Source organism: Sceloporus occidentalis, unplaced genomic scaffold (assembly GCF_023333645.1).
Source record: "Sceloporus occidentalis isolate IW3139 unplaced genomic scaffold, rSceOcc1.0.p SCAF_1, whole genome shotgun sequence".
In the NCBI taxonomy this organism is placed as follows: Eukaryota; Metazoa; Chordata; class Lepidosauria; order Squamata; family Phrynosomatidae; genus Sceloporus; species Sceloporus occidentalis.
This window is the reverse complement of record NW_028316981.1, coordinates 185786356-185925647: the sequence shown is the minus strand read 5'-3', so window position 1 is coordinate 185925647 and position 139292 is coordinate 185786356. Positions and strand designations below refer to the sequence as shown.

General features: G+C 44.9%; 3 protein-coding genes across 8 annotated transcripts; 1 reads left to right on the top strand and 2 right to left on the bottom strand.

The window, feature by feature from the left end:
* Positions 1 to 9687: 9687 nt before the first annotated feature.
* Positions 9688 to 19128, bottom strand: LOC149323047 (DDB1- and CUL4-associated factor 15-like). Of its 2 annotated transcripts, XM_089486536.1 has the most exons (5): positions 18570 to 19128; positions 17813 to 17983; positions 15557 to 16123; positions 13753 to 13878; positions 9688 to 13105 (listed from the first exon to the last, which is right to left on the bottom strand). In XM_089486536.1, exons 2-5 carry the CDS (start codon positions 17946 to 17948, stop codon positions 13026 to 13028), a joined length of 909 nt encoding a protein of 302 aa, XP_089342662.1. In that variant the 5' UTR covers positions 17949 to 17983; positions 18570 to 19128; the 3' UTR covers positions 9688 to 13025. The 2 variants fall into 2 exon arrangements, with proteins under 2 accessions (XP_089342662.1, XP_089342654.1); XM_089486528.1 differs by lacking the exon at positions 18570 to 19128 and having other exon boundaries at positions 17813 to 18325.
* A 23361-nt stretch (positions 19129 to 42489) lies between these two features.
* Positions 42490 to 74343, top strand: LOC149323046 (cyclin-Q-like). Of its 3 annotated transcripts, XM_089486556.1 has the most exons (7): positions 42769 to 45238; positions 45801 to 45914; positions 49571 to 49754; positions 51598 to 51730; positions 54655 to 54882; positions 57739 to 57875; positions 74212 to 74343. In XM_089486556.1, the coding sequence occupies exons 1-6, from the start codon at positions 45193 to 45195 to the stop codon at positions 57826 to 57828; spliced, it is 795 nt and encodes a 264-aa protein (XP_089342682.1). In that variant the 5' UTR covers positions 42769 to 45192; the 3' UTR covers positions 57829 to 57875; positions 74212 to 74343. The 3 variants fall into 3 exon arrangements, with proteins under 3 accessions (XP_089342690.1, XP_089342682.1, XP_089342674.1); XM_089486564.1 differs by lacking the exons at positions 42769 to 45238; positions 74212 to 74343 and adding an exon at positions 42490 to 42711 and having other exon boundaries at positions 57739 to 58494; XM_089486548.1 differs by lacking the exon at positions 74212 to 74343 and having other exon boundaries at positions 42770 to 45238; positions 57739 to 58494.
* Positions 49642 to 135171, bottom strand: SLC25A23 (solute carrier family 25 member 23). Of its 3 annotated transcripts, none has more exons than XR_016272369.1 (11): positions 134763 to 135171; positions 111018 to 111144; positions 94090 to 94177; positions 91995 to 92106; positions 77288 to 77446; positions 76081 to 76233; positions 73049 to 73156; positions 71504 to 71671; positions 71052 to 71202; positions 65799 to 68273; positions 49642 to 49719 (listed from the first exon to the last, which is right to left on the bottom strand). XR_016272369.1 is itself a non-coding variant. In XM_089486508.1 (10 exons), the coding sequence occupies exons 1-10, from the start codon at positions 135009 to 135011 to the stop codon at positions 68089 to 68091; spliced, it is 1500 nt and encodes a 499-aa protein (XP_089342634.1). In that variant the 5' UTR covers positions 135012 to 135171; the 3' UTR covers positions 63183 to 68088. The 3 variants fall into 3 exon arrangements, 1 of the variants encoding a protein (XP_089342634.1); XR_016272370.1 differs by lacking the exon at positions 49642 to 49719 and adding an exon at positions 63183 to 64090; XM_089486508.1 differs by lacking the exon at positions 49642 to 49719 and having other exon boundaries at positions 63183 to 68273.
* Positions 135172 to 139292: the final 4121 nt, after the last annotated feature.

The following is a 139292-nucleotide window of genomic DNA, read 5'->3' as shown; positions in this document are numbered from 1 at the left end:
ACTGACACTGTAACAATACTAAAACAAAGACAGTGGTTTCCTCAAAGAGAGGACTCTCTCCTCAGTGGTCAGTTAGCAATCACTGCATCGAACACCTTCCAGTCTATAAAGATTTAGGAATGAATAATTTTGCATGGAAAGGGTCTTGCTCACTTGCACCAAAAGTGTGATCATAAAAGTCCAAAGAGGGCACTCCATGACAAGGGAGGACGATCGCTACCGGCTGCATTGCAAGTCTTGCAAGGGGCTCCGCTATTCTATGGTTCAGTCATTTGTTCCTTTTGAGGTTGTCCAAACCAAGTTCCTAAGACCGATCCTGGGCATCCTGAAATGTGTACCAAATGCTATTATCCATCTTGAAACTGGAATGTTATCAATTGAGGCTCATATTTCGATACACACATTTAATGCATGGTTAAAAATTGCTTTTCAACCCTATTGGTTTGGCCCCGTTAATACTAACAGACCCATTTGGAAGAACTTGGATACATTCCTTAATTTTGGAACTTTCTTCTATTGCATTATCAAGAGATCATGTACTTACCTTGGTTATAGTAAAGCAAACACTGTTGTTATCACACAGAGAATTAAAGGTATTGACCTACAAACCCACAAAAGCAAAGCAATTCTCTATCCCAGACTTGGGGGAACTGAAAGAGTTTCCATACCTGCCAAATACAGTGGAACCTCGCCATACGTGGGGATCTGTTCCGGATCCCGCCACGTATGACGATTTCCGCCTATGCTCAAGCCCCATTGTAAAGAATGGGGCTGGTGCAGGGCGGCACGGAGGTGCCTGGGGACTGAATGGGACGCGCTGCCCCTTCTGCCCTGCGCACGCCCAGCGGCTTCAGCGCGTAAGCTCAAGTCCGCGAAAAAAGGCCCCACTGTACTTTGATAACTTGAACATCCCCAAATTTAGAAGAGCATTTATGCTGGCAAGATTTAATATCATTCCATCAGCCATAGTTGAAGACAAATGTAAAAAGATACCTTATCAGTGCAGATGATGCCCCTGTGGCTCTGAGGAGGTTGAGTCAATTAGACATGTTCTTTTTTATTGCCCCCTTTGTTTAGCATCTCATGCCATATATATATCCCCCCTTTTACAACACCTACCTGGCAGAAAAGAGCCATTTTATGTCTATTATCTTCTTTCAGACCGCAAGGAACTGGTAACTATAAAAGTTGCCAAATTCTTCACAGCTGCTATTATCTGCCATAAAAACTTTTTAATACAGATGAAGTAAGAAAGCTTTAGAGTTTGGCCATAATGAGCCATCATCTGATTGTTTTTACATATTTTATCTTTATACCGTTTTATATAAAATGTCAGAGATATGGCACTGAAAAAGTTTGTTGCTAACTGTATAACTATGCCAATGTTTTGTTTTATTTTTTCCTTTTCCTAAATCTTGAAAAGGTTTTGTGGAATGAGGATGTGGTATCCAACTGTTGACTGTGCCAGTGTTTTATAATACTTGACTATGCCAATCTCTCATAATAATGTGTGAATTTTGTGATGCTATGGGGGATGAGACTGTAGGCATTATCCCCTCCTACTTGGATATATAGACGATAGAGATCTTCGTTCCAAGTAGAATGTACATATATTTGTGTTATGGCAGTACATCTGATGTTACATGTTTTGTATGTTTGCCATATTTTGGTGCTGGCCATGTGCTGAAATAAATTCATTCATTCATTCATTCATTATTATTATTATTATTATTATTAGGAAGAACCTCCTGACAGTTAAGGGCTGTTTGACAGTGGAACACACTCTCTTGGAGTGTAGTGGAGTCTCCTTCCTTAGAGGTCTTTAAACAGAGGCTGGATGGCCATCTTTCAGGGATGCTTTGATTTACATTTCCTGCATGGCAGAATGGGGTTGGATGGATGGCTCTTACAACTCTATGGTTCTATGATTAAGATTTAATCTGGATAGAGGTAAACCGAATTAAAACACCTTGGGAATAAGCTCCTAAAAGCTGTTCAACAGTGGAATACATTGCTTTGGAGTGTGGTGGAGTCTTGTTCTAGGGATATTTTCAAACAGAGACTGTCTGTCTGTCTGTCCGTCTGTCTATCTATTTCATTTATATGCCGCCTTTCTCCCCAGAGGGACCCAAGGCGGCTCACAGACAAAACATTTAAAATCTCAATAAAATTCTAAACAATTAAAAGCATCTACACCCAAAATAAAATCACATAAAAATATACCAAAGTTAAAGACAAACTAAAAACCCACCTGCTCCATAAAAGCTACCCTGCATACATCATATGCCCAGTGCCTGGCTGCCTTGAGATCTGTCGTCTGAGGAACAGGTGCAGCTGGCACACAGGTTTAAGCTTTCTTTCTTTTATATTAGACTATGGATTGCTTTACTGGATAATGTTTCAGAATTTGACTATAAGATCTATGAGTGATGAAATTCTTGGGGGATGCTAACAAATCTGAATTGTTCTGGCCTATTTAACCTCCTTGGTCAAGCTGTCTGGCAATGCATTTGTTCTTGGCCTTGTTTTACTGATACATGCCATATGATTGTTTAAATTTGTACCATTGCCCCCTGGTTTATCTTGATGCTGTTAACAGACAGTATAAGTAAATGATTAAGAGAAGCTGAAAAGATGGAAACCTGTGTCTTGCCTTTGTTATTAGGTTCAGCTAAAGCAGGTGGCAAAATCTCAGTGCAGGGCAGTAATCATTAAGTTCATTTGCTCTGCTATACAAAAAGCGCAGATGTTAGATATACAGCAACATGCTCCTCTATATTTCAGTAGCCTGCTTTCAAGAGCCAATATTCTAACTAAACATGTTTTGCTCTGACATGTGCATCACATTTCTGACTTCGTGGTGTGGTACAGAACTGCATGACTGGTATTTTACCATGCTTTTAAAAATGCAAGTACATATTGAAGAGGTGTGAATGACACATTCTGTGCATTTGTCACCAAATGCTTCTAATCAGATTTCATTTTACTGTGTTTATGCTAAGAAACACTTGTCTTGATCTGTATGTATTACTGGGGTAACATGTTTGGCAAGGATGAAAGAGCTCGTGTTTACCAACACTGATTTTGTATTTTGAATGGGAGGGGTAATTGCCACTTATAGCGTCCTGTCTTCTGGGTATTAGCTATTCTTCCTAATTTGATGTCATCTGCAAATTTGATAACAATACCCCCAATACTATCATCCAAGCCATTAATAAAGACTATCATTCTATGATAGCCAGCTCCATGAAACCCGAAAAGAGAGACATACAAACTGGAAGCAAAATTCCATGTGAACATCAATTTCTAGATGCTTTATTTCTAGATGCTTTGCAGTTGTCCCTCTGAATTTGTGGTTTTGGATCTCACGGTTTTGATTATTCGCGAATATGCCAGCTCCCCTCCACTCACCCCTCCAGCTATTTTCCATCCCTCCTCCCCTTCCGCCTACCTCCTCCTTTTGCACACACGCACACACACAGACCGCCTAGCTTTGCCCTGGGAGTTAGCAGGGGGTCTTCCCTCAGCCCAGGAGCACTGAGCTAGGAGGCAGGGGCTGCCAGGGGCTGCCAGGGGCTGCCAGGGGCTGCCAGGGGCTGCCAGGGGCTGCCAGGGGCTGCCAGGGGCTGTAATGCTCTCCCTGCTGGCAAGCCGCCATAGCGATTTCCATTCCCACCAGGTGCATGCCCTGCACCCCTCCTCCATGGCCAATGGCTGCCTGCTCGCTACCCCTGTCTCCCCTTCACAATGGGGCGGATCAGCTGAGCCTCTTCCAAGGCAATGCCCCCCCTCCCCCCCGACTCTGCCTCTCAGCCCCATGGACATAGGACTGGCTCAGCTGAGACTCCCCAAAGGCAATGAGGCTGAAAGAGGGAGCAGGGGCCCCTTATTATTATTATTATTATTATTATTATTATTATTATTAACCTTTATTTATAAAGCGCTGTAAATTGACACAGCACTGTACATACAATCTTTTTAATTGGACGGTTCCCTGCCCTAAGGCTTACAATCTAAAAAGACACGACACAAAAGGAGAAAGGGGAAGGGGATGAGGGCCAACAGTTCTTCTCTACCTCCGAGGCCTGGATCAGGGGAGATGGACTGGAGGGAGGATATAGCAATACAGGCAATGATTCAATAAAACAGGCAACAAAGGAACATCAAATAGGAAGTGACAATTATGCAATGCCTGGGAAGGCTTCTCTGAACAGGATGGTCTTCAACTCCGTTTTGAAGCTGGTTAAAGAAGTGATGGTCCTTGCTCGTGGGGGAAGAAGGTTCCAGGAGTGAGGGGCAGTGAGTGAAAAGGGGCGAATTCGAGATGGGGCAGAGGAAGTCATGGGCTGGGACAGCAGACCTTGACTACCAGAACGGAGGGCCCTAGTGGGAAGGTGAGGAGAAAGAATTGACATACTCTCTGACCTTGGGTTCTCAGACTCTGTTCTCGACTGGTTTAGATCTTACTTGTCTGGCAGATCTTTTGCAGTAGTTGCAGGGGGTCAGACTTCTTCTCCTGTTCCCTTATCTGTTGGAGTTCCCCAGGGCTCTGTTCTGGGTCCCCTTCTGTTTTCTCTCTACACGCAAGTCTCATTGAATGGGACTTGAGCATACATGGATTTTGTTATCCACAGGGAATCTTGGAACCAAACCCCAGCGTAAAACAAGGGTCCACTGTACACATAAAAGAGGAATTCAATTCACTTCTAGAATGTAAGCTCTACTAGGGAAACAAAACAGTGTTACAAGGAAGAAGATATAGAAAGGATGAATATTGAGAAGTACAAGGATAGTGTTAAGGGAAGAATTGCCTGCACATCTTCCACACTGGATTGGCACTTGCTTTGAAATATGTGTGTGTGTGCATTACACCAAGGAACACCATTTGGCATTTTCAAGGAGGTAGCTTGTATGTTAGCCTTTTGCAGCAAAACAACAGGATCCGTTAGCTACCCTTGTCTACTGAAGATTATCTATCCTTAAAGACTGACATATTTTATTTGGCATGGGTTCGTTCAGACTGTAGCCGCCTTTAATAGATGTAAGGAGTATTGCCTCATTTGGTTGATATTTACACACATCAGTGGATGGGAGGATGTAACTAGTGTGGTAAGACGGAATGAAGATATTAAAACGTACAGACATTAATCATTACCTTAGCCAGCATTATCAAACAACAGCTGGGTGGCAGGCACAGATGAGCTCCTTAGCATGTGCATTTTGATGAAAAGTTGAATAAGTAAAACAAAGTTATGGTAGACTGTTTTCTAAAATATTTATTCAGTATCTCTGGTGGAAATTAGGCCATTTCCACCCCTTCAGTTATTGTCTTTTATTTTCCTCTGCATCTTGCTCTCTGAAACACTTTCTGGGACCTGTTGCCTTATTTTCATGGATCTGTAGCTTTACATCATCAGTGAAAAACTGATGGCAAAAATGTATTAATCTGATGAAAATACCATTGAAAGTGTTTGTGCATGACAATAGTTTACTGTCATTCTGGTCTGCCTTTCCTTTATAATTCCCTACAAATGTACATCCCCATTTCATGTTTTCTTCTACCTTTTAATGTCCAAACAAGGTAGAAACTGAAACTAGAGCTGAGGCAGATTATAAAGTTTTTCTTCATTAAGTGCTTCCAAACAAACCGGATTGGTTTGTTTGGAAGCACTTAGTCATACATCTCCGATCACATATAATGGAAAATTATGTTAAATAAACCTGCCAGGGAAATAGTACTTCGGCCCTCATAAACATCCAGAGAGGTTGAAATGGTCGCATTCACTGCTAATGGGAAAGCTGTTAAGGAAATGCAACATGGGATATACAGTGAAAGAAATAAAACATGTATGTGAGAGTCAGGATGACTCAGCAAAAGCAATTAGGAGCCACACAGGTGTAAAAGGTAATGGAATTAGCAAGTCCTAAATGCCAAGGACAGAAATGCAAAGTGAATAATTGAACACACCTGAGAATTGTTAAGTGGACAAGGTGAAATGATGAAATCATTAATTATGGGATGAACCAAGAGAACCAATGAAAATGGATGTACACGCCCACTGGGTGGATACTGACAAGAGTGGGTGGTGTTTTCCAATGACTATAATAATGGCTATGAATCCCAATGTATTGTGTGGGTAGTAGTAGTGGAGGAGTATAGTTGTATTGGAGTTGTGTTGGATAGTTTTGGAGCTGTATATAGTAGAATAAAGTAGATCTTTTATATAAGACTACTGAGTTGTCTGGTGTCTTGAGTGAAGATACAAGAGCCAGCTGGATCCTGAAGAAGTGTGAAGACTTCTGTGGAAGCAAGAGTGAGAAGGCTTGGAGAGTTTGTCAGGGTCTTCAGCCAATTTCTGTAACTCTGCTGCTTTAGAGCAAAGCTTTATCCACTGGCCAAAACTGGTCAGCGCCGGTGTGTAACAAGGTGGTGAGTTCGAGCCAGAGGTGAAGAGCAACAACTCCCATCATCCCTGACAAAAGCTACTGTTTCTCAGCACACCTTTATCCATTTATAAAATGGGAATATAAGTGGCAGTAATTAGAAGGATACTATGAGCATTAGTCAGATGAGGAAGCATTTTTATTTTAGCCCTGGTCATCTAGGTTCATTCTGTTTTTGCTGGGTTTCTGAATCCTACTCTCCAAATGCTTGTAAATTTGCTTCAACTGGAAGAAAGATAACAGTCCATACCAACTATGGGTCCATGTTTGAGCCCATATTTCTTCAGTTGGGCAAGGAGTTCATCGTCTGTCAGATGTACCTTGTATTTGTCCATGGTGCTGTCTACAACATGAAAAGGGAGAAAATGCTATAGCCAGTGACCTCCTGATGTAAATTAATCAACAGATAAACACACATACAAATATTAACACAAAATAAAAATAGAGGTCCACATCAGCAGCCACAACATATTATTTATTACAACATTAAGACAGGTGCTAAAAAACACATATAGGTTTAACAACTGATAAATTGTTAAAATATCATTAGACTACCTTTAGAATTAGAAAAATTAAAAACATATCCTTTAAAACACCAACTATTTCTTATTATATTTTCCTATTTTTATTATTTTAACAAATGACTTTGAAGCTAAACATAGGCTCGGGTCAAGCTGGACAGCTACAATTTCCCTCTCAATGACTCCAATAAGTGTTCACCTTACTACAGTGAAGTTTGCAAAACAAAACCAGGCTCCCACCAAATCCATTCTATAAGGAAGCAAAAACTCAGGTGGAACACCAAAAACTAAGTTTGATTTCAGTATCAAAGAAATGGGGTTATACAGAGAGCGAGAGACATCTGGAAGGATGCCGAAAGGATGGAGACAAAGAATAACTGCAGTAAAGATCCTTTTTATTTTCTGCTTTGTTATCTTGTGAAGGAAATAAGGCACTTTAGAAATAGGCAGCTGCTTTCATCTGCCTTCTCAATCACTAGCAATATGTGACCCTTGAAAAAGTGCATCCACAATACAGTGTGCCAACAAGATCCTGGCCAAAAATGTAGTTTAAACATTAAGAACTAAATTAAAAGCATAATAAAATTCATAATAAAATTCCCTCCCAAACTGTCATCTTTCGGCCTCTGAGGGAGAGAGAAGGCTGGCCCAGTACAATCACGGGCTAGCCTGAAGAAAGAGGCTCCTCCCTCCCTGTCATCTTTCGGCCTCTGGGGGAGAGAGAAGGCTGGCCCAGTTCCATCAGGGGCTAGCCTGAAGAAAGAGGCTCCTCCCTCCCCAACTGTCATCTTTTGGCCTCTGAGGGAGAGAGAAGGCTTGCCCAGTACCATCAGGGACTAGCCTGAAGAAAGAGGCTCCTCCCTCCCCAACTGTCATCTTTCGGCCTCTGAGGGAGAAAGTAGGCTGGCCCAGTTCCATCAGGGGCTAGCCTAAAGAAGAAGAGCCCTCCCTCCGGTCCATCTGCCTTGGTCCAGGCCTCAGAGGGAGAGAAGAATGCTGGACCTGATTCCCTCCCTCCCTCACCATTCCCTTCTCCTTTTGTGTCGTGTCTTTTAGATTGTAAGCCTGTGGGCAGGGAACTGTCTGTTATCCCCTCTATTGTAAACCGCTCGGATTCCCAGTGATTGGGCGGTATATAAATAAAACCTATTATTATTATTATTATTATTATTATTATTATCTCACTAATTTCCACTTTAAAGTGACAATTCACTAGTATCTCTGTTGTCAAGATCCACCAGTACCATCACCCCCTGCCACCCCCTAGCCCCTCTAGGCAATGATGTCACAAACTATGAGTGAAATCATACACAGTTGACCGGCAAGCATGCACCAGAGAGGCAAGAAACCATCTAGGTACAGCATGTCAGAAACTGAGGCCATTTCAGCATGGGGCTTTGTAATGCAGATTTGTAAGAAAATAGTGGACTTTTTCTGTTCAGCGCCCCCACCAGTGGTGACAAGAGAACCAAGTGTCATTGTTCAATCTCCAGATTATTCATGGACAGTGATACCATTTCTTTTTTCTGCACTCCTTATATATTTTGAACGAAACAGAGAGAGATGCCGTGCCAACACTCCACAACAATCCAGTTGTAGTTCAAGAAGGCAGGTCAGTGTGTTGTGTTACATTTCTTATTAGAATAACCTTGCTAATTTTTCACAATCTGAATCCAAACTGTTGGATTCAAGCCAAAGTTATACTTGCTGGAATTTTGTAAGTTCTTTTGCATTGGTTTTCCTTGTTCCATCCTTTAAAACCTTTGCTTTTGTCCCTAACTTTTATCCTTGACTTATCCAAGAGGGTCATTTCAGAATTTGTAATTTTGGCCCAAAAACCTGCCCTCAACCTACAAATGAGGCCCACTTGCAGTCATGTATTATATATAGACAGATTTAGCCTCGATAGAAAGACCAAAATATTTGTTCTCTCTCTTGAAATACAGAATGAAGCAGTGCAGACAGACCAGGAAGGCATTACCAGTGCCGAGACCATGATAACTGCGCAAGAATGCAGAAAAAAGAAAAGAAAAAGAAGACACAAATTCCCACAAAGAAGATTGATGATTTTGCCACAGCTGGAGATTGTGACCAGTTGGGGACTGAAACAAAATACTTAAGACGTAGCCTCCGGCTGCGGGAAAAAGAGAAGACAAACAATTAATTCACCCAAGGCTATTAAGACATGTCATCTCTGGGTGAAGCTTACAAATATCTCCGAGAAACATGAAAACAAAGAACCATCAAGAAATAAGGACCCATCGATACCCATGGAAAATGGTGGAAGTTCAAGAATAACCTTTTCCAAGAAAAATAAGGGAAGGAATACCTGTGTCATGAATAAGTTTCTTGAGAATCTCGGCTTGGATGTAGTCAGTTTTTTGTACAATAATGCCCAGAAATCCCCAATCTCAGGGCCTTTGGCTTGGGGATTATGGGGTGCTGAATTCCAAAAAGTAATGTACTCCAGATTTGCTCTACAGAGGTCACCAAGGAATGCAAATTGTTGGCCTGGTAGTGTCTCTGGACTGCAGAAATAATCCAGTCTGAGACCACTCCAACTGCCCTGGCTCAGTGCTAGGCTTGCCAGCAGGGAGAGCATTACAGCCCCTGGCAGCCCCTGGCAGCCCCTGCCTCCTAGCTCAGTGCTCCTGGGCTGAGGGAAGACCCCCTGCTAACTCCCAGGGCAAAGCTAGGCGGTCTGTGTGTGTGCGTGTGTGCAAAAGGAGGAGGTAGGCGGAGGGGGAGGAGGGATGGAAAATAGCTGGGGGGGGAGTGCTTCTGGAATTAACACAGGGCCCAAATGGAAGCAGTGAGCTACTTGGGTACACCACATCCCTTTTCTCCATTCTGTATACAGAAGCTGATTGGGCTGGACTCTTAATTCTGTTTTAGTAACAGCACATCATTTTCTCCACCACACCTGAGGGCAGCAAGACGGAGAGGGCAAGGGATGGCAGGCCAGACCATATAAACACACCTTCGACTTCCGAAACCTGGGTGCCACTCCACAACTGCTCTGCTTCTGCAACCTGAGACCAGACTTCCATTGACAGTTAGCACTGGCCTAACCCTTGTAATGCTAGCATAGGTCATGTTCAGAGCCTTGTGCAAGGAAGTACCCAGTATTTCACTGTACAATACTTTTGCAGTTCCAGAGACAGCTCCAACCCCCCAACCATAGACTGATCATGGGGCTGGGTACCACCTGGTTGCCATTGTACCGCCAGGAAAGAGGAAGCAGCCTTTACCCCATGGACCACCAGCATAAGTTGGGCTTTATGTTCTGCCAGTGGTCTAATAGGAACATGGCCAGAGGTAGCCACTTCCTTCTGTCTAATGCAGGGGTAGGCAACCTTTTTGAGTCGGGGGCCGGGTTGCTGTCCCTCAGACAACTGGGGGGCTGAAGCCGGAGGGTGGAGCTTCCACCCTCCGGGGGTGGAGCCTCCACCCTCCGGGGGCGGAGCCGCACATGGGGTGGAGCTTCCGCCCTCTGTGCGGAAACCAAGACTGCGGGCTTGCTGGACTGGTTGAATAGAAATGTTGTCCACAGAGACAGAAAAGGAGTGTTGAAGGGTGGGCTTAGGAGGAAACACAAGAAGCTCCGTCTTGGACATGTTGAGCTTCAAACGCCGATGGCGCATCCACTGCGAGACAGCTGTGAGACATGATGAAACTTGCTGTTCAAGCCTTGGAGAAAGGTCGGGGGTGGAAAGATACAACTGGGTGTCATCGGCATACAGATGGTAGGAAAAACCAAAAGAACTAATGAGTTTACCTAAGGACAGCGTGTAGAGAGAAAACAGAAGGGGACCCAGAACAGGGCCCTGAGGAACTCCAACAGATAAGGGAACAGAGGATGAAGTCTGACCACCTGCAACCACTGCAAAAGATCTGCCAGACAAATAAGATCTAAACCAGTCAAGAACAGAGTCTGAGAACCCAAGGTCAGAGAGTATGTCAATTAGGAGAAAGTGATCAACGGTGTCAAAGGCTGCAGACAAATCGAGAAGGATGAGAACAGAGTAAAAGGCCATTAGCCTTGGCCTGTAAAAGGTCATTCGAGATCTTGGTGAGAGCTGTCTCTGTAGAATGCCTTGGGCGGAAGCCAGACTGAAAGGGATTGAAAATGGAGTTGGCTTCAAGAAACTCAAGACAGCGAGAATAAACAAGCTGTTCCAAAACTTTAGAAAGAAGTTGGACGATAGCTAGACAAAGAGGAGGGGTCAAGAGAAGGTTTTTTCAGAATTGGGGAAATGAAAGCATGTTTGAAGTCTGACGGGAAGGCGCCTGTAGAGAGAGAGAGATTGAAGATATGGAGAAGTGAGGGCAGAAAAGAGGGAGCTGTGGAAATTAGAAGACGAGTAGGAATTGGATCAAGAGAACAGGTTGCAGGTTTGCAAGAGTTCAGAAGTGTAGAGAGTTCATCCAAAGAGGCAGGAGGAAACACAGAAAATTTGTTAGGCGAGGGCGTTAGAAGATTATGAGCAGAAGAAGAATCGGGAGGGACTATCTCAGACCGAATAGTGGTGATCTTAGAGATGAAATAATTAGCAAAGTCATTAAGAGAGAATGATGAAGAGACAGGAGGAGAGGGAGGTTTAAGCAAAGTGTTGAAGATGGAGAACAAACGCTGCAGGCGCCTCTCATTGGTGGAGATCAATGATTTGTAATAAGTTTGTTTAGCCATAGAGAGGCGCATGAGAAGGAAGAAAGAACAAATTTGAAGTGGATAAAGTCAGCCCACTCTTTGGACTTTCTCTAGAGCAGGACCAGAGAAACTTGATGATGGGGGTAAGCCAGGGCTGAGGCCTAGTCTTAGAGGAAGAAGTGCATACAGAGACAGGGGCAAAGCGGTCAAGAGTAGAAGAAAGAGTGGAGTTAAATAAAGCCATTGCTGAGTCAGCAGAATCCCCAAGATTTAGGGAAGAGAGAGATAAATCCAGGATCTGACCAAGGTGGTTAGATCCTTGCTCTCTCTCTCAGCCCCATTGCAATGGGGCTGGATCAGCTGAGCTTCCTCCTAGGCAGTGAGGCTGAGATGGGAAGCAAGTGGGGAAGCCATCATCACTCCACCCCCATCCTTCTAACCATGCAAAAGCAACACCCTCTGTCTCCTACTCACTTTGCCCAACTTTGCTTCCCTTTCCTTTCTAAAGTGCTTCTGGTTTTTCTCTCCTCCCTTCACCTCACCTTCCTTCCTGGCCTGCCAAAAGCAGAGCCTTGACATTCTACCTGAGCCGGATTGCCTTGGGAGAAGCTCAGCTGATCTGCCTCATTGCAAAGGGAAAAGAGGGAAAGCAAGCAGGCAGCCGTTGGCCATGGAGGACGGGTGCAGGGCATGCACCTGGTGGGAAAGGAGATTGCCATGGTGGCTTGCCAGCAGGGAAAGCATTACAGCCCCTGGCAGCCCCTGGCAGTCCTTGCCCCCTAGCCCAGTGCTCCTGGGCTGAGGGAAGGCCCCCTGCTAGTTCCCAAGGCAAACCTAGATGGGGTGTGTGTGTTCAAAAGAAAGAGGTAAGGAAGGGGGAACGAGGAATAGAAAGGAGTGGGGGCAATGGAGTGAGGAGGGTCTCCAGAATGGACCCCCCCACAATTCAGAGAGATGACTATATTTATACAGCATCATTCTTGGCCTGAAGTCTTGCACTTCTTCGTAGGGCCTGTGATGCCGTTGCCTCCTTATCAGCTGCTTTCTGGGCCTGAAGCCTTGCACTCCTTCGTAGCCCCTGGGATGCCGTTGCCTCCTGCTCAGCTGCTTTTTGGACCTGAAGCCTTGCACTTCTTCGTCGCCCCTGAGATGCTGTTGCCTCCTGCTCAGCCTCCTTCTGGGCCCGAAGTCTGGCGCTTCTCCGTAGCCCCTGGAAAACTTGCTCAGCTGCTCCCAAGACGGTGGAGTTTTGATTTTTCCTTCCACGGCTCTTGCTTCGTCGGCGTGGCTCTGTTCGGCCGATGTCCCTCTTGACACATCGCTGGAGCTGGACTCGGCCCATATGGCCCTCGAGCTCTTGCGCCACTCTCTGTGCCTGGGCCTGCCGGACTTCAATATCAAAGGGGCATTCATAGCCACCTTGGCCCGGAGTGCGAGGAGGTGCCTGGGAGGATGAGGCGGGTGTAGCTTCTCTGCGAAGCCCCTGGCCCTGTATCCCAAGAGGAAAAAGAATAAGAATAAGAAAATAAGACATCCGGCTAATGTCCTCCAAGGCCCGTTTGCTGGCCTCTGAGTGTCCCTTTGAGACACTCCCTTTGGGACACTCAGAAACAAACAAACTCTGGAGGGTGGCAGCCAGAGGCGTCCTCCGAACACCATTTCCACCCTATGAATGGGCACTCAGAGGGTGGCAAATGGGTCTTGGAGAATGGCAGCTGGAGACGGGGAGCCTCTGGCTGCTGCCTTCCAGAGTTCGTCGGCTTTTGAGTGTCCCAAAAGAATACTCAGAGGCCGGCAAACTGCCTTGGAGGCCGGCAGCCAGGAATGAACAACCAGGTATATCCTGGAGTAAGCCCCAATATTTCAGTATAGCTGTCTGCACGTATGAATATCTGGATATTCCTGGTTGTTCAGAGAAACATTTATTTGTATATAAGCAATCAAGGAATCTTAAAGAACTCTCAGTACATAGTAGATGTCCAGTGAAGAAAGCCCAGTTAATTGCTATGCAAAGAAAGACTAAAGATAAATTTCCATGCTATAATTGCAGTGTTTGTAAAAATTGTGTTAAAAGCACAGCATTTATAAATCCTGTTAACATCAGAATCTATTCTTTGAATGATATGTATACCGTACCTGTGACACAATGTTGGCCACCTGGACGTTGATGTTGAAGGGGCACTGATAGCCATGTTGGCCTGGAACGCAGGACGTTGCCTGGGAGTAGGAGAAGTGTGTAGCTACTCTGTGAGACCCCTGGTCCTGCATCCAAAGAGAAAAATGAAGAAGAAGGAAATGACAGTGTAAAATGTTCTAAATGCAGCATGCTACATGCTACATTTTAAACTAAAAATAAAGGAAATTGAAAAAAAGAAATAGGCTGGATTCTCTCATTGCAGTGAAGTAGACACAGACTTAGGCTGCATCCACACTGCATGAATAATCCAGTTCGACACCACTTTAACTGCCATGGCTCATGACTATAGTTTATTTTGTCACCAGTGCTCTCTAACCAAAAAGGTTGAATGTCTCACAAAACTGCAATTCCCAGAATGCCATAGCATTGAACTGTGGCAGTTAAAGTGGTGTCAAACTGCATTAATTCTGCAGTGGAGATGCAGACAGAGAAAGAATGAACAGCAAATAGGGTTCCCTACCTCCTCTGCTAGATAGCTAAGCATAAAAACCTTCTTACTTGCAAAACAGCCCCCTGACCCCCCTTCTCCGAGCCAAGGAAACGAAAGAGCCTCTTTTGGTCCTGAGATGAGAATGCCCCTCTTGGCTTCTTCCTTGCAAGTCTTTTGGGGGAAAAACCCTCACTAGTGACTTCCAAACTTCTTTGTCCCAACTTCTCTCATGCAGCTCCCTTCTTCCTTGGGCTGGCTTTGCCCCCCTTCTCCGCCTTACTTTCTCTCTCCACCTTCCTCTGAGTTTTGGCATGGTAATAGTCCTGAGTCTGCAACATGAGTAGGGCTATTGACTTGGGAGTCTCTCATTCATAGGATTTTGATAAGCTGAAGACAATTTTGCCATTAACAACATCGTAACTTGGTGTATTAGCTGTTACACTGGGAACAACTGGTACCACTTCATATATTCAAGCCTAAAGCAACCAGGATCCGTAGACAGGCCAAAATAAAGCTGCTTCGCATCACTTTGGAAGCATGCTGTTTAAATGATGCATGCATCCTAAGAGTCCGGAAGCCGTGCCAAAGCCACAATTCAGTCCTAAGGACTAGAGCGCATCATTTAAACAGCATACCTCCGAAGTGACCTGAAGCAGCTTTATTTTAGCCTGTCTGTATGGGGCCATACATAAGCAGAAGGTGGAGGGAAGTTTTTAAATCCTTATGTTATACACAATATTTCCAGATAAAAGGCTCCTCATACAGTAATATTAGTATCAAATCCATTCCCAGTCCTGACTCAAAAAGGGGGATCAGAAGTTAAGGGAAGGAGTGTATATAATTGAATTTATGACTCAGTTGGTGGAGAAACAGTAAATCAAACCTACTATATTACAGTGAAGTTATATGTAGCATGTGTGTAAAAATGAATGTATGAAGATTAATGTATAATGAATATTGTTTTATTTTATGTTGTATTAAAATTGCAATACAAATAAATTTTAAAAAAGGGGGAATCAGACATAAAACCCACTAAAGATATGAGATAATATAGGAAGGAACGAAACCGTTTGTTATAGCTGTAAAAACACAGTGACACAAAACATTCCCAAGCCTGAAGACAACAACCTATGCTGGAACAGAAAGTCAAAACACTGGTATTCCATTGGAAAGAGTGCTGCTCCATCAGAACAACTGCAGAAATGAAAATGTTCATTACTCAGATGATAAGTTCATGCCCCAGTCTTAGAACATCAAATCCCTGCCACTTGCATTCCTCACATATTCATCTTTAATTTTCAAGTCACACTCACCATCCTCTGCTTCAGACGAGTCACTGGGTTTCAGGACATAGCGCAATTTGGTATAGTTCACATAGCCTGGCTCAGCAGGCTGGCTTTCCAGTTCAGAGCTGGCACTGAAAGAGTCTTTGGGGGACCCACCCGAATCTGAAAAACTGTCTACCACAGAATGTGTGGAACTACGGGTGCCACTTCCATGCAAGCAAGTTCCTGGAGTCTTCCCTAGGCTCCAAGAAGTTAATGTGCTCTGACCAGAGTCAAGAAGGCACTCAATCCCACTTCCTGACTCCACTTCCATTGGGGCAGTGCCTTTGGCTTCCTTGGCCCTCCGGAAGATGTCTGCAACAAATTCCTTAGCCATAGCTACAGCAGGTGAGTCATGGTTTTCAATGTCCTGTAAAGGCACAGCAATACGCTGCTGCAAAGCAGCTCCACTCCGGCAAGGGCAGCTGTCTTTTTCCAGCACTTTCTCAGAGCCTACAGGGCACTGAGACACAAGAGTGGTGTGGCTGACATCCCCAGCAGGAGGCCAGGCCTGGCGACTTCGGTCATAAAGGATTTGGTAAAAGTTGTCCTCATCTGAAAAGAAACAAAAGAAGATCTGAAAGGCTGAATACAATTTAAATTTTGTAGTAAATCTGCTAATGTTTTCCAATCACTACTAAAAGTAGCTTCATTTGACTAAAAGTTACTTGGATAACATAAACTGCTCTCTCTTTCTAGGAAGGTGTAGTGTTAAGATGTAGGGAACTTATTATTTCTAGGACTCACTGCCTCTTCCTTGAGACAGAGCAGAAGAGGCTCAGCCCCTCCAGTCTTCAAGACTGCCTCTTGTTTATACATGTTTCACAGCTATGAGAAGGGGCATTTCAGCATCATGCATACAAACTGGCTTAGTTCGGAGCCAGAGCATACACACTGCTCCAACATCTATCTGTTTTAGTACTTAGCATTTCCATTTAAAGATCTGATACAAATGGTTATTAGGCAGGTGTAGGTGAACTGGTTTATATTATGTTTTACTTGACCAAAACCAACCAACCAATATAGACAAATCTTGATTTTTAATGCCTGAGGTCACTGGGGAGGTCTTCAGGGAACATGTTCAACATCAATACTAGGTTAACGACAACTTCCCATAGGGTATTTACAGCTGCGGTTCAAAAATTATGGAATAGCCAACTGGAAGAGATCCGTCTCATCAATACCTTAGAAGCCTTTAAGAAGCCACTCAAAACGGATCTCTTCCAGCGGGTTTATCCATTGGACTCCATATAAAAGCTTATGATGATGTTCCACTCTCGACTATGATTATTGGCTACTGATGAACTGATTTTTAGAGAACTAATAGGAATGTGGTAAATTCAGTATTAGTGTTTTTTCAATTGCATTTGTATTATTGTATTATCTTATTGATGTAATCCTGCCTCGATCCTTGGGAGAGGCAGGAAATATAAATAAACTTTATTATTATTATTTCCTCCAGTAAATTCTGAGTGCAATCCAATTACTTCTTCCCACTGAAGCAAATAGCTGTCATCCAGTCCGCTCATAGGGGAAAAAATTAAGTGCCTCACAGCATGGCAATGGAGTCAAAACTTTCATAGAATCATAGAGTTAGAAGAGACCACAAGGGCCATCCAATCCAACCTCCTGCCATGCAGTAAATCACAATCAAAGCATCCCTGACAGATGGCCATCCAGCCTCTGTAAACTACACAAAGATCTTATAAATGATTCATTCTTTCTCTCATCTCCATCACATCAGAGTTTTTCACAACAGATGCTTTTCAAGACCAATTAATTTTTTTATACATTGACTTGGAGCAAACGCATGCTACGATGTACAACAAGGTTTTTTCTGGGGGGCTTTTTTTGTCTGTTTGGGGATTTTTGCTTTTATCTAGAAATAGCTGTGTAGATTACATGTACAACAAACTTCAGTGAGAAAGATGAAAAACCTATATCCCCCACTCCCCAAAAGTAAATGTCTTTGTTAAGGTTCTAATAAATGTAGCTAACTGCCCATAAAAAGCACAAAAGCAGCTACATTACAATAGGCTACTGCTGTTTCTCTGAAACTTAAACCATTTCCTATGTATGAATTCTCTAGTTTCTTAGGACAACCAAGGCATGTGAAATTTGAAACAGTATCATTCAGTAGTAACTGGAAATCTCAAAACTAGCCTTCCATATAACTAAGCAGATTATCCAAAGAGAAAAGCATTCATGAAGTGCCATATCATACACAATTTCCCAATTTCTTACCTGACATATGCACAGAAACAGCACAAGCCACTAGAGAATAGCTGGTGTTAAGCAGCACCACTTGGTCCTTCTTAAGTTGGAATGCTGGCTGGAATGTGGGGAAAGGGTACACCACCTGGTATTTAGTGTGTAGCATGAATCCATGTTGCAAACACTTGGCATTTGGATCACCTGTGCAAAGTATACAAACAAGAATCAGAACCAAGAAAGACAAACTGAACACAGTGATTAGTTTGCCATGGGAAGCTATTCTTTATCAAACACTTAAAGTCATCGTCTTTGATTTCAAGTAGGTTTTTCTTAAATTAAAATTGAGACAGTGGAATGTGCTACTTCAGTGTCCCATGTTTCTCTGAGAGGCAGCAACTGGCTATATTTGCTTGAGGCATTCTGGGATATTTTCTCTTGTGTTTGCCATGCTAAAAACTGTAGATGTGTAAGTGCATCACACTCCTACACTTTAAACCAAATTTATGACTTTTACCAATATATATCAGCCTGGCAAGCTAAGGAAAATGTGGAACTTGGCTAATTCTGTGCTGCAATGAAGTAGGCTTCTGATAAAAGAGATAGATGCAAGTCAATTTAGGAGCTTTTACTTTTATCACCAACTAAGTGCAATTATTCAGGTAAGTGTAATGATTAGGGGAAGGGCTATAACTAAGAAATGGAGTATATATAGCTAAATGGAGCAGTAATTAGCAAGATGTATCACTGGGCTTAATAATAATAATAATAATAATGTTTATTTATATACCGCTTTTCCTAATTAGATCAAAGCGGTGTACAACAGCAAGTACAATACATAGTCAAAATAAAACATAACAGGCCTCTCTCCCCCTCAAGATGGTGGTCAGAAGGAGGGCTCTTAGTCTTTCAGGCCAGGCCTCTCTCCCCCTCAAGATGTTGGTCGGAAGGAGGGCTTTTTCTTCTTTCAGGCAGGCAGTTGGAGCTTGCCTGCCTCTCTCCCTCCAAGATGGTGGCTGAAGGGAGGGCTTTACCTCTTCAGGCAGGCAGTTGGAGCTAGCCTGCCTCTCTCCCCCCAAGATGGTGGCTGAAGGGAGGGCTTTTCTTCTTACAGGCAGGCAGTTGGAGCTAGCCTGCCTCTCTCCCACAAAGATGGTGGCTGAAGGGAGGGCTTTACTTCTTCAGGCAGGCAGTTGGAGCTAGCCTGCCTCTCTCCCCCCAAGATGGTGGCTGAAGGGAGGGCTTTATTTCTTCAGGCAGGCAGTTGGAGCTAGCCTGCCTCTCTCCCCCCAAGATGGTGGCTGAAGGGAGGGCTTTTCTTCTTACTGGCAGGCAGTTGGAGCTAGCCTGCCTTTCTCCCCCAAAGATGGTGGCTGAAGGGAGGGCTTCACTTCTTCAGGCAGGCAGTTGGAGCTAGCCTGCCTCTCTTCCCCCAAGATGGTGGCTGAAGGGAGGGCTTTATTTCTTCAGGCAGGCAGTTGGAGCTAGCCTGCCTCTCTCCCCCCAAGATGGTGGCTGAAGGGAGGGCTTCACTTCTTCAGGCAGGCAGTTGGAGCTAGCCTGCCTCTCCCCCCCCCCAAGATGGTGGCTGAAGGGAGGGCTTTACTTCTTCAGGCAGGCAGTTGGAGCTAGCCTGCCTCTCTCCCCCCAAGATGGTGGCTGAAGGGAGGGCTTTACTTCTTCAGGCAGGCAGTTGGAGCTTGCCTGCCTCTCTCCCCCCAAGATGGTGGCTGAAGGGAGGGCTTTACTTCTTCAGGCAGGCAGTTGGAGCTAGCCTGCCTCTCTCCCCTCAAGATGGTGGCTGAAGGGAGGGCTTTTCTTCTTCAGGCAGGCAGTTGGAGCTAGCCTGCCTCTCTCCCCCCAAGATGGTGGCTGAATGGAGGGCTTTACTTCTTCAGGCAGGCAGTTGGAGCTAGCCTGCCTCTCTCCCCTCAAGATGGTGGCTGAAGGGAGGGCTTTTCTTCTTCAGGCAGGCAGTTGGAGCTTGCCTGCCTCTCTCCCCCCAAGATGGTGGCTGAAGGGAGGGCTTTATTTCTTCAGGCAGGCAGTTGGAGCTAGCCTGCCTCTCTCCCCCCAAGATGGTGGCTGAAGGGAGGGCTTTTCTTCTTACTGGCAGGCAGTTGGAGCTAGCCTGCCTTTCTCCCCCAAAGATGGTGGCTGAAGGGAGGGCTTTTCTTCTTCAGGCAGGCAGTTGGAGCTAGCCTGCCTCTCTTCCCCCAAGATGGTGGCTGGAGGGAGGGCTTTATTTCTTCAGGCAGGCAGTTGGAGCTAGCCTGCCTCTCTCCCCCCAAGATGGTGGCTGAAGGGAGGGCTTTATTTCTTCAGGCAGGCAGTTGGAGCTAGCCTGCCTCTCTCCCCCCAAGATGGTGGCTGAAGGGAGGGCTTTTCTTCTTACAGGCAGGCAGTTGGAGCTAGCCTGCCTCTCTCCCCCCAAGATGGTGGCTGAAGGGAGGGCTTTACTTCTTCAGGCAGGCAGTTGGAGCTTGCCTGCCTCTCTCCCCCCAAGATGGTGGCTGAAGGGAGGGCTTTACTTCTTCAGGCAGGCAGTTGGAGCTAGCCTGCCTCTCTCCCCTCAAGATGGTGGCTGAAGGGAGGGCTTTTCTTCTTCAGGCAGGCAGTTGGAGCTAGCCTGCCTCTCTCCCCCCAAGATGGTGGCTGAATGGAGGGCTTTACTTCTTCAGGCAGGCAGTTGGAGCTAGCCTGCCTCTCTCCCCTCAAGATGGTGGCTGAAGGGAGGGCTTTTCTTCTTCAGGCAGGCAGTTGGAGCTTGCCTGCCTCTCTCCCCCCAAGATGGTGGCTGAAGGGAGGGCTTTATTTCTTCAGGCAGGCAGTTGGAGCTAGCCTGCCTCTCTCCCCCCAAGATGGTGGCTGAAGGGAGGGCTTTTCTTCTTACTGGCAGGCAGTTGGAGCTAGCCTGCCTTTCTCCCCCAAAGATGGTGGCTGAAGGGAGGGCTTTTCTTCTTCAGGCAGGCAGTTGGAGCTAGCCTGCCTCTCTTCCCCCAAGATGGTGGCTGGAGGGAGGGCTTTATTTCTTCAGGCAGGCAGTTGGAGCTAGCCTGCCTCTCTCCCCCCAAGATGGTGGCTGAAGGGAGGGCTTTATTTCTTCAGGCAGGCAGTTGGAGCTAGCCTGCCTCTCTCCCCCCAAGATGGTGGCTGAAGGGAGGGCTTTTCTTCTTACAGGCAGGCAGTTGGAGCTAGCCTGCCTCTCTCCCCCCAAGATGGTGGCTGAAGGGAGGGCTTTATTTCTTCAGGCAGGCAGTTGGAGCTAGCCTGCCTCTCTCCCCCCAAGATGGTGGCTGAAGGGAGGGCTTTTCTTCTTACAGGCAGGCAGTTGGAGCTAGCCTGCCTCTCTCCCCCCAAGATGGTGGCTGAAGGGAGGGCTTTATTTCTTCAGGCAGGCAGTTGGAGCTAGCCTGCCTCTCTCCCCCAAAGATGGTGGCTGAAGGGAGGGCTTTTCTTCTTACAGGCAGGCAGTTGGAGCTAGCCTGCCTCTCTCCCCCCAAGATGGTGGCTGAAGGGAGGGCTTTTCTTCTTACAGGCAGGCAGTTGGAGCTAGCCTGCCTCTCTCCCCCCAAGATGGTGGCTGAAGGGAGGGCTTTTCTTCTTACTGGCAGGCAGTTGGAGCTAGCCGGCCTCTCTCCCCCCAAGATGGTGGCTGAAGGGAGGGCTTTTCTTCTTACTGGCAGGCAGTTGGAGCTTGCCTGCCTCTCTCCCCCCAAGATGGTGGCTGAAGGGAGGGCTTTTCTTCTTACTGGCAGGCAGTTGGAGCTAGCCGGCCTCTCTCCCCCCAAGATGGTGGCTGAAGGGAGGGCTTTTCTTCTTACTGGCAGGCAGTTGGAGCTTGCCTGCCTCTCTCCCCCCAAGATGGTGGCTGAAGGGAGGGCTTTTCTTCTTACAGGCAGGCAGTTGGAGCTAGCCTGCCTCTCTCCCCCCAAGATGGTGGCTGAAGGGAGGGCTTTTGTTCTTACTGGCAGGCAGTTGGAGCTTGCCTGCCTCTCTCCCCCCAAGATGGTGGCTGAAGGGAGGGCTTTCTTCTTCAGGCAGGCAGTTGGCGCTAGCCTGCCTCTCTCCCCCCAAGATGGTGGCTGAAGGGAGGGCTTTACTTCTTCAGGCAGGCAGTTGGAGCTTGCCTGCCTCTCTCCCCCCAAGATGGTGGCTGAAGGGAGGGCTTTCTTCTTCAGGCAGGCAGTTGGCGCTAGCCTGCCTCTCTCCCCCCAAGATGGTGGCTGAAGGGAGGGCTTTACTTCTTCAGGCAGGCAGTTGGAGCTAGCCTGCCTCTCTCCCCCCAAGATGGTGGCTGAAGGGAGGGCTTTTCTTCTTACAGGCAGGCAGTTGGAGCTAGCCTGCCTCTCTCCCCCCAAGATGGTGGCTGAAGGGAGGGCTTTTCTTCTTACAGGCAGGCAGTTGGAGCTAGCCTGCCTCTCTCCCCCAAAGATGGTGGCTGAAGGGAGGGCTTTACTTCTTCAGGCAGGCAGTTGGAGCTAGCCTGCCTCTCTCCCCCAAAGATGGTGGCTGAAGGGAGGGCTTTACTTCTTCAGGCAGGCAGTTGGAGCTAGCCTGCCTCTCTCCCCCCAAGATGGTGGCTGAAGGGAGGGCTTCACTTCTTCAGGCAGGCAGTTGGAGCTAGCCTGCCTCTCTTCCCCCAAGATGGTGGCTGAAGGGAGGGCTTTATTTCTTCAGGCAGGCAGTTGGAGCTAGCCTGCCTCTCTCCCCCCAAGATGGTGGCTGAAGGGAGGGCTTTTCTTCTTCAGGCAGGCAGTTGGAGCTGGCCTGCCTCTCTCCCCCCAAGATGGTGGCTGAAGGGAGGGCTTTATTTCTTCAGGCAGGCAGTTGGAGCTAGCCTGCCTCTCTCCCCCCAAGATGGTGGCTGAAGGGAGGGCTTTTCTTCTTCCAGGCAGGCAGTTGGAGCTAGCCTGCCTCTCTCCCCCCAAGATGGTGGCTGAAGGGAGGGCTTTATTTCTTCAGGCAGGCAGTTGGAGCTAGCCTGTCTCTCTCCCCCCAAGATGGTGGCTGAAGGGAGGGCTTTATTTCTTCAGGCAGGCAGTTGGAGCTAGCCTGCCTCTCTCCTCCCAAGATGGTGGCTGAAGGGAGGGCTTTATTTCTTCAGGCAGGCAGTTGGAGCTAGCCTGCCTCTCTCCCCCCCAAGATGGTGGCTGAAGGGAGGGCTTTACTTCTTCCAGGCAGGCAGTTGGAGCTAGCCTGCCTCTCTCCCCCCAAGATGGTGGCTGAAGGGAGGGCTTTACTTCTTACAGGCAGGCAGTTGGAGCTAGCCTGCCTCTCTCCCCCCAAGATGGTGGCTGAAGGGAGGGCTTTATTTCTTCAGGCAGGCAGTTGGAGCTAGCCTGCCTCTCTCCCCTCAAGATGGTGGCTGAAGGGAGGGCTTTTCTTCTTCAGGCAGGCAGTTGGAGCTTGCCTGCCTCTCTCCCCCCAAGATGGTGGCTGAAGGGAGGGCTTTATTTCTTCAGGCAGGCAGTTGGAGCTAGCCTGCCTCTCTCCCCCCAAGATGGTGGCTGAATGGAGGGCTTCACTTCTTCAGGCAGGCAGTTGGAGCTAGCCTGCCTCTCTCCCCCCAAGATGGTGGCTGAAGGGAGGGCTTTACTTCATCAGGCAGGCAGTTGGAGCTAGCCTGCCTCTCTCCCCCCAAGATGGTGGCTGAAGGGAGGGCTTTATTTCTTCAGGCAGGCAGTTGGAGCTAGCCTGCCTCTCTCCCCCCAAGATGGTGGCTGAAGGGAGGGCTTTATTTCTTCAGGCAGGCAGTTGGAGCTAGCCTGCCTCTCTCCCCCCAAGATGGTGGCTGAAGGGAGGGCTTTTCTTCTTCAGGCAGGCAGTTGGAGCTAGCTAATAAATGGCCACTTCATCAGTCTATGCCAGTGGTTCTCAACCTTCCTAATGCTGCGGCCCTTTAATATAGTTCCTCATGTTGTGGTGGCCCCCAGCCATAAAATATGTGTTTTCCGATGTTCTTAGGCAACCCCTGTGAAACGGTCATTTGTGGATTTGATTATTCACAGACTTTATTAATATGTTCTCTCTAGGAATATCTAGGTCCACCAGCACAACTCTGTGGTCAACTTTTACCACAAGTCACACTGAAGGACCTAGAGATTCCTAGAGAGAACACTTCACTAGACATTTGCAGCTCTTCCAGCGCAGTTCTGTGGTCAATGTCTGCCAGATGTTGACCACAGAGTTGCAACTGGAGGACCTAGAGATTCCTAGAAAGGTGTTCTCTCTGGTAAAAACATCGTATTTTTGTTATTTGTGGTTTTTCCACATTCACGGGGGTCCTGTGCCCCTAACCCCAGCAAATGTGGAGGGACAAGTGTACTGTTACTCAGTGGGCTATTGATTTTGGCATGATATAGGTCCAAAACACAGTGCAGAAATAATCTGCTTTGACACCTCTTTAACTGCCCTGGCTCAATGCTAGGGAATTCTGGGAACTGTAGTTTTGCGAGACATTTAGTCTTCCGCCAGAGAGCTGTGGTGCCACAATAAACTACACTCCCCGGGATTCCTTAGCACTGAGCAAGTGCAGTTAAAGCGGTTTCAGACTGGATGATTTGTACAGTGTGTTTTGGAACTTAGGTGGGTTACAGACCGCCCGTTTGGGGCGGACTGCACCCGCCCCTTTCCCCGCTGTATCGGGGCCTCAGCTGCCAGACCGGCAGCCTCCGAGGCCCCGATCCGCCGCTTTCTAGGCCGTGGGGAAGCGGCAAAAGGCCGCTTCCCCGCGGCCTGGAAAGGGGTGTCCTTGGGGCTTCAAGCCCCAAGGACACCCGGTGACTGCGGGGAGGAGGAGAAAGGGGCTCCTCTACGTCGCTGGGTGCAGCCATGTAAAGGCTACCCCCAGCGACGCAAACCCCAGAAGGAGCTCTGTTTCGGAGCTCCTCCTTATGCCATGAAAAGGGTGCTCTAGGCGCCCTCGTGTCTGCACCGCCTCGTTTGGATGCGGCACGGTCGTGACGTCGTAATGGCAGCGGCCGTGTGGAACGGCCGCCGCCATTTTGTGCACGCTCCGCGCATGCTAGGGTTGGGAGCGTCCGGAAAGGACGCTCCTTTCTAACTCTAGTATGCGCAGAGCACGTACTTTTAGGCCCATCTGTAACGAGCCATAGTTTTTCAGTTCATGTGGGTTTAGGATCATACAGCAGTTGACTAGATTGCTAATTTAGCAGTGTTCTTCATTTGGAGGCTAGAGCTAAAAAGTGCACATTTTGTAAACTGTTCTGAACACACACAGGGAAAGTAGAAATTATTTCTACTGTTTCTTTCCTGGTATAGTACTCGTTCAGCCAATGGGCTGCTCATGAACATGATGATGAGTGATGAAAACCATCGGGATATCTACATTAGCATGGTTGCCATGCCTCCTCTTGTGCACTGTTCAAGCTGCAGGGATATGGCCATTGCACATCCAGGTGAGTGAGCAATGACATTGAGGGAAATATTTTGGCAGGGTGCTCTGAATAACGGAAGCACCCAAAACATAACTAATGCATCACCAAGATATTCCTGTACATCATTTTTCAAAAATATTTAATACTAGCTGTTCCCGGCCACGCGTTGCTGTGGCTCAGTCTGGTGAAATGGAAAAGGGAAAAGGTGAAAGTGCACCTTTCTGAAATGTTGAATTTCACAATGCTTATGGGTATACAATATTTTTTGTTGTTCCATTGTCCCTGTAGATTTAGAGATTGTCTGTCTGGTTTGCCAACTCTAGAACACGCAACATATAATTGTCCATGTGAGAAGCAATCCGTGTCTAGATCTAAACCACACAGGTCTAAAGATTGGCCCTGAGCTTTATTGATGGTGATTGCAAACGCCAATTGAATATTTAGTATAGCATGTGTTGCTGTTATATCCAACAGATGGTGCTGTTTTTTTAAAACAGGTGTGACATCTATATAATAGGTATGTGTATATAAAAACATGCGTGTATTCGAATGGGACGTTTTATCAAAATTTCAAAGCAGTTGGTGAAGAACTTTCAGGGATTTAAGATTTTGAACACATGAACATTTACATTTTTATTTATATAGAAAGAAGAAGATTGGTTTTAGTTACAGTTATTTATATGGCGCACTACATGTTCCAATTAATGCAGCCACTGGTCAACATAGGATGTTGAAGATGTGTAATAATTTTATCAAAAGCCAGAAGATTCTTGTTTTAACTTCAGAGCTGGGTCTGTTCCAAGATTCAAAACACTTAATTTCCTGGGTCATTCTGCAGAGATGCCTGTTATTTTAAATCTAGAAATGAAGTCCCACTGGCTCTTTTAGGAGAAAGCTGAATGTCCTAGGACAGGGGTAGGCAACCTTTTTGAGCCGGGGGCCGGGTTGCTGTCCCTCAGACAACTGGGGGGCCGAAGCCAAAAAATAAATAATTAAATATTTTTTTTAAAAAAATTAAATATATAAATAAACCAGGACAAAGGTAGGACAACATTTTCAAATGGAGGACACTTTTTTTGAAAAATGGAGGACACGCAAAAAAATTTGCTGATTTTTAAAAAAATGTTAATATAAATGCATGTTTCTGAGGCTTCTATAGACAATTGGCCCCCAAAGGCCCCGGCGGCAATCGGCAGCAGGACCAGACTGGGGCCGGTCCCAAGGCCTCGCCAGGCCGCATCCAGCCCGCGGGCCGCAGGTTGCCTACCGCTGATCTATAGCCACACTTATCAACAAGTGTATTGCACTGAATTTAATGGATGTGTAACTCTTGAAAATAAACCTCAATAGACCAGAGTGTTTTGAGTTTTGGAGACTAGGGTTCAATTCGTTGCTTAGCCATGGAAACCTACTGAGTGATCTTGGGTGAGTCACATACTCTCAGCCCCATAAGGTCACCATAAATGGGAAATGACCTGAAAGCACATAACAAATGTACATACTGTACAACCAAGCTAATGCCCTGTGCTCCTGTACCATATTTTTTTCCAATCTCACCATCTCTGTAAGGTCACCAGCAGACTAATCCTAGCCAGTCACAGCTCATCCCCCTCTGTCCTCCACAAACCTGACACACTACTCCCATTGTTGAGCTTTAAAAAAGAACACATACACACACATACACTCATCCCTCCACATTTGCAGCTTTGACTTTTGTGGATTTGATTATTCATGGTTTTTATTAATACGTTCTCTCTAGAGGTCCTTTGGCATAACTCTATGGTCAACTTAACCAAAAGTCACACTGAAGGACCTAGAGATTCCTAGAGAGAACATTCCACGAGGCCTTTGTAGCTCCTCCAGGGCAGTTCTATAGCCAAAGTCTGGCAGACGTTGACCACAGAGTTGCCCTGGAGGACCTAGAGATGTCTTCTCTCAGGTAAAAACATTGTGTTTTTGTTATTTGTGTGTTTCTACATTCACGGGGGCCCTGTGCCTCTACCCCTAGCAAATTGAAGAGATGAGTGTATATATAATCTACACTGCAATTTTGAGCCATTAAAGCACTGGACCACAACTCTGGGGACTACGGTTCGATTCCCAGCTCAGCCATAAAACCCACTGGGTGACCTTGGGCAAGTCACACTGTCTCAACCCCCTGGGAAGGGCAGGTTAAACCTCTTCTGAACAAATCTTGCCAAGAAAACCCCATGACAGGTTTGCCTTAGAGTCACCATAAATCTGGAACAACTTGAAGTCACACACATCACCAACAACCACCACCACTCATTAACCTTTTTATTGTTACAGCAGGTCTATAGACCTAAGCCAGCATTGTTCTTCCCATATTACAGAAGGAAAACATTACATTACATGAGTAGCAGCAGAGGCAAAATGTCAATTGGTTGCATGGGGAAGGGGTCATTCTCAGGTAAATCTACTTAGGACTGCACACTTAAGCATCATATTAAGACACCTCTGCTCCGAAACAATCTTGTGCCACCCTCACCACCACAAATCTGGATTCCATAGATAGGTCCACGACACACTGTAGAAGTAATCTAGTTTGAGACCACTTAAACTGCCCTGCCTCAGTGCTAAGGAATCCTGGAGATTATAGTTTACTGTAGCACTAGAGCTCTCTGACAGAGAAGGCTACATGCCTGACAAAACTACAGTTCCCAGCATTCCTTAGCATTGAGCCAGGACAGTTAAAGGAGTCTCAAACTGGATTATTTCTGCAGTGTGTTTTGGACCATAGATAATCAGGCCGGTCTCCCTTCCAGGGCTGTTGTCAACATAACAAGCCAGACTCTGTGAAACATCTTTTAAAGAAAGAGCCAGTGTGGCATAGGGGTTTGGCCCTCTGCAGAAATAATCCAGTTTGAGATTGCTTTAACTGCCCTGGCACAGTGCTAGGGAAACCTGGGAATTGTAGTTTTGTGAAAAATTGAGCCTTGGGTCTGTGATCTCTGGTGCCACAACATAACATAATTCCCACAACAAACTATAGTTCATAGGATTCCTTAGCACTGAGCCTGGGCAGTGAAAGCGCTCTCAAACTGGATTTCTTCTGCAGCGTGTTTTGGACCTCTGAGACCAGGGTTCGAATCCCAGCTCGGCCACAGAAACCCACTGGGTGATCTTGGGCGCAAGTCACACTCTCTCAGCCTCAGAGGATGACAAAGACAAACCTCCTCTGAACAAACCTTGCCAAGGAAACCCCATGATACATCACCATAAGTCTGAAATGACTTGAAGGCACCCAACACACCCCTCTGTGAGCCAGGACAGTAATTTGAGCATTGGGCTACTATGACTCTAGAGAGCAGGGTTCGAATCCTTGCTTGGCCATGTGAACCCACTGAGTGACCTTAGGTGAGTCACACTCTCTCAGCCTCAAAGGGTGGGAAAGGCAAACCTCCTCTGAACAAACCTTGCCAAGAAAACCCCAAGATACATCACCATAAACCTGAAGGCACCCAACACAGACAGACGCGCACACCTCTGTGAGCCAGGGCAGTAGTTTGAGCACTGGGCTGTGACTCTGGAGACCAGGGTTCGAAGCCTTGCTTGGCCATGTGAACCCACTGAATGACCTTAGGTGAGTCACACTCTCTCAGCCTCAAAGGGTGGGAAAGGCAAACCTCCTCTGAACAAACCTTGCCAAGAAAACCCCAAGATACATCACCATAAACCTGAAGGCACCCAACACAGACAGACGCACACCTCTGTGAGCCAGGGCAGTAGTTTGAGCACTGGGCTGTGACTCTGGAGACCAGGGTTCGAACCCTTGCTTGGCCATGTGAACCCACAGGGTGAGCTTAGCCTCATAGGGGCAAAGGCAAACCTCCTCTGAACAAACCTTGCCAAGAAAACCCCAAGATACATCACCATAAACCTGAAGGCACCCAACACAGACAGACGCGCACACCTCTGTGAGCCAGGGCAGTAGTTTGAGCACTGGGCTGTGACTCTGGAGACCAGGGTTCGAAGCCTTGCTTGGCCATGTGAACCCACAGGGTGAGCTTAGCCTCATAAGGGCAAAGGCAAACCTCCTCTGAACAAACCTTGCCAAGAGAACCCCCTTGATAGGTTTGCCATAAATCTGAAAGGACTTGGGAGGCACAGAACAACAAAATGGAGTGCCATGGCCACCACAAAGCTCCTCCTCCTCCTCCTCCCAGTCCTTGGCCCTTCCCTCCTTTAAACCCTTGCTCAGCCCCCCTTCATCCCCAACAAGGGCCCCCTTTGGCTCCCATCACAAATCACAAACACTCACTTCCTGCTTTCCCTTTGGCAGCAGCAGCAGCAGCAGCAGCAGCAATAATCAACAACACAGGCACCTCACTTTACGGCTCCCTTGCCAGAGAGAGAGAGAGAGAGAGAGAGAGAGAGAAACAAGGTTCGCGACAACAGCCGCCTTGCTTTACGGCAGCCTCTTCCCTTGCCTGAATGTCTGGCAGTCAGACACACAGAAGCCTTCCATTCATTGAGCCCTCCATCACCACTGTTGAGCCATTTACTGCACTTGGCCATTCAGGGGGCATCTGTGCTAGGCTTCCTTTCCTAGCATTAGTGTCTTTTGCAATGACTTCTGCCTTCTCATGATGTGGCAGCAGCCCAGGTGTTGTTGTTAACTGCCCTCAAGTCAATCCCAACTCATGGCAACCTGGCACCACTCTAGAAGAGACAATAATGCTGAGTAGTAAGGCAGAAGGTAGTAGAAAGAGAGGAAGACCGCATGCCAGATTGCTGGACTCGGTCAGGGAGGTCACAGGTATGGATCTGTAGGACCTAAGCAGAACAGTGGAGGACAGGGGGGGGGTCTTGGAGATGTCTCAGGGTCCCCATGAGTCGGGTTCGACTTGAGGGCAGTTAACAACAACAACAACAAAACCGCATTATTTCTACAGTGTAAACGCACCTTTGGTCTCTCTATGGTAAAAATGGCAACTACCTATAAGAGACCATATAGAAAAATTAAGGACCCTGTCTTTGCAATAATTAAGGGGTCACATATAACCCCAAACCTAAACAACTGGAAACAAAGGCAAACATTTATTTGTCTTTTAGTCTATATAGTGGTGGCTTACTTAGTAATATTTTCATTTTAAAAGCAATTAATGATTGTCATTTAAATGTTTCCTTCCCTAGTAGGGGTGAAACAAATTGTCCAATGTTTTTAGCTCTATATTTGAAATGAAATTATTATTATTATTATTATTATTATTATTATTATTTATATCTCAAGGCATATTACTTGTACACAAGCTAGAACTGAAATGTAGTATTGCTTGTTTCAGTTGCAGGCACAGGGCAAGAGGTGCCAAGAGGAAGTGATTTCCAGTGCCGTTAGGATTCCTGTATTGCAGACTGGGTGGTGAAGCTGAGAAGGGGAGTACATTGCAACAACAGAGAAATATAATCCAATATACTTTTGCCGCTTATAGTGTGGGTGTGGGCGCCTCTGTAGAAGAGTTTATGATGTATGTATGCAGGTGCATTGTGCTCTCTTGACAAGAGACCCAAAGTAGTTTTGGAAAATAAGAGATTTCTGCCACTGTGCCCTTTTTCTCTTTTCTTTTTAAACTTCTTTCTAGTTTCTGGCAATCTAGGTAGAAAAAGAAAAATTAATTTGGCAACAGCAAACTTGCTGGGATATGCTGGGATATTGGGGCCAAAGTAGATGTCTCTAAAAGGTAATATATTACTGTCATCTACTGTCGACAGTGTTTATTCCCCCCCCCCCCCAATGCTTTCAGCCATCATGTCTGTGGTAGAAAGTAAATTAAGGCTCTAGTGACCCTCCTGGGATAGAAACCAATCCCTTCTTCCTGCATCTGCAAAATTACACCACTATCCTTCGGTCTTTCCTCTTCTCACAATGAGGGCCATTTTGCCCATGTTATATCATTTTTGTTGTTGCTGGGATCTTGACCCACCATGGCGACCCTATGGATGAGACATCTCCAAGACCCCCCGTCCTCCACTGTTCTGCTTAGTTCCTGTAAACTCATACCCGTGACCTCCTTAATAAAATCCATCCATCTATCATACGGCCCTCCTCTCTTTCTACCTCCCTCCACCTTTCCTAGCATTATTGTTTTTTCCCCATGAGTCCTCCCTTCTCATGATGTGTCCAAAGTACGACAACCTGTTTTGACATCTTAGGTCCAGGGCTTGATTTACTCTAGGACCCGTTTGTTCTTTTGGCTGTCAACGGGATCCTCAGCACTCTTCTCCAGCAGTACATCTCAAATGAATGGATTTTCTTTTTATCTGCTTTCATCACTGTCCAACTCTCACATCAGTACACAGTGATGGAGAATACAATGGCTTGGTCTTGGAGTCATCTCTTTACACTTTATGATCTTGCTCTATTGGATTACCATGACCAATCACAGTCTCCCAGGGTCCTTGAAACCAATACACTGGGTCTTAAGCAGAGTGTGTGTGTGTAAAAAGGAGGAAAGAAGTGAGGGAGGAAATGTGGCAGCAACTTTAAGACTAAGGGTATATCTGCACGGTAGAAATAATGCAGTTTGACACCACTTTAAATGCTGTAGGTCCATCCTATGGAATCCTGGGATTTGTAGTTTTGCAAGACCTTTATCCTCTACCTAAGTGTGATGGTGCCTTGTTGCTGTGTACCTTCAAGTCATTTCTGACTTGTGGAGATGCAAAGCGGAACCTATCATTAAGTTTTCTTGGCATGACATGTTCAGAGGTGGCTTTCCATTGCTTTCGCCTGAGGCTGAGAGCATGTGACTTGCCTAAGGTCACCCAGTGGGAATCGAACCATGGTCCAACACTCAAACCACTATGCTATGCTGGTTCTCATGCCTCACAAAACTACAAATCCAAAAATTCTGTAGGATGGAGCCATAGCAAGTAAAGCGGGTTCAAACTGCATTAATTCTGCAAGGTAGTTGCACCCTGATTTTAATTTTTGTATGAACTTTCATGGCTATAAACCCACTAGAAGCCAAGATGAGCAAAGTGGGACTGTCATACGTTAAACATTATTACTAGATACTCACTAGAAAAGACTCAGAAGACAATAATTGTTAAGGCAGTAAGAGAAGAGGAACTGCATTGAAAATGGATAAACTCAAATCAAGGAAGCCATGGCTGCCTTGAGTCTGTAAGACCTGAGCAGGGCTGTTGATGACAGGATGACTTAGGCTGCATCTGCATTGCAGAATTAATCCAGTTTGGAAGTACAGTCCCCCTCCCCGGCTTCAGAAGCCCCAATGCGAGTAGGAGGAGGCAGCCATTGCGTGTCAAGAACAGGCGTGTCCGGCCCTTCACACGTGGCTCATCATCACGTGAAGAGGGAGCCAGGGAAGGCCCCAGTGACGCCTCCTGCCCTCCTGATTGGCTGGCTCCTCTTCAAGTCCTGGGCTTCCGAAGGGAAAAACAATCCCAGGACTAGAAACCCATGCTTCTCCATCAGGCTCAGGATGGAGGACCCTCAGTCAAGAGAAATTGAGGACAGGACCCCCCCCCCCCCATCAAAGGGGAAAACACTCCTAGAAATAGAAATCCATGCTTCTTAGAATAAGATGGCCTCCAAGAAAAATGGAGGACAGAGCTTAAGGAAAGGTCAAAGCACTCCTAGAAACAGAAATCCATGCCTGTCTTGGTCCTGCTCAAAATGGAGGACCTTCAAGGAAAATGGAGAACAGGTGCAAAGAAAAACTCAAACTATTCTTAGAGATAGAAATCCATGCCTTAGTCCTGCTCAAAATAGAGGACTTTCAAGGAAAATAGAGGACAATGCTCCCCATCAAAGGGGAATACACCCCTAGAAATAGAAGCCCAGGCCTCTTGGCAGTCTCAGAATGGAGGACCCTCAAGGAAAATGGAGGACAGAACCCCCATCAAAGTGAAAAACATTCCTGGGGGGGATGAATAAGTAGGCAGAATAAGTGTGTGGAGAAACAAGCCAGAGGAACTATATATTGGTTTTCTGAGGATTTCTGAATTACCACCTGGAAAACTTATCCAGTCTACCAAGAGAGAGCTGCAGTATAACTAGAAGTGCAGGCAGGGTGACTAGACATCTTCCCTTTCCAGGACATGCCTTACATCTCAACTTTCTGTCCAGGTGCAATTTCAAAATGTCCTCCATTTGGAGCAGGACTAAGAAGCATGAAATTGCATTTCCATTAGTGTTTGTAGCTTTTATTTGGTGATGTCCTACATTTTTCTTGAATGGCCTACATGTTACAGTGCCTTGTCCTCCTTTGCGATTAGGATATCTGGTCACTCTGAGCACAGGACTTCTGTTGGCTTGTTCCAAGATAGCCATAGGCAGATTGTTCAACCCACGTTGGTTGCAGTAGAGTTACTTCCATCAGTCATCTGAGGTAACAGCAAGGGAGTGCTTGCCAAAGCAATATATGCATACATACTGAATGATCTGGAATTAGACCATCCCCCCCCCCCCCCCCATTTTTGGAGTGAATCATTTCCATTAGATCTCTTTCACACTACACCAAAATTTTCCAAAATCATTGGCTGTCAATAGCTAGAAGCAAATGATGGAAGTGATTGATCATCAGTTGCCTTGGTGGCTCTTTCCCTAGAAAATTTCATACCAGCCAGTGTCTAATAGGGCTGCTGCCACACTGCAGAATTAATACAGTTTGACACTATCTTAACTATCATGGCTCCCTCCTATGGATACCTGGGATTTATAGTTTCTGGTGAAACCAAAGCAATGACAGAGCAGGCTAAATATCTCAGAAAAGTACAGATCCTAGAATTCCATAGCAATGCATTGAACCATGGAAGTTAAAGTGGTACCAAACTGCATTAATTCTGCAGTGTAAATGCAGCCATAGACAGGTTGCTGTCATTTCTGGTGTTATGGAGGAGAGGGCAGAACTAGCTTTAGATCTGGATTTGACAAAGGATGCCATGTTGTCTGAGAAGGGCCAGACCAGCAAACTCACCAATATTTCGCAGATTAAAACTGGGACATGTGGTGCCAAACAACATCAAATGCTATTAAGTAGGAAGAACACACAAGCTAGGAGAGGCTAGACCATAGTGTTAGTCATAGGAGAAAGGCAAGACCTAAGACTGGAATGGAGGACATATGGCCTTCCAAATGTTACTGACCTGAACTCCCATAAGCTCTCAGCAGAAGGCTTGATGGGAGTTTCGGTCCAATAATATCTGGAGGAATATTTTTCACTTCTATCCCAACTATTGGAAATCTTGCTCTTAAGTCTTGCTCTGTCATCTACAGCTTCTCAGATTCTTCCTACAATCATGAGAGCTTGGGATTCAAGAACAGAATTTTTTTCAAGTACTAACAACTATGCTAACATATACATAGGCAAGAATCTATCTTTAGTGGGTTTGAAGCAAAACAAAATATCATGTGATGAAAAGGAAAGACATCCACTGGAGTGATTTGGATGTACTTAGCCAGCTTTTTCCTTAGCCTCCTGGTAAGGGCATGATTGAGACCCGGTGTGGCATAGTGGTTTGAGGGTTGGACTAGGACTCTGGAGACCAGGGTTCAATTCCCACTTGGCCATGAAACCTGCTGGGTGACCTTGAGCAAGTCATATACTCTCAGCCTCAAAGGAAGGCAATGGCAAACCTCCTCTGAAAAAACCTTGCCCCCCAAAACCCACTCGCCTTAGGGTCGCCATAAGTAAAAAATGATTTGAAGGCACACAACAACAACAAAATTCTTTACATCTATTACATGGCAATTATCATTCTTGAAAGCAAGGTCAAAAATCACCAGGAATTCCTTATTTTTTATCAAATCCCCTTTCTTTTGTGACGTACAGTATAGTCATCCTGAAAGTCACAACTGCTTAAACCTCTTGACACCTGCCACATCGCTAATAATGAACCCCCCCCTTCAGAAATTACTCATCATCATCCGCCTACACCTGTTCACAATGCTTCTTCACTTGCACATATCCCCCCCACAAGTAGCATTCCTATAGCCACACACAAAGCACAGAGCATGATCTAACGCATAGCTGCTTAGAAGCAAGTGCCATGGTGTTCAAAAGGACAGATTCACACACACACATACCCTGATATCTGTGTATAGTGTTAGCTTTTTGCCACAGACAAAACATGAACGCACACATACATGACTGGATATCTATATACCTACGTATGCATACTTTCACACACAGTGCTTTTTAAATTCTAATTCAGACTGACTTCTTTCATTAGACAGAAGGAAGTGGCTACCTCTGGCCATGTTCCTATTAGACCACTGGCAGAACATAAAGCCCAACTTATGCTGGTGGTCCATGGGGTAAAGGCTGCTTCCTCTTTCCTGGCGGTACAATGGCAACCAGATGGTACCTAGCCCCATGATCAGTCTATGGTTGGTGGGTTGGAGCTGTCTCTGGAACTGCAAAAGTATTGTACAGTGAAATACTGGGTACTTCCTTGCACAAGGCTCTGAACATGACCTATGCTAGCATTACAAGGGTTAGGCCAGTGCTAACTATCAATGGAAGTCTGGTCTCAGGTTGCAGAAGCAGAGCAGTTGTGGAGTGGCACCCAGGTTTCGGAAGTCGAAGGTGTGTTTATATGGTCTGGCCTGCCATCCCTTGCCCTCTCCGTCTTGCTGCCCTCAGGTGTGGTGGAGAAAATGATGTGCTGTTACTAAAACAGAATTAAGAGTCCAGCCCAATCAGCTTCTGTATACAGAATGGAGAAAAGGGATGTGGTGTACCCAAGTAGCTCACTGCTTCCATTTGGGCCCTGTGTTAATTCCAGAAGCACTCCCCCCCCAGCTATTTTCCATCCCTCCTCCCCCTCCGCCTACCTCCTCCTTTTGCACACACGCACACACACAGACCGCCTAGCTTTGCCCTGGGAGTTAGCAGGGGGTCTTCCCTCAGCCCAGGAGCACTGAGCTAGGAGGCAGGGGCTGCCAGGGGCTGCCAGGGGCTGCCAGGGGCTGCCAGGGGCTGCCAGGGGCTGTAATGCTCTCCCTGCTGGCAAGCCTAGCACTGAGCCAGGGCAGTTGGAGTGGTCTCAGACTGGATTATTTCTGCAGTCCAGAGACACTACCAGGCCAACAATTTGCATTCCTTGGTGACCTCTGTAGAGCAAATCTGGAGTACATTACTTTTTGGAATTCAGCACCCCATAATCCCCAAGCCAAAGGCCCTGAGATTGGGGATTTCTGGGCATTATTGTACAAAAAACTGACTACATCCAAGCCGAGATTCTCAAGAAACTTATTCATGACACAGGTATTCCTTCCCTTATTTTTCTTGGAAAAGGTTATTCTTGAACTTCCACCATTTTCCATGGGTATCGATGGGTCCTTATTTCTTGATGGTTCTTTGTTTTCATGTTTCTCGGAGATATTTGTAAGCTTCACCCAGAGATGACATGTCTTAATAGCCTTGGGTGAATTAATTGTTTGTCTTCTCTTTTTCCCGCAGCCGGAGGCTACGTCTTAAGTATTTTGTTTCAGTCCCCAACTGGTCACAATCTCCAGCTGTGGCAAAATCATCAATCTTCTTTGTGGGAATTTGTGTCTTCTTTTTCTTTTCTTTTTTCTGCATTCTTGCGCAGTTATCATGGTCTCGGCACTGGTAATGCCTTCCTGGTCTGTCTGCACTGCTTCATTCTGTATTTCAAGAGAGAGAACAAATATTTTGGTCTTTTTATCGAGGCTAAATCTGTCTATATCAGGGGTAGGCAACCTTTTTGAGCCGGGGGCCGGGTTGGTGTCCCTCAGGCGACTGGGGGGCCGAAGCTGGGGGTGGAGCTTCAACCCTCCAGGGCGGGGCCACGTGTGGGGGGTGGAGCTTCCACCCTCCGGGGCGGGGCCGTGTGCCGGGGGTGGAGCTTCCACCCTCCGGGGTGGGGCTGCGTGCCGGGGGCGGAGCTTCCACCCTCCGGGGACCAGTCCTCCCCACCTTTGCTGGCCCCTGACGGGGCCCCAGGCCCCGTCAGAGACCGGCAAAAAAGCTGGTGGGGGCCACCAGCGCCGGAGGGCCCCCTGGAGGACCCCAGCGACAGCACCGGGCCTCCCAGAGGCCCCCTGCCGTCCCTCGGAGCCCTCCTGGAGGGCCCCAGGGATGACAAAGGGCCCCCCAGAGGCCCCCTGCCGCCCTCGGAGCCCTACTGGAGGGCCCCAGGGATGGCAAAGGGCCCCCCAGAGGCCCCCTGCCACCCTCGGAGCCCTCCTGGAGGGCCCCAGGGACGGCAGCAGGCCCCCCAGAGGCCCCCTGCCGCCCTCGGAGCCCTCCTGGAGGGCCCCAGGGACGGCAAAGGGTCTCCCAGAGGCCCCCTGCCGCCCTCGGAGCCCTCCTCGAGGGCCCCAGGGACGGCAGCGGGCCCCCCAGAGGCCCCCTGCCGCCCTCGGAGCCCTCCTCGAGGGCCCCAGGGACGGCAGCAGCCCCCCTGCCGCCCTTGGAGCCCTCCTGGAGGGCCCCAGGGACGGCAAAGGGCCCCCCAGAGGCCCCCTGCCGCCCTCGGAGCCCTGCTGGAGGGCCCCAGGGACGGCAGCGGGCGCCCCAGAGGCCCCCTGCCGCCCTCGGAGCCCTCCTGGAGGGCCCCAGGGACGGCAGCAGCCCCCCTGCCGCCCTCGGAGCCCTCCTGGAGGGCCCCAGGGACGGTAGCGGGCCCCCCAGAGGCCCCCTGCCGCCCTCGGAGCCCTCCTGGAGGGCCCCAGGGACGGCAAAGGGTCCCCCAGAGGCCCCCTGCCGCCCTCGGAGCCCTCCTGGGGGGCCCCAGGGACGGCAAAGGGTCCCCCAGAGGCCCCCTGCCGCCCTCGGAGCCCTCCTGGGGGGCCCCAGGGACGGCAAAGGGTCCCCCAGAGGCCCCCTGCCGCCCTCGGAGCCCTCCTGGAGGGCCCCAGGGACGGCAAAGGGTCCCCCAGAGGCCCCCTGCCGCCCTCGGAGCCCTCCTGGAGGGCCCCAGGGACGGCAAAGGGTCCCCCAGAGGCCCCTGCCGCCCTCGGAGCCCTCCTGGAGGGCCCCAGGGACGACAAAGGGCCCCCCAGAGGCCTCCTGCCGCCCTCGGAGCCCTCCTGGAGGGCCCCAGGGACGGCAGCAGGCCCCCTGCCGCCCTCGGAGCCCTCCTGGAGGGCCCCAGGGACGGCAGCGGGCCCCCCAGAGGCCCCCTGCCGTCCTCGGAGCCCTCCTGGAGGGCCCCAGGGACGGCAAAGGGTCCCCCAGAGGCCCCCTGCCGCCCTCGGAGCCCTGCTGGAGGGCCCCAGGGACGACAAAGGGCCCCCCAGAGGCCCCCTGCCGCCCTCGGAGCCCTCCTGGAGGGCCCCAAGGATGGCAGCAGGCCCCCTGCCGCCCTCGGAGCCCTCCTTGAGGGCCCCAGGGACAGCAGCGGGCCCCCCAGAGGCCCACTGCCGCCTTCGGAGCCCTGCTGGAGGGCCCCAGAGACGGTAGCGGGCCTCTCAAAGGCCCGCCGCCGCCGCCGCCCATATGGACCTCGAGGTCGCGTGAGATTTTGCCGCCATTTTGGGTGAAAAAATGGCGGTGCCCATAGCCCCAGAGGCTGCTCTTGGCGCCGCCATTTTTTCACCTAAAATGGCCGCGAAGTCTCACGCGACCTCGAGGGAGGTCACGCGAGACTTCGCCGCCATTTTGCCACCCAAAATGGCGGCGCCCAGAGCGTCGAAACGCCGCGACGGCAACAGGAAGCAGGGTTTCTCCCTCCTCCTCCTCCTCCTTTGTCCATAATTTAGTTTGCACACAATTAACTCAGCGCAGTGTTGCCAATGTGGTGACTTTCACACGAAAACGGGGACTTTTCAGAGCTTTCCGTGTGATTTTGGTGCCTGGCTCTATTTCAGTGCATTTTTGGTGACTTTTGCCTATTTCAGCTCAGCCCTGACTCTGAGAGCCAGGCTGGCTACTGACCAACCCTTTGGAGTGTCACACATTAACAGTTTTCAGCCAATCAGAGAGAGGACTGGAGAGTGGTCACCACCCCCGCCCTCAGGAAGCCTCTCTCTCTCTCTCAGCCCCCGACTCCCTCTTAAGTCTAGCTTTCTTAGACTTAAGCATATTTCCTCAGATGCATGGGAACTGTAGTTCATTGTGGCAGCAGAGCTCTTTCTCACAAAACCACAATTCCCAGGGTTCCGTAGCACTGAGCCAGGGCAGTTAAAGCGGTCTCAAACTGGATTATTTCTGCAGTATGGATTGGACCTTGAGCATTTTTAATAACGAAGGTCCAAAACACTGCAGAAATAATCCAGTTTGTGACCGCTTTAACTCTCCTGGCTCAGTGCTAGGGAATCCTGGGAATTGTAGTTCGTTGTGGCACCAGAGCTCTTTCTCACAAAACTACACTTCCCAGGGTTCCCTAGCACTGAGCCAGGGCGGTTAAAACAGTCTCAAACTGGATTATTTCTGCAGTGTGTCTTGGACCCAACTCAGGCTGCATCTTCACTCCAGACTCCAGAGACAATCCAGTTTCATACCGTTTTTACTGCCATGGCCCAGTGCTATGAAATCCTGGGAATTGTAGTTTGTTGTCACACCAGAGTTTGCTGAGAGAGAAGGTTAAATGTCTCCGAAAACTAGAATTCCCAGGATTCCCTAGCACTGAGCCATGGCAATTAAAAGGGTGTCAAACTGGATTTATTTCTGCAGTGCGGTTGCATCCGAACACATTTCTATTTGGCACAAAGCTTCCTGAACCCCTTCATGTCAAAATAAATATCTTAAAAGGACTGAAAGATTCTTTGTTTGGTTCAATGGTGATTTTGAGGATTGAAATAAGTTACAATTATTTTTATTCAATTATGTTTACGTTTATTTGCAAAACATCCGCCATTTTAACATTATGGGAATTTTCCGGGAATTGTGACTGAATATTCCGTGTGATCTGGGGGGATTCAGCGGGTTTTGGACAAACATTTTCGGGAACTATCTTTGAGGCTTGTTGGCAACACTGAGGAGGGATGTGAGGTCTCTATAGGCTATAGCTAACCTCATGAGGGGCAAGGGATATGTTAACTCATTTATTAATATCTGCAGGCACATTTTAAACAATTTTGTCAAAGAAAGTGCTGTTCCAGAAAAAGCAAGTCAGGGAGTTAACATAAATAATGTGAATTACATCCAGAACAAAGATAGTACCTGGGATGGAATGGTATTCTGTGCTTTAATACTATTCTTTGCATATTTGTTATGTAGAGCAGGGGTAGGCAACCTGCGGCCCACGGGCCAGATGTGGCCCGGCGAGGCCTTGGGACCGGCCCCTGCCCGGTCCTGCCGCCGATTGCTGCCAGGGCCTTTGGCCTCTCGCGTTCAGGGGCAAGGGGGGCAATTGTCTATAGAAGCCTCAGAAACATGCATTTATATTAACATTTTTTAAAAAACCAGGAATTTTTTTCGCGTGTCCTCCACTTTTTTTTTAAAAAAGGGGCCACCATTTGAAAATTTTGTCCTACATTTGTCCCGGTTTATTTATTTATTTAAATTTCTTTAAAAATTGTTTAATTATTTATTTTTTGGCTTCGGCCCCCCAGTTGTCTGAGGGACAGTAACCCGGCCCCCGGCTCAAAAAGGTTGCCTACCCCTGCCCTGGGCAGACAAGTTGCCTTAACAGGCTTAGAAGAGGCCACAAGTATCATCCGGAAAGCTGGCACTTGGCTGCCTGCACCAACATTATGGAAGAAAGTGGGTCTTTATTTCACTCTTGGAGTTTTTAAAGATGATTTTGAAAGAAACCTTTGAATTCTTTCCCCAGGAATACATTCCCATCAACCCAGAAGGGATGGGCCAGTCCTAATACGGTCCGCTGGTTATCCTTGGAGGGTTGTACTGTCCCTTAGTTTTCTTGTGTTTGTGTATTTATACCAAGACAGCAACAAATCCATGGGGGCTGAATCCAGAGAGGCAGGGAAGTATCGACTCCTACCTTTATCTGAGGGAGTCTGGGCGTCTGCTGCAGACGCAAGCGCAGTCATCCCTCCATATTTGCGGCTTTGATTATGTATGGGTTTCATGAATACGTTCTCTCCAGGACTGTCTGCCTCCTCCGGGGCAACTCTGTGGCCAACTTTAACTGAACTGAGTCACGATTCTTCCACTTCAGATGGAATTAGGAGGATTAGCTCAAATGTAGACTAGGTAGAAATGACCCCAAGTATTTCTTCTCTCTTGAAACACAGAACCAGGCAGTCCAGAGGCACTGAGGAACCTTGCTGTGAACTCAACCAAGGGAGTTATAGGCGCCCCATCAACTCAGAGATGCAGCACTCCGGTGAAGAAATTACCTGGGCTGCCACAAAAGAGACCAGCTTTTGAGTTCAGATCTCTTCAGGAGGTCATTACACAGGCGCTAGGGTTGCCATATCCAGCCTGGGGGCGGGGCATGCACGGCTTTTCACCGGTTGGGGAGCTTCCTTTGCCCCGCCGGGTTTGCCCCGGGGCAGGCGGCTGCCGCTGCGGCGGTTGCTCTTAGGAGCAGTTGCTCCAGGCAGCGGCCGTTGCGCGCATGCCCCCCTTCCAGCTGGAGTGGCCGCGCGCAAGGGCCACTGGAGGCGGCGCATGCGCGAACGACCGTAGCAGCGGCGGCTAGCAAGGACCGCTATTGCGCCCGTTGCACGCATGCGCCGCCTCTAGTGGCCCTTGCACGCCACTGCTTCTTCCACCCACCAGCAATGGCCGGAGCACCGGCCGCGGGCCCCGGCCACAGGAGCTGTCGCTGGCGACGGCCGGAGGAGCGGCCGCTTGCCTGGGGCTCCATGCGCCGCCTCCAGCGACCCTTACAAGCAGCCGCTCCTGGGGCTGGGGCGCGCATGCGCGGGCTCCAGCAGTCCTTGCGCGTGGCCGCTCCAGTTGGAGGCGGCGCATGCGCAAATGGCCACAGCAGCGGCCGCTAGCAAGGACCGCTCCTGCGGTCGTTGCGCGCATGCGCCGCCTCCAGCGGCCCTTGCGCGCGACTGCTTCCAGCCGCGAGCAAGGGCCGGAGGATCGGCCGCTCGCCCAGGCCCCGGGAGCGGCCGCTTGCCTGGGGCCCCATGCGCCACCTCTAGCGACCCTTACAAGCAGCCGCTCCTGGGGCCGGGGCGCGCATGCGCAGCCTCCAGCAGCCCTTGCGCGCATGCGCATCCTCCAGCAGCCCTTGCGCGCGGCCGCTCCAGCTGGAGGTGGCGCATGCGCAAATGGCCACAGCAGCGGGCGCTAGCAAGGGAGGCTGGAGCTCCATCCTGAGCCTGAGCAAGAAGCATGGCTCCCTATTTCTGGGAGTGTTTCCCCTTTGATTTGGGGGTGTGTGTGTCCTGTCCTCCATTTCTATTCCTGGGAGTGTTTTTCCCTTGAAGCCCAGGACTTGAGGAGGAGCCAGCCAATCAGGAGGGCAAGAGGCGTCATCACTGGGGCCTTCCCGGCCGGGCTCCCTCTTCACGTGATGACGATGAGACACGTGTGAAGGGTCCTGACACGCAATGGCCGCCTCCTCCTCCTCCTCCTCCTCCTATTCGCATTGGGGTTTGTTCTGAAGCCGGTGGAGGAGACTCTCTGCTTCCAAGAGGGCTGGAGGAGGGTGAGAAGCATCTCCAAGAGCAGGGCCCTTCTTCTTCTTATAGTTGTTGTTGTGTGCCTTCAAGTCCTTTCTAATGGCCACCCTCTCCAGGGGTTTCCTTGGCAAAATGTGTTCAGAGGGGGTTTGCCATTGCCTTCCCCTGAGGCTGAGAGAGTGTGACTTAGCTAACGTCGCCTAATAGATTTCCATGACTGAGGCAGGATTCCAACTCTAGTCTCCAGAGTCTCTCTCTCTCTCTCTCTCTCTCTCTCACACACACACACACATACATATATGTACACACACACATATACATACATACATATATATATAGATACATACAGGCACACACAGAGCGCAACCCTGAAAGCACTGCACTCCCCTGGCTCTCCTTACCCTTGTTTTAGGGCCAGGGCTCTTTTATTTTATTCATTCCTTTCAAGGATTTCTTCATTATGCTCCCACAGTGGGATCTCTAATATCCTCTGCTTGAAGCCCAGAAACCCTTTTCCTTTTATCCTTTTAATATGCATTTTCTTTCTTTAACAGTTATCTGTGTTAACGTCGTAATAATAATTTAATTCCTTCTCGAAGCACCTCTTTTCTGCGTTTTTAATTTTTATCGTTCTTTTAATATTGCGAAACTTCTCGGAGTCCCAGTTCTGGGGAACAATATATTGTTGTTTTGTTGTTGTTGTTATTTTATATGGAGTGAACAAGGACAACCAAAATTCACCCTTTGCATCTGAGGAAGGAGGCTTGAGTCTATGAAAGCTCCTGCTGCCAACTTCTTTTTTCCAGCAAGTATACAGTATTACTGCCCTCCAGCTCTTATAGTGCTGCTATCCCACTTTAACTGCTCTGGCTGCCTCCTGTTGCATTCTGTGTTTAGCATTCTCAGCCAAATTGCTGTTAGGTCTCACTTAACTACAAATCCCAGAATGCAACAGGAGGCAACCAGAGCAGTCAAAGTGGGATAGCAGCACTATAAGAGCTGCAGTGGGGTCATCTGCTTACTCTCCAAAGTGCTGCAAGATCCCTTTGCAGACTGGTTTTCCAGACTAAGATGGCTAGGTCTTTGAATTACCTCCCTGCTCCAAAATTAATAATAATAACAATTTAATCCTTGTTTGAATGTCGGACTATGACTCTGGAGTCCAGGGTTTGAATCCCCTACTCAGCCATAGAAACCCATTGGGGGATCTTGGGCAAGTCACACACTCTCAGACTCAGTGGAAGGTAATGGCAAAGTGTGGGGTAATTTAAGTTTCCTAAGGCTTCAGCCTTTTCAAGGAAGCAAAAATATGTAAATATCAAAAATGTCAACGCCAAGCCTTTGGTTTTACATCAGCAGAGTAGCAGAAATTGAGGCCACTATAACTGCCCTGGCTCAGTGCTAGGGAATCTTGGGAATTGTAGTTTATTGTGGCACCAGAGCTCTCTGATAGAGAAGGCTAAATGTCTCATAAAACTGTAGTTTCCACAGTTCCCTAGCATTGAACCAGGGTTTTAAAGGACCTATGTTTCCCTAAGAGTTGAGTCTGACTCAAAAATAACACATACCATAGTTTGTAATTTAAAACAAAAGTTTACCAATGGCTTTAATCTATATTTACATAGTAGCTTTGTTCAGGTAAAAGAAATATTCATCCCACCGTCTTTCCAAAGAAAGTCAAGAGAGCAGGAAGATGGAAACACAGCCGCTCAGTTGAAAATGATTGAAAGAGAATGTCAGTCCCAAAGGAGGAGTGACCTAAGTCCCATGGTTAGTTTGGATGTTTGAATGAGAGAGAGGGAGGAGTTTGCATGCAGGAATTCCCTATCTTTCCAAGGAGGGGGAAAGAGATCGTAAAAATCTTCCAACACAAACTCCCTCTGAACAAATCTTGCCAAGAATACACCATAAGTTGGAAAGGACTTGAAGTACATAACAACAACAAACTTATGGGAACTGTTTTGTTACTTGGAATTGTCATCTTTTTTCTTTCCCATTCAGTCTTGGGATGTTTTAAAACAGTTTTGGCATGATTCCTTTGTATGCTCGGAGCCTTCCTATGCAGGCTTGATGATGCGCATGAAACCTAGGTGCAAAAGGAGAGACATTCCAAGTTCCTTAGCAAAAGGCAAAAGATTGATATGATCTGAAGAGAAACCAGAGTATTCCCTAAGGAAGTATTTTGGCTTTTTGGCTTCTAGCGACAACCATATTATTTAATGAGCAAAACACTGTATAACTAGTTTATGTTGCCAGATGAAACTGGTATACAAGTCATTCACCTTCCAAAAATTTACTATGATGTTTGTTCTCAGAATTAACTTACCTATGAAGTTATTATAAAACATTATCCACCGCGCATTATTTTGTCCTTTAAACGATGAGTCAAGGACCCAGTTTGTGAATCTGCATCAACCTAATTGATCTGCATCAAAGCCCTCAGGACATGGTTTGTTATCTAGCCGATAAAGATAAATTTGTTACCTGGCAAATCGTCTGCTGTTGCTATGAAAAAGTTCAGAAAGAAACACCTAGCAGAGATAGCTATAAATGGTAAAGGAGACAATTACATTTAAACTTGCTTTATATATCCATATTATTTATATTATTTTAACCTTTCAACTTTAAAATTTTGTTAACTGTTTTATGATTATAGGTAGAATGTTTAATGTTTGAGATTAGACAATTGATATGTGTGTATTTTGTTGTTATTTGGATATACAGTGGTCCCCCGGGTTACGAAATTAATTCGTTCCGCGGTTAATTTCGTAACCCGAAAACCTTCGTAACCCGAATTGCCATAGGCGCTAATAGAAAAAAAGCCGCGGCTCCGCCGCGGCTCCATTTGAAACAGCGCCGGGGTTTTTTCGTAACCCGAAAAAACCTTCGTAAGCCGAAGCAATAAATCCCTATGGGATTTATTCGTATCCCGAAAATTTCGTACCCCGGGTAATTCGTATCCCGGGGTACCACTGTAGCGTGATGCAAAGGCCTTTCGCCAAAAGCAATAAAATGTTTGACTCTGACCTTCACTCCCTGCTGGCTGCAAAATACAACTGTTGCTCCAACCATCTTTTTTCTCCAAGCTGAGTCTGGGTTCTTTTTTCTCATGCAGACGATTTGGTCCCTACTCCAACACTCATGGATCCCGCAGGATTGCAGGAGGCCAGTCCAGTGTCTGCAGATGCAAAAACACACTTCAAAGTTTGCAGGTTCATCATGGAGGCAGGTGAGAGGGATGCTTCAGGTTTGCTATTTTAACTCGAGATGAAGGTTCTCCTCCCCAACCCTCTTTATCACTTCCCTGCCATTTTGTGAGGAAGGAAGGTTGTATCAGGAGGAGAAGGATGTGTGCCGAGATACACAGTACAGGTTTAGTCTCCCTTATCCGAAATGCTTGGGACGAGAAGTGTTTTCAATTTTGGAGTTTTTCAGATTTGGGAATATTTACATATTACATATATTGCATATACTGTAGCAATAGCAATAACAAGTATATTTCTATACCGCTTATCAGTGCACTTAAGCACTCCCTAAGCGGTTTACAATGTGTCAGTTAATTGCCCCTAACAAGCTGGGTACTCATTTTAGCAACCTACGGAAGGATGCCAGGCTGAGTCCACCCTGGAGCCTTGCCTGGGATCAAACTCACAACCGAGTGGCTGCAGTATCGGCATTTAACCACTGTGCCACCATGAATGGAGAAACATTAAATGTATTTTTGTTTCCCTGTGGATACCAAAATCCATGAATACTCAGGTCCTGTTGAATATAATGGCATAGGCGTTTATCAGACAGGGTTTCTGCAGCCCAGATCTGGGGCTTCTGTGGATTGGGCAATTCGAAATGACATGTTATCCAGAATGTATTTCCATACCTGGTTGATTTCAATGGGAGCCCCATATGCAGGGCTTCCGCGGGACTTCCGAACTGACTCCTCATTTTGGCGCGTTTTGGCGAGTTTGCTAAATAAGGGATTGACGGGAATTGCATTGGGGCTCTGTACGATCTCACTGCAAATTGGTCTGGTGTGGAATCCCAATTTGCTTGTTCTCCTGTCCACCATTGAAAAGACCCCCGGGTTGCAAATCTCCCATGATGCCCTGCTGCAATTTGCCCCATTTGCTTCCGCCGGGGCTGGGCTCCATCGGGGCTCTCTCTCTCCTTCCCCACTGGAGCCGGCCAGCGTGCTTTCTCCCTGCCTCTCTCTCTCTCTCTCTCTCACACACGCACACACACATTTCAGCCACATCTATATCTACATCTATCATCCTGTCATTCTCATTTATTTCACATACACACACACACTCACTCATACACACACACACACACACACACACAAAGGGGGGGTGGGAAGGTGCCTGATGGGAGCTCCGTTCATGTCCTGCCTTTGGCCTGACCTGAACTGACCCTTTTCCTCCTGCTGACAGGTCAGTGAGGCTGAGAGAGAGTGACCTGTTGTTTCCAACTAAAGTAGACCCATGGAATCAATTAGGAATAAAAGGGAAATGCAGCACAGGCATATAACACTAATAATAATAATAACAACAACAACAACAACAATAAAGGCTCTTAAGTTCCAGGAGGTGACGTTTGCAGCACTCATTGGGGCATTCTCCTCCTTTTTTTAGAGCCAGACACCAGAATGCGCAGATTCTGTCATCAGATTAAAAATCTCTGGTGTGTGTGTGCTTGTGTTGTGGTCATTTGGATCTGCCCTTGGCCCCATGTTCAATCCCAAAATGCAAGCTAGTGCCATCTCTGTACCTTGTATTCCACTCCCTTGCCACCCCAGAATGCCTCATACATAGGTAATACTAGTAATAATAATAATAATAATAATAATTCCTCACCTTGGAATGCCAGAAAAGGATGCATTTTTTTCTTTCCCTAGCCTCCCCCCAATTTCCTTAGAGACATTAGCAAAAACTGTATCAATTTGACAATATGCCAAATTGGACAGAGAAACATTTTTAACATTCGGATTGCAACATTCCTTCGGATTGCATTGCAGCAATTGATTCCAAGCAGCTAACCACATTCTATCTAAATATAGATCTACCCATTGCAAAAAATATGAGAAAAATAATTTTAAAAAATTAAAAACCAAAGGGAAAGGTCCCAGCTGGAGACCAGAGCCTTGCTTTGCCGTGCTCCCCTGCCCTGCCCTGAAATGACCCCCGTCAGTCACCCCCTTTTTGCCTCCTGTCAGATTTCCCTTTTTTGCATTCCTCCTTTGGCTCTTTCCTCTCCTCCTCCTTCTCGGATGAAGGGGAGGGAATGCTCTGACCTCTATCCCTCACTGGATTTGCCCCTATCATAATAAGAGAAGGCAACTGCTACAAAGGGAAGGAAAGAACTCCCAGAATTCCATAGCATTGAGCCAGGACAGTTAAACTGGAGTTAAACTGAATTATCTCCCCAGTGTGGATGCAGACTAAGAGAAGGCAACTGAATGACAGGAGAATGGGGCTCTGACATTGAATTTCGCTGCCAGGGAAGGGAAACTAGAAGGGAGAAAGAAAAAAGGGGGAGCTGTCATTGACGTGAGGTTAACATTCGCATGAAAGTGGACCCAGGCTCCCTTCTTAGCCCCGGAAGTGCAAAGGTTCAGGATGCCTTCAGGGCCCCACTGGGCATACGCAAGGGTCCCAATTCGAATCGTTGAATCCCCATGGTATGCACCAGTGTAGAACTACCATTTGCACTCACTCCGCTTTCCCTGAATCTGCATCACGTGACTTCCTTCAATTTGATTCCCCCCCAGTTCGGAAGGGTAACGTAACAACGACCAGGTATGAAAATAAATTCTCATTATCACGTCAGTGCGAATGGCCCAATCTGCAGAAGCCCCTGCAGAAACCTCGTCTGATAAATGCCATAGTAAGATGATGTCCCTTGTAGAAAATGACAAAATCAAAGTTTTCTTTTTGGAATGTATATATTTTAAATATATTTTCAAACTGTGTGTGTGTGACTCTAGTTTAGTTTGTTTGGTAACTTTAATCACATTTTAAATTTTACTGACATTTCAAAAATACAGAAACAAATAATGTGGCTCTCAGTGCTACTGGAAGCTGGTTTACTTATTAATTATTATTATTATTATTAACCTTTATTTATAAAGCGCTGTAAATTTACACAGCGCTGTACATACAATCTTTTTAATTGGACGGTTCCCTGCCCTCAGGCTTACAATCTAAAAAGACACGACACAAAGGGAGTGGTGGTGGGGAAGGGGCCTCTTTAGTAGGATAATACATATAAAATACATAGCAATACAGGAAATGATTCAATAAAACAGGCAAGAAAAGAACATCAAATAGCAAGTGACAATTATGCAATGCCTGGGAACGCTGCCCTGAACAGAATGGTCTTCATTCATTCATTAAGAGAGGAACTGGGTAAAACTAGGTGCTGAATAGTTTTCCATGTAAATCAGAAGGAAAATGGGATAGAGCATAGGTGGTGAGCTTATAGCCCTCCAGAGGATGTTACCAGGGGCTATGCAGGATAATGGGAGTTGTTAAAGTCTGAAGGGCCACAGATTCTCCACTCCCTGAGTTAGAGGCTTCACTTTGGGAGCTGGATAGGAAAGCACATGCTACTGTGTAACTCCCAATCCTTTTAGTGAGGTCTGTGCAGAAGCCGATGGCCATATTTCCCCTAGAAACCTTATGGGATGGTGACCTCTTGGCTCCCATTTCCCTGCCCTTGTAGTGGGGCTCATTATTCATATCTTGAGGGAACCTGATTTATACAGAGCCAAGGGGGAATTGCACCTTGTTTTGCCTCCCTTGTCCAGGCCTGGTGAGGTGGTGGAGGTGGTGGTAGGTGGTCGTGAGAGCTAGAAGCCTCCTTGTTATATCTCCTTAATGCCAACAGGTGTGAAGCTGGGCTTGCGCTCCATCCCCATTGCCACAGCTTGTACCATATATCACCGATTCTTTACGGAAGTGCCTCTGGAACCATATGATCCCTACCTGGTAGCCATGGCTGCCCTTTACTTGGCAGGGAAGGTAGAAGAGCAGCATCTGCGGACAAGAGACATTATCAATGTGAGCCACAGGTAAAGAAGGGGGAATTTCCTCTGTGCGTGTGAGAGATAGAGAGAGAATACTGAACTGGATGGGTTAAAAGTCTGTAACTACATGGGCAGAGATAGCTTTAGACTAAGACTCTGGAGACCAGGGTTCAATTCCCAGCTCTATCATGAAATCCGCAGGTTGACCTTAGGCAAGTCGTATGCTCTTAGCCTCAGGGGAAGGAAATGACAAACCTCATTTGGACAAATCGTGCTAAGAAAACTCCATAGGTTTGTCTTAGAGTTGCCTTAGGGAAACGTCTTGAAGGCCAACAACAAGAAACAACAACTACTACATGGGCACAGCTTAACGTGCAGAGCCTGTTTAAATTGACCACTGACACCACCCAAAAGGATTTTGCGCACTTAAATGTTTGGGTTGCATGTGAGCAAAGCCCCTTTGCTTCAAATGAGACTTCCTTCTCAGGCAAGAGCAGGAAACTTGTGATTTTCCAGGTGACCTCAGATACCAACTTTGGTCAGTATTGCACTGCACTGTTATAGCACTATTATGCCACTTTAACTGCTCTGGCAGCTTCCTGTAGCATTCTGGGGTTTGTAGTTTAGTGAGGTCCAAGAGCTCACTGGCTGAAAATCCTAAAGGCCCTTCCCTGAACTGCAAATCCTACAATTCAACAGGATGCAGCTGTAGCAGTTAAATAAAATAATACCACTATAAGAATGTAATGTGATATTGTCCAAAAATCCATCAGTTTCATCTGGCAGCGTTGATACTGAGATACCTGGGGAGCTAATGCGGGATGCTAACAATTACCAATTGATTTGTTTTTTTAAAAACCCATTAAAGAGTCAGGATATAAGTTACCACACATGGGGTTAGGAAGAAGAAATGTTCTTTAAACAAATACAAATAAACCCTTTTTTATTCCATGTTATTCAGTAGCCACACAAGAACAGCCTTCAAGAATTAAGTCTGTCCTGCCAATTAAAATGTGGCCTTGCTGTTTAAATGTGACCCCACCAGTGAATCAGATTACTAAACTTTTAGTTGATCATTTTACTGATTGAAGGTGATATGTCAGGATGTGTGTTTGCATACCTTGCACAGAAAATGCAGGGCACTGATGGCTTCCCCTCCCCATTTTGTTTTGTTTTGTTTTGTTTTGGTAGAAAACATTCCCTGCTCACATTTTACTGAGGATTTGGGTTCCATTCCACCACTTTTCCTTTCATCTGTTTTATATGGTGGATGAGGCATTTTGTTTAACAAAGAAAGTAACCATGACTATGGAATGACTGACTATGGAATGACCTGCCGAAAATGATTCGACAGTTGAATATTCTGTCTAAATTTAAAAAAGCATTAAAGACCAGTCTCTTCCAGCAGGCTTATTCAGATTATTTGTAAATTGTGAATTTTAAATTATGAATTTTAAATTTGGATTATTTTAATATGTGTTCATTTTATTTGTCCCTTTAAATTGTGTGTTTTAACTGATATCTTTTTAAGTGATATTGTTTGTCTGTTAATTGTTGTTGTTTCCCTCCTTGAACCAAAGAGGAGAGGTGGGTGAGAAATAATAATACTAATAATAGTAATACTTTGCCCAACCCCATATTAAAGATTGCTGGCACAGTCATAAATTTTGCCGAGGAACCTAAGGTCACCTTAGGAAAGAAGAGGGAGAGGAATGTGGCTTCCCCAGAAGAAGGTGGCTGATACTTTTAGATCGAGTGCAAAATTTGGATATGCCTGGGATTTTTTGGCTACTGGTGGCTGAGTGGCTGTCTAGAGCCAGGGCAAAGTGAAATTACTCGCAGGGAAGAGAGCGCCTTAACCTTTGGCCTTCTGTTTTGTTCCCACCAGGTACCTGCACCCCCGGAGTGACACCCTGGAGCTGGACACCCATTTCTGGGAGTTGAGGGACAGCATTGTCCAGTGTGAGCTGCTCATGCTACGGATGCTCTGCTTCCGTGTCTCCTTCCAGCACCCTCATAAGGTCCAGGCTGAATGGCATGGGGCTTAGGGTGGAAGTAGGGTGTGTAAATTGCCTGGACGGAAAGGGTTGTTGTTTTTGTTAGTTTTTATTTCTGTACATATTAGGAACTGGCAACTTCTGGTCCTCTTGATGATGCTGAACCGCAACGCCCATCACTCCTCACCAGTGGCTATATTGGCTAGGAAATTGTAATGTGACAACCTATAGTTGCCTACCACATTTATGAAAAATCTTAATATCTTTTTTTTAGATATTATGATTTAATAAAGAATAATGAAGGTCAGGGGATATGTATTAAAACTAGAGAGGAATTAAAGAGGGTAGAGAAATAAACTGGTACAGCTATTATCAAGTAATGAAAAGATTTAAGGAGGATATTAAGACATCTGGGATTGAAACAAAGTTGTCGGAATTGGATAAATTAGTACTGGAAAATGAAGATAAAAAAGTTACAAAATATTATAGCTTATTAAGAGAGAGAGGGCTAGAAAGAGAACCTGTGAAACAATATATGATTGACTGGGCAAAAGATTTAGGACGTGAGATACCATTTGAAGATTGGGAAAGTTCTTGGAAGAAAACAAACACATTTACCAGATGTCAGGATCTGAAAGAGAATTTTATAAAGATCAATACCAGATGGTACTATACACCTGTTAGACTAAAGAGGATGTTTAAAATTGAAAGTGATGTCTGTTGGAATTGTAAGAAGCAAAAGGGGATGATGATCCACATGTGGTGGAAATGTGAAAAAGTAAAGTTTTTTTGGGATGAAGTACATAATATAATTGAACAGGTATTTGATATAAGATATAAAAAAAGACCAAATCTATTTGTTAAACATGACGTCCTTTTTGAAGACAGAAGATGAGAGAAGAGTGTGGAAAGTTATATTATATATGATAACTATAGCGAGATTTATTATTGCTAAGCATTGGAAGGAGAGCCAAAAATTGCAGATTGATGAATGGCTAATTAAATTAAACGACATTAGGCAGTTAGATTTACTTTCGTGTAAATTGGAGGATAAGAAGAAAGATAAATTGGAAAGGGAATGGGGTCAAATAATGATGTTTCTGAAAAAGAAATGGTGTCTGGATGATAACCTGGTGGAGATGGTTATATAAATATATAAAGGGAATAAAGATGTGCTAAACCAGGAAATGAAAATAGGCCAGAATTAGAACAAGGTTATTGTTATTTGGAGTTAATGGAGAATATGTTGGTTCTATACAACCCAGAGGAATAGGAAAGGATTGTGTGTGTGTGTGTGTGTGTGTGTGTGTGTGTGTGTGTGTGTATATATATATATATATATTACACTGTGTAACGGAATAAGAAAGGCTAAAAGGTTTGGCTTTGTAATTGAGGGATTGTATATGCTCGATGGCAAGATTGCAAATAATTTGGGTTAAGCTGCATGAAAGAAGACATGGAAAGACAGGAAGTAAGGACACGTAGAACATCTGTGTTGTAAATGATTATGTTTTTGTGATGAAAGTATTAAGTTCGTATGTTTGTATTAATAGATTAAAACTCAATAAAGATTATAATAATAAAAGAAAAATCTTAATTTATTGTGAGGATAAATTTACTTGATATAATTTAATTTATGTCCTATTTGTCCTTGAAAGAGCCCAGAGTAGCTGGCAAACTAGCTAAAATACAACTGATCTCATAAAGCCATAAATATGTTGTTGTTGTTGTTGTTGTTGTTGTTGTGTGCCTTCAAGTTGTTTCCAGCTTATTGCAATCCTAAGGAAAGCTATCATGGGGTTTTCTTGGCAAGATTTGTTCAGAGGAGGTTTGCCATTAGGGCTGAGAGAATTACTTGCCTAAGGTCAGCCAGTGGATTTCACAGCCAAACATGGAATTGAACCTGGTCCTCAGAGACATAGTTCAATATTCATACCACTGTGCCACACTGGTAGCTGTATGCAAAAAACCCAGCAGAACAATCCAGAGAGAAAGGAAGTGTTCCACTACCTACATCTCAAAAGCTTTTACAAATGAAAATATGTTTTTAACTGAATCTTAAAAGAGAGCAGTGTGCGGGGCAGATCTATTGTGGAAGAGGGTTCCATAGTTGGAGTGCTGGTTAAATGGAGATAAATCATTAAATCTCAAAGAGTTGCATTGAGATTGTATAAAGTGGCCAAATGGACTTCAGCGTTCATCTACACTGTAGAAATAATGCAGTTTGACACCACTTTACAGCACGTAACTTCATCTGGTGGAATCCTAGACCTTTAGCCTTCTCTGCTAGAGTGCTGGTGCCTTACAAAACTGCAAATCCCAGGATTGTGTAGGATGGAGCCAGGGCAGTTAAAGTGGTGTAAAACTGCATTATTTATGCAGTATTTATATTTATACAAATGCACCCTTAATCTGATACTTGCAAATGCTCAGAGAAACAGATTGTATGAAGTGGTGGTTTTGTAGCAGTGATGGGGGAAATGAATGACTAGTGCTGTTGGATTGCTGTTCCCATCATCCATCACATTATCTGTTCTGTCTAGAGCTTAATGGAGTTGTAGTACGGCAGCAACTGAAAGGCCACACATCCCCACATCCCAGAGGCAGGATGTTGGACTGGAGTCTTGGTTTCAGATCCAAGGTTGGGGTGGAGAGAAGTGGGTGGCCTTAAGCAAGTCACTCTGACCAACCTACCTTGTAGGGGGACTGAGGATAAAATGTAAGAGGTAGAAAGGAAAGAAATAATGTGCTGTGAGGAACAGTAGTGCAGGGCTGGGATGCAGGGCCTCTTGAAGGCAGTCTTTTGCTACTGCCGCTGCTGGAGACTTGACATGGGCCCTAATCTGCACTGGAAATTAATGTCCTTTTCACCAGAGATGTTGATAAAGTCCTCCATTTCACCTCTCCTTTGCAGCCATCTCTGACAGCCGCTCTCTTCTCTCTTGCAGTACCTTCTCCACTATTTACTCTCCCTGAAGCATTGGATGAACCGGCACAGCTGGGACCGGACCCCGGTGGCAGTAGCAGCGTGGGCCCTGTTGCGTGACAGCTATCATGGGCCCCTGTGCCTCCGGCATGCCCCACAGCATATTGCTGTCACTGTCCTTTACCTTGCTCTTCAGTGTTATGGGGTGGAGGTGCCAGCGGAGGTGGAAGCTGAGCGGCCTTGGTGGCAGGTGAGAGTGGGGTGGTGGTGGCATGTGGGAAGTGGGGGAGTGCAGTTCAAGCAAGTCACTGGCTGGGAGAAGAATGGTTTCTATATCCTGAGACAGAGTCTGGTCTCTGAGGCAGGTCCACACAAGCCAGTATACTCTTTGAGTAATCTGGCCCCAAAATTGTTCCAATGTCCCCCTGTTACCTGGAGTCCTCCATAGTGATGCGAGGGAGCTATTCACATGGCTGTCTTGCTGTGCCAGCCATCACTGCCACTTCTGGTGCAGGTAACTTGCTCTGAGACCAGAACAAGATGCCCAGCATTGATCATATGGTGGTGGCAATGGCTGACACAGTGGGGCACATTGTAAACAGCTGCCCGTTGTCGTAGCAGAGGGTTCCGAATCTTCCTAAAAGATTTGGAGCAAAAGGTTTTAAACCATTATCGTGGGGGCAGGTGTCTACCTTGAGTTCCATGTTGAACTGGCCATACATCATCCAGACAGATTGCATCAGAACTGGGGACTGGAGCCTGTGTTGCCCAGACTGCTCGCTGGGAGGAAAGGAGAAGGACATTTTATTTGTCCGATATGGGCAAACCTTTAGTGTGCCTGTGTGGGATCTTTTTGTGGACTTGATTCACAGCCTTAGAAGAGACAGTGCCATTCCCTTGGCAGTGAAATTACTGCTGTCCCTAGGGCTACACCAAGACTGATTCTCCAGATAAATTGTACTCTTAATATAGCAAACTTGATAATTTTATGCAAAATCAAGTTAAGTGTAACACATTTGATGTTCTTAAGGTAACAAGGTTATTTTCCAGCAAAAGGTGCTAAAATTGCATTTTCCAATTTGTTTGAAAAGTTATGTTCTTTTCTAAGAGAAAAAGACGACTGGGCATATAAGACAACCCCCAACTTTTCCAGTTAAAATATAGAGTTTGGATGTACTCACCAAATAAGACTATCCCTCTTCCAACGCACACCAAATAAAAATTAAAAAAACAACCACATCAGATTTGATTTCAATATGGTAATTTAAATTCAAATGCTTATGACATGCAGGTACGTAGCAGGAAACCTTGTATACAAAGCCTGCTCTCCTTGCCTGCCCAGTGCTCCCTGTCTCCAAGACTATCAGAGTGGTAGCTGCTTTCATACGATCGCCGCATATAGTGGGAATGTGGCCGCGGCCGTTTTTGAGCTCCCCCCACCATATGTGACGACCGCAGATTCTCCAATCCGGCTTGGAAGTTTCAGCACCTGCCCTATAATATGACACCCGGTGTAACGAGTGGACTGGCAATCAGCCAATCGGAGGGCAGATGCCCTGAGCCAATCAGGTGCTAGAGGAGGAATTTGAACATTCCGCTTGGCAGTTGAGCTGACAGTTGGGGTGTTAGGGTTTAGAATCTTGAAGAGAGAGGACTGGGTTCCATGAGGTCCTGAGGGATTAGTCAGTGAGGGGAACTGCTAGGTCCAGAGAGGGACTGGATTAGGTTGAGGAGTCTAGGAAAGAGAGGCTCAGAGTAGCCAAACTCTAAAAGAGGGTTGTGGTTACATTAGATCTTAAGAGATATTGTTAGCCTTGGTGGCTGAGATAGGAAAAGGAATTGTCTAAAAGGGATACGAAAGTCCCAATATAGTTAAAGGGAAACTGGGGAAAAGAGAAATAATAGTAACGAAGCAAAGAATACAAATGTAAATAAGTAACCAGAGCCTGAACTAGCAGTTATATAATATCATTCAGTTCAAGGAAAAGATGTTCAACCATTTTGTTCAATAAAGTTCTTAGTTTGGTTTACCTAAAGGCTTGTCAGTCATATATATCATATCCACGCTACTATATTAGAAAATAAGGTGAACCTGCCCCATAAGAAAGGGGGTTCGTAATAGTAATTGGGTGGCAGCGGTGGGATAACAGAAGTCCCAGGCGCTTGCCATTACAGAAGAAGGCTTGTGGTTTGGGTATCCGTTACACCCGGCGTATAACACGACCCCCGACTTTTGAGAAAAAGTAGTCTTATACGTCAGAAAATACAGTATTTTTCATTTACATCTCTAGTTATGATGGGAGCTGTAGTCCAACAATATCTGCAGGTTACAGCTTTGTCATTTCTGAATTACCACATGTCTCACACAGGTTGTCTCTTGTTCCTGCCTTTGTGCAAGGGCAGGCTAGGGAACCAGTGCGACAAGAAGTTGTGGAACTGTGCCTGCTAAACTCATGGGACTTTCTTTCAGATCAGGGCATAACCATTAAATGGAGTGCTCAAAATTCAGAGGCACAGTAATATGAGATTTGGGAGATCCTTGACTGGCCTCCAGTGTTGGTTTGTTCTTAAATGACATGGGGAGCTTGAATTGGATCAGGACCATGGTTCTAGGAAGGTTTTCTTTTTAACTCTTTTCCCTCTGCATTGTATTCTGATGCCTCACCCCACCCTCATCCTATTTGCTGTTTGAGGCAAAACATACAAATATCCAGTGAACAACAGTTCAAGGGGGCAATTTCATTCAGAAACCAGCTTGTGTGTTATTGCAGTCTCCCCAAACACTCCCTCTGATGGGCCCCCAACCAGATTCATTTGCTGTGTCAAAACAAGACATTGCACAGAATTCCATACACATTGCCTGCAGTGTCCTTTGGCTTGGGGATTCTGGGGGTTGCACCCCAAACAATAACTTTTCCAAGCTCTAAGTCAGCCCTGTGTAAGCTGTTTCAACAGGGGGAAGTAGGAAGAATATGGTAGAAGCCATGATTTCCTTTTCAGACTGCTTGCAACTTGATGGGAGAACTGTGATCTGCATAGCCTTAGTTACCTTCCTGATCTGGGGAGCCTTCTTCCCCTTAACCTGCTTTTCCTGGCCTTTTTACAGGTGTTCAGTGAAGATCTCTCCAAGAGCATAATTGATCAGATCGTCTTGGACTTGATAACGATCTATACATTGGATGCTGAGATTGCTTAGGTGCAGAAATACGGTTGGCCGAGTCACTTCAAACAGGGATTAAGGAGGTAACAAGATGGCCCCCCCAACTGAAGAAACTGGCACCAGATTACTATCTTGCATTGCTTTGAGCCTTCCATCTGAACAGAATCAGGTTCAGATCAGCATCTATGGCTCCACAGAGATGGTACACTCCTGGATTGGGTTGTTCCTGATCCATGGTTCATCTCCACTCTTCCCCTTCAATCAACAGAAAGCTGTTTATCCTGCTAATTCTGATACTGGATTAGGAATCTTGGGTTGCAGGAAATAAGGGGGATGATCCCTGTTTTCTCCTACATGTTCACACCAGTTACACATGAAATGTGCTGCCAGGATATTTCCTCCACCTCTTTCTCTGGTATTATTGCCCAAAGTGACAGCACAGCCCCTGCTTTCCTGCTCCAATGCTGCTGCAATAATCAGGTTAGACTGGAGTAAATCCTGGCTGTGGTCCTGAGCTGCTGAGACCTTGCAGTGTGCAGGCTGATGTCACTGATGTGATTTCTTCAGTAAATGGAAGGGGAAAATGGGACTTGCACTGGAGAGCTGCTTTTGCTTCTTAGATGTTTCTGACTCCAGTGGTGTGACATATTCAGAGAAGTACTAAAGTGAATGGATAAAGTTCCTGAACACAGATTTAGAAAAGGTTTCTCCAGAGGTGGTTTGTGTGTGTCTGCATCTGTCTGTCTCTGTCTGTTTACATGTTTGTAGAATCAAAAGATTTAGTCCAGCCATCCAGATATTGTTGGACAACATCTCTCTTCCCTAGGCAGCATATCAGTGTTGGGGGTCATGGAGGTTGCACCTGGAGATCCACAGATTCCCTATGCTGGATCTAGACAGGCCACACATACCATTTTCTACAGCCCAGTTTACAGGCAAGAGGGTGCACCTCTTGTATTCCTCCTCCATGATTTAGAGACTCTGGATGAGATAAAGGCAAGAAGGCTTTGATCTCCTGGAAATGGAAGAGAACACAGGGAAGAAGAAGGAGGAGGAGGAAGAGAAAGAAGGGGCATAGGAAGGTTATTCTAAGCAAGGTTGTTTTCTCTGTGTCTTGGAAGATATTCCAGGAGTCTCAGGTTGCATCTATACTGCAGAAACAAAGCAGTATGACACCACTTTAAATGCCATGGCTCCATCCTACAGAAACGTAGGATTTGTAGGTTTTTGAGGCACCAGCACTCTTTGACAGAGAAGGCTAAAGACATTGTAAAGCTACAAATCTCAGGTTTCCGTAGCACAGAACTACAACACTTAAAGTGGTGTCAAAGTGGATTACTTTTGCACCCCATGTGTGATTTCTAGGGGGGGCATGCCCCTCTGCATGATTTTAAAAATGCTAATGAAGTAAGCATCACCCAGGCAGGCTTCCTGGAGAACCCCAGTGACTAACACGCCCTATGAGTTGAATGCTCTTGGGTTTGCTGCCATATAATGTGTGAAATGGCCTCGGGCCTCTACTAGAAACTGCTAGTATATTTTGGAGACTTGGGAACTTAAAACTGGTATCCTCTCAGTATTCCTGGTACAGTAGACAAAATGGTGAAATAAAGATTAAGGGTATAGTTTGCTATGCCCAAGAGGGGCTTCCTGGTGCTAACTAAGGCAAGGGACACTAATCCATTTACTCATGTGCACTTCTGGCCAAAGATAGGAAAGTGTAGATTCCAGGCAATCCTAATTCTGTCCCAGGAGACGGGGGCTTGGAGAAATAATGCGTCTTGAGCAGTATTTGCAAACAGTGAAATCTAGCATAGTTCTAGTTAGGGATTAGTCACAGTGAAAGGTTGATGGGCTACCCTTAAAGCACAGTTCCATAATTCACAGGGGCTAGAAATCTGCTTTTTTTTATAAACCAAAGCTAAAATATGGCAAAAGCACTAGGTTCTATGGCTGTTTGTATATTCTCCTCTATTTGTGAAAAGTAGCATACAAAAGTCAGCATGGTGTAGTGGCTTGAGCATTAGATTATGACTCTGGAGAACAGGATTCAAATCCCAGCTCGGCCATGAAATCCACTGAGTGATCTTGGGCAAGTCACATTCTCTCAGCCTTAAAGGAAGGTAATGGCAAACCCTCTCTGAAGAAACACACCAAGAAAACTCTGTAATAGATTCGCTTTAGGGTTATCTTAAGTCAGAACTACTTAAAAGCACACAACAACAGCATACACACAGCCTCATTTCTGCACCAGGAGTCTAGATTCTGTCTGTGACAAGTACTAAAGGTTGTCAGAACCAGCTGACTTGAGTTCCCAGTCTGGTCAGTGCAGAACATTTGAGTCCAGGGAATTGAATCTCTACCCTTCCTTCTTGGGCCCTAAAATGATTAGAAACAACTGTTGGGCGATGCCTTTATTGGGAATAACCGGACTGCCACAAAAAACATAAAGCTTTTGAAGTCAGATCTCTTCAGCAGGTTATTGCACACACACCCCCTACTTTTGGTACCACTTTAGGCTGCATTTACCCTGCAGAATTAATGCATGTGGACACTGCTTTAGCTGCCATGGCTCAATGCCATGGAATTCTGGGATTTGCAGCTTTGTGAGATATTTATCCTTCTCTGTCAGAGAGCTCTGGTGCCACAACAAACTACAAAACTCAGGGTTCCATAGGCTGGAACCATGACAGTTTCCATAGGATTGAACCATGCTTTCAGTGTCAAACTGCATTAATTCTGCAGTGCTGCAGCAGCCTTAGTCTGGTAAAGAGTTCTGAAGAATTCAGTAACTTGCATCCTTTTGTGGCATTTTTGGCAATCCTAATAAAGTTATTACCCAACTATGGATTTTGGGTTTTATTTTGGACTGAGAAAGCTCTCTTTCTCTGTGTGTGTGTGTTTTAAGATATTGGAGTCAGAAACTGTGGAGGCTGTCACTTTTACAGTGGAATCTGCTACATGTTTACTCAGGACAAAGTCCCAGTGTATTCAGTGGGCTTTACTTCTGAACAGACTCATGTAGGATTTCACTGGTAGTTTTAGAAAACCACACTAAGGGTACGGGACATTGGTGTGGAACCTTATGAAACTGGAGGCAGACTAAGTAGGGGAGGAAAGTGTGTACATACTGTTCCAAAGCACTGGAGCTTAGTTTTATCCAATTGCACTAAAAGAGAGTAGATCCAGGTGAAACAGCTGTATCTCTTGCCAGTATATAATAATTCTTATCAATTCCATTTCCTTAGGACGGGTAGGCAACCTTTTTGAGCCGGGGGCCGGGTTGCTGTCCCTCAGACAACTGGGGGGCCGAAACAAAAAAAATAATTAAATAATTAAAATTTAAATAAATAAATAAACCGGGACAAAAGTAGGACATTTTCAAATGGTGGACACTTTTTTTAAAAAAGTGGAGGGCACGCGAAAAAATTTGCTGATTTTTTAAAAAATGTTAAGATAAATGCATGTTTCTGAGGCGTCTATAGACAATTGCCCCCCTTGCCCCTGCGCGCGAGAGGCCAAAGGCCCTGGCAGCAATCGGCGGCAGGACCGGGCTGGGGCCAGTCCCAAGGCCTCGCCGGGCCGCATCCGGCCCATGGGCCGCAGGTTGCCTACCCCTGTGCTAGACAGTGAAGAAAGCTGAGAGAAAGAAAATCAACACATTTGATCTGCTCTGCTGGAGGAGAGTTCTGCTGATACCCTGGGCTGCCAAAATGATTAATAAATGAGCCCAAGAGTAAATAGAGCCTGAATGTTGCCTAGAAGCCAAAATAACTGAGGCAATTGTACTTTGAACATATCATGAAACAACATGACTCAGAAAGAGACAATAATGCTTAGTAAAGTGGATGGCAGTAGGAAAAGAGGAAGACCACACTACAAATGGATAGACTCAAGCAAGAAAGTCACCACCCTAAGTTTTTAGGACTTGAGCTTGGCTGTTGATGACAGGATATCATGCAAGTATCTCAACTGCGGTGCCACCATAAATCTAAGGCCCAAAACAGACTGCAGAAATAATCCAGTTTGAGACCACTTTAACTGTCCTGGCTCAATGCTAGGGAATTCTGGCAACTGTAATTGTGTAAGACGTTTAGCCTTCTCTATTAGAGATCTCTAGTGCCACAATAAACTTCAATTCCCAGGATTCCCTAGCACTGAGCCAGGGCAGTTAAGTCATTTGATGCAAGAAAGAGATCCGCTAGATCAGATCAAAGGTCTGTCTAGTCCAGCACTGGATCCACACAGTGGCCAGACAGATGCCCCAATGAGAAGCCCATTGGTGGGGCACAAGGGTTGCTGACAGACTGTACATTTTTTGAGAACTCTGGTCCACTGAGTGGTTCAAATGTTCACTCTTGCTATTTTCAGTTCTGTTCTGTAAATCCAGTTTGAGAGGTTTTCCCACAGTGAGTGGCACATACTCAAATGTTTTTCTTTCTTTCTTTAAATAAAATGGCCAGAAGCTGTCATCCCCCCCCCCCCACTTTCCTACTTATCCGAATGCAGAAACAGAGCTTGGAAGTAATGTATATACTGTATTACTTGAATACATTATTAAAATAATTGCATTACTTGAAACATTATACTTTTTTTAGTAATTAAGGGGCTCTACACACAGCCTCCAGCCGCCCCTTTTACAGTCAGTTCGGCACTGTGGCAACTGCATGCCACAGCCCCAATCTGGTCTTTCCAGCGCACAAAAAAGAACTGCAAAAAGCAACTCCTTTTTGTGCCCTGGAAAGGGAATGATAGCTGCAGCACTGCAGCTTTACATTGCTCCTTCGGCGCCACATCATGCAGGAGCAGTGCCAGAGCGCTGTAACACTGCGGTATTACGCTGCCCCCAAGCCGTCCTAAACTGCTAGTGTGCGCGGGGACCTTAGAGACGTTATTGTTCCTTTTTAATTGTTGTAACAATAATAGCATAAATACTTCACTACTTGTGTAACATTTGGAATAACATTTACGTGTTATTGCAATAATGTTATTTGAGATATCTGGGGTTGGGGGAGCATTTTTGTGATTAATTAAAAAATAAAATTGTTAACATTTGTAATAACATGTTAACTGCAAACAATTAACACGTTATTTGTTTGTTTAACATTTTCCAGATCTAGCAGTTATAAAGCATCAAATGCTGATGGGGGAAGAGAAATCTTAGCTTCATTGCCATCTAAAGTCCCTTCCTTCCCAATAGCATAATTGTTATTTTAAACCATGGTCTAGATTCAATTACCAGGCTTCATTCTTGGTAAGTTGTGACAGAGTCAAAATAGATAATAGTGGGTCCCTTAACTAAAATGCTTGTATGCTGTGGCTGAATCATTTTCCAAGATAGCAGACCAAGAAACATCAAGGAAAGTTTAGAAAATTTATTAGCTTGTGTTTCGTTTTCCCTTTGAAATACCAACACAAAACATAGCAGCAATAGCAGTAGATGCACAGAAATAGCCTTGGTGGAGCTAGACTCAGGCAAGATTTATTACAGAAAGAAGAGAGCAGGATGAGTGCAACAGCTGTGGGTAGGCCTTCCTGGTTTGTTCAGCCCCTAGGTTAGAAACCCAGAGCCTTGTGCTCCTGGATGAAAGTGAAACATGTATTTGGCTTCTGGACCTGCAATTTCAGTTCAAAGATCTTCTGACCATTACAGTCCAAATGGCTTCTGTTCACTCAAAGAGCCACACAATTCCAGCTGTTTTTAAGAACTTCAGAAAAACCCTGCTAGATCAGTCCAGAAGTCTTTCTAGCCCAGCAATCTGTTCCTCCAGTAGCCAACTAGGTGCCTCTGGAACAGCTGTAAGCAGGATTTGAGTGAAGCCATATTCTCCTCCTCACATCCATAGCTGGTTATCATCACAACTTACTGCCACTGACATTCATATGCTTTAAGAATTTGTCATCATTATACTTTGTGCATAATCACTAGCAGGAAAGGATCTGAATATGATCTGGTCTAACTCCCCAACCCATGGCTGAATTCTCCATATCCACATGCTTTAGGTCACATACAAATAAACCTTCTCATCATTAGCGTTGCCACACTGCACCTCTGAAGGGGGACATGAAGCAGCAGTCATGTCTTGTTTTCTCTCTGGTTCTTTCATCTATCATCTTTCTTTACCTTCTGTACAGCATGCGCAGGAGTTCTGCCCACTCCAGCCAAAAATAATAGGGAACAGAAGATAGGACAGGGAGACAGGTACTGCCTTTTTTTTATGGTGGCAACATTGCAAAGTGCAAAGGGAACTTCCCATGGCATCTTGCCAGTCCTGTCTGTCAGTCCCACTGCAGCATGCTGCAAAAGAAGAGCAACAGTGGTGACCAAATCTGCCAGTTAGAGACTCAAATAATATACAGTCGGCCCTTCTTAAACATGGGTTTTATATACATGGATTCAAGCATCCATGGTTTGAAAATGTAAAAAAAAAATATATAAATTTCAAATATCAAACCTTGATTTTCCATTTTTTATAAAGGACACCATTTTGCTATGTCATTATATTTAATGAGACTTAAGCATACACGGATTTTGTTATACATGGGGGATCTTGGAACCAAACCCCACGTATAACAAGGGTCCACTGTATTTAACACCAAAGATTCCATGGAAGCTCTGATGGTTGATTATATCTGACCAGTTATCAAAAGTTGCTTGTGACCATGCTGATTGTGGAATTCTGAGAACTGCAGTCTAGAGAACTTCCCATGCTACTAAAACCAAAGTGCTACTTGCCTTTGAATCTTTGGAGAAACCTCTTCCCAGACAAAGGCAGCCCAAGAAAGATGTGGTCCTCTACCAAACAGCACAGCATCTTTCTCCATCCTTAGGTTCTGCCCCAGTGAGTTCCCACTTTTACTTCTACTCTGGATCTCCATACCAACTCATCTTACCTAGACATTTAATAACCAGGATAAATCTGATGAAAATGAAGGATGGTATGCACATTCAAGACACTCCCTTTCTCTCTATCCCACACCTTGTAGGATGCATGGGGAATTTGTGGCCCCATAAATTCAATGGAATGCAACTCACATCATGATGAGAATTTCTTTCAGTAGTTTCTGGAAGGCCACACATTCCTGTCCTTTCCTTATAGACAAGGATGACCATACAATTCCCCCCCCCCCCCCCCCATTAAAAGCTCTCAAGACAGGTAATATTCAGCACTTGCTTTTTCTACCATTGCCACTGGGGATGCTGTACCTGTGCCTCTATTACCTTTGTTACAAGTTCTTGAAACTCAGAAACCAGAAGCTTTGCCTCACCTGGAACTGGTTCACCCTACTCATTGGGACACATATGATTTCTACTGACTGCCAAACGTCTGCGACAATGGTCATCCTTGTGTTTCATTCCTTTCTGGACAGTTGCTGGGGGTTCACACAAAGGGAGAATGATGACTGCAGAAAATATCTTCCCCTTTAGCTTCCATTTTATGAGTGGCGTCCTTTCACCAGCATATTTTTGCTGTAGTCATGGAGAAAGCTGTGGCTAAGACAAGGGTTTAGGGACAGATGGGAATCAGATGTTACTGGACAGCAATTCTCAATACTCTTCACCACCGGCTAGGCTTCATGGGAATTGCAGTACAGCAACACTGGAAAGCCATGTAATTCCCACCTCTTCTTTAGGCTGATGTTCTCATGGGGTTCTGAATCCCAAAGCATCCACCACAAGACGGATTGAAGTGGAACCTAAAAAGTTAAGCTGCTGTGGGAATATGACTCTCTTCTTCACCCTCATCGTGGCAGCTGCAGCTCAGTCCTTCTGAAGGACATCAAGTTGGGGTTGGCTGCACTACTCTATTGTCCTCTGATGTGAAGCCTTAGGCAGTATCAGTTGTCCCCTCTTTGTCATCATATAGCCAGGAATAGAAAAGATACATTCCACAAAGCAACTCAGCCAAACAGCTGCAAGGGTGCAAACAAAGCTCAGAAATCAGTCCTCCCCTCCTTTAAATCGAGACTCACTATGCAGAAGGGTGGGCAAGAAATAAAATTACCTGAGTTGTGCAGCAGCTGCAAGAAAGATACTATCCTTTTGTTCTGGAAGGTGATCACGAAGACAGAGATGCATCTTCTTTTTTTTAGCAAAAATATATTGTACACCTCCAATTTTAATCCAGGACATAAAGTTATGCATACACAAAATCCACTTGTATCCTCAGTACCAAAACATTGGGTAAATGCAGCTCATCAGCCTTCAGAGATGTCTTATGGGATTAGTTCTCCAGTGTCTTCGGGAGACACTGTGGTGTAATAGTTTGAGAGCTGGACTATAGTTTGAGAGCAGAGTTCGAATCCTGGCTTGACCATAGAAACCCACTGAGTGACCTTGGGCAAGTCACACTCCTTCAGCCTCAGAAGATGGCAATGGCAAAGTCCCTCTGAAGAAACTTGTCAAGAAAACTCTTTGATATGGTCGCTTTAGGGTCGCCATAAGTCGGAAACAACTTGAAGGCACACAACAACAACAACAGTGGTTACATATTGGACCATGTGTGTTCTGTCATTTTGTTTAATGGCAGAAATGTGCAGGTCATTGTATCAGGCCCAACTTTTGGTTTCCTGAGAACTGCAGCTCTCTTTCTTACACCTTGCAAAGCAGACCCCTGATCCTTACAGTTGCAAAAGACATTTGAGAGCATGAGATTAGTATGAGAATAAAACTCATGAGGGAAGGGATGTTTCCATGGTCCTCAAAGCCCATGATTAGGAAAAGCAGAACACATTAGGCAAAACGCTGCTTTTCTTGGCATAAAATGTGAATATATACCAGCCCAGCTCAGGCTCTACTGAGTAAGTCTATGGATGAAGGAGAGATGATCTCTACTGTGTCTCTGGAGCTACATCTGCCTTCTGCAAAGACCCTAATTTCTCAGGACTGTTTACACTAGTAGATTCCATTCCAGGTAACCTTTTACAGCCAGGTTTTACATGAGAGTGGAAGGAAGATATGCCTGAACAAGCTGTTTGGTACTATCCTGTCACTTCTGTACACCTTTCAGAACAATATCCCTCCAAAGAATCAGATTAAGTGCCTACCTTCATCATATTACAGCCTGCCAATAAACAGAGATCAATACAGAATGGGGTCAAGGAAACCAGGATACCTGTGGCTTCAGGGGCTAGAAGGATGGCATTGCTTAAGCAACAGAACCAGTGTGGTCAGTGCAAATATCTCACAGTGAGCAGCAATGTGTGCACATAAAAAACTGAGAGACCGCAAGCAAAGTGCATTGACAAGAACAACAAAAACAGTAGCCCTTGCAACGTCTTTCTGCATTCTGCCTCACCTCAGAGGAGAAGGGAAAGGTATGGGAGCAGGCAAGAGGTGAGGCGAAAGAGGCTTCAGTTCTACCGCTGAAGTCTAGATAGACAGTGCAGATGATTCTTATAAGTTAAAACAGTCCATGTGCAAAATATACAGATACATTTCATTGATTGGGGCAGGTAAAGTGGAACTGGGCTGAAATAAAATGACCTAGGGCCTTAGTGCTCTCCCAGGAACTGGAAGGAAAAGAAGCAAAAGAAGGATCAAATATATCTTAAAACTGGAAATCAGGATGAGGGTACTGCCCATCTGCATCCCCGGTCCCTCTGATGCTCATGCATCTTGGACTCCTGGTGGTAAATGCAAAAATTTGTATTTTCTCCAGAGCAAATCAACTGACCCTGAATGCATTTTCTGCAGTGTTCGAGATTGCTGATTAGTTGGGGAAGAGTCTCTGGCTTTGCTAATTGGATAGCTGTTCATCTGAAATCTCGTAACATGACAATGACAATATACGTTGACAGGGTTGGTTTTCCACCAGACTGGCAGAAATGAACAGAATAGGAAAGCATGCCATTGATTTTCATGTTGGAGAGTAGCTGGGAAGAAGACACACATGCAGAGAGCAACAGGCTATCAGGGAGGAGCACTGGCTCAGAAGCAATTCTGTTTTGCGGCAGCCTGTCTCCAAAGGCTCCAGAATGTGAGCGGACTGTATGGAAGTCTCTGCTTTAATGGGGCCATGGTACTTTTCAGCTACATGCTTCTGCAGCAGAAACATGGTTGATTGTGAGTTTTTCCTTGAAGCTCCTTGCCCAGGAAAGACCGTGCTCTTGTGAAGATGAGGAAGACATGGGCCCATGCACTTTGACATGCTTTAGCCCCCATTCTCCTAGTGGCGGAGAGCCCAGAGAAGTGGAGGTATGTCTCCGCCTACAACTGCCTTCACGCTGTCTATAGAAGCAGCCCTTCTCAAGAGGTAGGTCTCATCCACAGAGTGAGTGAGGCAGGCATCCTCTTCATCTGGAAGTTACCCCTAGAGCCTGCTTCATGTTCTCATACACGACATAGCTGATGCTGACAGCAGGAATCACTTTCATGAAGTTGGGAGCGATGCCACGGTAGAGGCCAAACACCCCTTCCCGGGAGAGGATGTGCTTGAAGAGCCCCAGCATAGTGAGTTGAGGGGCACCCTCAATGGATGCTGTAGAGAAAGAGACAGAGAGGAGATCAGGGATGAAGAAGAGCAACCCAGTCCTGCCACATCACTATGGCACACCTATGTGCCCAACTGTTCCTGTCTCCTTTGTGGAGCAGCTACAAAGGGCATTCCATGCTGGAAGCTGAATTGGTTGGCAAGAAGCCACAGTAGACTCTAAGTCAAAATGAAAGAGTTATATTACTATACAAATGACTTTTATTTTGATGTACAGTCTATTTGAGACATTGCCTCTCTTTTGTGGTTCTTTCTGCTGTAGTTTCTAGAGTCTGCCAAATCTTGGATGAAACCTGCCTCTACAGACCATGGTGGGAATGTTATTCCCATCCTTGTTTCCCCGAGACATCAGTTGAAGAAGGGAGAGCAGTTTTCCTGTAGGCCTTACAAAATCAAAGGTAGATGCTTCCAGTTAATCACAATGCACCATCTATATCCTGGGTGATGGTCCCAGAGCCTTCCACCTCAGCTCTCCAGAATGGTTCATCATGTTTAAAAAGCGTGTCTTGTAGAGCTCCTGGTTACCAGATGAAATAAACAGCAGAGCTCCAGTCCCTTTAATGGTTGTGTACAAGAAATAATTTCATCAAGTGAGCCTTGCATAACAAGCAACACCAGCTGAAATTCCCTCTTCTACAGAACCATTAAATGGAGAGGAGCCCTGTCTCTTATTTCACATGGCAAGCCCAGTAGAAATCACCAAAATGTTCACCTAACAAAGACCATTGCTTGGACAGTTGAGGGGAGGAAGGTGCTATGCATGTTGGAAAGGTGATTTGGGAGGGAAGGAGGGGAGAAATTTTGGAAATATGGAAGTGCTGTGTTAATTCTACTTTACATGTATATGTTATTTACAATGTTGTTGCTGTTATATTTTTCATTGGCTCCAAACATTTTGATAGTGTTACTTATAAAATAAACCCCATTCCTATTTTGGAGAAAGGTCTAGAAGTGAACTGCAGTCAGTTAGAAGGCAGAACTTGAGGCTAATACCTGGCAGATCAAGCAATGATGCCTGGGAAGGACTTTTACGGAGCCTAGTCTCTCATAAAAAAAGAAGGCCCCATGCAGAATCAGACTAAAGGTCTATCTAGTCCAGCACTCTATTTCCAGTTCCTGCTGTGAATCTCATGAGCAGAATATGAGTGGAACAGTACCCTCCTTCCTGTGCTCCCCAACAAATGATAAACAGACGCATAAGATCTCTGGTATGGGAGACCAAACATAGTTGTCCTTCCTGGTAGCAATGGATGACTGAATTTATCCAGCCCTCTTTTAAAGCGATCACTATATCTTGAGGCTGTGAATTCCACCATTTAACTATGCACCGTGCAAAGAATGGCTTCTTATGGAATTTCCTGGACATCTCACCATTTAGCTTTAGTGGATGACTGCAGAGCGTGATTGATATATATATATATCTCCACATTCTTTATCCAATGCAGAATTTTGTATACCTCTATCATGTCCCTTCTTGTCTTTTTCCTAAGCTAAACAGCTCTCAAGTGTTGTCACATTTTCTCAGGGCAATTAGTCTAACCCTTTCTTCATTTTGGATGGGATCAGAGGGCAGAGCTTGGCTAGGAATTCTGCCTCAGATCTAGGTAAATTGTGTGTGTGTGTGTGTGTGTGTGTGTGTCAAAGTCTCTAAAGCAATATGGGCTGGGGGAGCCTTTAAAATATAAACCAATCCAGTAGTACCTTTGTGATTAACTGGGGAAACATTATTCTAGCATAAGCTTTCTTCGATGTGGACTGTGTCTAAAAAAAGCTTATGCTAGAAATTTATTCTTCCTAGTTACAGAGCCAGCATGGTGTCGTGGTTTGAGAATTGGAACATGATCCTGGAGACCAGGGTTCGAATCCTGGCTTGGCCATGTAAACCCACTGGGTGACCTTGGGCACGTCACACCCTCCCAGCCTCAGAGGATGGCAATGGCAAACCCCCTCTGAAGAAACTTGCCAATAAAACCCAATGATAGTGTGCGTTCAAGTCATTCAGAAATGATTTGAACGCACACAACAACAACAAAGTTATTTTCAAAGGTACTACTGGATTTCTTTATGTCTTCTTATGTTAAAACAGACACATCACAAGAAATGTGCTTTCCCTATAAAACAAGGTGCACTGCCTATATATATTACTTTGGCCAAAAGCATCCCTTGCCTACAAAATCTGGAAGTAATTTCCAGCTGTTTTAAATTTTATTGTAATTTAAAAAAAATGTTTTTATTTGTGAGCCGCCTTGGGTCCCTTCTGGGAGAAAGGCAGAATACAAATGAAATAAATACATAAATAAATATTAAGGATTTAAATTTTTGAATTTTCTTTGGCATCAGCAGTGGGAAGTGGGAGCAAACCTACAGTGGCAACCCACAGCAGGTCATAAATATCTTCTGTGAAAAATCACGGGAGTGCCCCTGCCGCCTGGTTTACACCTTCTTTTCTAGGCAAGTTGGAGAAAGCCAAGCACAGATTTATGCCCGATTCTGAGACTTATGCAAACTGTAATGTGGAAGTGGTTGTGTTACCAGGCCCAGAAAGAAATCCTTCCAACTCCATAGGGCATCCAAATTTCTTACCCCTTTCAGCCTCTCCCTTTTCATTCCTAAGCACCTCCTATTTGTTTTCCCTCCATTTGATGTCTTCACTTCCGTTGTTATATAGATTTATTATTTAATGTGTTCTCCTGTAATGATGCTCCAGTTCAAGGCCGGAGTCAGTGCTCTCCTTGGAGCAAAGACTGTACACTTATCCAGCCTCACCTTGTGCCTGCATCCGGGTCCGCACCAGGGCTAAGGGGTAGCTGGCGATTTGACCACAGGTGCTGGAGACAGTGCCGCAGCCCAAGAGCACTAGAATACCTGGGTCAGCGGTGTTCTTGCTGTACTTCTGCAGCCAGGTGTTCTTCAGGGTCTATAGTAGAAGACATGCAAGAGGGTGACATGGCAACCTGGACACTGAAAACAGAGAGGTAGACATCGTAGGGCATGAAAGATGTGGGAAGGAAGCAGCTCTCTTGCTGAGTTTTAGACTCTGGTGGGAACTCCTTTTTGCTATAGAGCAAGGGAAAGAGCAAGGATTGGGGATAAGGTGGACTTTGCAAAGGGTCCCAAAGGAAAAAGGTGGCAACAACTGGAATTGTCCCCTGATAAAAGTGGCATCCAGTGGCAGGAAAGTCTGGGCTCTTACACTGTTCACACCAACCTACACCAACCTCATAAACTGCCAAGTCAATTCCAGCATAGGGGATGATGCCCAGCATATTAGGCAGGTAGCCCTTGTAGAAGGCACGGATCCCTTCCTTTTGCAGGATCTTCCTAGCACAGTCAGCCAATCCTGAGTACTGGCCTGTCTTACGGAGGGTTAGCCGTGTCTTCAGAACCTGAAGGGTTGGGAAAAGCTGGTCAGTTGGTGAGCATAAAGACCCCTTCAACATCCAGCACCTTCACAAAGTAAGACACAGGGCAAAAGAACAGGGGCAGACAATCTGTGGGCTTCTGGCTAATTTTATGTGCCCCTCAGGCTAAATTTGTGTGCCCTCAGGCTAATTTCACGTGGCTCTCTAGCAGATGTTTGGCAAGAATGATATTTTCTTCTCCTATCCATTGTATAAGCAAGAGAAACAGGCGACAGAGAAGAAAATGGAGTGGCTCTAGTAGGCTTTGGTGGTGGTGGTGGGGTAGAGAAGGGGACCCATTTTGACACTGGTTCCTGCCCTCAGTTGGCTTCAGCTTCAAGATACACAGACTATTGTCCAAGAGACTCCCCAATGGCATTTTTGGAAGACCAGGCTCAGGATCATTAAACAAATTTTGCTAGCACCTTCACAGAATGATAATTTATAGGCTGCTTTAAGCAAAGCCATGGCTTTTATGCTGGGTCCAAACATCTTCACTGCTGCAGTGGCACCCATCAAGGATTTCAAACTACTAATGTATTATTTCAGCCTCTTTTACTGATCCCTCTTCCATCACTCGGCTTGTCTTTCCAGTGCCATCATTCCTTTTATAATTTTATCGCCTATGGAACATGTTTGCCCACCTCTCTGCTCCTTTGTTCCAGCAACCAATGGGTCGGCGTGCCAAGTGGTAATACTAATTCAAGTGGGAGGGGATCAGACTCTCTCAGGATCCTTACACCCTACTTTCATTCCCATTTAACTGCATGGCTCTTCCTATGGAATGCTGGGGTTTGTAGTTTGGCCAGAGGAGCTCTTGGGCTGAGGCTCCTTAATGCCCTTCCCTCAACTACCAATCCCATGATTCAACAGGATATTGCCAAGTGGAATCATAGGCTGTATCCATACTGCAGAAATAATCCAGTTTGACACCACTTTAACTGCAATGGCTCAATACTATGGAATTATGGGAATTGTAGTTTGTTGTGGTACCAGAGCTCTCTGACAGAGAAAGCTAAATGTCTCACAAAACTACAATTCCCTGAATTCCAGTGGTGTCAAGCTGGATTATTTTTGCAGTGTGGCTGCAGCCATAGCACTATACTTTTTGTAAGGTGAAAGGGCCCTCAGATGGGAACACCAAATTATCACGTTTCCAGCCAGAGCAAACCAGGAGTTCGGTGTATCTTTTCTGGTCTTTCCAGAGATGGATACTCTCTGCTCCAATATTTTGCTACTGCCCCAGCCCAGAGTGTCTGCCAGCTGAAATGATTGTTTCATTCCACCTAATGGCAGGGCCAGTGGCAAGATGAAGCACTGGGCCCTTATGTTCTGTAGTAGCAAAGGGGCAACAGATCTTACCTCCATGGGGTAGATTATGGTCTGTGCTGTGGCACCAGCTAGTGAGCCAGCAACAAACCTCTCCTGCACCCTCAGAGTCTCTTGTTGTCCACGAATTGCCCGCTTGATCTGCAATAAGAAACAAGGCTTGAGGTCTTGCAGAAAATGTATAGGGGCTCCTTCCTAAACCTGTGCAGAGTGAGTAAAGGCAATGATTGTGGGCAGGAGAAGAAGTATTTTATTTCTGTATCAGAGGAATGTACCTTTACTACAGTGTGATGTCAGCAGATGCAGAGAGTTTGTTATTAAAGTGAAAAGCACTTAACCACAGGGCTGGGGAAGAAACTTTCTCTCCCTGATACTGAAAAACTACTATTCCTATCATGCACTGACCATACTGGCTAGGACTGAAGTGAACTGTCTGGAATTCAACAGCACCTGAAAAGTCACAAGTTCCTCATTGCCATATGCCTTAGCACTATTATCCATTGTAATAGCTTTGACAGATGAGCAGTTTCTGGGAATAACTAGGCAGAAATGTTTTGGGTAGTAGTTTGAGCATTGGACTATGACTCTGGAGACCAGGGTCTGAATCCCCACTTAGCCAAGGAAACCCACTGGCTGACTTTGGGAAAGTCACACTCTTTCAGCCTCAGAGGATAGCAACGGCAAACCCCTTCTGAAGAAAACTTGCTAAGAAAACCCTATGATAGATTCACCTTAGGATCACCATAAGTCAAAAATGACTTGAGGCGCACAACAACAATAACTGTTTAAATGCAGAAGGCCAGAAGAGTATGTTTAGGGAGTCTTTTCTATGATGTGATAATGTGAATGATAGAACAGATGGTGGTTCTCAAAACATCAAGTGGAACTGGAGGGTCTGAAAGCTAAGGAGACAAAATTTTAACTGCTGAATGGATCTCAGGTGCCAGAAGGTAGAGGAGATGACATTTTTCCAGGTGGATTAGGACTCTTGTGACATACAATGTCTCTACTTGTATCAGCCAAGACCTGGGTAGGTTGTATGCTCACCAGTGATTCAGTTCAAAGGCAATGCAGTTTTGGTTTATTTCTTTCTTTTGAAAAACAGGGCTATCATCTCCTAGGACATGATGAACTTTCCTTGCTTTGACAAGTGAATGATACAATAAAGATGCTTGTTTTACTATTGTTTGTGACAGATTTACCCAGAAGAAATGAGGAGGAAAGAGCACCTTGCCAGGAGAAAGAGGAACGTATGTAATTAACCAGCGGTTGGAGACTTCTTTGGTTGGCTTGGCTTTCTCCATTAGGCTTCCTGTTTAAATGGATCTTTGCAAGGAACTCACATTTTTCACTAAAAGCTTCATGTTGTATTTCCACTGCGTGTAGAATTTCTGTCAGATCTTAATGTGTTTGTAGAGTTGACCTATGAAGTCAGTCATAAATGCCACTGAGTTCAAGGGAGCTTACTCCTTTCCCATATATAGCAGGATTAGGAATTCTGCTCTCTGAGAATCTCAGCTGCCATTTTATTTTTGTTTTTTAAATAATGAAAAATAAAGTTCCTAGTCATCATGTCTGGAAAAATATGGATGAAATGGTGTGACCAAAGCATACTGAAATTTCAGAGGTACAGGTCATTACATAAGAGAGTTGCTTTAGCAACCTACATAGCTTGTAGCCATCATTTGTAGCCTTTCTAGACTAGGTTAGACTCCAATTAGACCTGCCTCCCCCCTCTAATGATACCTCTATTGTTCCGATATCAAAATTGATTGATACCATCCTCCCATTCCCTGCACTAATCTGCCTGACATTTTAGTGTATTCCTATTGGACGGTTTTAAATTTGGATGTTTAATCTCTTTTTATGGGTTGATCACTGTTTTTATGATTGGGGGGAGGGTTGGGCTTCAAATTGCCTATTGACTTATACTCTGAATTTCATAGGGTTTTGTTAGGATTCCCATTGTTTTCCTCTGAAACTTAGTATACAGCAGCTGGTATTCTTTGGCTGTCTCTCATTTAAGTACTAATCTGCCCTGACCTCACTTAGATGTTTATCACACTATACTCTTAAAGTGCTACTATTCCACTTTGACTCCTCTAGCTGCCTCCTGTTGCATTCTGGGATTTGCAGTTTTAAGGAGGGGTATTTAGAATTCTCAGGCAGAGAACTTCTCTGCCTGAGAATTCTAAATACTCCTCCTTAAAACTGCCAATCCCAGAATGCAACAGGAGGCAGCTAGAGCAGTCAAAGTGGAATAGTAGCACTTTAAGAGTATAGTGTGATAAACATCTACGGTTCCAAGATCAGATATGATCTGGGGCCTCCAGGGTATTTAGATAATTTCATAGGCAAGGAATACTCACTTACCTGGCAGCAAATGTCAGTGAACTCAATGGGACTTACTTCTCAGTATATATGCATAGGATTGCCTCATAATTTATGATAGTTCAAAAATATTACATAGTTCTTATGTCATATAAGAATCTTACACAAATATACTCAGTTTGTATAATTTATACAGCTCATAGAATCCCATGTTTCATAATACAGAATTTGGGTTATGTACCTGCAGAATTAACTATTTATTTAGCATGAAGTATTTCTACAGCTTCCTTCAGTGGCAATCATCCTCCTAAGATCTTGACAGAGAAAGAATTAGATTTATAGATTCAAAGACATAGCCATGTTAGTCTGTACAATCATTATATAGAGAGATCTTGTAGCACCTTTGAGTCTAACTGAAAGAAAGAAGTTGGGAGCATGTAGACTTGACCAAATGCATCTGAGGAAGTAGACCTAAATCTATGAAAGCTCATGCTGCCAACTTCTTTCTTTCAGTTAGTCTCAAAGGGAAGATGCTACAAGATCTCTCTACATATTTATATATTCACAGTTTTGGAATAAAGATACCCTCAAGATGAGCCCAGTGGATTTGTGTGGGGGAAAGACAGGCTCATTGTGGTGTCCATACGTGAAACGTTACCTGAAATAGCCTAGTGTATGAACATATATAAGCATGTCCATTCAAAGCTTCAGCTGCTGTTTCCATGGGGCCATACCTGTTCATAGGCCATGAACTTGATGGCAGACTCAGGTGCAATCTTGAGCACATTGATGCCATTGCCTCGCCACAGTGAGCGGATGCCTCCCTCACGTATCATGCCTTGCAAACCCCCCAACACATTCATGTTGTTGCTCTTTGAAGCGTGAACCTACAGCCAGGAAAAACCAGTGTTAGTATTTGGACATCTTCCCCTCTCCTATAAACAGAGTTGGCATGATGGTACCAAGTAAGAACAACAGTAATTGCCTCTTTGTGAGTATAGAAGGGACCAATGAAGCATTACGGGAGATCCATCCAGCATCTCCTGCAGCAAAGGCTCTCTTAGGCATCACTGTGTAGACCAGATATGGACATACTCTGGAGTTCATTAAGCCATACAGTGCCATGTTGACACTTTGGTGCGCCAGTGTGCCATGTCATGCCATGGTACTGTGGTCACCATTTTGGGTGACTGGAAGCAATGTTGCATTATTCCAAGTCTCCTTGGGAGGCACTGAGAGGAGGTTCTTTCTGTTTCACAGTGAGGCATACCCTTAAGCAACATTTCAAGACCTTTTCAAAGCATTCTAAACTGGAGGGAACCGGTTCTTCATCCAAAACCTTATTTTTCTGTTGAAAATGTTTTTGTATATATATGAGAAATCTAAATAAATTTTTAAGAATTAAAAAAAAATAGAAAATGTTTTTGAGGGATGTCAGGGGTGCTTTGTGTGTGTGTGTGTGTGTGTGTGTGTGTGTGTGTGTGTGGGTGGGTGGGTGTCATTGGCGGTCCAAAGGGCCACACTGGGCCCCTCAAAGGGCCACATGTGGCCCAGGGACAACCCAGCTCCCAGCCCTCATGGAACCAAAAAGAAGCAGAGTTGACAAGTATGGAATAAAGGGTTTCTTCACAAAACCAGTTTCTAACCTTGGGTGCAAATACACATGAATTCAGGGTTGCTTGATAAAGCAGTAACTCTGGAATTGTCTGAATAAATAAAACCCTGCTTGAACGTGCTCGTCATAAATTTCTTTCTTGCTTCTCCTCTCACTTATAGTACATCCTGTGAAAAATTGGTTCCCATATCCCCTAAAAAGGGTATTCTGGGGTGAAAATGGGCCTTAGTCATTGCACCCACACAGTCACTGATGTCACCGCAGAACAAAACTCCACTCCTGAATAACTCCCCCATTTTTGTCCTAATACGTAGCAGCTCTCTTACCTGCATGAAAACTTTCAGCCGGTCCAACGGTGCTGTTCCTGTCCTAGAGACAGCACCAGCCATAGCACCAGCAATGAGTTGTTTCCACCACATCCCGGTTTTCTTCTCTTTCTCAGAAAACTCATCTGGGACGGTGAGGCACTCGCCAATGTCAAGGACCTGCCAAGGACCACAATCAAAATAGGAAATCCAAACTTTGCTTCCATGTGATGGAGAAAAAAACTTCTCTAGGTTCAAGTCAGAACAAGTACAGTATACAAGTATTCCAATGCTCCTCCAAATTTTTGATTCAAAATGCTGTATTTGTATTTTTAATCAGAAATGTTTATATTGAATATTACAACTCATCAAATTTGAATTCTCACCAGATGTCCAAATGATTAAAGTGAGACTATCATACTCTTGGGTATGTCACAAGACTATTTGGAAAATACAATAATGCTTGGCAAAATGAAAGGCAGTAGGAAATGAGGAAGGCCACATTGATTCAGTTAAGGAAGCCATGATCTGAGTTTGCAAGACCTGAGCAGCACTATCGATGACTAAATATCTTGGAAGTCTCTCATTCATAGGATTGCTGTAAGTCAAAGCTGAGTGGACTGTAAATTACAGTAATTGTTTCCTTTCCACTTTGTATTACTTGAATTAGAATTGTCATGTGTCCCTTATTATGTGTTTTATTCACAGGTCATAAAGCTTGTCCCTTATGGGACTGGCAGATGTCCCTTAATATATGGCATGCCTTCTGTTTCACAGAATCATAGATTTGGAAGAGACCACAAGGGCCATGCTATCTCACTTCATTCTGCTATTCAGGAAGAAACAATCAAAGCATCCCCAACAGATAGCCATCCAGCCTCTGTTTAAAAGCCTCCAGAGAAGGAGATTCCACTGTCAAACAGCCCTTACTGTCGGGAGGTTCTTCCTAATGTTTAGGAGGGTCTCTTTTTTTCTGGAGTTTGCATCCATTGCTTGGTGTCCTAATGTCTGGAGCAGCAGAAAACAAGCTTGGTCCAGCCTCAACATGACACCCCTTCAAATATTTAAACATAGCTATCATGTCACCCCTTAACCTTCTCTTTCCCAGGCTAAATATACCCAGCTCCCTAAGTCTCTTCTTATAGGGCTTTATGATTTCCAGACCCCTCACCATTTCGGTTGTCTTCCTCTGGACACACTTCAGCTTCTCAACATCCTTTTTGAACTGTGGTGCCCAGAACTGGACACAGTATTCCAGGTGAGGCTTGACCAAGGCAGAATAGAGTGGCACTATTACTTCCCTTGATCTAGATGCTATACTACTTCTATTCATGCAATCTAGAATTGCATTGGCTTTTTTAGCTGCTGCATCACACTGTTAACTCATGTTCAACTTGTGGTCTGATATGACTCCTAGATCCCTTTCACATGTAGTCTCGTTCAGCCAGGTGTCCCCCATCCCATAACTATGCATTTCATTTTTTCTACCTAGGTCAGTATCTTATATTTCTCTCAGTTGGAGTTCATTTTGTTAGCTTTGGCCTAGCTTTCTAATCTATTCAGATCTTTTTGAATTTTGATCCTGTCCTCTGGGGTACTAGCTACTCCTCCTAATTTGGTGTCATCCAGGGACATAGCCGGGGGTGGTGGTGGTGGTTCTTGGGGTCTGGACCCCCCCTTTCATTAGAAAAATGAATGGTGTGTGCTGCTGCGCCGCACCCAAGCCCCATTATAATGGTGGCACTTAGTCTGGCTTCCTAACATCCTAGCTACGTCCCTGTGTCATTTGCAAATTTGATAAGCATGCCCTCTATTCATCCAAGCCATTGATAAAGATGTTGAATAGCACTGGATCTAGGACAGAAGCCTGTGGGACTCCAATGGTCACTTCTCTCCCGGATGAGGAGGAGCCATTGCTGAGCACCCTTTGGGTTCGGTCAGTCAATCAATTACAAATCTATCTAACAGTAGGCTTGTTTAACCCACATTTTACTAGCTTGTTTGCAAGAATATCATGGGGTACTTACTGAAATCAAGATATTTGAAGGGTGAAAAGTCCTTTCCTTTACAATAGACTGGATAAAATGTCAAAAATCCCATATTTCTGGCTGTGGATCCTTCACAAAGACAGAAATGTATGCATTGTGTAATATATGAATGTGGACAATATGTTGATTTTATTGGGAAATACAGGGCTAACTCAACTGAAATTGATACTTTCATTTGGTATTTAGGTAGAACACAAACTTGTTAATAGCTGGCTCCTGATTGTTTATACTGCATGTCATGAAGTTCACTTCTCCTTATTGCTGCTGGGCAAGACTTTCGGGCAGAAGCCCAGGGCTCCACTGAACATGATGACCAGGATGGTCTCCAGCCATGGCAGCACTGGCTTACCACATTTTAAATTAAGTAAAATAATGCATTATTTATTTATTTATTTAATATGCCACCTTTCTCCTGCGGAGGGGCCCAAGGCAGCTCACAGATAAAACTGGTTAAAAGCATAGCAATAAGATTTTAAAAAACAATTAAAATAACCTGATTAAGATAATATAAAATTACATTAAAATACAAAAGTTAAAAAAAATCAATAAAACACACACCCCATATAAAAGCCTTCCCGACAATGATTATAAAGTCAGCCCTCCATACCCATGGATTCTGCGTCAAGGATTCAACCATCCATAGCTTGAAAATATTCCAAAAAGCAAACCTTGCTTTTACCATTTTATATAAATGCCATTGTATATAATGGGATGTGAGCACCCACGGATTTTAGTACCCACAGGGGAGGTTCTGGAACCAAGCCACAGTGAATACCAAAGACCCACTATATGTATATTAGAAACCTGCTTGAACAAAAATGTCTTTGTCTGCCAAGAAATGGAAAACAGGGAGGGGGCCAGCCTAGTCTCCCAACGAAGGGAGTTCCAAAGGATGGGAACTGCCACCAAGAAGGCTTTCTCTCATGTCCTCACCAAGCAAGTCTATGAATGTTGGCGGGATCCCTTCACTTGATGATCTTAGAATTCTTGCAAGTTTGTATGCGGAGATATGGGCGGGGTACAGACCGCCGCTTTGCGGCGGTCTGCCGCCGCCGCCAGTAGGTCCGCGGGGGAGCCGGAGCCTTCAGACGGCCCGACTCCCGCGCGGACCGAAAAAAGAAGCTCCAAAATGGAGCTTCTTTTACGGTCGCGTTTGCGACGTAGCGAGGCGCCAGGGGCGCGCTCGCTACGTCAGAAGCGGCGCGACACGTCTGGATGCTGTGCGTCCAGTACGTAAAGATGGCGGCGCCCATGTAGAAGGGGTGCCGCCATCTTGTACGTATTCTATACGTACTAGGGTTAGGGGGGTGCGGAAGCACCGCCCCTTCCTAACCCTAGTACGTATAGAAGACGTACTATATGGCGGTATGTATCCCGCCATGGTCTCTCAAATAGTCTGGACTTAGTAGGGTCTAAATATCCTAAAAACCCCAAATCCCGTTTGTTCTTGAAAGCTAAGTAGGGTCAGCCCTGGTTAGGACTTGGATGGGACACTGCCAGTGAATACGAGATCTTGCAGGGGTGTCACTAGGGGGGTTGCAAGGGGTATGGGCCACACCAGGTGACAGGGGGTGATACCACCTGCCTTTTGACGGAAACATGCTGTGGCATTTGCCTATGTCCCTTTACAGTGCTGAATATATGGTGTGGGTGAGGCTCAATGAGAAGATAAAAGAGAGGCCCTACTTTTTAAAAATAAATAAATAAATTTTTAAATTAAAAATATTCTTTTAAGTTTTCCTTAAAACATCACACCTTACAAAATTTTCACTTTAGCAACATGAACAATGTATATGTAAATACAGCTGTGTGTACAATACTGTACTGTAAAGGCATAATTTTTATTTTGCTAATTGTTTATGTCGCAACATTTGCCATGACATTCAGTGATATACTGAAGTATGATTTATGAGTAATATTAGTACAAAAAACAGGACTAAGGATACTGTATGTTGTGGTTTGGGCAGATGTTAATATGGGGAGACACTATGAGTTACCACACCAGGTGACGCCAACCCTAGTGATGCCACTGAGGTACTAAGGAAATATTTCAGAGGAAAGGACTGGTAAAACCACTTCTGAGTATTCCTTGCCTAAGAAAACCCTATGAAATTCATACGGCTGCCAAAAGATAACTTGATGGCACATACACACACGCTACCTTTGTGAGTCCCAGCATGTTGTGCCTAAGAAAGGATCTTAGAAAGGAATCTCTTTCCAGAATCCTAAACCAGGCTTTGTGCCTTGAAAGTAAGCTGATAATCATGACATACTTGACAGGTCAAAAAATTTCCAGGAGTATTTCAAGCTTGGAAAAAACTCCATCCTGGTCTGTCCGGGGGCTGCCTATTTGAAATGAGCTGAAATCTCTTCCAAAGGTCTTTCGCTTTGTCATTAACTACTTTGGAACTGATATTCCACAAAGGAGGAAATGTCTAGGGCTGCATCCAAATAAACCCCGAGGAAGGTGCAGTCCCTTCACAGGTATCCCATTCCCTTCTTTGAAAGTCCAGCTTTCATTTAAAGTGCAGCTTTTTTATCTAGCCAAGAAATTGCATAGACAAGAACCTACTTCATTGTTCTTCCACTGATATTTTACAAATCATTTCTCAAAACCAAGGCTGTAAGAGCCCTTAACTCAGCATGAGAAGGAATCAACTTTGAAAAGATAAGGTCCTGGTGTATTTCCTGGCATTTTCACTGGAAACATATAAGCCAGGGAAAGGCAAACTTGTGGAATCCATTTTAGGTTTGAGCTCTTTTGTTTTTTACCGCCAGCAAATGCCAACGGAGCATGGAAGATACTTTTAAAAGGCAATTCCTTCCCATTCTTGGAAAATATCCCCTGGCCATTAGTCACAACAGTTTAGAGAAATAACATATTGTATTACATGTCTTATTTCTTTTCTACTACTTTCTGTTCCTTTTTATAAACTTTCTGGATCTTTTCCCACTTAAAATCATATGATACAATTACCGTATACACCAGGCCCGTAGCTAGGCCTTTAGGGGCCCTGGGGCAGAAAGTACATTTGGGGCCCCTATGTTTTTTAATGTCCCAAGTCCTGCTGTGCATCGTGGGTGCCATCTTGGCACACCACTGTTTACATGGGGTGCGTGTCGATGATGTGGCTTGTGCAGCTCCTTTGGGGTAGGGTTGCCATAATTCTCTACTACCAAACCGGGGAAAATGTAGGAAAAATATAATAATAATAATAATAATAATAATAATAATAATAAGAGAGAGGCGGGATAATAATAATAATAATAATCCCGCCTCTCTCTTATGGATTGAGGCGGGTTCTATAAAATAATCCATAACAGTTATATCAAACGAAAATCATAAAATTACAATGCCCAACCCAAAATTTGTAGGACAAAATTTAGACCGAAATATAGGTCAAATGTTGGACAAAATTTACCCCGAAAAGTGGGGCATTCGAGAAAAATGGAGGACATAACCAACTAAAAGCTAAAAACTTTAACTTTTTTTTAAAAAAACATTAATATAAATCCTTATGTTACAGAGATCTTGTTGCACCTGTGAGACTAAATGCATCTGAGGAAGTAGGCTTTAGGAAAGCTCATACTGCCAACTTCTTTCTTACAAATAATAATAAAACTGAATTCAAAGACATGGAGATTTTGGATCACCACGAGACTAAATGCATCTGAGGAAACAGGCTTTTGGAAAGCTCATGCTGCCAACTTCTTTCTTTCAGATAATAATAATAATAATAATAATAATACAATTCAAAGACAGAGATTTTGGATCACCTCTGAGGTTAAATGCATCTCAGGAAGCGCAGCAGGAGGCAGTGGTGGAGGAGGCCCAGGGTTCAATCCCTTGCTTGGGCATTAAAAAACCCCAATGTGCTAGTCACACTCTCTCAGCCTTAAGGGAAGGTGAAGGCAAACCCCCTCTGAACAAATATTCCAAGAAAACCTTTGAGACAGTCACACACTCTCAGCCTCAGAAGAAGGCAAAGGTAAACCCTCTCTGAACAAACCTCCCAAGAAAACCCCTTGAAGGCGCATGCACACACACATGCACTCTTGCACACACCCAAGTCACACTGTCTCAGTCTCAGAGGAAGGCAATGGCAAAGCTTGTTAAGGAAAATGCAACATGGGATATACAGTGAATGAAATAAAACATGTATGTGAGAGTCAGGGTGTCTCAGCAGAAGCAATTAGAAGCCACACAGGTGTAAAAGGTAATGGAATTAACAAGTCCTAAATGCCAAGGACAGAAATGTAAAGTGGATAATTGAACACACCTGAGAATTGTTAAGTGGTCAAGGCTGAGATGATGAAATCATCAATTCTGGATAGAAACAAGAGAGCCAATGAGAGTGGATGTACACGCCCACTGGGTGGAAACAGACAACAGTGGGTGGTATTATCCAATGACTATAATAATGGCTATGAATCCCAATGTATTGTGTGGGTAGTAGTAGTGGAGGAGTATAGTTGTATTGGAGTTGTGTTGGATAGTTTTGGAGCTGTATATAGTAGAATAAAGTAGATCTTTTATATAAGACTACTGAGTTGTCTGGTGTCTTGAGTGAAGATACAAGAGCCAGCTGGATCCTGAAGAAGTGTGAAGACTTCTGTGGAAGCAAGAGTGAGAAGGCTTGGAGAGTTTGTCAGGGTCTTCAGCCTATTCTCTGTAACTCTGCTGCTTTAGAGCAAAGCTTTATCCACTGGCCAAAACTGGTCAGCGCCGGTGTGTAACAAGGTGGTGAGTTTGAGCCAGAGGTGAAGAGCTACAACTCCCATCATCCCTGACAAAGCTTGCCACTAAAACCACCTGATGATGAAACGACAACACAGGAGGTGCCCAACCCTTGGGAAGAGCCTACCAGGGGTCTTGTTGGAGGGAGCCATCTTGGGGCAAAGTGGTGGGGGGGGGGAGAAGAGCAGGGCCCCAACAGACAGGAGGGCTCTGGGCCTCCTCTAGCCAGGGCCTGATGGCACTCACCCAAGGCAAGCCCCAGAAAGCCCTCCATGCTCCAGCACACACACACACACCAGGAGGAGAGGGAGGAGGAGGAGGAGGAGGAGGAGGAAGAAGAAGAAGAAGAAGAAGAAGAAGGAGAAGGGGGAAAAGAAGGAGAAAGGGGGAAAGGAGGAGAAAGGAGAAGGAGAGCATCAGGAGGAGGAAGGCGAAAGAGAAAGGAGGAGGAAAAGAAGAAGAAAGGAGGAGAAGGAGGAGAGGAGGAACAAGAAAAAGCCAGGATAGTGTTGCCTTGGTCCAAAAAGACTTGAAGGCACACAACAACAACAACAACAACAACAAAGGAAGGAGTTGCTGGAGCTTGAAGCCAAGCTCCCTCTCTCCCCAAGGGGCTCTCCTCCTCTTTCTTTCCTCTTCCTTCAAGGGCACATCCTCCTTGGGCTGCAGCGAGGCCAGAAGGGTGGCAGCACCAGCGCCTCAGCCATATTTCTCCCCCAGCCCAGGCCAGCTACGAGCAGCAGCCAGCAGCAGCTCCCTCCGGCTTCCTCCTGGCGGCTGTGATGGCACGCTGACGGCCCTGCTGCTGCATGTTTTTTTAGGCAACCCTACCTTGGGGCCCCCTTTAGCTGGGGGTCCTGGGGCAGTGCCCCTCTTGCCCTCCCCTAGCTACGGCCCTGGTATACACTCGACTATAAGTCGACCATGGTATAAGCCGAGAGCAGGTTTTGGGCCCAAAATTATGGATTTTGATATGACTCATGGGTAAGTTGAGGGTAAACTTAAGAGCACATAAGAAAGGATCTCAAGGATGAAGGAAAATAATGCCAAAGAATGTACAACATTCCAGGAGGCATAACTTTTGTGCTTACACTAAAGACTGGATAGATGAGAGAGCAGGGGGGGGGGTCAGTGTTTCCAGGACAGATTACACTATTGCCTTTCACCAGAGGATGGCTCCTTGTTCTATTACAGTTAAAGTACAGAACTTACATTGACTTATGGATAAGTCAGCTCAGGTTTTTTGCATCATTTTTTTTACTAAAATCTCTAGACTTATACAGGAATATATACAGTAAATAGCTTTAAATTCATTCAACAACTTATTTTTAGGCACTTTGCTCTTTAGTATTTCTAGAAGGTCTCCTACTCCACTTTGTCTGCTGCAGTGTGTTTCAAGAATGTTGACAACAAAGCTGGTATAAACCACTTCCCAGGTTAAACTGGGGGATATAAACCACAGATTTGTATAGAACACCCAAGGCTTTGCTACACCAATTGAAAACCTATTCCAGATTCTGTTTGAGGACAGCTGGAATTTCACAATTAATGCATTCTAGCATTCAAGGGCTTGTGTGTGATTTAATATAACTAAGGCTGCATCTGCACTGCAAAAATAACTCAGAAGAGGTACTAAAAAAAGCTTTCAAATTTGGGACCTTGCTTAAGTTTTGTGAGCTTTGTTGGAACTTGGCTGGCAGGTTGGAGCTGCACTCCTGCTTTCTTTCATTGGACAGGCCAAGGGAAGAGGAAGCAGAAGAAACACTGCTGGTGTACATATGTGTTTGTGTGTGTTGGGGATAACGCTTGAAGCTGTTTGGAGAAGACATGTCTCTGGAGAAGGAGGCAGGGGAATATCCAGGGGGAATTCTTGAAAAGAGTCATTCATCTTGAAGTGGCTCCTATAGTTAAAATCTCTCATTTCCCCATCCACACCAGTTTCCAGTCCTGAGCATGTGGCCTCTGGAGTTTATCAGACAAGGGAAATTGGAAGTATAATCCAATGGCAATCTGAACGCAATCATGGGGTTTAACGTTATTGCGTGATAGACCGCCACACGCAAAGTCGGGCAATGGCATGCTATTTTTGGGCAATAGGGAGCCAGTTCTAGTGACTTTACATGAATGCGTTCTGGCCCCACTTTCTTTTCATTTGAAATTAAGAGAAATTCCTCCTGTGTGATAAACTCCTCTGTAAATCCCTTACACACACACTGGCTGTGCCCTTCTATGCTCCAACAAAGAAGAATTGAGAGTCTTTCCTTGCCTGGGAGAAGGTGACCTGGTCACCTTGGGAGCAGCAACTAAGCAGCTGGCTGTGCACCAACCAAGAGGCCTCTTACCTACACTAGTCTTTGCTGGAAGGTCAGAATAGGCAAGAGGCTTCTCAGTTGCTGGTCAGCCAGTTGCTTAGTCACTGCTTTCAGGATAACTGGTGCAAAGGGAGCAGCGACTCAGCAGGAGTTGAACAGTGACCGAAAAACTTCTGGCTTGGACTGGTCTTTGAAGCAATGCCAGCACTGCTCAGCAGCTGTTCTGTTGCTGCTTGCAAGGTAACTGGGTGCAAAGGGAGCCGAGATCTACAGTAGATTAGTTGTTTTCAATTTGAAGTAGACTAGGAGACATATGATCAAGAAATAAACATGTCAGTGGGCACTAGGGGGTAGCAACCAAGAGGAAAGGGGATGATAACCAGAAAATGTTTTGGGACCACTGTTCTAGACCGACGATGGTCAGGGTGCTGCTGGTGTGTGTGTGTGCATGTATCCTCCAAGACCATTTTTGGGAGCACCAGGGTAATTTATTTTCTGGGTCCAAAATACCCCCATACACATAGATAGGACATTTCTACCACATTTTTGAGGGGCATTTGGATGCTTTCTGCCCCCCCGGGTAAAAAACAAATTGGGACCCCCCAAATTTTCTATTTGCTCCAAAATGGCTTTCAGGGAGCATGGAGGACAATTCTACCAGGTTTGGAAGGGCCTGGACTAATTTAGGCTGAGGAGAAGCTGAAAACAGGAAGATTCTGTTCATTCTCTGTTGTTAAAAAAAAGTCCTCTCCAAAACTAAACAAAACAAAACAAAACAAAACAAAACAAAACCCCTCTAAAACATGGTGAAAATGCCCTCCATGCCTCCAAACGGGGGTGTTCAGGCATATTTGGGAGTAATTTTTTAAAATTTAATTTTTCTGGCAGTCAGTGTGCCCATCCTCAGTCTTTCACCCCTGTTCCAGATATATATTTTGGCCACCATCTGGCAAGACTGGAGAGAGGGAAACCAATAAACCCACATAACTGGGCTCATACGTCTGGATCAAATCCTGTGTTTCTAGGACTATTTTCCTAGTTTCAGAGCCTTCCTTTGACATACACTGTCAGGATCATGGACAGAACCTGGACACAGTTATTTTCCCCAGCTACATTGGGGGGGGGGGGGCATGCAACGTCTGGGTTCTGTGGTTGAAGTCGTGAAAGGTAACATTTCCAAGCTCTGGTTATTTTTTATTTTAGCTGCTTTTTAAAACATGATAAACAAGGAAGGCACAAAGGGAAGAGGCAAACATTGTGATGCCTTGTATTATTGTGTAATAGATTGGATTGTGCAAATTCTATAAAACAACCACTATCAGCCACCATCTTGAATCAGAATGTGAAAATGGAGGCGAAAATACTGTGTTGATCCCTCTCAACAAACCAGTTCTAGCACTTTTCATTTCCAGCAGGAGGAGGTCTTCTGTCAGGTTAATGAGCCTTAAGTGCACATTCAAGACCCTCTCACACGCACACTCACTCTACCACTCCCAAATAGTCTGCATTACAACTGAGACAGCTCACAATAATATGTTGTTGTTGTCAGGAAAACCTATAGCTTCCAGTAGGAACACAGGTAAGCTCAGAGGGGACAGGGAAGCCACAGGTATGGAGCAGAGCATATCAGCACCTGTGTGACTCAAGAGATCCTGGAAATCCTCTGCAAATCAAGAGATCAACTCTGAAAGCTCTGATTGGGAAAATCTCTCTCCTCTAGTAGGAATTACAGGTAAACTCAGAGGGGACAGGGAAACCAAAGGGATGCAGCAGAGGCTAACAGCACCTGTGCAAATCAAGAGATTCACTCCGAAAGCTCTGGTTTCCCTAGGCCACTCCTAAGAGAAGGGAAAGAGAAGGGAAGGGAAAGGAAGGAAACCTAGACACCTAGAGCCAGGAACTTAGTGACATCTAGCATTCTGCGGCAGCCAGTGAGGTTGGGAAGAAGAAAGAAAGGAAGCTCCAGGAGCAAGAGAAGTTGGCCCTACCATGTCATGCTCCCACAGGACTGACTCCAAACCGCTGGGGTGCCAGAAGTCTGTCTCCCACAACTCGGCCAAAGCCAGCAGCCTTGCATTTCCATGGACCCTTGAGGGCCTCTGGCCTTTTGAGCTCTCTCTCACAGGAGAGAGCTCTTCCATGTCAGGATGCTACAAAAAAGTGAGAAGGTTGCAAGGAAGGCAGGCAGTAAACCCTCCGGCAATCTTCTAATGGGATTGAAGAGCTAAGCAGCGGGTGAAGGGGAAGGGCTTGGATGGGGGAGCCAATCCTGTCCATCACTTTAGAGCAATGGCACACAAACCTTTACCTTTTGGACCCCTCCCCCCCAATTACATCTATATGAAGACATTGTGCCCCCTCCATGATGTTTTGTTCATATACAAAAATATTTTGTTTATTTAGTGTGCCTATCTTCATTTGCACATTCATGTCTATTCATATTTTAATATTTTATAAAAAAATAACAGTGTTTAAATAAGAACAGCCTTATTTAAGTAAATTCAATATTTAACTCAAGCAAGGAATTAGGTCCAGTGAAAGAAACAGCATCCTAGAAGAGGGTTGTTGACCCAAATTAGTTTGGCTCCAGTCCAAAGGTACCCAACTGTCATGGTGTAGATAGAATCTCTCAGGAGGTTTCTCCTATACACATTTCATTTTGTTGAATGGGAGTGATATACTTTCACACTCATACATGAATTCCAATAGTAGAAACAGGACTTCCAGAGGGGAACTTTCACACTGATCATGTCCCTCTAGTAGGATCTGTGCATCTCCTTCTCTGCCACTATCTGAAAATTGGGCATTTAAGGGGCATTGTCAAGCTTGCTGTAAGGTAGGGCCTGGTCCCACCTCTTGATGTCTGCCCAATGCTCAGCACTAGATTCCCCGGCCCTGTGCCCATCTAGAATTGCACCTGTCTCCACCTCCAGCAGTCTCAAAATTGTACAGAAAAGAAAAGAATGAGCAGCAGTTAGGCATATTGGCACTGATTTGAGTGGTCCATGCTGAGGAGAGAAGAAGGCTAAGAACACGAGGAGGTGAGGAGAGAAGGTGAAGAACAAAGGTGGAGAGAAGAAGGCAAAGAACAAAGCAGTGTGGCACAGAAGGGGTATCTGGTGCCAAGGGCCAGCTTTACCATTAGGCAGAGTGAGACAGTTGCCTTAGGCGGTGGACACAGAAAGGACAGCAAAGGAAGCCCCATGGGTGAGAATTGTGGCCCTTCTTCTCAGTTGGCAGGGAGAACTATGGGGCCTGCCTTGCACTCCTACCTACCCTGAAGTGTGGTGGAAGACACTTTCCTATCAACATTCAACTGTTCATTCTATTCACTTCAGCACACAGAATGGAGGGTTATTTTGCCCCTTCCATCAGGCAGCAAACAGATAGGCCCTGGTAATAGCTTATCCATCCCTTGTGATGACCAAACCCCTTTTCACCAGGCCCTCCACCCCAAATTAATAGCCCAGTCCAGCAAGCCTTCCTTTTCTTTCTCTCTTCCTCCCCCCCCCCCACCTGGGGGCCATGACATTGTGTTTAAATATAAACTTTAATCTGCCTTGTTCCGATCGGCTGATGAGATTAGCGTGGCTGGAACAGGAAAGTGAAGAAAGAGGACCTTGGCTAGCACCCAGCACCTGGGGAGCTGAACTTTTGTGGTTCCTATTATATCCGCCCAATCCCACCCGCCTTGACCAGTTCCTGTAGCATTCAGAAAAGGATACAAGGGAAGCTCAGACACTCTCAGTGGATGGCACCTTCCTAGCTAGCTTGTTTCCTTGAGAGACATGGCTTGGATGGAGAAGCAGACCTTGAACTTTACCTTGTATTTTGGGAGAAGGGACTACAACCCCCAGAATCCAGTTCCCATCCTGCATGGGGGATTCTAGGAGGTTTAGTTAAAAAAAGTAACTTTCCCAAGCTCCAGCCAGGAGAAAATCCCTTACTGAAGTTTGGGCTACCTTTTTTGCTGTTAAGGACAGGTGGAGTTATATATTTAAGCTCCATGCCAACAGCAAGGCATGTCCTGAAATAGGCAAGCTCTTCTCTTTCTCTCTCTGACACTTTCTCCTCTCTCTGTCTCTCAGGTTTCTTTCACAGTACAGAATTATAGCAATAGGGTTCCACTTTGACTGCCATGGTTCCATCCTGCTGAATCATGGGATTTGTACTTTAGGGAGAGGTACTTAGAACTGTCTGCCAGAGAGACCCCCTAGTGCCTTCTGAAGCTACAATTCCTAGGATTCCCTAGGTTTTAGTTATACTGTACGTCAAAGTACTATAGCTGAGTACAGCAGTAGTTCCTGGGCTATTAAATGTGGAGGACCAGCAATTATTTTCCCACACAGTGTGTCAGAGACTGACACCATATTTGCTCCCATTGTTCATAACTGTCTCTTTGTTTTCTAGAAACTTGGTGGAGACTGGGGGCTAATGGTTCAGGGACCAGTGACAGTCCAGGGACTATCACTTTAAGTAAGACTGTTTGTTATACAGTTCTGTAGAAGGAACCTAATCTTTCCTTTATCACCCCATTCTTTCTCTTTTTATCCACTTAGTGAGCTGGTGTGGAAAAGACCTTCTTGCAGAGATCTGAACTGATTTCCTATGCAGCACCTTTTAAAATCTGGCCAAGGACCACATGCCTCCACTGGTTATAGGTTAACCAATTCTGTCTGGGTAGAGCAGAGATGGCAAACCTGTACCCCATCATCAGCCCCTCCCATCAGTCCCAGCCAGCATGGCCTGCCAGGAATAATGGGAGATAGAATCCAATGCCCTCTATTGGGCCACAGGTTCCTCAGACAGTGCAGAGGATGGAGCAGAGCCTTTTGACTTGATTCCAGTCTTCTCTGCTCTGGTTCATCCTTTTCCTCTTGCATACAATATTAAACTTGCTACCGTCAAGCCACGTGGCCAGAAGAGAGGAGGTGCTACTTTGAATCCAGCTCAGCGTCCTTGTTCTGCCCAGATGGGTAAGTGGCATGACACAGTGGCCCAACATGAGCCTGGCTCATGTAACTCAAAAGAAACTTGGTCACATTGGATTGGGGATGAGTAACAAAGGACTGCAAGATCTCCTGCTTGATTTGCCTTCTCAGTTGGGAAAATTCATTTTTGTGAAAAACTGCACATAGTAGGAATGTGCAGTCAGAAACTGCACAGACTATTCATTCTGTATTAATAGTTGGAAAGTACAAATATTGTCTACTGGAGGGCTGCATCTGTATGTTTATCACATATTTATTTGCATACATAAATGCTGTTTGCTGTCGTAAGATCTCTAAGTGATTCATATGAAATAGACAGTATATTTAAATAATGTAATTTGAAAAAATGAACAAATAATTTAAAAGATTTTTAAAAAATAAATTAAAACAATTTTTCAATAATCAACATAAGAATAATTACCTTGTCGGCATCAACAAATACATTTTTGGTAGGCATTTCAATTTGAACACTATGAAGTTTTAACTTCTTGCTAAGGCCAGTGCAATGCAAATCGACTTAACTTACCTGCCATGTGTCTCCACATGCCTTCCCTTCTCTATTCAAAGAAGCCAACCATTCTTCCCCACACCCAGGAACAGGAAAGTAGGGCAGAACAGAAAGAATGTAATCTGGCTTACCGTTGAGTGTTTCCAGTAGTGTACAATCTCCTCCATGTTCTCCAGTGGGTTGAGGATGAAGTGGTCCCGCCACTCGTGCCAGTCAATGGTCATAGTGCCATCTTTGTCTATGCTGCAAAAATATACACATACACAACCAATGCTGGGGATTAAGGTGGTTGGGGCTGTGGAGCGGTTCCAAAACCAGGGCCCCCTTTCTGTAATGATGCGACCTATTTTGGGAGTGTCTGCATAAAAAATAATTAGTTACTTAACTGGCTATATGAATAATAACAAAACACAAATTACAAGAGATAGCAGCAAAAAACATAGGTTTATGTTCTGCCCTACAACTTCAGCAAGGCTGACAGACTGATCCCAAATATTATTACTCATTTACTCAAGTAACACATGAAATACTGAGCATATAAATCTGTATATGGCAGATTCAAGAAGCAACTGGGGAAGAAGAGAAAGCACACTATACCTTACCTTTCAGCACTAAGCTCCTAGCCTGTAAGGAGCTCAGATCAGTTGGCCCAATTGAACCATTGGTAATCTGGCCCTGTACTCAGTAGAGTAAATTGAAGGTGGAGACCAAACAACCTACAACATTTTTCTGCCTGAGAAAATGATGTTCTTCATTTCCTCCCTCAAGTTACTGTGTATATTACAGAGCTTGGAAAAGTTACTCTTATGAACCAGCAGTTCCCAGAGTCTACCAGTTACATGGCTAGTGCCTATGAGGGCTAGGGAACTGGGAGATTTGTAGTTCAAAAAAGGAAATGTTTCCGAGCTCTGGTACACAGTACTCAGATAGTTAATGGCAGGGACACTATCACAAATCAATATGGCAGTGATGTATTCAAGTCTTTTAGTCCAAGTCTCTGCCTTTTCAAGTCATGTCTCAATTCCTTGCAAGATACAGTGTGCCTGTATCATACGTGGGTGTGCCATGCGTGGCTTTCAGCATATGCTGAAGCCGCACGCTGGAAGAGGGAATGGCGCGTGTGCTCATGGTGTGCGCACCATGCCATGCCACATGCACAAGCCCCATTGTTTTAAATGAGGATCAAGCATACGCGGTATTTCCTTACATGTGATGAGGCTCAAACATACGCGGTATTTCCTTTACATTTGTGTGTGTGTGTGTGTGTGTGTGTGTCTGGAATGGATCCCCCCACGTAAGGGAAGGGCCCACTGTACTTTCAAGTCAAGCCTCAAGTCTAGGAGCTAACCTTAACAGGAAAAAAGGAGTTGGGGTGTGTTTCTTGGAAGGAACAGCCAGTGCGTGTGTCAATGGGCTTGAGGTGGGACTTGAGAACTGCTTGGCAGCTCATCCCCGCTGCACATCAAAAGAGCCTTCTAAAGCTTTTCAAAAGCTTTAGAAAGATCCTTGTGCCTCAAGCCCATTGCCTAACACATTTGCTGTTCCCTTCTGAGAAATGAGCCCTGCACTTTGGAGGCAGTTTCTGCTTGCTACTCAAAGTGAATGGCACCATCAAGGCAGTCACTAAAACTATATAAGTCTCAGTGTATCAATTTTTGATTCCTCCGAGTCAAGTCACTGAAGCAACTTGAATCTGACTTAAGTCCGAGTCAATTCACTCACGTCTACATCACTGCAATATGGTAATATTTACACTGATTGAACCAACTGGAGTGGAGTGGGGAATAAAGTAGGCAAAAAGCAGCTATCAATACATATTGTGTCCTCTCTGGGGACACTTGGGTACCTGCAGGTACATTTGGGTACTAGCAGCTATATGAGAAGCCAGGCACCAATATGCACACAGAGCTTAATAAAATTACTCTTTTGAACTACAGCTACCAGAATCCTCTAAACAAAATCGACAGTGATCATGCTTGCTGTGTGAGTCTAGGAGCTGTTGTCCAAAGAAGTAACTTTCCCATCTCTGTTCCCCATACAGCATCAAGTTGAATCCTAAGTAACCCAGACTCCTGGCGCCTCCCTGATCAGCCCCAATTTTTCAGCCACTTCCCCACAGAAATTAATGTAGCTGCTGCAATGCGGCAGTCTCCATGCATAACCCAGCTAACAGAGTACCATGTTGTCCTAGAGGGAGCTGCAATGCAAAGACAGTCAGGGCCTCACCTGTGCAGGATTTTCTCTGCTTGCTGGAGGGAGATGTAAACTCCCAGGCTGTGGAAGGTTTGCTGGATCTCGGACACATCAATCTGGCCTATAGTGCAAGTAGAGAGATAAAGAGGGTGTCAGTCAATCTGGTGGTTAATCAGGGTGCAGTTCACAACACTTATCAATTATGAGAATCTGAATTGCCAAGAGGGTTCTTGGGGAGATCCTTTAGTGAGTGGAATTGAGCTGTGCCCAAATCTTGAGGGAGCAGGCTACGAGGGGAGAGGAGCCAAAGGATCAGCAGATTTTGAGGAATTTCTTGAAGGAGCAACAGTGAATCAGTGAGGGTGGCAGCACTTTCGGGTCCATCTGGGAGGGGAAGAGGTGCATGCTGTAAGAGCAAGGAGGGAGATACCATGCAGTCAGCCATACCAGCCTTCTGGATTCCCATATTCAGCCCCCTGCCAGCGTCCCACCTGGAAAAGAGACAGAGAAGGGGGCTGCAGGATGCAGGTGTCTGCCATGGCCCAAGCTGCAAGAAGGCATAGCTCTAGAAAAGACACTACCCCACCTCAAGGATCTGCATTTTAGGAATACCCAAATATGGATACGCTACTTTTTCCAAGACTATAAATTCCATCATCCCCAGCCAGCACTGCCAGAGGGTGGGGTTCTAGGAGTTGCTGTGCAAAAAAGTAACTTTCTTAAACTTTGAAGCTCACCAGCGATGATGTAAAGAAAGCAAGAGGAGAGAAAGACTGAGGCCTCTTCTGAAAGACAGTCAGCACAGCCAAGCAAAGAAGCTCTCAGTGTAAATGTTGATAGCCAAGGAGTCCCACACAGGGAATTTGTGTGAACATAATTCAAAGCCATTTCTTCAAGGCCCATGCCTTGCTCCTTTCTGGATGAACACAAATCATAGCCACATAAATGATAACCTGTTTGGTCCCCAGGTTTGCCTTGTTGACAGTGAGTAGAAGAATTGGGGTTGTTTTCACACCATATTTCATCCCTATCCCCCTTGCCTGGATCTCCAGCAGGGTAGCAGTGAGAGTCCATCCTACATGATGATTCCTGCACTGAACAGCCAGGCTGGACTACATGATCTCCAATCTCCCTTCTAGTTCTAAAATTCAATTATTAAGAACTGAAAAAAAGCATATATGGCTTCAGCGGTTATTTTGCTAGGAATGCACAGGATGAGAAGCTGCTTGTGACTAAAGAAATCCAAACTAATTGCAATTTCAGAGGCAGTGAGAATACAGGCGAGATATGTGTGATATATATATGTATATGTCAGTGATATGAATGTTTAGCTGTTGGTTAACCTTTCCAGATTCTGCCTTCTAGTGGCAAGCAAGGAGAACAGTTTGCTATTTTGCACATTACTGGGAGACTGGCAAGGTATCCCAGGTGCTGTAGGCTATATTTCAGAGGAAGGAACTGCCAAAACCTTGCTAAAGAAAGCCCTAGGAAATCCATGGGGTCTCCATAAGCCATCAGGTGACTTGAAGGTATGGATACATGCAAACACACACACACATACACACTTATACATGGAAGGTACAGAGCTTCCCTGGCAGCAGTAGCACCAGCAACTCATAATACCCCCAAGATTTATCCAGACCAGGCTGAGAACTAGAGCAGTGGCTGAATGGAGTTCTCCAGAAATGTCACTGTTTGGTGAATTACAGCTCTCAGAATCCCTGCAGTTAGAATGGCCATTCTAGGCTGCAGGATTCTGGGAGCTGGAATCCAAAAAAGCAACATTCCCGAGCTCTGGATGGTTTCTCCCTGGATTGCGGACTGGCATAGGGAGGGGGAAGAGAAGGTTGGACCAATGCCTGTATCTATTTGTCAGTTGACTGACAATCCGGATGTTTAAAATAAAATAAAAATCACACCCTGTACCATCTATTTTAGTCTGTTTATAAATGCTGGAGTTACACACTGCACCATGAGAACATTTTTTTGCTATGGATCATGGGTGGAACTGTAATCCAATATTGGATGTGTAATCCAGTTCTTATAGTTTTAATAGGTATGGATTGCAACCTAAACATTAATGTAGAGGAATATAAATATTATGATTTCCCTCTAATAGCCTAAGGGGCTCAGTATCTCAACTGTACTTCAAGATGTAGCTGTGTTAGTCTGGAAAATAAGTACGCAAAGGGAACTTGCAGCACCTTTGAGACCAATTGAAAGAGAAGTTGGTAGCATGAGCTTTTTAGACTTGAGTCTACTTCTTCGGATGCATGAGGAAGTAGACTCAAGTTTGCAAAAGCGCATGCTACCATTTTCACTCTTTCGGTTAGTCTCAAAGGTGCTGCAAGATCACTTTGCATATCAGTTGTACTTGGTGGGACAGTACTCTCTGTAAGCAGAAAACCTGCAGTTCAATCTCATGATCTCTGGTGCTAAGGACCTTAGGGAGACAGGCCAGGCAAGAGCACTGCTTGGTACCTTTGAGACAATGGCCAGGATTCTTCTGGGGCATTATGCTTGCATAATGATCTGCTATGCTAGTATTTTTTTAAAAATATGTTTGAACTCTCATGATAGTGTATGGCAGCAGAGAGAGGAGGCTGCCTCCGTGCTAATGTTCCTTTAGTGTCTGGCTCCCAGAATTGGGCTTGGGTGGTGGGCTCAGAGCCTAGCAGCATGGCAGGGCATGCTTGGAAAATTGCCTGTGCTGCTCCTTGGTCAGCCTTGACATATTGCTTAGGCTCCCTGGACTCTGCAGAAGCCAAATATTTGAGAAACAAGTGGTATAGAAATGGCATCTTCCTTTTGCAGCCTTTGTTGTGCTGTCTCCCCCTTTCTTTCTTTGCTACCACCTTTTTAATTCTGCTGCTAAAACCAATAGGATCCCAGCCACAGGGGGTTTGTGACAGACAACCCCCTCCAAGCATTTGCTTACATGTACTTAGAATATATTTACATTTATTTAGTGTAGCAGGTGAGTATCAGCTGCTGGTAAAAATGAAGCAGCTGTGCCACCTCCAGGTGTGTTGGACTACAACTTCAATAATTAGATTGATGGAAATTGTAGTCCATCATATCTGGAGGACAAAAGGTCAGAGAAGGCTGGTTTAGGATTTGTTACATGTCTACATGGTCTCTGTCTGTTTAGGGTTGATAGCAGCTCTCAGTTGAGCTGATGTAACGCTTAACAGGCCAGTTCAAAATCAACTTGGGAAAGCCTCCCTCCCTTTTTTTTTACTGAAATTTCCAGAACCAACCAGCCAGAAAGGTTGCTGGACATACTGGTTGGGGGATTCTGGGAGGTGTGGTTAAGAAAAGTCACTTTCCTAAGTTCTGGGTGGGGAAAGGATGGGAAGAACGTGTACAATATTGAGGAAGCAGAGTGTATTCCAGCAACATGTTCTCATTTTTTAAGGCATGGTTTTGACTGAAGGATGGCATGGGCCCAGCAAAATCATTCAAGACTTTGCAAAATAACAAGACAAGAACTCTGCACAAAAGTGGCTCTTAAGGGACATTAGGAGCACTTGGCCCCTTCAGTTCTTTATTTTATTTATTATTTATTTTATTTACTTTATTTATATGCTGCTTTTCTCTTAGGCCAGGACCCAAGACGGCTTCCACCTGATCGTTCTGTGCAATTCCCTACCCACTAATGTTATGAACTAATGAAAAGGGGACTGAGCACAAACAGAGCCCAATTTGAAAGGCATTCAGTAAAACACAGGTGAGAATGGAACAGAGCTAGGCAGGGACTCCTGAGAGCAGGAAAGGACACCAATAGTTTGCTGGATGCTACTGAACTGCCATCCCCAGCATCCTTCACTTTGGCCAAGCTGTTTTGCCCTGATGGGAAGTGAGCTCCCACTATATCTAGTGGGCCACATGGCCACAGTCCTGAGTTAAAACAAGACTTATAGTCCAAGACATTTTTGGACTATAATTCCGAGACTGTCCCAGTCACTGAGGAATTATAGTTTGAAAAAGTAATGTTTCCAAGCTCTGCATAATTGTTTATATGTTGAATAATTATACTTATACTCCTCCTCCTCGCCATACTATTCAACGTCTTTTTCGTGATCTTCAATCTGTCGACTCTAACCATCTTGGTCTGACCCTGGATTCATCTCTCTCTTCCCTAAATCTCGGGGATTCTGCTGATTCAGCTATGTCTTTATTTAACTCCACTCTTTCCTCAACTCTTGACCATTTTTCCCCTGTCTCTGTACACACTTCTTCCTCCAAGACTAGACCTCAGCCCTGGCTTACCCCCAACATTAAGTTTCTCCGGTCCTGCTCTAGAGCGGCCGAACGTCTTTGGAGAAAGTCCAAAAAGTGGGCTGATTTTATCCATTTCAAATTTGTTCTTTCTTCCTTCTCACGCGCCCTCTCTATGGCAAAACAGAATTATTACAAATCATTGATCTCTGCCAATGAGAGGTGCCCGCAGCGTTTGTTCTCCACCTTCAATACTTTGCTTAAACCTCCCTCTCCTCCTGTCTCTTCATCTTTCTCTCCTAATGACTTTGCTAACTATTTCATCTCTAAGATTACCACTATTCGCTCTGAGATAGTCCCTCCTGATTCTTCTGCTCTTAATCTTCTATCGCCTTCGCCTAACAAATTTTCTGTCTTTCCTCCTGCCTCTTTGGATGAACTCTCTACACTTCTGAACTCTTCCAAACCTGCTACCTGTCCTCTTGATCCTATTCCTACTCGTCTTCTAATCTCTATAGCTCCCTCCTTTCTGCCCTCGCTCCTCCATATCTTCAATCTCTCTCTCTCTACAGGCTCCTTCCCCTCGGACTTCAAACATGCTCTCATTTCCCCAATTCTGAAAAAACCTTCTCTTGACCCCTCCTCCTTGTCTAGCTATCGTCCGATTTCTCTTCTCCCCTTTCTTTCTAAGGTTTTGGAACGGGTTGTCTATTCGCGCTGTCTTGAGTTTCTTGAAGCCAACTCCATTCTCGATCCCTTTCAGTCTGGTTTCCGCCCAAGGCATTCTACAGAGACAGCTCTCACTAAGATCTCGAATGACCTTTTACAGGCCAAGGCTAATGGCCTTTACTCTGTTCTCATTCTTCTCGATTTGTCTGCAGCCTTTGACACTGTTGATCACTGTCTCCTAATTGACATACTCTCTGACCTTGGGTTCTCAGACTCTGTTCTCGACTGGTTTAGATCTTACTTGTCTGGCAGATCTTTTGCAGTAGTTGCAGGGGGTCAGACTTCTTCTCCTGTTCCCTTATCTGTTGGAGTTCCCCAGGGCTCTGTTCTGGGTCCCCTTCTATTTTCTCTCTACACACTGTCCTTAGGAAAACTCATCAGCTCTTTTGGCTTTTCCTACCATCTGTATGCTGATGACACCCAGCTGTATCTTTCTGCCCCTGACCTTTCTCCAAGGCTTGAACAGCAAGTCTCGTCTTGCCTTACAGCTGTCTCGCAGTGGATGCGCCATCGGCGGTTGAAGCTCAACATGTCCAAGACGGAGCTTCTTGTCTTTCCTCCTAACCCCAACCTTCAACACTCCTTTTCTGTCTCTGTGGACAACATCTCCATTCAACCAGTCCAGCAAGCCCGCAGTCTTGGCTTTATCTTTGACTCTTCTCTGTCGTGTATCCCTCAGATCCAGACCACAGCCAAGGCTTGTAGATTCTTTTTGTACAATATTGCCAAAATCCGACCATATCTCTCCGCCTCTACTGCCAAGATCCTGGTCCATGCCCTAGTGGTCTCACGACTTGATTACTGTAATGTCCTCCTGGCTGGTCTTCCTTTTTCTCACCTCCGTCCCTTAATCTCTGTCCAGCATTCAGCTGCACGCATTATCACTTCCACCCACCGCTCTGACCACATCTCTCCTGTGTTGGCATCCCTTCACTGGCTCCCTCTCCCTTTCCGCATTCAGTATAAGCTCCTGCTGTCGACATTCAAAGCCCTCCATGGACTGGCCCCTCCTTACTTATCAGACCTTCTTTCTCCTCACCTTCCCACCAGGGCCCTCCGTTCTGGTAGTCAAGGGTTCCTGTCTCAGCCCAGGATTTCCTCTGCCCCATCTCGGATTCGCCCCTTTTCACTTGCTGCCCCTCACTCTTGGAACCTTCTTCCTCCACAAGCAAGAGCCATCACTTCTTTAACCAGCTTCAAAACGGAGCTGAAAACCATCCTGTTCAGAGAAGCCTTCCCAGGCATCGCATAATTGTCGCTTACTATCTGATGTTCTGTTGTTGGCTGTTTATCGATCCATTTCCTGTATTGCTATGTACTGTATATGTATTATCCTACCTGTGAGTATGTATTTTCCCTGGATAATGATTAACCTTCCATTTTGGAGCCAAGCCCTCCCTCCAGTCCATCTGCCTTGGTCCAGGCCTCGGAGGTAGAGAGGAACTGCTGGACCTCTTACCCTTTCCCGTCACCACTCCCTTCTCCTTCTGTGTCATGTCTTTTTAGATTGTAAGCCTGAGGGCAGGGAACCGTCTAACTAAAAAGATTGCATGTACAGCGCTGTGTAAATTTACAGCGCTTCATAAATAAAGGTTAATAATAATAATAATAATAATAGGAAAAGGACTTTGCTTGGTGCCTGCTCCAGACTGGAAGACAACAGGAGATGGTGTCTCAAGTAAAAAAAAAGAGGGGGAATTGATTACTGTGGTCAGGTACTAGGAATACATCTCAACGTTCCCAGGCTTCACTATAGCTGGAGAAAGGCTGCAGAATGGTCACGCACATGGCTGAAATGGAAAAAGCTGGCTGAATTTGACCAAGAGAGGTTATTAGGTGGACTTTGTGATTCCAGTTAAGAATAGTTACATTTTCTCCAAGATACTGGTATGGAAGCTGTATCAGAACAATTATGGTACAAAATGAGTCCACTGTGTTCTGGCTTGAGCATTAAAAAAAGATAACTTAGATGAAGAGGTGTTATAAACTCATACCAGTTGTATTTGTATGTTCAATTCATTTCGCTGGGTTTTTGAAGTTCCATTTCCTTGCAAGGGTTCACTCTCTGAAATGTGCCCTCTTTTCTTGCCAGCCTCCCTCTCAGACTGGAGGCAAGTTTCTTCTTTTTTTCTCAGAGAGCAAAAGACAGTTTTAAAGAGAGATCACTACTCCAAGCGTATACACTGACTCTCTTTGTGCACAGGCAAACAGCCAGGTTTTGTATGGTTTCAAGATCTCTTAAAGACCAATGTTTACATTTTGACACTCCTTAAAATGATTCAAGCTGGAAAGAGTACATTTCAAAAGACTCTTCTTCCTATACCAGCTTCCGAAGCAGTGCCCAGAATCCTGTCGTTCAACCACACTGGCATAACCATGCTGGCAGTTGTGATAGGAGGAGAAAGAAGGCCACAGATGTGGGAACTAAGATGGAAGTGAAGGCAGATTTTGCTTGCATTCCCTCATCACCACTACAAGATCTTGAAATGCTTCCCTGCCAATGTCTACTGTATATACTTTTGTATAGGTCAAGCTCATAAGTTGAGGGCAGGTTTGGGGGCCAACATTATGGATTTTGATATGGATAAATTGAGGGTATGTCACAAAGATGTAAAGGATGTTCCAGCAGACATAACTGTTTGTGCTCATCCTAAAGGCTGGATGGATGAGGAGGGAACTACAATAAATGGTGTGATATATAAGGAAGATGACCAGGCACAGGCAAGAGTAAGAAAATGCACACGTCAAAAAGGATGTAAAGGCAAGAGTAAGGTACAGTAGTAACTCTTATTTAAAAAAAAGAACCATTCTATCCTCTGAGTAGAGTGGTGAAAGGCAAGAGATTAGTTCATCTCAGGAGCACCTAAAAGAAGCACTGACCCCCTCTACTGCAGGGGTAGGCAACCTTTTTGAGCCGGGGGCCGGGTTGCTGTCCCTCAGACAACTGGGGGGCCGAAGTCAAAAAATAAATAATTACATAATTTTTTAAAAATTTAAATAAATAAATAAACTGGGATAAATGTAGGACAAATAGTCAAATGGTGGACACTTTTTTAAAAAAAGTGGAGGACATGCAAAAACATTTGCTGATTTTTTAAAAAATGTTAATATAAATGCATGTTTCTGAGGCGTCTATAGACAATTGTCCCCCTTGCCCCTGCGCGCCAAGAGGCCAAAGGCCCCGGCGGCAATCGGCGGCAGGACCGGGCTGGGGCCGGTCCCAAGGCCTTGCTGGGCCACATCCGGCCCGCGGGCCACAGGTTGCCTACCCCTGCTCTACTGTCTCAGCACTCTTTTAGGGGAATGAGAAAGAGCCACCAACACACTGCTATTTTCCTACCCAGACATTCAAAAAGGCCAGAAGTGTGTTGCAGTGGAGGGAGTAGAGGGAGTTGGTGCTTCTTTCAGGCTATCCAGAGACAGACTAAGCTCTTGCATTTCGCCACTCTGCCCAAAGAAGGGGATGGCTTCTTTTACGTAAGAGTTAAAGGACTGAAACAGATGGCCCTTCCAAAGACTGACTGGGGCTGTGGAAACCACATGCCGCAGCCCCAATCCATCTTTAACCCAGCTGAAAAAAGAGTGTCAAAGAACCGCTTCTTTTTGGCTAGCAAAAAGCCAGTTTTTCCTGCCCCACCATGGCTGGAAGTTGGCCTTAAGACACTCTGGCGGCATGCAGCATATAAACGCCACATTGTTGGAGCACCTTGAAGTCACCCATGTGTAAACGACCAGGGAGGCTTCAGAACATACAGTGTATAAATGCCACACTCCAAAGCTGCCCAGACAGTGGTGCAAAAGGGTAATCTGTTTTGGTCCAAAGTATAGTGCCTACATTGCCCCGTGAATAAGTTGACCTAGGTTTTTTGGGCTGATTTTTCACTAAAATTTCTAAATTTACTTATAAAATATGTAGAGAGATCTTGTAGCACCTTTGAGACTAACTGAAAGAAAGAAGCTGGCAGCTCTCTCTTTTTCAGTTAGTCTCAAAGGTGCTACAATATCTCCCTACATACTGATTCTACAGACTAACACAGCTATATCTTTGGATTCTACCCCGATATATATAGAGAGAGTACACTAGCATGGTGTACTAACTGAATTCCAACCCAAAGCATACATATAGATTGTACAGTGACCATATATGCTTTGCTTCATAGGGATCTTTTGTTTGAACAGTCGTCCAACCAGAGCCCAGTTTAAGAATAAAGACCCATAAGAAGGCAAAGCAAGGATTTTAGTTTTTTATCCACAGTAAGAATGCAGAGAGCTGACTGAGCAGCAGGCACACTTTAAAAGAAAAGACTCACATGCCTTAGCAGGAATTGCTTGAAGAGGCATTCCTCCTGCCTGAGAAAGAAAGGGCATGCTTCTTTTAAGATGCTGTTTGCCATCCTTAATTTTTGCAATCACTTGTATCAAAAATGGTATTTTAAAAACCTGCTGCCCAATTAACTAAAATATATTTTAAATAAGGGAAGGGTGTTGTTATTTTTATAAACGTTGCATTAGGAACAAACCATTTAAGCACTGATATAGCTAGAGTGCTTTGCACCACTTTATGAACTGTCTTCAAGGGCAGCCCAGAATAAAATTCACTGCAGTAGTCTAGCCTAAAAAGTTATGCAAGCAGTTGGCAGTTGCTAGGTTAGCAAATAAATTCAGTGGACTCTTCTGATGTTTCTGTCTATATACATTTTCTTAGACTGAACAAGGAACAGCACACAACCTTAAGTATTTTTAGAACCAGATCCTACTTCGGAGAGAGCCGCAGCTCCTTGACACTTTTCAGCCCAAAGCTTCTCCCACAGAAATACATTCAAGCATATCCTCCTCTCTTACTTCTGAAAATAAAAGGAGCATTGTATGGTTGACTATCCAGGGAAAGATGCAGTGAGAAATTCTAAAACTGCTGCAAAACAAGGTGACAGTCAATTAGTGACTCTTAATGGCCTCCATTAGAATTTGTGCCAGAAGCAAATAACTCTTACAAAGAGGATAAGAAGATCATTCTGATTCATTATCTTGATAGTTTGTTGGCTTAATCAAGAGTCAGATCACAAGTTCTTCAGAAAGTTGACCAGTTTTAAAAAATGTTCAAAAAGATAGCCATATACATCTTTTCAGTGTAGACAGAAGTTGTGTAGCATCATATAGGGTACTAATTTATTTCAGAATAGACCTTTGTAGACTACAGACTACCTCCTCAGATGCACTGAGTTCAGCCTCATTATATAGTAACTACAAAAAGGGACTGATGCCCATAGTACTCATTCACCCAAGTTGGTCTCAGACAAACATTAGTAGCAGGTTTTTCTGTATAGTTTCAGAACCTGTCCAAACCAAATAGATAGTGGGACAAAATGTATGTTTGTGTACATATGCCACTGGAGATCAAACATTTCCTGAACCACTTTCAATTCTCCTCCGAAAAACAATCTTCTCCCTCTAGCTTTCTCTTCGGAGAGTCTAACAAAGGGTCACCCTGGATAGAAACTTAGAGGTTTATCACATGTGAAAATTGGAACTCCAATCCAAAGCCATTCCGAAGGGAAGGGGAAGTAGATTCAGTTTGACTCCAAGCCAATTCACATGATTAATTATCTCATGTGAAGAGCAAAATTGTAGTCATTCCTGAGGCAAAATGGAGCGGATGCAACATAAGTTGTTATACCATGCGGATTCACCAATTCCAATTGGCACCCTTGCGCATGCTCAGTGGGTCTCTGAATGCATCGAGAACTTTTATGCTTCCGGGGTGAAGAAGGGGGCCACTTCCTGTTTCGCATGAATGCTAGCCTCACGTGAATGACTGTTTTGCGTTTCTTCTTCCCTTCTATTTTATTCTATTTTTTATTGTGTTTCAACAATTTAGCAATGCTTGCAACTCCCGCCATGTGTAATCTCGAGTATGTGCGTGTGCGTGCGCACGCGTGTGGTGTCCAAATATACATATATTCACATATATACATACATACACATAGACATATATATATACACACACATATATGTTTATGTATGTGTGTGTATATATATATATATATATATATATGTATACACACAGATATACATACATGTACATACATACATGTGTGTATACACACACACACACACACATACACACAAATATAGGAGGAGGAAGGAGAAGGACGGAGGGTGCAAACAGAGGCAAGATCAGGGTAACAAGAGGGAAGAAGAGGAGGAGGAGGAAGCAGAAGGACAGAGGAGGCAAACGGAGGCAAGTGTACCGGAAGCAAATGGCGCAAAACTGCAGCACCACAACATGGGAAAGGTGGCACCTTGGAGATTCGGGGTGTGTGTGTGTGTGTACCAGGACCAAAGCAAAGTTGCATTCCAAGACCAATTCGAATTGGATTTGAATTGACCTTGGAAAAAGATTTGTGAATTCGCTAGTTCACCAAATTTATTTACATCGGGAATGACTTTGGATTGACTTGGGATCGGGCTTGGAATGACTCCGCATAGACAGCAATTGCGTGTGATAATTTATCACGTAATAACGTAAATTTGCATGGTTGGGTCCGGAATGGCTTTGGATTGGAGTTGCAAAAATCATTGTGTGATATCGTCCTTATAGAAAATCTATTTTTTGGACTACACTTCCCAGAATCCTCCTCCCAAGAATGGCTAATGTAGTCAAAATCAGTCAGATTTCCAAACTCTGGCCCAGACTGCTGGAACAAAGGAAGCAATACCTTCCTGAATTCAGCAGGATCTACTTGTCCCTGTAACGTCCAAAACAGAAAGAGAAGACTTAGGTGTTCTTCCTTCTGCTCTCTAGCCTAAGGGATTAGTTTATGCACAATCTGTGTCTTCTGTAGGGTTTGTCTGTCCATCTATCTACTGCAGTGCTTGCGGTGGATGAGCAAAGGGACTGGACAGCCATGACCAAAGACAACACTACTCTCTCCCTTTCTATCATTTTAGATCTTTTTCATGGAACAAACAGATGCTGATCTCTTGTTTTTCTTCCCTCTCGTTGACCTCCAGTTCTATATCACCTTGCTCTTCTCTTATAACCCATGGATGATAATAAAAGATGTATATTACTATATATACTTGACTATAAGTCGACCTCATGTATAAGTCGAGGACCAAAATTATGGATTTTGATATGAACCATGGATACGTTTAGGGTAAAATTTAGGGGTGGATGAGAAAGGGGTCAGTCCTTCTAAAACAGATTATACTCTTACCTTTTACCAGGGGATGATTCCTATTTTTTAATAAGAGTTAAAAGTACAGTACTTACATTGACCTATGGATATGTCAACTGAGGTTTTTGGGGTCAATTTTTTGACTAACATTTCCATACTCAATAATACTCATCATCATAATCATATTTATTTCTATTTCGCCTTTTCCCGATAGGGAATCAAGGTGGATTACAACAGGTATTAAAACACCAAACAGTTAAAATTACAATCATGATTAAAAAGGAATAGCATATCCTGACCTTCCCCCCAATCCATTTATATACCATAAATCCATTTTTAAAATGTAAATGGTTAAACATCTTATCTTCCTCCTCCTCAAAAGAAGCAACCAAAGCTGTAAACAGCAGAAGAAAGACAAAACAAGATTAAAAGAAATGTGGGGTGGCAGAGGGAAATGAAAACAAACCAATAAAGAAGAAATAACAGGAGCCCAAAATAAAATAAAATAAAATAAAATAAAATAAAAATAAAAACCCTCTACTTGAGACTGGGGTGGGAGGGTTGATGGGAACTGCAGTCCAAAAACTTCTGGGGAACCACATATCCCCCAGTCCTGATCTAGATAACTTGGACACTACAGAGTTAATTAAGGATTGCAAGGTCATAAGGGGATAGGTGGGGATCACTTGGGTTTACAATTTGACACTTTAGTTGCTGCCCCACTGTTAAGTCTTTCGATTAAGTCTTCAGATCATGGCCTTTTAATCTGGATTTCTACACATCTTTACAATTTATTAGTTCCAGCTCACCCGGCCATAATCTGCAAGGGACTTCCCAATGCAGAAAGCCTGTTTATTTATGGCTTCTGCCTCCTGCTGGGATCCTAGCTATGCAGATCCAGGTAAACAAGTACATTAAGGGAGCACCTTCTCTTTGCTGAAGCAAAGGCTCGCCTTCAGACTTGCCTTGGCTAGCCAGATGGATGGAATGTGTAAAGGTATCATGAACAAGGGTGCAGGGAAAATGTGACCCAGGGCAGGGTGGGGAGAACTGACTGTACAAAATGTGGCTGGGAAGAGCAGTTTGGGGGATTCCATGTTTGTTGGCTTCCTGGATGTTTTTATGTTATAGTTCATGGAGTGTTGTCCTGTCTTTTTAGTAATTATAATATATGTTTATTTGTATTTGTTTCCAGCCCCTGAATCCCTCTTCTGCTTTTACATTCAGGACGCAACCCACTGTTAAAGTGAGATGGTTGCAAACTAATAACTTTCCAACATGTACCAACTGGCTTGAAAAAGTAATGGAAATGGCTCAACTAGATAAACTAAGTAATTTGACGAGAAGAAAACAAACAAGAGGGTTTTTTTAAAATAGAAAACTGGAAACCATTTATAGAATATGTTAAGCAACTAAAGGAAGATATTAGTCTTATTGGATTTGATAGCTAGATAACTTGCACCTTTTCCCCCCTCCTATTTTCCCCCTTTGTTTCCTTGTATGCATAGATGTGTAATGAAAGAAATGTGGATTGATATTATGGTAAATAATAAAGTTAGAAGAGGAAAACAGAAAATTAAAGAGGGGGAAATAATGTTATTATTTAGAAAATCAATTAGAGGACAGGCAGGAAATCTTTTATTTGTTTCTCAAAGGCGGAAGAAAGAAGAGGGGAAGGTTATGTTGTTTTGTGCATGTCTTATGGTTTGCTTTGGCTGTTTGTATACTTATGCTTTTCTTGTAGTTGTTTAATTTTTGAATTAAAACTTAATTTTAAAAAATTGAGATTGTCACCTCAGTCAGCAGATCTTTATTTATGTTATTATTGTGACACACACACCCCCCCCCCCCCAGTTAGGAACAGAAGAGATGAGAAAATTATATTTCTTGCATCATGTACCCATGTGCCTTGACCTGGGGTGGTGTCATGCTCCATTTGTTATTTTGTCTCAGGCAGAAAAATGTCTTGGGATGGCCCTGTATACATTGAACAATCACTTTTAAAGCTCTAGAACTAACTGCTTCAAAGCAGACTAGCTAATGGACAGCAGGGCTTTGTTCTTTTAAAAATGTTGGCCTTTCTCCCTACCTTTTAACATTTTACTTTGATGCCAGGAAAAGCTTTCCTGTTTAATGTTTGCATAGCAGGCAGCTATTCAAATGCACAGCAGAAAGAGCAGTAAACAGCTGGTAACCTGAGTTATAAACCTTTTGTGAGAACATAATCAGAGTTCTTAGAGAAAGGGACAGCTATCCAAGCTAAAAGTGAAGATCTCAAAGTAGTAGGGATACATACAATCCCTGTGGTTACCAAAGAAGAATCTAAACCCTGGGGGTTCACACTTCATAATGACAAGACCACAGTAGGAAGGACGGAGGCTGCGAAGAGACAATACAAACTATAAATCCCAGAATTCTATAGCAGTGAGCCATGGCAGTTATAGTATCAAACTGCATTATTTCTGCAGTGCAGATGCAGCCAATGTCTCCCGGCATAAAAATACAGCCTCAGTGTCACAGTCCCTAGCTGCAGGGCAGGAAAAGAGACAGAGGCTGGGGTAAAGCTATGCCAGGATGACCAGATGTCCTCCTTTTCCAGGACATATCCTCCTTTTCAATCTTCTGTCCAGGAAGAATTCCAAAATGTCTTCTATTTTGAGCAGGACTAAAAAGCATGGATTTATATTTGTGTCAGTGTTTTTAGTTTTAATGTGGGAATGTCCTCCTTTTCTCTTGAACGTCTTACAGTTTGTGGTGCCTTGTCCTCCTGTGCGGTTAGAACATCTGGTCACCCTGGGCTATGCCTCCCAATGCACAGGCCTCTTGACACATTTGAACCAGTTCTGGGATGCAACGCTAAGCCAGGCAGTCCTTGAGGAGTTTGAATCCATTCTCTGAAGCCTCCCCGACAACCCCCTGCCTGCAGCCACCTTGTCTGGGAGCCTGGCTTATATCCGACTAGGCCAGAATGGGAGGGAAGCCAGCCATGCAGAGTTTGGCACCCAGGGGCTCATCATGTGCCTGTCCAAGGACTGTGTATGAAAGGGAGCATAACACCACTTGGGAAGAGAGCCAGCTGGAAGGGTTTACAGTCATCAGGTAGGAATTGGAAAGTGGGACAGCAGGAGGCATGGCCACCCACTCCCTGGGGCCAGAAACTTGCAAAGAGGGAGGCGAGTTGTGCCTGGATTTTATCTTGGAGCTGTCTAGGAGTTGTTAAGAAGATATCCCTTAATTAAGGAAGCAGAACAGTACAGGCACTTCCTGCCTCTCTCTCTAGACTAGAGCCCCATGGAGGAACAGAAACTCCTACATTCTTCTCCTCCAAACCTCTACCTCCTCTGGCTGGCAGCAAGCACAGCCTGAGTCCTGACATTGGCAGGTGTGCCAAGGAGGAAACGGGTGGGCACACCTAGAGCATTACTTCAGCTGTGTCATATAGCTGGCTTTTAGCAGCTGGTGGCTTCCATGTAAGCAGGGAGGGAAATCTGCACCATGTTTCAGTCCAATGCTAACAAAATGAAATTCAACACGGAGAAATGTAAGGTATTGCACTTAGAGCAGAAAAACGAAATGCATAGCTACAGGATGGGGGGAAACCTGGCTTAAGGAGACTTAAGGGATCTAGGAGTCCAAGTAGATCACAATATGAACATGAGTCAACAGTACAATGCAGCAACTAAAACGACCAAGGCAATTTTAGGCTGCATCAACAGAAGTATAGTTTCTAGATCAGGGGTAGGCAACCTGCGGCCCGCAGGCCGGATGCGGCCCGGCGAGGCCTTGGGACCGGCCCCAGCCTGGTCCTGCCGCTGATTGCCGCCGGGGCCTTTGGCCTCTTGCACGCAGGGGCAAGGGGGGCAATTGTCTATAGACGCCTCAGAAACATGCATTTATATTAACATATTTTTTTTTAAATCAGCAAATGTTTTTGCGTGTCCTCCACTTTTTTTAAAAAAGTGTCCACCATTTGAAAATGTTGTCCTACATTTGTCCCGGTTTATTTATTTATTTAAATTTTAAAAAATTATTTAATTATTTATTTTTTGGCTTCGGCCCCCCAGTTGTCTGAGGGACAGCAACTCAGCCCCCAGCTCAAAAAGGTTGCCTACCCCTGGTCTAGATCAAGGGAAGTAATAGTGCCACTCTATTCTGCTTTAGTAAGGCCCCACCTGGAATACTGTGTCCAGTTCTGGGCACCACATTTAAAAAAGGATGTTGAGAAACTGGAGTGTGTCCAAAGGAGGGCGACTAAAATGGTGAAGGGTCTGGAAACCATGCCCTATGAGGAAAGACTTAGGGAGCTGGGGATGTTTAGTCTGGAGAAGAAAAGGTTAAGAGGTGATTTGATAGTCCTGTTTAAATATTTGAAGGGATGTCATATTGAGGAGGGAACAAGCTTGTTTTCTGCTGCTCCAGAGAACAGGACCCGGAACAATGGATGCAAGCTATAGGAAAAGAGATTCCACCTCAACATTAGGAAGAACTTCCTGACAGTAAGGGCTGTTCAACAGTGGAAACGGAGTGTGGTGGAGTCTCCTTCCTTAGAGGTCTTTAAACAGAGGCTCGATAGCCATCTGTTGGGGATGCTTCCATTGAGAGTTCCTGCATGGCAGGGGTTTGGACTGGATGGTCTTGTGGTCTCTTCCAACTCTGATTCTATGAGTCTATGAAATGTTAAAATTTATAAACCCTCTCCCCAAAATAGGTTCAGTATCTCAGGTTTAGTGTCTCATGTTTAGACTAAGACTGTGGGTAGGAGACTAAAGAAATACTGGTAGCTAGCATGGACTCTGGCAGGCATTGCCCTAACTGAGAAAGAAGACTTCATACCATCATGGTTGCGGTCCAGGCTGTGGAACATCAGCAGCAGCTTGCGTTCACGCTCCTGGAGATAGCGGGCAAATTCCTCAAAATTAAGTTCTCCATCATGGTCTGTATCTCCCTCACGTAGGATATCCTGTAGATAGTGGGAGGAAAGTGATTTTTAGAACGGCGTCACAGAGCTGCAGCACACAAAGAAGGCAAGTGCCATCTTAGAAGACCCTCACTCAGGCACTGCAAGAGGAAAACAGACTCCCAGCCTAGAAGGCTTCACAGATTTTGTTATTACCCATCTCCTCAAAACAGAGATACTTACCTGCTTACTAGAAGCCAGATGCATGGTTCTGAGGGCAGATGTATTTGTGTGTGGGGCTTTAGATTAGTAAGTGCATTTGTGGACTTAATTGCAAGAATTTGCACACCACTCTAAGAAGGAAAGAAAAGAAAAGCTGTGCAGATGCCAATATGTGTGTGTGTGTGTATGTGCACATGCACGCACACACCACAGACAGTATTCCATTGTATGCTATCACATTTCTATTGATTTGAATTTGATGACATCAGTGAAATACAACATCCATATCACCACCATCATGCTTATTAGAAGTCAGCAGACCAATAGCAATTATATTAGAGCCAGATTAGCAAACCTTTGGCTCTCTAGCTGTGGTGGACTTGTAGCTGTTAACTGTCATCAAATTGACTTTGACTTATGGCGACCCCATAAATGAGAGACCTCCAAGTCACCCTATTACAGGTGGTAATAGGAGGAGGTGGTGTCCCACTGAGAAAAAAAAATAACATCCTGCCCAGTTTCACTGAGGGCCTGTACAGATAGGCCAAAATAAAGGTGCTCCAGATCACTTTGGAGGTATGCTGTTTAAATAACATACGCATCTTAAGAGGCCAGAAGCTGCGCCAAAGCATAGCTGGACTGGAGTGTAGCTTTGGTGTGGCTTCTGGCCTCTTAGGACGCACACATTATTTAAACAGCATAGCTCTAAAGTGACCCAGAGCAGCTTTATTTTGGCCTGTCTGTACGGGCTCTGAGTGAGTTCAAGTTTCTGAGTGGTGAAAGTCATATTTTTGAACCCATAGCTCTATCTCAGGCAGTCTGTCACATTTGCTTTCACATAATGGATGCAAAAGATTATAGTGAGAAACCAGCTACAGAAAGTGTCAAAGGGAAGGCTAGGCTTGAACTCATATTCCCAACACATTCATGTTGTAAGTGGAAGGATTGGCTTTTGTAGGTGAAGGGTCTGGAAACCATGCCCTATGAGGAACGACTTAGGGAGCTGGGGATGTTTAGCCTGGAGAAGAGAAGGTTAAGAGGTGATATGATAGCCCTGTTTAAATGTGAAGGGATGTCATATTGAGGAGGGAGCAAGCTTGTTTTCTGCTGCTCCAGAGAACAGGACCCAGAACAATGGATGCAAGCTGCAGGAAAAGAGATTCCAGCTCAACATTAGGAGGAACTTCCTGACAGTAAGGGCTGTTTGACAGTGGAACACGCTCCCTCAGAGTGTAGTGGAGTCTCCCTCCTTGGAGGTCTTTAAGCAGAGGCTGGATGGACATCTGTCAATGGGGATGCTTTCATTGTGATTTGCTGCATGGCAGGGGGTTGGACTGGATGGCCCTTGTGGTCTCTTCCAACTCTATGATTGTATATGATAAGAACATCCCTTCATGGAAGCCCCTGCCATGGACTAAAATTGCTTCTGAGGAGATGTAGACTCAACCTTTGACACCTCCACCTGCCTTCTTGAAGAGGTACGAACCAACACATTAAGAACTCTCCTTTGTTTGGTTTCCACACAGGAATGACCCATGGAGATAGGGGAATGACCTGGGCACACTTCTTATGTTGCTATCATAGGAAGGAGTGGTTTTTGGGCACCTTTGTCTGTCTTGACCAGAGACAGAGGCTGGTATACATGGTGGGAGGAGGAAAACTGTAGAGAAGAAGGGGGCATCCTTGGGATTAGGCCTGTGGCAACCCTTCTGAGCCAAAATTAGCTGATTCGCTCACACTCTAGTTAGCCTAGATTCACTTGTCACTTTCACTTGCTACATACTTTTCCATTGCAACCTGATCTTCATGAAGCTTAAAAGAAACCTAAGCCCCAAGCAATTTCTTTGGATAAAGCCAACTCCCCACTCACAGATTCCCCCCCATCCTCCCCCCCCCCACAGAATTAGGTCACCACCTCCTTGGCCTTATATAGCATGATTTCTAATTCTATTTTATTTTGTTGCCATCAGAGGATAGTTAACACGATGCCTTTCATTTTTTTAGGCATCTCAGAAGATTGCAAGATATTTTGAACTCCATTGTAGTATGATGCAAGCAACATCTCTATGAAGGCATTCAGGGAATGGTGAAGATGGGTTTATACTATGCACCCTATCCTGGCTTTCTGTTTATATATGGATGAACAAATGGTACCTCTTGGACTACAGCTACCAGAATCCCTGGCCAGTGTGGTTGGGAGTCCAAAAAATTACCTTTCCAAGCTCTGGAATGAATGCATAGATGAGAGGAGAGGTAGGGCCAGCGGTTGTCCAAAAAAAGGTTTGAAGTGAAAATGAAAATCTTGCAAAACATTTTGAATAGCCTGAATCAAGGAACTAGTTCCGTACGCCTGCTCTGTGGCTCTCAATGAAGCACCAGGAAAAGACCAACAGTGCACAAACTGCTCTTTGCAATAGGCAGCAACCCTTGTGCAAGTAAGTTGATGCAATCAATATGAGTCTCCCAACTTGGATGGGAGAAAACAGAGGAACTCTCACATGCAGGATTGCCACTGGCTTTATGCAATTTAAACCCAAACTGCCTACAGCAATGTACTACTTGTTTTACACGAGAGCCACCAGGGACCATATTCTACCATGAAATGCAGCAACCTGGGAAAAATCATCCAGAAAATGCCTTCTTATGGGAATCATGTCTTTTTCCTGGGTGCTGGGGAATAAGTCATTGTCTGTTTACCACCTTCTTCCCTGATTCTGCTTTGCCCTGTTGTAACAATTGCAGTGATCTGGATGTTCAGCCTTTTAGTTCCTCCTGCACACTCTGTCTCCTTATTGTTCTCAGCCACTTTCTTCTGCTGCTTGCTTCCTTTTCCCACCAGCTGCCACTTTCCGCCTCTTCTCTTTAATATTCCACGTCAAGTCCTTTTCAGGCGGCTTGTCCACCCGCTCATCCAGTGATTATGCAAATAACTAATCTCCAGGATGGAGGCAGTGAGGCACAAAGCCAGCTCCAGATTTCAGTAAATCTGGACATTTGCTACAGCCCCCCAAGACTAGCAAGGAGTCCCAAAATCCCAGCAGCACTCTCATCCTCAATCTGTGCAATGGCTCTATGGTAGCCAAGGTGCAATGTGGAAGGTTCTCTATTTGTACACCTCCTCTCTTTTAGGTTCAAGTCCCTCCCTAAATCCTGAAGTTAGCAGTTTATGGTCCTGCACTAGGTAACATTAGTCCACTGGATGTTTTGGAGTTCAATTCTTAGATGCCTCTGCAGCATAGCCAATGGTAATGGATCATGGGAGTTGCAGTCCAAAACACTTGCACAGCCATGGTTTAGACAATGCACTTTCTTGTCTGGCAGCGATAGAAAAACGAGGATCAACATGTGGAGATGGCAACATTTTATACTTAAAGGATCCTGTCTTAGTTGGATGCAGTTATCATCTGGTCTTCTACAGACCTTCAATTTGCATGATTCATAAGGTTGGTCTTGCATAAGAAAACCTTAATTCTGCTCAAATGGACCAAGGCTTATTTTGCACAAGAAAAGCCAGGAACCACTATTTGGGAAAGAGATACGAATCCCAGCTTGGCCATGGGAGCCCACTGGGTGACCATGGGCAAGCCACAATCTCTCAGCCTCAGAGGATGGCAATGGCAAACCCCCTCTGAAGAAATTTGCCAAGAAAACCCTATGATAGGTTCACCTTGGGCTTGACATAAGTCAGAAATTATTTGAAGGCACATAGCAACAACAAACTTGCTCCAGATCTTGGGCATAAACTCCAGTTGTGTTTCTGCTTGACTCTGTTTTGTGAATTGGAAGAAGAACACAGGCGCCTTTACTCCCAGGCCTTTCTGTGCTTAGAATGGTTGGGAGGGAGAGGGGTATTGTCTCCAACACACACTTTCAGTCCGCTCACATGACTAGCTAGGACAGAAAAGGGAGCCAGGCAGGCTTAAGGAATGTAAACATAGAAGTATGAAAATAGCCCAGTGCCACATGGTTTGAAACAAACTCCATGAAACACTAAGGACTGAAGCACTTCCAGGCTGGGTATAAAAGTTCCATCCATTCCTTCACAAATTTCTGAACAATGCCATTTTTCCTACAAACATCCGTCACATAATTCTTAGAATTCCTTACACATGCAATCATTTGGCTCATTACATCAGGGATAGATGCTGAAAGCAGTTCCTCCAGCAATTGAGCCAAACAGGGTCAACAGCAGGACAATGACACAACTGGGGGCCTCTGCAATGGATCTGATCCACCCGATTAGTTATGACAACTGTGACTATAACTGGAATGACCCTGTGTCCTCAGTATCCTAGTTCTGCAGAACAGATAGTAAACCACATACACCCAGGTAAGCAGACTGAGACCCTTCAGGTGCTATTGGAGTACCGCTCCCATAAACACTGATTACTAGCCCATGCTCACTGGGCCTCATAGGATCTGTAGTCCAAAATATCTTGTTGGTCGTAAGTTGCTTACCTCCTACCCTACATGCTATTCTGTGCTGAAAGTAAGCTTACCATACATTTATTCAACATTTATACCCAGATATTTAAAAGAGTAGTAAAGACCAGTCTCTTCCACCAGGCTTAATTTTAAATGTGGATTGTGTAGATCTCATCCTTTTAAACTGTATGTACGTCCTTTTAAGCTTATATGGTGTGTCTGTTAATTGTTGCTGTTCCCCGCCATGATTGATGGGGAGGGTAGGGTAAGAAATTAATAATAATAATAATAATAATAATAATAATAATAATGGTGGTACCACTGGGGGAAGGTGATTCTGGAGGACAATAGAAGGCACCACATGGATTCTGTGAAACACATACAAATAAGTGAATGAAACCCAAAAGGAGATAACAAAGAGAAAACCACCATGAACTTGGTTTGGCAAGGGCATGAGATTTCAAAACAAGCATGAGTCAGTGGCATCATTAAGGGGGTGCGGACTGCACCAGGTGTCACCCTAAGAGGGGGTGACACCAATGCTCCTCAAACATCTGCCTTTGGCAGAAACAGGCTGTGGCATTCACCTGTATCCCATTAAAATGCTGAAGAGTTGGGGTGAGCGGGGTGAGGCTCACTGGGAAGAGAAAGGAGACTCCCCAGGTTTTTTAAAATTAAAATTTCAAAAAAAATAATCTGAAAAAAATTAAATGATATTGTAATTTAAAGGTATAATTTTAATTTTGCTAGTTGTTTATGTCACAACCATTACCATTACTTTCAGTGATATATGGGAATTGTGATTTATGAGTAGCATTAGTACAAAAAACATGATTCAGGATTCTGTATGGCGTGGTATAGGAGGAGGTCAATGAGGTTGAGAATGACTACTGCACTGAGTGACAACAACCCTAGTGATGCCACTGATTCAGCCCTGCTGGTGAAAGCTTAGCACCCGCCAGCCAGTGGTAAAGCTTAGTACTAGAGATATCACAAGTGCGGCTACTGCAAGGAATTTTGCTGTCTGAGGTGAATAAAAAGATGGCATCCTCTCTCATTCCAAAAGCCAACTAGAATGTCAGTGGGTTACTGGCTGGTGGGTTACCATCTTCCACCCAAAGGCCACAGGCCAGATTAGAGAGTGCTGGACAGGGGTATAGTACACAGCTCTTCCCTCCAGAAGCCTGTTGTTGCCTCCTACTATCTGCCGCATGAGGTAGCCCCTTCACCCTGCCTAATAGCAGAGCTCCTCCAATTGTTGTTGTTGTGTGCCTTCAAGTCATGTCTGACTTATGGCAACCCTGTCACAGGGTTTTCTTGGCAAGATTTGTCCCAAGGAGATTTGCCATTGCCTTCCCCTGAGGCTGAGAGCACGTGACCTCTCCAAAGTCACCCAGTGGGTTTCAAGACTGAGCGTGGGACTGAACCCTGGTCTCCAGTGTCATAGTCCAATCTCAAACCACTACACCATACTGGCTGTCAGTTCATTATGAAATTATAAATTTCCAATTCCTTTGAAGCCAACATAGCTTCATTCCTCCTTATTCCATTTATTGCAGCTACATAATCTGTAATCATACATGCTGAGTACTGTTAAGCGGTACAGTATTGGGGTTAACAGGCTAAACACCCTCAGTGCCTCAAACTGCTTCTCTGTGTATGCATCCACAGATGCACACACCCATGGTCCAAAATGTGCTGTTACAGGGGGAACTGTGACAAGCCTAGTATTAGCTAAAGAACAGCTACTAGCAAGTGGTTTGAGACATCAGGATGGTGGGGTTATCATATATTTGTCTTGATTCAACAACTACTTGCATCCAGGAAAGTCTTTCATAGAGGACAATATCAGGGCTGACATAGGTCCAAAACACATTGCAGAAATAATCCAATTTGAGACAGCCTTAAGTGCCCTGGCTCAGTGCTAAGGAATCCTTGGAATTGTTGTTTATTGTGGCACCAGAACTCTCTGACAGAGAAGGCTGTTTCACAAAACTACAGTTCCTAAAATCCCCTAGCCTTGAGATAGGGCAGTTAAAGTGGTCTCAAACTAGATTATTTCTGCAGTGTGTTTTGGACCGTAGCGGCATCTCCCTTCTCCAAACCTCTCTAATGCTACATTATGCTACAGAAAGTGGAAAGCACTTAACCTCTGATCCATGGTTTAATTCTATGTTACATCCTACTCTCTGCATCCTTTTACATTTCATAATTGGTGATTTACCGGAAAGGATCCATCGGGCAGCCTGCCAGGAAAACAGAGCAAAACAAAGTTGCAAACACAACCAAGGAACTGAAGACCAGCATAATCCAAGGGCAGATTTCAGGAGGGTAGTTCTGCAAGAATCACAACATACTGATCCTTTGGTCAACAGAGATATGCTAGCGGAGACACATGTGTGTTGGTCTTGAGATAATGATAAAGATGTGAAGATGGGGAGGGGGCTCTGTCTTAGCATACAAGCAGTAGGCAAAGGAATGCAGCTGCAGCAGAAATCCTCAGATTTTGTACCACTGCAGAAAACATGATTTACAAGATAGAGCTGCTTGGCGGTTTCCTGCTTATTTTTTTTTCCTGACAAGGTCTTCTGAGGACATTGCTCTCAGCAAAGGTACTGGGGGAGGAGGAGAAGTGCTTTCTGTACTCTGGCTCTGGAGCCTGTCTCACTAGGAGTGCAGTCCTAACTCACAAATATTGTTGAGAGAGCTAGCTTAGTCAACACTAGGACAGAGGAAGCACTGCCTCTCAGGCTGCATCTACACTGCAGAATTAATGTGGTCTGACATTTCTTTGCCATGGCTCAATGTCATGGAAGTCTGGGGTTTGTAGTTTGTGAGTTATTTAGCCTTCTCTGTCAGAGAGCTCTGGTGCCACAACAATGATAAATCCCAGGATTTCATAGGATGGAGACATGACAGTTAAAGCATTGTCAAACTGCATTATTTCTGCAGTGCAAATGCAGTCATAGCCTAGGGTTTGTGGAAAATATTTAGGATTACTCTTGCCTTGACCCAACTGTGCAAGCATCATGGTTGTTTTCTGTGCTGGGGGAGGTCTGGATTTGGTGTAACTCAGGGTCCAAACAGACTGGCCAAAATAAAGCTGCTTCAGGTCACTTTGGAGGTATGCTGTTTAAATGCTGAATGTGTCCTAAGAGGCTGGAAACTGCACCAAAGCCATGCTACAGTCCTAAGGACTAAAGTGCAGCTTTGGTGCAGCTTCTGGCCTCTTAAGATGTGTGTGCCATTTAACAGCACACCTCCAAAGTGACCCAAAGCAGCTTTATTTTGGCCTGTCTGTTCAGGCCCTCAGTGACTTCCTCACTCTGTCATCTTTTGGCTCTTCTGCTATCTAAGGTCAGCCGGCAGAGCAGTTGTACTGGCAGATCTCTGAGATCAACTGGCAGAGAGGGGCTATGATTGCAGAAGGCAGTTTGGCTAACAGACTATCTTTTCAGCTGGCACAAGAGTCTTCTGTGTATTCTTAATTCCCTACACCTTTGAGTTAGGATTGCACTATAGGGCTGCAATTCCACTGAAATCTGTGTGAATCCTGTAGGAACATGCCTATGAGATTAGTCTGTAGGGAGGAAAGCAATCCTTGTATTTAAGTGACCATGTGTTCCATGCAGGCATACGTCAGAGAAGTACCTTAATGCAGTTTTGGAGTACGTGCTTTGCATACAAAAGATCCCAGGTTCAAATCCTGTCATCTCCAAGTTAGGGCTGTGAAAGGCTGGTGTGTCTAAAACCCTGGAGAACTGCTGCCAGTTCATACACACTAGACTTCCTACAAACCATGCCATTCAGATAAGTTGTACTACAGCTCCCATCATCCCAAGTCAATGGCTACACTGGCCATATGATGAAGAGGGTAGGCCTCAAATACTTTATTGGTGCGGAAAATAGAATTTCAGCTGAAGGGTCTGGCATAACAAGATGCACCTACTGAAATTCCTGCATAGATATTAAATTCACAAAGGCTCTATTTTCTTTGTCATGTGGCCACCCTACTGACACATGACAATATTAGTGTTCACTTGCACATGGTCAGATGTTGAAAAAGGATAAGACTCCTACTCTTTGAATAGTTAGAGTGGGTAGACTATCAGCAGGCAGTGTCAGCTTAAATTCCTTTTTCCCACAACTGTTAGAGGTACAGGAGCCCTGCTTCCTTTTGCATAGGCCACCTTAGTTCTCACATAAAAGCACACTATGCTGTGGTATTTAAAAACAAAAACTTGGATACATGAACTCCCAACAATTTATCCCTGTTGCATCTGCTGGTCAAATCTGTCCAGAGTCATACATGTTTTAATTACTTCCCCGAATAAGACTATTGTCTTGCAATCTATATGGAGCTACCCTTGAAAAGTATTCAGAAGCCGCAACTGGTGCAAAAATGCAGCAGTCAGCAGCTATCGTCAGGTGTGCATTTTTGTGATCATTTAAAAATCAGTCTTGCACTGGCTTCCCATTAGCTTTCAAGAGCAATTGAAGTTTTTTTGTGGGTTTTTCAAGCTATGTGGCTATGTTCTAGGAGAGTTTATTCCTGACTTTTCGCCAGCATCTGTGGCTGGCATCTTCAGAGAATACTGGCTTTCCCTGCGAAGTTCTAAATGGCCTGGAGCCAGAATATCTGAAAGATAGCCTCTGCCCAACATTTAAAATCTTCACCAGGGGTCCTGTTGTGTGTCTCATTGCTCCATGAAGCTAGGCTGGCGGCCACATGTGACAGAGCTTTCCCTGCAACCGCACCCCAAATGTAACAGCACCCCAAAACTCCCTCCCAGGGGAAGAAAGGCTGGCTCCATCCCTTCTGAATTTCCAGCTAGAAACTAAGACTGGGTTGTTTTGCTTAGCTTTCTTTTTTAAAGGGCAAATTCTCTTGAGTGTTTTGACAGTCCATGGTTTTAAAATTATTTTAAAAAGGACTTTAAGTCTATTTCGAAATGCTTTCCTGTAAGTATTTAATGTCTTAACTGTTTTTGCCCATTATACATCAGCTTGGGTTGAGAGGTGATAAAGAAATGCATTAATTAAATAAAAGGCTGTGTCACATTTGATAGCGAAGCTAGATCATTCCCTCATGCAGACATGAGAGGAAGAAACAGCCATGAAAACGAAGCCACTGTGTGTGAACATTGAGACAGCAAGCGAGCGAGGGACAGAGTTGCTCCTGGTCCTCTCATCTTACCACTTCCGTCTAGTGATTACAAAAACCACGAGCTACCACTTGTGTGTGGCCTTTTTCCACTGGAGAGGCACTTGTATTCTCCAGAGCTGAGAAGGCCACTTCCACATCTGTCATTTGGGACCCCAGAGGCCATTTAAGTAAAAAGGTGCCAGAAAAAAAAGTTAAAAATAACTCTGGGGGCCATGAGCAAACCTCTATTTATAACATCCTGAGTTTGTTTGGGTGTCTCATTCCCCACGTCCAGCCTCTCTGGAATGCAGCTTCAGTGGCCTTCAACTTTCTACCAAATCAAGTACAGGCTTTCCCCAAATCTCATTAGACTACCACTCTCATCGTCCCCAGGCAGCATAGGAGTTGTAGTCCAACACATCTGGAGGTGACCAGTTTGGAGAAATCTGATATTATTATTATTACTATACTTTAGTTATATAGCGCTGTAGTTTTACACAGCGCTGTACATACAATCAATAAAATAGATAAAAATAAGTAAAAATAAGCCTGCCCATGGCATACATTCTACAAAATAATACATATTACCTTCTACTTTCAATGCTCCACAGCTTTCAAAGAACTGTGAGCATCCTTTAAAAGCAATTTTTCTACTAAACAACAAATGTTTCAGAGATCACAAGGATCTGTTGCCTGCAGAGAAATTAACTCTGCTATGTGTGAAAAGTCTTTGCAGCTGCAAACAACAACAACAACAACAACAACAACAAACCCAACCCCAAAACTGTTTAGGGCAGAGGCTATCTAATTCGTCACTTCAGTCTTAATGTTGTTGTTACTATTATTATTATTGTGTACCTTCAAGTCAAATTACAAATCCCAGAATCCGAAAGGATGGAAGCATAGTAGTTAAAGTGAAATCAAAGTGCTATAACAGTACAGTGTGGATGAACCCTAGGAATTCATTCTGTTTCCAACACTATAAGGAAGTGCAGATCTAACAATCTGAGATGAAGACAAAGATCATATTAGCTCAGCCACCAAGTTGGTTACACGTCTTCTCTCCAGGCCTGCAAAAGGAACTAATCTGACTTCTCCATCAAATGGTGCTGAGATGTCATTTGGAATTCACATACCCAAATAGGCTTTATAAACATGGTTGAGGCACAGACTGCCTACTGTGAGCTGCAGGCCATCACTCATGCCACATTTTTCCTGCCAGCAGGTTTCCTTTACATAATTTATTTCTCAGACATATGGAGAGCCTTTCCACACATTTCTAAGCGCCAAGCATTGGCATTCACTGCTGGTGGGCTCCCATGCTGAGGGTAAGAGGGGCAGCTTACATACCCAACTGACCAGAACAGTTTTAAATAAATGTTTTAATTGGGTTATTTGATTAATGATTTTTAACTTTTGTCTTACATATTACTATAGCTAGATGTTGTTTTAATTTATGTTGTGAGCTGGCCTTTCTCCCATATTGGGAGAAAGGCAGGATATAAATTAAAAATATATATAACATTGCCAATCATTATTCCTCTGCTGCCTAGGAAATTCTAGGATTTGTGTGACCCAACTTTTTCAAATATTGATTTATGTCTAAGATACATACAGGAGCTGTATTGTATGTGTGGGCAGGACATCAGTTCAAGCTTCTATAACTTTCTATCTGTGCACACATCTAATTATAACAGATACAAAGGGAATCATCTATTGGCTCGTGAATTTTTTCTTCTTATTATACTGTCAGGCTTTTAGAACAGAGCCAGTGTGGTGTAGTGGTTTGATCATTGGACTATGACTCTGGAGACCAGGGTTCGAATTCCGGCTTGACCATGTAAACACACTGGGTGATCTTGGCAATTCATACACTCTCAGCCTCAGAGAATGGCAATGACAAACCCCCTCTGAAGAAAAACTTCTCAAGAAAAGCCTATGATAGGTTTGCCTTAGGTTAATCATGAATTGGAAATGACTTGAAGGCACACAACGATAACAGCAACAACAGGCTTTTACAACTGAGGTTTTTGACGAAAAAGTTTTTGAGAGGGCGCTGTACTGTTTTACATTGTATTGTCATATTATTTTACGTTTATGCTTTTAAATTTGTTTAATATTCTTAAGAGTTTAATTCTATTTTGATGTCAACTTTTTCTATGTTTTTTACTATAGTGTAATCATTTTAATTTATAAGCTGCCTTGAGTCCTACTCTGGAAGAAAGGTCAATAAAGTGAATAACAATAATCACCACCATCACCAGGCTCCCTCCAGGTGTTGGTGAACTACAACCCCCATCACCCCTCAAAATAAGGCAGGTTCACTGTGACTGATGGTCACTAGAATGGTAGTATCTGAGCAGCCACAAGTTCCCCAACCCTGCTATCATAGGAATAGATGCTCTTGACATGTTCACCTGTGTTTTTGGAAAGGAAGAAGCTGGACTGATGTCCTTGTCCAACACTAATAAAAGAGTAATGTGAGAGGCTTTCCTAATGCTTTTTGCCACATCAAGCTGGGAGTCGGACTACTATTAATAGCCTCCTTTCAACATTTGCAAATTTTCTAACTGCTTCCAATATATGGCAAAAGGAAACATCTGTTGGAAGTGATAGCAAGGCGATCGGCTAATTAGCAATTCTGGTCTGCAAAATGAGATCTGTGCCTGACTGTGCCACCACAAAGCACAGTGGATCAAAGCAGCCCCATGCAAACTAAAAAGGTGTATCTCAGGCAGCCAAATACTCTCTCGCATGTTTCAGCTCATGCAGTGAAGCTGCATGCAGAGTCTCTGGCCCATCTTGAACTCCATTTCTGCAGCTGTTTGACTGCATGCTGAGGACAAACACTATTAACATTCCTTTCCCATTCTAGCAGTTCAAGCCCCTCCTGGACATAGTGAGAGAAACAAGATGCTAGCTAGAGATGATAACTGCACATTTTGATAACGACAAACAAATAAAAGCCACCCTAATAATAAAACTCCCTTATCCCATGGATCCCACGCACACACTCAATTTAAAGTTTACAGTGACTCCATGAAAAAGACCTTTTATAGTTACACAACAACAACAAACAACAACAACAACAACAATGACATGAACGAAAGCTCCAAGTCACCCTATCATCAAAAACCCTGCTCTGGTTTTAGAAACTCAGAGCTGGGGTTTCCTTGGTTGGGTTTATCTATCTGAAATGTGATCTTCCTCTTTTCCTTCTGCCTATGCTACCTTATCAAGCATCACTGTCTTTTCCAATGAGTCATGTCTTCTCATGTTCAAAGTACGACAATCTCACTCAATCATCTCAGCTTCTAGGGGGAGTTCAGGCTTTGCTCTTGGATCCATCCATCCATTTATTGGGCACTTCATGATATCAACAGAACTGCACAGGACTGCATCAAACTGTAACCCAAATTTCTTCTGAGCAAACATGCTCTGAACTGCACTGTTAGTCTAAGCAGTAGAACTAGTAGAGGCATCTTATTTTCATCTACCCCGTTACCTCTAACTGGGCTTTTTAAGGCCAGAATCTATCAAGTTTCCCATTCTAGGGGGAAAACATTCTCAAAAATATGCCTCTTGTTTCCAACTTTAGATCCTGACCCCGATTGCTAGATTTTTATGAATCAAGCAACTTACTTCAGACAGCACAATCCACCAAGGTCTCAAGGCTAGTCAGATCAATGTATTGGGTTAGCTATCTTGCTGAATTTCTTTTTTAAGCCACTGGTTTCCTTGGTAACCAACTACAGCTTGCTTTAAATACTGAATTCAAACATGCGAACAACTAAATAGCATCTTGGCTTCAAAGCGGTGCAGCCTCAGGCTAGTCTTTATGAAATTCCATTGTGTTGCTTTCTACATACATTATCCACAGACAAAATCTCTCTTTTAAACCACACCTGTCCTTTACAGCACTCAAACAACCCAGTGTCCCCCTGTTGTTTTGGGCTACAGTTCCCATCAGTCCTATCTAGTGCAACCAATAGAGAAGGACCTTGGGAACTCGAATCCAAAAACAGATGGAGGTTGTAGTTTTAGAAGTTTGCTTAAAAGATAACAGTGGCTGATAGCTTCTCTGTTAGCAGGATGGTGAATCTGTCCTAGAGTTCAGCCTGAACTTTAAGGGAGCTGTCCAAGGTACAGAAAACACATGGAGGATGCGATTCCGCACTTTGCAGAATGTCTTTAAACCCCAGGTTAAACCCTAGAGCAGATTTACTGCCAACAATGACATGGAAAGCACCAACTACTGCTATCAAAAGGACTGACAGTCCCTTCCATTTCTGTAACATCAGGTTTCTGTTACGTTCTTTTAAAATATGCAACATGTTGTCTATGTTTCCCTCTAAGAATCAGGTCATGTATAGATTATAACTGCAGCATCAAGCTAACAAGCAAAACTACAGGAGGCAAACTCAAAGGGAGTATATTCACAATGGCTGCACCCGCACTGCAGAAATCAGCCAGTTTGACACCACTTTAACTGCCATGGCTCATTGCTATGCAATTCTGGGAATTGTAATTGGTTGTGGCACCAGAGCTCTCTAACATAGAAGGCTAAAGGTCTCACAGAACTATAATTCGCAGAATTCCATAGCAATAAACCATGTGGTATGGTATCAAACTAAATTATCTCTGCAGTGCAGATGCAGCCAATGTCCTATGTGAATCTACATATGATGCGTTCTAGTTGAAGTAACAACCCCAGAGCATTCCTTTTACATCCTACTGCTCTGTCTGAATGTCTTAACTAAACCTTTGGTCACCAGTGAAGTTACTGCGTGGCTTCAGGCTCAGTACTATTCCTCTGTGAAAAACATAAATACATTTTGCTCCTCTATGGGCTCTTCCACACACCACAATTATATCACTGTGATTTCACTGTAACTGCCACAGTTTGGTCTGGGACTTGTAGTTTGGTCAGAGGAATTACAGGAGCTTTCTGGCTCAGGATCCTAAATGCCCTTCCTGAAACTGCAAACCCCAGTGGAATTGTATCGTTATAAATGTGTAGTGTCAAAAGCTCCTGTAACATCTTTCACTTCACTACTATTCTCTTGCTTTCTCTCTAAAGCAGGAAATGAGAAAATGGTGTAAATTCCTTTACACAAAGGTAGGCAAACTGTGGCCTTCCAAAAGTTGTTGGACCATAGTGCTCAGCTTTCTTTATTAACAGGCTATCATAACTAGACTTGCTAGGAGCTGCAGTCTGTCAATGGGCCTGAACAGCCAGGCCAAAATAGAGCTGCTTTGGGTCACTTTGGAGATATGCTTTTTAAATGACACACACATCTTAAGAGGCCAGAAGCTGCACCAAAACTGCACTCCCGTCCTTAGGACTGGAGTGTGGCTTTGGCACAGCTTCTGGCTTCTTAGGACGCATGCAGCATTTAAACAGCATACCTCCAAAGTGACCCAAAGCAACTTTCTTTTGGCCTGTCTGTTCAGGCCCAATATCTACAGGGCTGCATTTTGCTCTCTACAGCAGAGGTGAGACTCCTAGGGCTCTTCAGATGCTGTTGGCTGCAGCTCACATCAGCCCCACCCAACAAAGCCAAAGATAAAGAATGCTGAGTTACAGTCCAGCAACATCACGAAGGCCACATAATTCTAATTCTGGTGAATCATCTACACTGGTCAGAATTCTCCAGGCTGCTCCTGGAGTATTCTGGCTGTGAAGCTGCCCCAGATTCCGCCATTACCTTCGCACTCTGAAGTGGTGTCAGGTGGATGTCTACACATGTGTCCTGCTGTGCCATCTGGCACCACCACTGCTGGTATGAGTTACTCCCTTTGAGGTCAGAAACAAAGTGTCCAGCATCAATCACATGGCTGGGTGCCTTGTTATGATCTCAGAGAGAGCGACTTGCACCAGTCCTGGTGGCACTGGGCGGCACAGCAGGAAGCATGTGTAAACAGCCATCTGCCCTCACTTCAGAGTACTCTGGATTCTCCTGCAAAATCTGGAACAAAAGGTGAGTTTTTAAAAACAGTTTAAGGCAGGAATAGGGTAAATTTGGTAAGGAATTGGCCTCAGGTTGTGAAGACAGTTGGCACTTGAATCGGAGACTTGGCCCTGCATCACAGGCAGGGCACTGTGAGGATGTGGGGAAACTGGTTTAATTGGTCTGTGTAGACATGCCATGGGTTTACAAAAAGCCTGGCCCAAAGGCAGACCTGGATCTACAGACAGAGCTGGTCGATTTGTAGAAAACCAGCAAAGGTTTGCATCTCCCAAAGGTTTAAAAATAGCAACAATAATCAGCCCAACCCTATCCTATGCAGTGTAAATTAGGCTGCTAACATGAAGGAGGGGGAAAAACCTATCAGCAGGTTGGGAATGTTAGAAAACCAAAAACTTAAGTTCTGTACTGGTACCAAAATTGATTTAAAAAAAGGATCCTGTTGCTTAATTCCAATCGGAAATCTCTCCCTCCATGTTCCCTTTAATTAGTCCAGTTGGTGGGTTCTGGATGAGGGAAAAGCAAAGTTTGACTTCTGCCCACTCTTGCATTAAGAGCAGAGCTAAATAATGTTCACCTGCAGCTGCCTGAAGAATAACCACACACACTGCCTCGGGTGCTGTTCTAGTGCACTTTGAATGAACTTTGGAGACTGCTCATGATGCTTTAGAGAGCCAGCATGGCGTCATAATTTGGATATTGGACTATGACTCTGGAGATCAGGGTTCAAATCCCCACTCAGCCATGGAAAACCACTGGATGACCTTGGACAAGTCACACCCTCTCAGCCTCAGAAGAAGGCAAAGACAACCTCCCCTGCAACAAATCTTGTCAAGAAACTCCATGATAGGGTTGGCTTAGGGTCACCATAAATCAGAAATGACTTGAAACACACAACAATAAAGGTTCTGCTATATAGTTTCACTTTAGTCTGGCTGCCGAAGGTCAGGAGAAGTACATTTTAATGTTAACAACAGACTTGAACAGTTCTCAGACCTGTTAGGAGGGATGATGGCTCAGGCCTGCACAATTCAATTTCCTTTGCTTGGTACTCTCCTATGTAAGCTTGGGAATCCAACCTCCAATTACAGTCGGCCCTTGTTATACACAGATATTTTATACACAGATTCAAGCATACACGGTTTTAAAATGTTCAAAAAAAGTATAAATTTCAAATATCAAACCTTGATTTTCCATTTTTTATAAGGGAGACCATTTTGCTCTGTCATTATATTTAACAGGACTTGAGCATCCACGGATTTTGTTATCCACGGGGTATCTTGGAACCAAATCCCAGCGTATAACAAGGGTCCACTGTACTATCCAGTCACATGGACCTGAAGTGCTTGCCATGGACTAGCATGGCTAGAGTAAGTTGTTTAGGGACTAATTTCTACTATTTGCTGAGAGTGGAGTTCCTGCATGGTAGGGGATTGGACTGGATGACCCTTGTGGTCTCTTCCAACTCTATGATTCTATGATACTGAAATCCATCAACCAAAGATCTGTGATGCTATTGGCCAGCTGCTGAACTGTTTGCCACAAATAAAGCTTATCTTTATTTTATATCAATGATGAGTGTCAGTTTATGGTACCAAGCAAAAGTCTTGGTGAAGCTTGGAAGTGCAGCCAGTTCCAGCTCACAACATACATTCACAGTGCCATCGCATTGCCTTGTTCATGGGGAGAGCCAGGGGAAGGCATCTTCAAATCACAGCTCTCCTGTTTATTTGTTTCCATTGTATTTATTCCTTTTTTTTTTCTTACCAAGAAAAAAATACATCTTAAGGAAAAAAGACAGAATAGCTGCAGCACATTTTAAATGTAAGCCTGCTATCTAGAACCACCCAAAAGTTGCACATGTGTATGGATTTTCATCACAGTCCTTGCCCCAGGAAACCCCTGACCACTGTATTTAGCCAGACATACATTTTACACACTCATTGAATCCTCATAGATTATAATTTCTGTGTTGCCTTGCCATTTGGCACCACAGTTTACATTCCCCCCCACTCCCATGTACATAAACATAGACACAGAAACTGAGCTGCCAAGTGAGCATAACACTTTGTGTATTTGATGAAATAGATGCCAATTTGCAAAAGATTATGACATAATAAATTTGTTAATTCTTCAAAGATGCCACAAGATTCTTTTTCTACAGCAGACTAATGTAGCCAGCCTTCTTCCAGAAGCCTGCACATTGCAGCTCATATTGTGAGCGGCGTATCCAAAAAGCAGGATCAGATGATCTGGACCTTCCATCTTCCTAATCCTATTTCTACCCCTCAGGATAGGACGATGGCTGCATCCATACTGCAGTAATAATCTAGTTTGACACAGTTTTCTGCCATGGCTCAATGCTGTAGAATTCTGGGAATTGTAGTTTGTTGTGGCCCCCAGAGCCAAGGTCTGAGAGGACCCCCTGAGAGCAAAGCTATGGTGCTGCAACAAACTACACTTCCCAGAATTCGATAGCATTAAGCCATGGCAGTTAAAGCAGTGTCAAACTGGATTATTTCTGCAGTGTAGATGCAGCCTCCTTGTGGTTACTCTCCACATACGTTTTATGCCCAAAACACTCCTGTCACTCAGTCTGTTTGCATCCAAAGGCTGCCCTTTTATATTAAAAGCAGTCTCCAGGGCTTGTCATCTTTGCGAATGTATTACTCTTAGGCTGTTTGGGAGCAAAGGAAGAGAAGACTTTGGTAAGGATGTTTTCTGCTTGTCAGGCTGGAGTAAGAAACTGCAGCAGCTAAAAATCCCCCTAACACAAAAAGCTGATAAAAACTTATAGGAGCTCAGGCCTCCTTCACATCTGGCTGCCCAAGTACCCCCTCCTTACTGTCCTCTTGCAAAAAGTGCACTGATTCACTTATGGCACCTATGCCACTTAAGTGTCCCCCATAATTGTGGTAGTACCTTTGTGCCATTGTTAAGGTGGTGCGTTAAATTATTTTGATATTTTCCTGACAATGAGGCTGGCGTCATGAGGAGGGGAGGGTGAATGAGTGAGTGCACAGAGCTTTTCTAGTTCCAGAGTGGGAGCTAAGGTGGGTGATTAATACGTAAAGCTTCCTTTTAATTCCCGTGTAAGTGGGGGATTCTGTTTTAATAGGCTCTGCAGAGCCGAAAACAAAAGCCAAACATGGACTCAGGTCTTCAAGAAGTAACAAAAGCAGCCGCCTCTCCTAATAGTGGAGGAATTCTTGGTAGGCACTGTCTGGATGGGAGACCACCAGGCAGTATCAGGTGCTGTAGGCTGTATTTCAGAGGAAGAAACTGGCAAAAGGGCCTTTGGGTATTCCTTGCCTAAGAAAAGTCAAAGAAATTAATGGGGCCAGCGTCCCGTATATATCCATGTATAAGTCGATCTCATGTATGAGTCGAGGGAAGGTTTCAGGGTAAAAATCATAGATTTTGATATGACCCATGGATAAGTCGAGGGTAAAACTTTGGGGGCTATAGCAAAGGATGGAAAGGGAGAAATACCACTTTCCTTCCTCCTTCTCCTTCTCTGGACCTCTCTCAACCACTTGACACCACGTCCCTGGTGTTGGAGGAGAGGTTTGAAAATTGGATTAGGAAGGGAAAGAAGTGGAGTTAAATGGAGTGTTTCTTTGATGAGAAGAGAAGGCTTTAAAATCACATTGGGAAACTCTTTCACACATACACAAAAACTCCTGCCTCCAGGCAGGAAGAGTGGGGAAGAGTGGGGCATCAGGTGGTACTTGTTTCAGGACCTTTCTAAGCTGTATTAGTGTAGTGACCCATTTATTAGTAGACCCAGGATTTTAGGGTCAATTTTGCGGCATAAATTTCTCGACTTTTAGTTGAGTACATATGATAAGTCTGCATAAAACGTGGGTCGCTTCCACACTGTAGAAATAATCTGGTCTGATGCCACTTTAACTGCCATGGCTCAATGTGAGGGAATTTGGGGAATTGTAGTTTGTCAGGGCACCAGAACTCTCTAACAGAGAAAGGATAAATGTCTCACAAAATTACAATTTTCAGAATTCCATTGCACTGAGCCATGGCAGTTGAAGTGGGGTCAAACCGGATTATTTGTGCAGTGTGGGTACAGGTTCAAAGGCCCATGGACATACATGCACACACTGTCTGGACATTCAGGTGCCACACCTTTGTAATCTCAGGAAAGCAAACTGGAAAAATGGAGGGAGGGTGGGAAGGACTCTGCAGGGTCAGGTTGGAGCCAGAGAGAGTCTGGGAAGCCCGGGTTCATAAGCTCCAAATCAATCACACAGGGGTGGACAGCCACAGACAGGGCAAATATCTTCAGACACCAACTCCCATCATCCCCAGCCAGGTAGTGTCAGGGTCAGGGATGTTCAAAGTTGCAGTCCAGCAACATCTGGAAAGCCACAGGTCACACAAAACCCCTCTAAGGAGGGAGGGATGTGGCTGCTGATGGGACAGAATCTGGCCCAGTGATCACCCCTACAGGGATCCAGCGTGGTGGAGTGGCTTGTGTCTTGGACTTTGATTCTGGAGATCAGAGTTCAAATCCTGGCTCCACCATGGAACCCACTGGGTGACTTTGGGCAAGTCACACACTCTCAGCCTCAGAGAAAGGCAACCCCCTATCTGAACAAATATTGCCAAGCAAAAACAATTATAGCTTCGCCTTAGGGTCAGCATTAGTTGGCAACAACAACAACCAGAAGCACCACCACCATCACTATTCCATCACCAGTCCTTGTCTTGGTACCTCATTCCCTTCCTCTCCTCTCCAGTTTTTCCCCTGGTCTATGGTGCAGAAAGGCAGAGCCTCCCCATAACTTTGCCCATTTTTCCTTGCCCAGTTCAACCCTTGCCCACCCAGAGAGTGCCCAGATGTTCTGCTAACTACCAAGGAGGACAAGGCACCATTAAATGAAGGACAATGAAAAAAAATGGAGGGCCTGACCAAATAAAAGCTAAACACACTAAGATAGGTAAAATGGTCTCTAGAACAGGGGTAGGCAACCTACAGCCCATGGGCCGAATCTGGCCTGGTGAGGCCTTGGGACCGGCCCCAGCCCGGTCTTGCCGCCGATTGCTGCCGGGGCCTTTGGCTTCTCGTGTGAGGGCAAGGGGCCTTTGGCCTATCAGGAGGAGGTGGGCAAGGGGGGGCAAGCGGCGGGCAAGGGGGAGCAAGCGGCGGGCAAGGGGGAGCAAGCAGCGGGCAAGGGGGAGCAAGCGTGGGCAAGTGGCGGGCAAGGGGGAGCAAGTGGAGGCAAGCGGTGGGCAAGGGGGGCAATTGTCTATAGAAGCCTCAGAAACATGCATTTATATTAACATTTTTTTAAAAATCAGCAAATTTTTTCGCTGTCCTCCATTTTTTAAAAAAAGTATCCTCCATTTGAAAATTTTGTCCTACATTTGTCCCGGTTTATTTATTTATATAATTTTTAAAAATTATTTAATTATTTATTTTTTGGCTTCGGCCCCCCTGTTTTCTGAGGGACAGCAACCCGGCCCCTGGGTCAAAAAGGTTGCCTACCCCTGCTCTAGAGCCTCCCTGGCACAGGGTGACCAAATGTTCTAACTACCAAGGTGGACAAAGCTCTTCAAAATGGAGGACCTGACCAAATAAAAGCTCAAAATGCCCATATATATACAAATTCATGCTTCTTAGTGATACTCCAAAGGTAGGGCCTTTGGGGATTCCTCTTGGACCAGAAAGTGGAAAATAGAGGGACTGCCCTGGGAAGGGAAGACCTCTGGACATATTTCTAAATTTGCATTAATGCATGTAAGTTGGCACAGCATGGCCAAATATCCTAACTGCCAAGGAGGCCAAGGCACCTCAAAATGGAGGAGATTGAAGAAAAATGTAGTACAGTACCAATTGAAAGCTCCAAACACTACAATAAAGATAAATCCATGCTGTTTAGTGATGCTCCAAAGGAAGGACCTTTGGGGATTCCTCCTGGACAGAAGGTGGAAATGCCAGTGGTATCACTAGGGTTGGTGTCACCCCCGTCCTTCACTGACCTCTTCCTCCCATACCAAACCATACAGAATCCTTACTCTTGTTTTTTGTACTGATGTTACTCATACATTGTAATTTCCATATGTTACTGAATTTAATAGTAATAGTGGCAATATGGACAACTGGCACAATTAAAAACATACTTTTCAATTGCAAGATCATATGCACATCCTAAATGTACTTACATGCACATTCACAACTTTGCATTGACAAATGTATAGACATGGTTTCATGAGCTTCAAGTGAAACATTTGGTAAAATGTGATGTTTTCAAAGAAAATAAAAATAAAAATTAATTTTTTGACATTGGAAATTTTAATTAAAAAACAAAAACCTTGGGCCTCTCCTTTCTCCTCTGACAGAGCCTCATCTCATTCACTCCATCTCTTCAGCATTTTAATGGGACCCAGGCAAACACCACAGTCTGTTTCCAGCACAAAGGCTAATGTTTGAGGAGCTGTGGAGAGAGCCAGCATGGCGTAATTGTTTGACTGTTGGACTACGATTCCAGAGACTAGGGTTTGAATCCCACTGCAGCCATGAAACCTACTGGGTGGCCTTGGACAAGTCACATTCTCTCAGCCTCAGGGGAAGGCAATAGCAAACCCTCTTCTGAATAAACCTTGCCAAGAACCCCCTGTGATAGGTTTGCCTTGGGGGGTCGTGGTTAGTTAGGCTCAATAGTGCTAATAGTGCAAATCGCCAGGGGCCAGGTTGGGTGCCACTGATGGGAGATGCAGATCAAAAGATCTGGAGGGCTAAAGGGTAAAATCCCCACTCAGCTGTGGAAACCCACTGGGTGACTTTGGGCATGTGACACTCTCTCAGCCTCTGGGGAAGGCCAGGGCAAACCCTTCCCTGAACCAGTCTTGCCAAGAAAACCCCAGGATACATTCTCTGTAGAGAGGGTCACCATAAATCTTGTCAAGTTTGCCTTAGTGGTCTCCATAAATCAGGAACGACTTGCAGGCACTCAGCAACAACTAGGGCAAGCTACACTCTCTCAGCCTCAGGGGAAGGCCATGGCAAACTCTCCTCTGAACCAAACTTGCCAAGAAAACCCCTGGATAGATCCTCTGTAGGGGGTCACCATAAGTCAGGAAGGACTTGAAAGCACACAATACACTCACATGGGCAGATCACACTCTCTCAGCCTCAGAGGAAGGCCATGACAAACCCTCCCCTGAACCAATCTTGCCAAGTTTGCCTTAGGGCTTGCTATAAGTCAGGAAGGACTTGAAGGCACCCCACAGCAGCTAGGGCAAGCCACACTCTCTCAGCCTCAGGGGAAGGCAAGGGCAACCCCCCCCCCATCAAATCTTGCCAAGAAAAACCCAGGATAGATTCTCTGTAGAGGGTCACCATAAGTCAGGAAGGACTTGAGGGCACCCAACACACACACACACACACACACTTGGGCAGGTAACACTCTCTCAGCCTCAGAGGAAGGCCAGAGCAAACCCTCCTCTGAACCAATCTTAAGAAAACCCCAGGATAGATCCTCTGTGGAGGGTCACCATAGGAAGGATTTCAAGGCACCTAGTACAGACACTTGGGCATGTCACACTCTCTCAGCCCCAGGGGAAGGCAATGGCAAATCCTCCCCTGAACCAATTTTGCCAAGAAAACCCCTAGGATAGATTCTCCGTAGGGGGTCACCCTAAGTCAGGAAGGACTTGAAGGCACCCAGCAACAACTAGGGTAGGCCACACTCTCTCAGCCTCAGGGGAAGGCAAAGGCAAACCCTCCCCTGAAGAACCCTTGCCAACTTCACCTCAAAAGGGGGGGGTGTCTCCCTAAGTGAGGAAGGGCTTGAAGGCACAGCCACACCACCCAGCCAGAGCCCCTCTCTTGGGGTGTGCCCATGTGGGGCATGCCTCCCTGGCACCCCTTGGGTGCTGCTGCCCCGTGGGGGCCCTACCTGCTCAGCGTGGGCCCCGGCGTCCATGCCCAGCCGGGCCAGGCCCTCTCTCAGCTCGTTGATGTCCACCCTGCCATCCTTGTTGGCATCCAGCTGCTCGAAGAGCTTGGCCCAGCGCTGCTGGCGGTCTGGGTCCTGGAGGGGAAGCCCTGCTCCTTGGGGAGGCTGCTGCTGCTGCTGCTGCTGCTGCTGCTGAGGCCTCCTCCTGCGGGCCCTGGGCTCCATGGCCCCCTCCCTGGGTCCCAGCATGGCCCCCTCAAGGCCCCAGCCCCCAAGGCTTGAGAGGGAGAGCAGGGCAGCCAGGGTCCCTGCCTCCTCCTGCCTTTCCTCTGCCAGGCCCCTCCATGCCTCCTCTTCCTCTGGCTGCAGTGCCCAGGCTCCGCGCAAGGGCTTTTAAGGCTGCCTGGTTGCTTCATGGCCTCGCCTCCTCCTCCAATCCCTCCTCTTCCCTCCGCCCCACAAAAGGAGGAGCCCCTGGCTCTATGTCTGTGTTGTGTTGTGTTGTGTGTGCCTCCTCCTTCAAGGAGTTTCCCACTTAGGCCCACCCTAAGGTCGGATTTTCTTGGCACGTTTGTAGACAAGGGACTTTTGCTATGGCCACCCTCTGAGGCTGAGAGAGTGTGACCTGCCCCCCTGTGTGGGTGTGTGTTGTGTGCCTTCAAGTCTTTTCTGACTTAGGGCCACCTTAAGGTGAGCCTACCCTGGTTTTTTTTTTTTTTGGCACATTTCTACAGAAAGGGGGGGTTGCCATGGCCATCCACTGAGGCTGAGAGAGTGTGACTTGCTTAAGGTTGCCCAGTGTGGATTTCAATGGCCAAGCCGACATTTGAACCCTGGGCTCCAGGTTTCCTAGCATTGGGATGGGGGTACGAAGCGGGAAGGGGATGTGCAGAAACAAATGACAGTACATGCCCATAGGGAGACCATGCTGGCCCATAGAGAAAGCATACTTGCCCACAGGGAAAGATTGGGGGATGTTTGGCCATAGGGTTACATAGGGGAATACTTGCCTCCAGTGTTCTCTATGGGCAGGTATCCCCCTGTGTTTCTCTATGGGCAAATATTCCCCTATGTTTCCCTATAGGCAAGTATTCCCTTATGCTTCCCTGTGGGCAAGTATCCTTCAGTGCTTCTCTATGAGCAAGTATTCCTCAATGTTTCTTTACTGGAATGTATCCTCCAGTGTTCTCCTATAGGCAACTGTCTCCCTGTGTTTCCCTAAGGGGAAGTTTGCTTTCCCAATAGGCAAGTATGGCCATTTGGTATAGTACACAATGGATTTGGGGTGGGCATTTGCCTCCCTCCAGTAATGCCCTCATAGCCTCTCGTCCAGGCAAGGGGAGCTCACAGGATCATGATGATGATGATGCCACCTTTCTCCCAGAGGTGGCTCACAAAGAAATGTGTACGCAATGTGTCCATGCAGTGTGTCACCCACCAGGGGAGGGGGAAACTAGGAATGAATGGGGAAATCCTGCACTGCACCATCCAGGTTGGTCTTCCTGGGAATGCCTCTCTTTTATTAGTCCAAAGCTGCCATACACAGAGAGAGTCTGCCAACAGGGCTCAGGTGGTTTGAGTTTTGGATGACAACTCTGGACATCAGGGTTTGATTTCACGCTCGGCCATGGAAACCCACTGGGTGACCTTGGCCAAGCCACACTCTCTCAGCCTCAGGGGAAGGCAAGGGCTAACCTTCTCTAACCAATCCTGGCCAAGAAAAGCCTGTGATAAGGATGCCATAAATGGGAAATGGCTTGAAGGCATGCAACAACAACAAAACTCTGAAAAGGACCACAGATCAGTCGGATCTTGGAAACTAAGCAGGGTCAGCCCTGGTTATTAGTTGGATGGAAGGCCACCAAGGAACTCCAAGTGCTGTAGGCTGTGTATTTCAGAGGAAGGAATGGGCTAATCCGCTCCGAGGATTCATTGCCTACGCAAACCCTATGAAATCCATGGGGTCACCATAAGTCGACTACATACACACATAAACACATCTGTCCTTAACAACATCCTAAGGGGAATCTTTCTTCCGATCCTTTCTTGCCATCTGTAAAGGTGATTTGTTACCTGTGGATGCCAGGGCTTGAATCAACGACTTTGTGCATGCCAACCATACTTGGGCCTCATTCCCAATACCTTTTAAGCCAGATCACAAATTGGTTTGAACTGGTTCAAACGACCCTGGTTCCCACTTAAAGAGCAGAGGCATGCGCCACACCCATTTAACCCACATCTTTTTGACACTGATGTTTTCTGTGTCTTTTTCGATAAATCGATTCTGCGCAAGTGCAAACCAGATGCGGATCAGAATCAATTTAAATTTTCCCTTTGTCCGGCTGGAGCGGGTCCATTTTTAATCAATTCATGCATGAATGTGAACCACAAGTGGATAATTTTAGAGGGGAAAAATGCAATTGAGGCAAATGTAGTGGGAACCACACTCTGCTGTTGAATTGATCCATCGATTTGGATTACACACCGATTTATCTGTAAGTGGGAATGAGGCCTTGCTTTACAGATGATCCATGGCTTCCTCTGCTTTTGTAGTACAAGGGAAGTAATATTTAATAATATTGTAAGCTTTGCAAGGTAATACGAGTTAATTTATTCTGAATATTTGAAAACATCTCCATCATTATGATTATGATTTCGTTATACTTCTCACATTATTTCTTTGAGTTATGTTTTTAGGATTGCAGCTCCTACAAAAGCGAATTAACCCTGAGAATTCTAGCAGAAAGGAGGACACAAGTTAAGAGATTCCTGCGGAGCCCATATAGATCAAATCTGTCACCATTTAGACAAATTGTGCTCAGGCATATCTCTCTCAAGTATCTCTCCAGAAATCAACATGAGAGAAAGGGAGAGAGCAAAAAACAACAACTGTATTCCTAGTTTTTTGTGGGGTTTTTGGGCTATGTGGCCATGTTCTAGCAGTCTCTTCCTGACGTTTTGCCAGCATCTGTGGCTGGCATCTTCAGAGAATGTAGAGAACTGCATTCCTGTTTGCATAACTAATAAACTGAAACCATGTTGCATAACAATCAAGGATGTTTTGGTTATTTATTTTACCTTAAAATATGTTAACTTCCCCATTGACATAATATTCCAAATGCTGTCTCTCTTCTCAGTGTCACCATTTTCCAGGTATTACTCAATGGAGTTTCGGACCATCAGTGATTTGGATTTTCTCCAGGAAACTAATAGGAATCATTATGGGTATCATTGGATACTACTGTGGCATGCTCCAAGGAGTTTTAGTTACTTTTTTGCAGTTGTGCTGTTTGATCATTTCTATGGCAATATCAATGAGATATTTTCTGAAGTCTATTAGGAATTACTCCTAGAAGTAGCCTGTCCCATTTATTTGTTTGTTTATTTATTTATTTCTATAGTTGGCCCTCCTTATCCACGGATTTTTTATTCATGGATTCAAGCATCCACAGCTTGAAAATATCCCCCCCCCCCCCCCCAAAAAAAAAGGATAAATTCCAAACAGCATACCTGGATTTTCCATTTTATATAAGGGACATTATTTTGCTATGCGATTATATTTAATGGGACTTGAGCATCCATGGATTTTATTATCCACTGGGGTTCCTAGAACCAAACCTCAGTGGATAACAAGGACCCACTTTATGTATTTATTTATTTAATGCAAGTTTTTTGGGGGAAACCATTAAAACAGACAACCCTCCCAAAAATGCAACCCAAAACTAAAATCAAAACAACAAAACAACAATAAAGAACACCCTAAAGACTTAAAAAAAAAAACCCTAATGGGGTTTTGTGTGTGTTTTTGTGGTCTACTACTCCTGTACTGAACTAAATCAAAATATTAAGTAAAAAAATTCAGCTCAGAGGTTAAGACCAGAGGCTTAAATAATACAGTCGGCCCTTGGCATACAAGCCCTGTATGTGGACAGTGAGCAGCGAGGGACAAAATGGTGCATGGGCGTGCGCTGTCATTCAAATCAATGGGACTCAAGCATATGCAAAATATGCCTTACGTGGGTGGTGGTGTTCCAGAATAGATCCCCTGCGTATGGCAAGGGCAGACTGTAACTGTTCTTTTAAAAATGCTCTTTTCAAGTATAGTGGGCTCTCCACATTGACTGGGTTAGGGATGCAGGATGCCTGTGGAAGTGGGAAAACTGCAAATAATAAACCACAATTTATTTTACTCAGTGGACACCTCTCTAGGAATTTCTAAGTCTTCCAGTGCAACTCTATGGTCAACGTCTGCTAGACATTCATCATAGAATTGTGCTGTAGGACCTATAAATGCCTAGACAAGCATTATATCTAGGAATCTCTAGGTCCTCCAGCACAACCTCTGCCGAAATTTGGACACAGAGTTATACTGGAGGACCCAAAGATGCCTAGAAAGAGCATATTCATAAAATCAACAAATAATCAGATCTACAAAGGTTAAAGCCACAAATGTGGCAAGCCAGCTATAAGTTTTGTTTTGGCTGAATCTATGCTAATTGAAGGATTTGTTTCTGACTGACATTCTTGCAC

Excerpts from the sequence above, each read along its gene's own strand:
- LOC149323047 (XM_089486536.1), bottom strand. The coding sequence starts at position 17,948 with ATGCTACACACTAAATACCAGGTGGTGTACCCTTTCCCCACATTCCAG. Across the intron at positions 16,124-17,812 it reads TGTTTCTGTGCATATGTCAG|ATGAGGACAACTTTTACCAA; the intron begins GTAAGAAATTGG and ends GTTTCTTTTCAG. Across the intron at positions 13,106-13,752 it reads TGGCCAACATTGTGTCACAG|GGCCAGGGGCTTCGCAGAGA; the intron begins GTACGGTATACA and ends CTTGGGATACAG.
- LOC149323046 (XM_089486556.1), top strand. The coding sequence starts at position 45,193 with ATGAAAAAGTTCAGAAAGAAACACCTAGCAGAGATAGCTATAAATG. Across the intron at positions 45,915-49,570 it reads CAGGTTCATCATGGAGGCAG|GTGTGAAGCTGGGCTTGCGC; the intron begins GTGAGAGGGATG and ends TAATGCCAACAG. Across the intron at positions 54,883-57,738 it reads CTGAGCGGCCTTGGTGGCAG|GTGTTCAGTGAAGATCTCTC; the intron begins GTGAGAGTGGGG and ends GCCTTTTTACAG.
- SLC25A23 (XM_089486508.1), bottom strand. The coding sequence starts at position 135,011 with ATGCTGGGACCCAGGGAGGGGGCCATGGAGCCCAGGGCCCGCAGGAGG. Across the intron at positions 77,447-91,994 it reads ACTACTGGAAACACTCAACG|GTCCTTGACATTGGCGAGTG; the intron begins GTAAGCCAGATT and ends GGTCCTTGGCAG. Across the intron at positions 71,672-73,048 it reads CCATAATCTACCCCATGGAG|GTTCTGAAGACACGGCTAAC; the intron begins GTAAGATCTGTT and ends CCAACCCTTCAG.